Here is a 108,614-nt window from a genome sequence, read left to right as displayed (position 1 = left end):
TCGACCTGCCAGCGCTTTTGTTTGGTAAGTTTCATCATCTTTCTGTTTAGATATATTTTTCCCACGTGGAATGTTTCCCTCTATTATATTCATATCATTAATTTCATAGTAAGTATCATTTAGATGCGTAACTGTTGAGCCCATGGAACTTGAAATGTTCAACTCTCTCAAATGTATAATTGCCCATTGTTATTGCATTTGGCATATTTTCTCTGTGTGCTTTTCCAGCTGCCATATATTTTGCTTTTTGTTCATTAATAATTAACCCCATATTCCTACTAGCCTGTTCAAGAGCTGTAAATGTCTCTTCCATTCCTTTTTGGGTTCTTGCTATTATATCTGTGCCGTCTGCGTAGTCCAGTATCTGTACTGATTTATAGAAGATCGTTCCCTATTCAGAAGGTTTGTGTTTCTCATCACTTTCTCCAGGGGGGCATTAAACAGAAGACCTACCAATGCATCCCTTTTTTGCATTCCGTTTTTAATACTCAATGTATTGGACATCATTCTCCCTATTCTTACACTACCTCGTGTTTCGGTCATTGTCATTCTCGCTAGCCTTACCAACTTTCTCGAGAGTCCCAGTTCATCTAGAGCTTGATATAACTGCTCTCTATTTACACTATCATAAGCTGCTTTGAAATCTATAAAGAGGTGATGCGTGCCAACTACGTATTCATTTGTTTTTTCCCGGATTTGTCTTAAGATGAATATTTGATCTATAGTTGACTTCCCGAGAAGGAATCCGCATTGGTACGGCCCCATCTCCATCTGTACGATCGGGAGTATTCTGTCGAACAGCATATTAGAGAATATTTTATATCCCAAATTAAGCAGTGTGATCCCTCTGTAATTGCCACATTCCATATTATGTCCTTTCTTATATATGGGACATATAATACGCTGTTTCCATTGTCGGGGCATTTTCTCCTCTCCCATATTCTGGTGACCATTTTCAGAAGGCTTCGTTCCAGCTCTCTGCCTCCTTGTTTAAACAGTTCTGCTGGACTACCATCTGTCCCTGCCGCCTTGTTGTTTTTCAATTTTTTTTACGGCGGTTTTCACTTCTTTTATATTTGGTGTAGTAGTGTTGTTGTCTGGGTCCACTTCCCCGTTCGTGTCTTGCGCCATCTTGAATATTCCCTTCTCTTCACTTCTTATATTCCTTGTCTCATCTTTTATTAACCTAGTTTTACTACCAAAAGGCTTCCGTGCCGCATTCACCTCTCTATAGAATTTTCATATTTCATTTTTGCTTCTCATTAGCTCCATTTCTTTGACACTTGCTTTCATCCATTTTCTCTTTTTTTCTTTGGTGAGTCCTCTTTTCAATCCTCCATTTTTCTTTGTATTCTTCTACCATCCTCCTCGTACAGTGTGATCACAGTGTCCTTCTATATGCTTTGTTCTTTTCTTCAGTTACTACTTCACATTCAGTATCAAATCATGATGGTCTTACTTGTCTTGTCCCAATTCCAAGTATCTCTCTTGCCGATGTCTCCACCATCTTTTTTATCGCTTCCCACTGATCTTCGATATTGTTATATTATCCAGTGTTTTCCAGAATCCGAGTTACCTTCTCCTGATACTGTTCTCTAACTTCCACTGATTCTAAAGTTTTTATATTTCTGTGCCCTGGGTCGGTCTCCTTGAGTTGCATTAGATATCCTTGCCCTCACCTGCACCCATACCAGGAAATGATCTGTATCTATGTTAGGGCCTCTCAGACTCCTCACGTCCCATTTGTGTCTCAAATCTATCAACACATGGTCGATATGGTTTACTGTGTTTCCATTCGGTGAGTTCCATGTTCCCTTATGTATTTCTCTATGTGGCAACAGTGTTGATCCTATTACCATATTTCTTGATTCTGCGAACAGTATAAGCCTTGTTCCGTTCTCATTACTTGTTGCGTGTTTGCTGTAGGGGCCAATTATCGGTCCATAAATCTGTTCTTTCCCCACCTGAGCGTTCAAGTCTCCGGCTATTATTTTAATATCATGCCTTAGGGGCTCATAACATATCCTTTCCAAAGATTTATAGAATATTTCTTTCTCTTCTTCTTGGTATTGTTCTGCTGGTGCATGGGCATTAATTATGGAGTAGTTAAAGAATTTCCCTTTACCCTGAATGTTGCTAATCTTGGACTAATGGCTGCAAACCCTATTACCAAATGCTTTAATTGATGGTGTACAACAAATCCTGTCCCCAGCTCGTGATTTCTTTCGCTGCAGCTATAGAATATATTCGCCTCTTTCTTTTCTAAAACTCCACTCCTTGTCCATCTAATTTCTTGTAGTGCTATTATACTTTGCTTCAGATTCATTATTTGATTCAGCATTACTTTCAGTGCTCCTGGTTGATATAGGGATGTCACATTCCAAGTACCAATATATAGATCTGATCTACCCTTATACGAGGGTCAGTCAAAAAGTAATGCCTCCTATTTTTTTTTCTACGTTTAATTGTCAGGAAATTTAAATGCAATTACATAGGTTGAAAACCACAACATTGAGGATCATTTTGTCATTTTTCAATGTAATCTCCGCCCATCTCTACAGTTTTGGTCCATCTTTGAACAAGGGCATGTATCCCAGCACGGTAAAAATCACAGCTCTGCTTCCTAAGCCATTGACGCACGGATGTTTTGACGGCCTCCTCATCTTCAAAATGAATCCCACGATGAGCTTCTTTTAGTGGCCCGAACAGATGGAAGTCTGATGGTGCCAGGTCAGGGCTGTATGGGGGATGAGGCAAAACTTCCCATCCAATTTTGACAATCTCGTCAGAGGTGTGACGACTGGTGTGTGGTCTTGCATTGTCATGCAAAAGAAGAACATCTGCCATTGATTTTGTTGGGCGAACTCGCTGAAGACGTGCTTTAAGTTTGTTGAGGGTTGTGACGTATTGAACAGAATTTATTGTGCATCCCTGCTCCAAAAAATCAACCAGAATCACACCCTCTGTATCCCAGAAAACTGTTGCCATAACTTTCCCTGCCGATCGCACAGTTTTGAATTTTTTCTTCCTCGGCGAGCTTGTGTGACGCCACTCCATTGACTGCCTCTTTGATTCGGGTTCAAAAAAATGCACCCATGTTTCGTCCCCGGTCACAATTTTTTTCAGAAACTCATCTCCCTCCAAACGGAAGCGCTGCAAGTGTTGGGAGGCTATTGTTTTCCTTGCCTCTTTATTCTGATCGGTTAACATTCTTGGAACCCACCGTGCACAAACTTTTGAGTACCCCAATTGTTTAATAATCGTGATCACACTGCCTTTACTAAGAGAAATAATGCGACACACTTCATCTGCAGTCACCCGACGGTCACCACGAATGATGTCATCAACTTGCTGAATGTTGTGTGGAGTCACTGCACTCACCGGCCTGCCGCTCCGCTTTTCGTCAGTCAACGGTGTTTGCCCTTCAGCTTCCTTACAACGATGAACCCATCGTCTAACAGTGCTGACATCCACTGTCACAACACCATACACCTTCTTCAGTCTTTCATGAATGCGTATGGGCGTTTCACCTTCTGCATTCAAGAATTCAATCACACAACGCTGTCTCAAACGAACATCGATGTCGGCCATCTTACAAACTTCTGCTGTGCTGCCACCTGTTGACACAGAAAGTTACTACTGCAGTGGATTGCAGAAGAAGGTTTGAGGAATGGCGCCAAAATCAAATTTTTCACTTAACTTAATTTCTTTAAGTAGAAAAAAAATGGGAGGCATTACTTTTTGACCGACCCTCGTATTTCTCTTCTTCCTTATTTTCCCTCCTTCATTTACTTATATTCCATCCTCCTTGTCCTTTTCCATGTCAGATCCGTCTTCCTTCATCCGTCCGACTTTACTTTGTAGAAGTTCCGCAGCAACTGTTTTTTACAGAGCGGGCTGTCAACCTTGCGTCCAACCCCTACCGGTGGACGGGTGATTTTTAATCAGGGTTTTCTTCCCTTAGCCTTTGGAGACCCAACAGCGCATAATTGAGGATACAGGTTGCTAGTGCTACTCCGAGATAAAAGAGGGATTTGGAATGGGCCACATCAAACCAGTTAGAAGACTGAGGACTCAATCCCAAAAAATATTTGTATACAAGTATACAGTCTACATCTGTCAAAACATTCTAGGCAAACCATTGACTATATATCATAGAAATGGCAATGTGAGTGATGACATTTAATTTTGTACGATCTGTAGTTCAATAAGTTGATTGTGTGTGTGTGTGTGTGTGTGTGTGTGTGTGTGTGTGTGTGTATTGGGAGACAAGGATTTGCGAAGGTGAGGTGTGCGGTGTGAGGGGAGATGGGGAGGGGAGGGGGGTGACGGGGGAGAGGAGAGGAGTGAGGGTAGAGAGCATAGAGCAGAGAGGGGGGAGTGGAGGGGAGGGGAAGGAGGGGGAGATGGAGGGGAGGAGCAGAGTGAGGGGGGAGGAGAGGAGAAGGAGGGGGTGGCAGGGGGAGAGAAGAGGGGAAGAGGAGAGGGGAATAGGAGAGGGGAATAGGAGAGGGGAATAGGAGAGCGGAAGAGGAGAGGGGAAGAGGAGAGGGGGAAGGGGGAGAGGGGGAGGGGAGAGTGGGTGGGAGGGAGGGGAGGGCGAGAGGGGGGGATGAGGGGGGGAGAGGGAGAGGGAAAGAGAGAGAGAGGGGGGGAGATGGGGGTGGAGGGAGTGAGGAGGCGATGGGGTGGGGGCGGGGTGCAGGTCCTGTAATCTAGTCATTCAAATAAAATACAATTGAAGATAACACAATTTTTCAAAAACTGAAGAAGAGTGATTACGTGACTAACATTTTTAAAAAAAGGAAGAAGAAGAAGAAGAAGCAGCTGGTGTAAGGGGCAAAATAAAACATGTAAAGATCACAGAGTACAAGGAAATATCCAAAATTATTTATTCATATACACCATTATAAATTTTTTACATAAATTTTATACAGCTCTCACAATCTTTCAAGTTCAAAGCAGGCAGTTAAATTTGCAACTTACTGTTAATGTTAGGTTTTTTCCCTTGTTATGTCTCAAAATAACTGGTATACAACCTATGTTGCACAGTAACAGTCATATTTATTATGTTTACGACTGCAGCAGTGTTCAACAGATATTTCACATCTTCATTGTAAACATAGAACTGGTTACACAAAAAATATTTTGCAAATTCTGTTGCTTGTCTAGAAACAATATTCTCCACAGGAGATAAACTCATTGTCTTTTATACATTATTAGTCTTCGCAATTCCTGAACATTGCTCCACGATAACTGGTACATTGTTCTTATAGTCAGTTGTCCACAAAACAACTTCTCTTGGCTATATGCTTATTCATGTTGGTAGGAACCCTTCCACATACAGACAAGAGATATTAACATGCTAAAAAAAATCTTCCTAGTATTCACAACATTCAACTTCTAGCAACATACGAAGCACCCCATCTATACAATTTCAAAACATTCTAGTCATATGTTAAATAAAATAATGTATTATAGTCAAACGTAAGCTCTTGTATGAGTGATATTTGTAGCCATCTGCTACTACACAATACACTCCTTCCATCCAAATATAAAGTGTACAATTGATTTTCTGTTCTCACTGCACTCTATATTTAATTCAACATTAATTAACTGAGACCACTCACTCTGCACTGATAGAAACAAACCAATATGCATAAAGAAAGCTTTGGTGAACCTCAACTGCCTAAATTATAGGACAGAATCATGTACACTAAGTTTGCGAACACATGTTTCTGATACGATACAATGTTGGCAGTGATTATCATAGCCTAAAATGTGTAGTACTGTAAATATCAAAAGTTCAACTATGAAAGTGTTGATAGGAGAAACTAAGAACCTCATATTGCCATCACAATTGACCCACAATGCACCAAAGTACCTTTTGGTAGCAACCAACGATCTGAAGAATCATCCAAACACTGTGTTGGAAGTATCCGACTGCATTTTGCATAACAGTTCGGGGCAAAATTGCACGCAGGTCACCAGCTTCACCTTCTCTGAGGCATCAGATAAGGACACATTACAAGGTCCAGTTGCAGACCCACAAGAACACTGCTCGATTCTCCCATTATTTTTCAAAAAATGATCTGAGATGTGGTTGTTGGAACAACAGCAGTTATGCACTTCCACTGTAACCTGGCAATGGCATCCAAAACTGCAATCCGCCTTCTCACTTGAAGGACTTTTTCGCTCGCCAGTCCAGGTACTCGTCAAAACTGTCAGGGTCGAGCTCGTCCGAACTGTTGGGCGACTCTTCATCGCTGGCTCCTCCTCCGCCCTTCCCAGAAGTGTTCGACTGTTGCGCCACTAGCTCCTTCTTCCTTTCGAGGTCCAAAACCCTGTTATAAATGACAAATTTACACTCATCATTTAATAATGAAACAACGACATCATAAATGAAAGCTTTAACTCAATAAATCAAATACAAGGAGAGAAAGAAGTTTGGTTTTTGGGATCCCATCAACAATGGGGTCATCAGAGGTGCAGCACAAGCTCAGAAGGACAAGGATGAGTAGGGAAATTGCCTCAATTCTTTTTAATACACCGTTACCCATTAATAATGCAACACCAAGGAGGACAGCAAGTAATGAAATTTTACTTATTGTGTGTGTAGTACACTAACAGAAAAAAAGTGCACCTAGAAACAAGTAATGTGGAGTACAGAAATTTTGTGAATGCATTTGTCTAGACAACATATTAAAGTGATAAATGTTGCAGACTCAAAGGCTGTATTGTACTGTACAGAACTGGGGACCTAGAAACGACAGAGAGTCTTCGTCCCTACCTTAGCCCGCAGTGGTACACAACCCCAAAATAGGCTACAGCAGTCCATCCACCTCACCATTGCCCCACACTGAACCCAGGCCAGGGTTAGTGTGCGGTTCGGCTTACAGTGGACACCAGATGAGTGTAACTCCAATGTTTGCATGGTAGAGTAATTATGGTGCACACGTATGTGGAGAAAGTGTTTGTGCAGCAATTGCTGACATAGTGTAACTGAGGCAGAATAAGGGGAACCAGCCCGCATTCGCTGAGGCAGATGGAAAAAAGCATCCACAGCCTGGCCAGCAAACTGGACCTCGACACTAATCTGCCGGGCAGATTTGTGCCACGGACCGGCACGCCTTCCTGCCAATAAAGCAGTGCATTAGATTGCACAGCTAACCGGGCAGGCAACTCACAGGTTAATGTGAGCTCGAGATACGCCACTGCAAATGTGAAATTCTGGTGCATTATAATAAGTGTAACTCCCAAAATGTTGAATTCAAGATTGCAAACTTGCATACATTGTGTCTTGCAGTTGTGAGGTGTCAGTTTGTGGGATGAAGTTCCATGCCTGTTGCGGTTGGTCAGTCAGTACAGGGACGGTTAATGCTGGTTGTGGACGACCCTGGAGTTGTCATCCGATGATGTTGCATATGTGCTCAACCAGAGACAGACCTGGTGATCGAGAAGGTCAAGGCAACATGATGACACTCTGTAGAGGGTGTTGAGTTACAACAGTGGTGTGTGGACAAGTATTATCCAGCTGGAAAACACCCCTGGAACACTGTTCATAAGTGTCAGCACAACCACCACACTGGGATACAAATTTGCAGTCAGGATGCGAGCAATAACCACAAGAGCAATACGATTTTATACAACAGCAGGAGCACTCTTGTGGCTATCACATGCACCCTGACCACACATTTATACCTCTGTCTGGTGTAGGTGTAGGTTCAGTGTGACTAGGCCGCAGACTGGTTTGTTACAGATGCACACCTGGCCTGCTCCTAACTGACACACAAACGTCAATGGCAATGAGAGAGAACCATTTTTCATCAGAAAACACAACAGACTGTCATTCTACTCCACAATGAGCTCTCACTTGACACAACTGAAGTCAAAACTGTGGTGGTTTGGGGTCAGTGGAATGCATGCTACAGGACATCTGGCTCAGAGCTGTCCTTGAATTAACCAATAGTAAAAGTTCATTGTGTCACTGTGGTGCCAACTGCTGCTCAAATTCCTGCAGATTCGGTATGATGTTCCAAAGCCATATGCCGGACAAGTGCCAAATTTCTATATATGTCATCTTTTGGATATAAAATCGCGCTTACCAATTTCATTTCACAACTTCTTCTTGGTGTTGTTATTTTTTTCCCGTCAGTATATATAGTACACAAACACAAACAATTACATTTATAGATGATTTGACGGCACACAGAGCGCAAAATTCTGTACACAGAGCTTCCAACTCTGGTAACAACAGCAGCCCTAGCCCAATTACGAATAGTATCAAACTGAGCTCAGATATCAGATACAGGTACGCCATTCTGTGGTGCTTCAACTGTGTGCAAGAGTTTATCAAAAGTAATGAGTAGGCACCAAGGAAGTGTAATAGGATCTTTAATATTCTCAATATACGAGACTTATTCAGAAAGCATTCTAATTTCTTATAAAACATAAACCATCACAGATTTTTTAAAAATATTGTTTTTATTTAATTCCTCACATTTCTCTATTTAACTACATAGTTTCCATATTGTTTTAAACATAACATTCTACAAGTTTTTTTTTTTTTTTTTTTTTTTTTTCCCTTAAGTCACAGACATGTGCCGCCTGTGAGGATAACCAGTCTTTAACAGCTCCTTTCACCTCGTCATATGTCGCAAAGCGCTTTCAGCTGAGAAACTCCTATAGTTAGTGGAACACGTGAAAATCGCTCAGTGTCTGGACTGTACAATAAGTGGACAATCTGTTCCCAGCCAAAATATCTGACCAGATTTTGGGTATGAATGGCAGAACGGGGTTTCACTCTCATGTGGCAACAAAACTCGACGTCAGAAGGTCACATCACTTATTCTGCATTGCAGATCAAAGTTTAGCCAGGGTAGTGCAATAAGTAGGCGCGTTTATGAGGTTCATTCAAATGAAACATGGTCAGTGCGTCTACCTTTGCCTTACATCTAAAGTGGCACCACGTAACTGCGGGTATCGTGGCGCCATCTAATGGTAGAGAGATGACTCATGTGCACTGTTTGATGTTGCATAGCACCAGTGTGATTTCACGCTGAAGAGTAGGAGTTCACACAAGTTATCGTCCACTACCGAACATGCAGGCGAGTGAGCAGGAACGACGACGAATGATTCAATTTTTGGAGGTGGAGGGAATTGCAGGATGTGAAATGCATCAATGGATGAAGGCTGTCTGAGTCATTCAAGTGTTGTGGAATGGTGCAAATGATTCCTTGAGAGATCTATTGGTTACTGGTTATCAGCATGGGCACCGCCCACACCATAATCTGCTCACAGTGGGTTCCCCACCAACTGACCGCTGAACAACGCAATATTCAAATGGCGCTGCCTTCGAGTCATCTGCAACATTATCATGAGGAGGAAAACAGCTTTCTGTCACATTTTGTCACAGGTGACGAAACATGGTGTCAACATTTTGAACCGGAAAGTAAGCATCAGGGCAAGCAGTGGAAACATGTGACTTCACCACCTCCAAAGAAATTAAAGACCATGCACACCAGTTCTGGTAAGGTCAGGATGTCCTTCTTTTCTAACCACAAGGACCCACTTCTTGTTGAGTTCCTGGAACGGGCAACAACCATCAATGTCCAGCATTATCAAGCCACCTTACAGAACCTTAGACGAGCCATCAGTTTGAAACGCCGAGGCATGTTGTCCAATGGTGTTATCCTCCTGCATGCGGCCAATGCGGTGAAGATGACACTGCAGCAGTTTCAGTGAGAAATGCTGGAACACCTACCGTACAGTCCTTACCTTTCACCATGGACTTTCATGTGTTTGGACCTCTAAAACAAGCTATTTGCGGACATTGATTCGCAACAAACAATGAAGTGTGTGACTGGATCCAGGTGTGGATCCGACAGCAGCCTCCTAGCTTCTTCAAGGATGGAATCGACCGACTAGTGTCACAGTAGGATAAATGTGCTAAGAGTTTTGGTGACTACTTTTGAGTATGGGTAGTGTGTATAACTACATTTCTGAGTTAACAAAACCGTTACCATTACCTTACACAAGTGACCGTATTTCATTTAAATGCCCCTTATATTATTGTCCTTTGCAGCATAAACTCGACTAACAAGATTCCATATCAACCTCAAAGACAGTTGCCCTTATCTTGGGTGTTCAGCTTGTCTGCTTGGCCTCGACTTTGACCAGTGATGTCGTGTGCCGGAACTCCATTGATTGACATTGGTTATGTGAGAAACCCATGTCTCGTCCCCTGTTACAAATTTCTCTAAAATCTGATCACCTTTTGCACGATACTGGTCAAAAAAGTCAATAGCACGAGCCATTTTTCCCATTTTGTGTTTCTTTGACAGTAGCCTGAGAACCCAAGGTCTGTACAATTTGGGAAGTTGCAACTTTCGAAAGACAATTTTATGAGAAATAGTTTTACCCATGTTTGGAAAGTCCAAACTTGTGAATCGCTGGTATTCACAAATCTTTTTGTCCATGGCTTTGACCAAATCTACTGAGATCATGGAAGGGCAGCCTCATTGCAGTTCATCATGGACATGTCCCATCTATCCTCCAAAGCTCTCACCCACTTACATGCTTTGCTGTCACTTGTTGCATTGGGGACATACACGTCACTTATTTGTCAATGATTTTCTACTGCTGCAACATTCCTTGTTGTGAAACACCAAGCAGGCTGGTAAATTGTTTTAAACATCTTAAACTGATACTATAAACAATGCACTGGGACAATATAAATGCATATGGTGCCGTTTGACAAGCAAGGCATGGCGCAAATTGGTGTGCATGCATGTTTCAGTGTTTGCACAACATTCAATTAGCTGTGGCAATTCGGAACTTACTTTCTGGACTACCCTCATACATAAGCAATTTATAGTGTGGAAACACTATAAGACTGTTCACTGTTTGGTGCTGCCCACAACAAAACATCATCGCTGGACAATCCTATGGAAATGCAGGCAGACTTGGACAAAGTTTCCACTTGGTGTAATCAATGGAGACACTCTTTAAATGTGAATAAATATGACAGAAATTAATCACAGTGAAGACTTGGTTTAAGAATCATGAAAGAAGGTTGTTTACATGGAACAGACTTGGAGACACCAGACGGTTTCAGGTTTATTATATAATGATAAGACAGAGATTTCGGAACCAGATTTTAAACCATGAAGACATTTCCAGAGCAGATGTGCGCTCTGACCACAATTTATTTGTTATGAACCGTAGATGAAAACTAAAGAAATTGCAAAAAGGTAGGAAATAAAGGAGATACAATCTGGATAGGTTACAAGAAGCAGAGGTTGTTGAGAGCATTAGGCAACAATTGATTAGAACAGGGGAAAGGAATACAGTAGATGATGAATGGGTAGCTTTGCTGAATGAAATAGTGAAGGCAGCAGAAGATGAAATAGGTAAAACGACAAGGCCTAATAGAAATCCTTGGGTAACATAAGAAACATTGAATTTAATTGATGAAAGGAGAACGTAAAAATGCACCAAATGAAGCAGGCAAAATAGATACAAATGTCTAAAAAATGAGATTGACAGGAAGTGCAAAATGGCTCAGTAGAAACAGCTAGAGGACAAATTTGAGGTTTTAAAAGTATACTTCACAAGGAGAAAGGTGGTGGTGGTTGCTGGGATGTTTAAGGGGGACAAAACAGCGAAGGTCATCAGTCCCCCATTCCAAAAACAGGCGAGACATAAATTCACGAAGCAGGTAAAACCCCAAGGGGAAGGAGACTCCCCCCAGGCCCTACAAGAACGCAAATGCGGCAACGAACACTACAGACATGAAGAGTACAGATGAACACCAAACAAAGGGAAACAGAAGAAAAGAAGATGGCCGGAGACCGATTGACTGACCACGAGAACAAAAAAAGGGAAAGAGTCAACCATCCGACGACACACCAAAACAGCAACAAATATTGCGAGACGCGAGGACAAAAGACACAGAAAGGGAAAGGTGCAGGACCTCCCTAAATGGAACCATAAAAAAGACTACCATGGATAAAATTTAAAACGTCATCAGCCATGGAGGCATCGTCACATAAAACCAAAGGCAAAGTGCCTGGGAGATTAAAAGACTGCCGGAGGGTGCGCAGTCGGGGACACTCCAACAAAATGTGGGCGACCGTCAGCCGGGACCCACACCGACACAGGGGGGGATCCTCCTGACGCAAAAGATGGCCGTGCGTCAGGTAGGTATGGCCGATGCGGAGCCGACACAGGATGACAGAGTCCCTGCGAGAAGCCCGCAGGGAGGACCGCCACACATCGGTCGTATCCTTAACAGCCCGCAGTTTATTCGGGGATGTCAGGCCACGCCACTCAGGAGCCCACATCCCAAGCACCTTACGGCGCAACACCAACTGCTGATCTCGAGCTGGGAGGCCGATCTCCAAAGCTGGGGCGTCGATCGCCCCTTTGGCCAGCCTGTCGACACGTTCGTTCCCCGGGATGCCAACGTGACCTGGCGTCCAAACAAAGACCACCGAACGACCAGAGCGGGTAATGGCGGAAACAGACTCCCAAATAGAGGATACCGCAGGAGAAGAGGGATAGTAGCGGTCGATGGCCTGGAGGCTGCTCAGGGAGTCACTGCAGATGACGATGGACGGACCTGAGCAGGAACGCATATGCTCAAGAGCGCGCAATATGGCCACCAGCTCTGCAGTAAAAATACTGCAGCCAGCCAGCAATGAGCGCTGTTCAACATGGGCAGCGTGAGCAAAAGTGTAGGCAGTGCGACCATCAACCAGGGAACCATCAATGAAGACAGTCTCACAGCCCGAAAATGAGGCGAGGAGCGCAAGAAAACGGCGACGGAGGGCCACAGGCGGAACCGAGTCCTTGGGTTCCTGTGCCAAGTCCAGACAAACGGACGGCTGGGGCAAACACCAGGGTGCACGGACCCGGAAGGAAGGCAGAAGAGGGAATGACCCCAGTTCCGACAGCAGGGACTGGACGCGGACAGCTATGGAAAGCCCAGACCTAGGTCGCCTTTCGGGCAGATGGAGGACCATGGCAGGATAAAGCAGGCGACGACTAGGATGGCCCGGCGAGCAATGCACGTGGACAGCATAGTCGGCGAGCAGTCAATGGCGGCGAATCCGCAGCGGGGGAACCCCGGCCTCCACCAGTAGACTATCCACGGGGCTCGTACGAAAAGCGCCAGTTGCAAGCCGAACCCCACAGTGGTGTATGGGGTCTAACAACTTCAACACTGAGGGTGATGCAAACCCATGGGCCAGGCTCCCATAATCAAGCCTCGACTGCACCAGGGCTCTGTATAATCGCAACAGCGTGCAGCGATCCGCACCCCAAGATGTGTGGCTCAGGCAGCGGAGGGCGTTGAGGTGCCGCCAGCACTTTTGCTTCAGCTGGGTAATATGAGGAACCCATGTGAGTCGGGCATCAAAGACGAGTCCTAAGAAGTGGCAAGTGTCCACCACGTCAAGCAGGTGGCCGTCGAGGTAAAATTCAGGATGAGGGTGGACCGTCCGACGCCTGCAGAAGTGCATAACTTGAGTCTTGGATGCAGAGAACTGAAAACCATGAGTCAGAGCCCATGATGCTGCCTTGCGAACAGCTACTTGCAGCCTGCGTTCGGCGACTCCCGTAGTCGTGGAGCCAAATGAGATGCAGAAGTCGTCGGCATACAAAGAAGGAGACACCGACGACCCCACGGCTGCAGCCAGACCATTAATGGCCACTAGAAATAAGGAGACACTCAACACCGAGCCCTGCTGGACCCCATTTTCCTGTATATAAGATGAACTAGAGGCGGTACCCACTTGCACCCGGAAAGAGCGGCGCAATAAAAAGGTTTGAAGAAAAGCCGGGAGCTGACCACGAAGACCCCACTCATGCTGACCACGAAGACCCCACTCATGCAACGTAGCAAGGATGTGATGCCCCCATGTGGTGTCATACGCCTTCCGCAGATCAAAAAAGACATCAACGAGATGCTGACGTCGGGCAAAGGCCGTACGGATAGCAGATTCCAGCCACACCAAATTGTCCGCTGCAGACCGGCCCCGATGGAAGCCACCCTGGGACGGAGCGAGGAGACCGCGCGACTCAAGGACCCAACACAAACGCCGCCCCACCATACATTCGAGCAATTTGCACAAAACGTTGGTAAGGGTAATGGGACGATAGCTGTCCACCGCCAGTGGGTCCGCACCGGGTTTCAAGATGGGGACAATAACACCCTCTCGCCATTGCGACGGGAACACGCCCTCGCTCCAAATGCGGTTAAAGATGGTGAGGATGTGTCTCTGGCAGTCCCTGGAGAGATGCTTCAGCATCTGTGCGTGGATGCAGTCTGGTCCTGGTGCTGTATCAGGGCAATCGGCGAGGGCAGCGAGGAATTCCCTCTCGCTGAAAGGAGCATTGTATTTTTCAGAACGACGCGTGTGGAATGATAACGGCGTCTGCTCGGCTCGCTCCTTTAAAGAGCGAAAGGCGGGGGGATAAGTTGCAGTCGCAGAGCTCTTAGCAAAGTGCGCAGCAAGGTGTTCAGCAATGGCGGCAGTGTCCGTGCAGACAGCGCCGTCCAAGGAGATCCCAGGGACTCCCAGAGGGGTCTGGTATCCGTAAATCCGCCGGATCCGGGACCACACGAGTGATGGGGAGACACGGGAGCCCAAGGAGGAGACATACCTCTCCCAGCACTCCTGCTTACGCCGTGCAATAAGACGACGGGCCAAGGCACGGAGCCTCTTAAAGGCAATGAGGGTCTCGAGAGACGGGTACCGCCTATGATGCTGGAGAGCCCGCCGACGGTCGCGAATAGCCTCAGCAATCTCTGGTGACCACCAGGGTACAGCCTTCCTCCGAGGGAGTCTAGAAGAGCGGGGGATGGCAGCCTCGGCCGCCGAAATGATGGACATGGTTAAGACACGGACCACCTCGTCAATGTCACCCTGTGGGGGAGACTCAATGGTTGCAGCGGAAGTAAAAGCCGGCCAGTCAGCCCTGTGGAGAGCCCAGCGGGGCAGGCGCTCAGAAGAATGACACTGGGGCAGTGACAAATAGATGGGAAAATGGTCACTACCACACAGGTCAGGATGCACTCTCCAGTGGAGGGACGGGACAAGTCCGGGGCTGCAAAGAGAGAGATCGATGGCCGAGAACGAGCCATGGGCCACACTGAAATGCGTGGGAGCACCGGTGTTCAAGAGGCTAAGGTCGAGCTGAGACAACAAATGCTCCACGGCACGACCGCGGTCATCGACGCCAGTCCCACCCCATAGAGGGTTGTGGGCATTGAAATCGCCCAGTAACAAGAAAGGTGGCGGCAATTGGGCCAGCAGCGCAGCCAGCTCATGCTGCGCGACATCACCATCCGGTGGAAGGTAAAGACTGCAGACGGTAATAGCCTGTGGCGTCCACACCCTAACAGCGACAGCCTCTAAAGCCGTTTGGAGAGGTACAAACTCGCTGTGAAGAGAGTTAAGGACATATATGCAGACGCCACCAGACACCCTTTCATAAGCTGCCCGGTTCTTATAATAACCCCGATAGCCATGGAGGGCGGGGGTTCGCATTGCTGGAAACCAAGTTTCCTGAAGAGCAATGCAGAAGGAAGGGTGAAGGCTGATAAGTTGTCGGAGCTCAGCTAGATGGTGGAAAACACCACTGCAGTTCCACTGAAGGATGGTATTATCCATGTCTGAGAAAGGCGTGATGGGACTTGGAAGGCAGATTACGCCGCTGGGTCACCTGCTGCCTCCAATTGAGCACTAGTGCTAGTGCTATCCAAGGCGTCTGAGGGACCGGCGAGATCGAGGTCCTCAGCGGACGCCAGAATCTCCACCTCGTCCTCAGACGCAGAGCTTGTAGGAAGCGGTGGGATGGGTGCCACCGCAACGTCGTTAGCCTTGGGGACTTTCTTCGTCTTCTGTTTCTCTCGCTGTGCGTTCGGTGGGTCAGGCTGGGAGGGCTTCACTGGGTCAGTCTCAGGGACAGACGACGACTGTGGGGCCCTACGACCAGGGACCGGTGGTTGTTGGAGCCACTTGCGGCTGTCTGCTTTTGTACCGGTCGGAACTTGCGAAGGGAGATCCCCAAGGGATCCGGCTGGGAAGGGGGAACTGATGTCCCCGATGGTTGGGGGGGTGTTGCTCCTGAAGTAGATGGAGCAGGAGCAATAGGGAGTGTAGTGCCCCCCACCATCAAGGGGGCAGGTGTGGGCCTTCGACTCTGAGAGCTGACTGGAGCAGATGGAACTGTAGCAGGAGTGACAGTTGCGGCATAAGAAGATGTCATGCGCACTGGATGAAGCCGATCATATTTCCGCTTCGCCTCAGTGTGCGTCAGGCGGTCGAGAGTCTTGATTTCCATGATCTTCCGCTCCTTCTGCAGAATCGGACAGTCCGGGGAGCAAGGCAGATGGCGCGCACCACAGTTCACACAGATTGGAGGCGGGGCACAGGGATGATCAGGATGGGATGGTCGACCGTAATCGCGACAGACGAGGTCGGAAGCACAGCGTGAAGACATATGGTCGAACTTCCAACACTTGAAGCACCGCATCGGGGGAGGGATATAAGGCTTGACATCACAACGGTACACCATCACCTTGACCTTCTCAGGTAACGTGTCACCCTCGAAGGCCAAGATGAAGGCACTGGTGGCAACTTGACGATCCCTCGGACCCCGGTGGACGCGCCGGACGAAATGGAAACCTCGTCGCTCCAAGTTGGCGCGCAGCTCGTCATCGGACTGTAAAAGGAGATCCCTGTGGAAGATAATGCCCTGGACCATATTCAGACATTTATGGGCTGTGATAGCTACGGAGACATCCCCCAGCTTAGTACAAGCGAGCAAGGCCCGCGACTGGGCAGAGGATGCCGTTTTTATCAACACCGATCCGGACCGCATCTTGGACAAGCCCTCCACCTCCCCAAACTTGTCCTCTAAATGCTCTACAAAGAACTGAGGCTTCACGGATATAAAAGATTCCCCATCAGCTCTGGTACAGACAAGATATCTGGGCGAATATGTCTCACTTTCATTCAATGCCTTTCGTTCCTCCCATGGTGCGGCGAGGGAGGGGAACGATTAGGGGTCATACACGTTACCTTTAAAATGGGCCCTCGAATGCTTAGAGACTGCTGGTGGCTGGCCACCAGCAATAGAAGATGTGCCACGCTTCATTGCGTGTCATCCACCCTGATGCCACCTACTACGACCAAGGGCCCTCCCCACGGGCGCCACCCAGCCACAGCAAAGGCCACCTGGCAGGATGGCCATGGCCGGGAGTCCCGATGCCCCAGGGACATGGGCATCTACTCCTTGGCATACGTGGGGAGTTAACGGCGCAGGCATCAGTAGAGCGATCCCTGTGTTGTCAGGGGGCTACAACCAACAGGGTACATGGCGGCCCCACCACAACAGACTCGCTACTGTGCTGGATGTTAGGTAACATGTGGTCCAATGTTCGCCGTCAGTGCAGAAAGAGGCACTGCACAGTGCAAGGTGTAATCTGCACGCAGGAACGTAGTCATGCCCAAGAGATGGAGAGCGGGCAGGACTGCAATTCAACAGCGAATAAGCTGGCGAAAGGTCTGATCGCAAGATGGACACAACGCACCAAGTAAGGCGCCCTTCCCCAATCGGCTCGCTCTTCGGAAAATTTTGAGAGATGGAGGTCAAACCCAACAGGAGACCATCATAGAAGGCCGAAAAGTGCGAGACTCCTTTTAGTCGCCTCTTATGACAGGCAGGAATACCGCGGGCCTATTCTTACCCCCGAACCCGCAGGGGGTTCACAAGGAGAAAGATTTGTACCATCTACAGGAAAATTAAAGAGGCCTTTGGAGAAAAGAGAAGCAGATATATGAATATCAAGAGCTCAGATGGAAAACCAGTCCTAAGCAAAGAAGGGAAAGGAGGAAGGAGTATTTAGAGGGTCTGTACAAGGGAGATGAACTTGAAGACAATATTATAGAAATGGAAAAGGATATAGATGAAGATGAGAAGGGAGATATGATACTGCAAGAAGAATTTGACACAGCACTGAAAGACCTAAAAAACTGAAACAAGGGCCCATGGCTAGATGACATTCTGTCAGGACTACTGACAGCCTTAGGAAAGCCAGCATGACAAAACTCTTCCATCTGGCATGCAAGATGTACGAGAGAGGTGAAATACTCTCAGGCTTCAGGAAGAATGTAATTATTCCAATTCCAAAGAAAGCAGGTGCTGACAAATGTGAATATTACCAAACTATCAGGTTAATATGCCACAGTTGCAATATGCTAATGTGAATTCTTTACAGAAGAATGGAAAAAATTGGCAGAAACTTATCTAAGAAGATAGGTTAAGGAAAGGAAAAACCAACATTTATAGCATTTGTAGACTTGGAGACAGCTTTTAACAATGTTGACTGAAATACACTCTCTGAAATTCCAAAGATAGCAGGGGTAAAACACAGGGAATGGAAGGCTATTTACAACTTGTAAGGAACCCAGACAGTAGTTATAGGAATCGAGGGGCATGAAAGGGAAGCAGCAGTTGAGATGGGGGTGAGAAAGGATTGTAGCCTACCACCAATGTCAGTCAATCTGTACACTGAGCAAGCAGTAAAGAAAACAAAAGAAAAATCTGGAATAGGAATTAAAGATCAAGGAGAAGAAATAAAAACTTCAAGGTTTGCCAATGACATTGTAGTTTTGTCAGAGATAACAAAGGACAACAGCAGGAGCAGGAGTAGTTGATTGGAATGGACAGAGTCTTGAAAGGAAGATATAAGATGGACACCAACAAAAGTAAAACAAGGGTAATGAAATGTAGTTGAATTAATGCAGGTGGTGATGACAGAATTAGATTAGGAAAGAGATGAGTTTTGCTATCTGGACAGCACAATTACTGATGATGGGTGAAATAGAGAGGATACAAAATTTAGACTGACAATGGCAAGAAAAGCGTTTCTGGAGAAAAAAAAGTTGTTAACATTGAGTATAGATTGAAGCTTTAGAAAGGCTTTTCTGGAAGTATGTGTCTTGAGTGTAGCCATGCATAGAAGTGAAACATGGATGGTTAACAATTAAGACAAGAAGAGAATAGAAGCTTTTGAAATGTGAAGCTATAGAAGACTGCTGAAGATTAGGTGGATAGATACGTAACTAATTAGGAGGTACTGAACGGAACTGGGGAGAAAAGAAATTAGTAGCACAACTTGACTAGACGAAGAGATTAGATGATAGGACCCATTCTGAAACATCAAGGGATCACCAATTTAGTACTGGAGGGAGGTATGAGGGGTAAAAACTGTAGAGGTAGACCAAAAGATAAGCAAGCAGATTCAGAAGGATTCAATCCTTTGAATGGTAAAGGTTTTATACACCAGCATAGAACTTCCCAGCTTTTTAGGAAACAAAACATAGCAAATATAAATAAATAAATCTGGAAAGATCTTTGCGCCACGGTAACATGTACACTGCATATTTTCGTATTCCGAAAGTGTAATAAGAGTTCTACCAAATACAGTGCGGTAGCTTCAGAGCACTGAAATTGAGACTGCAATGCACTTTTGTCAGCCAGTCATGGTTCATGTCACATGATCTCGCCTGCCAATGACAGCAGAGACTCAGAGCATAGGACATAAGATGTACTCAGCCAATGGCAACATTACTGTTAAGTACTGCAAACACATCAACAGGAAAAGTTTATGGTTTGAATTAATATAAAAAACAACATAACCACAAGAAAAGCTAAGCTTTCATATATAATACTGGTTGTCAAAAATTTTTATGAGGGCATGGTAACACAGCAGCAGCTGAATATTTCTGGCATGCACAATTATAAATTTCACTGCCGTGTATGAAATGTTTTGTGAGTCTGTTCCATCAAGAACTTTGAGTTTTCCATAGAAGAGTCAGTTACCTATGAAATTGCTGAAGAACTTAACTTGTACTTTTTTTTAACAATAATTATACCTTTTGCCATCATTATTACATAATTTGTAATGTATGAAAGAACTAAAATAAATGTGAAGAGCTAACCTTGAAGCTTGGTCTTTTCTAGCATGTGTTACCCTTTAAGATATATTCAACACAAATGTGCCACTAAAATTTTAAGTAACAGCATAAATGGCTGGTCTTCTGGGCCCGAGGCGGCCAGAGACGGTGATCGTGTGTGTGTGTGTGTGTGTGTGTGTGTGTGTGTGTGTGTGTGTGTTCTAGTTCGCAAGGAGGCCTTTTTGGCTGGCTTACTGCCATTCTCGATATCAAGTACTGAAATTATGTCCAGTTTGACCTATCCAGAATTTATCACATATTTCACAGTGAATTTTACATATGCCTGGATATGAATATATGGTTGTTTTTGTTTGTCAAGAGATCAGTAGTGTTCAAAGATTGTGTCACGTCTAGTATGCAAATTTTATGTTAGTGCGTTTTAGTAATGTGTTCGTTGTGTGAAATATCATTCCTAGATATGCAGCACTGTATATATAAATTTTTGTGTTGTTGGTAATACTCCTGTCAGCTTTATTTCCTTACGTATAGTGGATTGTATAGGCCTAGTGTATCTATGATACTGGCAAGTAACAATTTTAGGATCACAATCATTTTGTTCTTCAACATGTTTTAGGATTTGTATCTCTCTTTGTATGGTGTTGATAAATCATAGTATGGAAATATGCATATTTTTGTGATAAAAGAAAAATTTGTGATTCCTAAGATAAATATCTCTTAGATTTTAAGGGTCTCTCTCAAACGGATACATTTGTGCCACACAATATTAATGTTTTAGATTGCACAATCTAGCTCTGTCCTTACATCTCTCTCTCTCTCTCTCTCTCTCTCTCTCTCTCTCCCCCCCCCCCCCCTCCCCCCCCCTTTCCCTTTCAAAACATGGGAAAAATGTGGTTTGTGTTTGATATCAAGAGCACCATCAATATCATCATCAAATGTGAGCTGTGAGCTATTTGTATGAAAATGCAGAGTGATTTTCATAAATGGGAACAAACTGCAGGAGACACTCCTTGAGAGGATAAGGAACGGAACGAAAATGGTGTATGTTCTGAAACGCATTCCAAGGGAGGTTCACAAACTTGAAGAGTTTAGTTTATGCAATCAGACCCAGAGGACCAAATGCATCTACAAGGTTCTTCTTCCACTGGATTCTGCTGTGTGCCTTCTGTTACCACTCACCATCTATGCTGATTTGTAGGAAGTCCTTGTGGATTTCATCTAGCTTCTCATCAGGCCTCCAATGTTTGGTTTACTGTAGATTTTATCCAGCCCACAATTATGCTGGATCTTCCATTCTCCAGAGATCTCATCTTGTACTGGGCCACAGATCGTCCTTAAGATTTTTGCCCGAAGATGAGAAGATTATTTTAGTCTTTTTTCTGAACACTTCACAATAGAGATAAAATATCTTTGAGAAGAGTAGGTTTTCGTGATTGAAAGCACACACAAGAATAATATCAGATATGCAGAAATGTTCAGTTTGTATTAAGTTGGTGCACAAGTTCATAGCAGTTTTGTTTTGCATGTTGACCTCTGGTTGCTACAGGTTTATTAATAGATTATCATTTTTTATTTGTAGTTCACTATTGCTATTTGAGTTTACATACTGTGGAGCATATATAGCGAGTGGAGCCGTGGACATATACCGAGTGGAGCCATGGATGCTAGAAGATGGAATGCCACATGGAGAATGCGGAACATTTCTGAAATATTCTTGTTTTTCAATAGGGGAGTGACAGTAGCAGAGGCAGCCAGAAATATTTGTGCCATGTATGGAGATGTTGCCACTGGATAGAGCATGAGAAGAAAATGGTTTTCTCATTCTACGGAGGACCGTTTTGACATTAGTGATTCACCATATTCAGGAACACCTTCAGGGTCTGATGAAGATCATTTAAATGCATTAATCCGCAGTGATCAACATCATTGTACTCATTTATTGGATAATGCAATGAAATGTTATTCCATCATTGTGTGACATTTGTGCGCACTGGGGAAGGTTCAAAAATTGGGTGTATAGGTACGGAGCCAATATCACAAAAATCAGGCGGATGGCAATATGTACATGTCTGCTTGCTCACCATCAATTGGCTCATAAACCACCCTGACCATTCGTATCCTGAGTTGTTACTGGTGATGAAAAATGGTGTCTTTATGCTAACATAAAGAAGAGAGAGGAATGGTTGAGCCCATACAAGGCAGCAACTCTCCATATATCCATGTGCGCATCCACAAAAGACAATGTTACACATCCTGTGGAACAGCGATAGTGTGGTGTACTGCGAACTGTTTCCCCGAGGTGTAATCACCATCTCCGACATTTTACTGTCAACAACTGAGACGTCTTGCAGACGCAATCCAAGAACAACGACCAGGAAGACTGCACGAAGTGATGCCACTTCACAATAACGCCTGCCCACATTCTGTTAGACTGACCAAAAAAAAACACTATAAAGGCGTAGGGTTGGGGAGTCATTCTGCATCCACCTTATTCACCTGCTCTTGCGCCCTCAGATTTTCACCTTTTCTGCTCTCCATCAAGCAACCTTCAAGGAACTTCCTTTCTGGATGAAAATGAACTCTGAACAGAGCTTGACGAGTTCTTCGACTCAAAACCATGTGATTTCTACAGTCGTGGAACTGAAAAGTTACTGCAGCATTGGCAAACTGTTGTAAATAGTGAAGGAGAATATACTATTGGTGTCTGAAGCTTCTCTTGTGAGTTTTCGAAGTCTTTACAATATGAACTTATGCACCACCCTAATACTTGTGTTTTAGCTCCAGACTCAAGAGGGAAATAATGTTGTTCACAATGGTGGCACAATCAAGACATCAGTACTAGGGATCATTCTCTTCACTGCCACTGCTGACTCATTCTGGTGTGGACCTATATCACGTAGTGCAGCACATAGAGACAAAGGCCAACTATACTGACCAGAACAGGACAACACAGTCTGTTTACGCAGAGAGGCAAGTGGCTACGGGTGGGCAGCAGCATGGCCACGCTGCTAAAAGTATCCCTATTGAAAGTAACCACACCATACACTATTTGCAACACAGTTTCACCACTTGTGTGAGATGGTCTTGTTTACACGAGTGGATAACTATAAAAGACAGATATGCCCAGTACGTACATGGGCCTTGTAGGAACAGGTGCTGAAAGTTGCACAATATGACTCCTGTGTCGACAACACAAAGGTGGCCCAAAACATGGTGTAAGCCAACAAGCCATGTGGACAGTTCTACATTATAACTGGGAATATCCGTACAACTTATAACATATGCAGGCCTTATCTATGGACTTGTCTCCGTGACGGTTCCTGTTACCAGTTCATCGCGCATGCCCCCACAGTGCAGGGCCTCCTGTCATCCATCCTATTCCCAGAAAAGGTTGTGAGAGGCAGTACGGTCAACCTTCACAACATCCACTTGCGGGCTACAGAGAATCCTACGTCACTGTGGCAGTGAACCATCAAAACTGGTTCAGCCTTAATGTGTGATTGGGGATTATCGTTGACCCGCCTCGTGGGACAAGTCACAATATAGGCATATCTCCACTTCCTGGGGTTCTCTGCCTCCCCTGCTGGAAGTATTGCCTTTGGTAGCTACTACATGATGGTGCTCCAGCTCCCTTACAAATTTCTATGCACAGACATCTTGACAACATCTACCGCAGCCAATGGATCAGACGAAGTGGCCTTGTCGCATTGTCCACCTGGTCACTGTATCTCAACCCTTTAGATTCCTGCCTGTGTGGGCACTTGAAAGATGTGCACACAAAGCCCATCGTGGGTGAGCAGCCACTATAACAATGTGTTGCCTGTGACATTATGACTGCAATATTGCACATCTAAAAATCTGTGCCAGGCACTGCTGCAACGCGTTCACACAAGCTGAAATGCCCGCAGGGCCAATCTGAAGAACTCGTCTAATGGAGGTCTCATCGTAGCATATTGTGCACTGCACTGAACTGTAGAGACATGATGGATTAGTAATTACCCTGTACCAAAGACACAATGCGCTTCAGGCCGTGTGTCCATATGACCTTATTTGCTCCTTTTCCTGTTGGGGATTGTTTCCTGTAGGTAGTCTCCATTCAGCAAAATCACCCTATATAGCCTCAGTATACACAAACTAGAGACAAGAGGATAGGCACATTACCTGGACCAGTTGCGTATCTGCTCGTCTATCTCATCTATCTGCCTCTCTGCAGTCGCTGCCTCCTGGTCCTCTGCTATAATGGCAGCAGACATGTTCTCCGTCGCCTTAATCTCTCGCTGGAACCTCTCCCACTCCTCCTCCACTGGGTCTTTATACTCCACATTTCGGGCCTGCATTCAAAATTCATGTTCTAACAAAGTGAAAACAGAAAGACTGAGAAAACATTAAACAATACACAAAATAGTTTGTCAAAGACAATTTGAAACATTGTCTTTTACACTGTTAGCACATACATAAAAAGATGCCTTCCTCTGAACGTGAATAAGGTCTCAAACTTCTGAAACTTCTTGGCCAATTAAAACTGCATGCCAGACTGGGACTCAAACCATTAACTTGCCACTTTGTGGGCAACAGTCTTACTAAATGAGTAACCCAGTTATGCCACACGACCTGCCTTCACAGCTTTAATCCCACCAGATTCTCTTCTCTACTTTCACAGTCATACCCAAATAGCTCAGTCTGTAAGTGCATTTCAGCAAAAGGCAAAACACCAATTATCAGTTTGGGTCTGACAGGAAGTTCCAAAAATGGCACATATGTTGCACCAGTTTGAAAGTCAGTGTTAAATTATAACATATTCTACAGACATAATGTTACAGTTAGTTCTCATACTCACCAATTATATACGTGTTACATTCAAAAGGAATCAAGCTCACAAGCGCAAAAATTGTTTGACACATTATCAAATTTATATTATTAAATGGCTATAACTGTTACCCAGTCTCAGTTGCAAAATATACAAAAAGGAACAAGCACATAGGGATTGTAGTAGGAAAGGCAAATGGCCAACTTCAGTTTATTGGGAGAATTTTAGGAATGTGTGGTTCATGTATAAAAGAGACTGCATACATGATACCAGTGCAACCCACTCTCGAATACTGCTTGAGTGTTTGTGATCCTCATTAGGTCCAATTGAAGGAAGACACTGAAGCAATTCAGCGGAGGGCTGCAAGATTTGTTACCAGTAAGTTTGATCGATGCGCAGGTACATGAGAAGTGTGAGCTCTGGGATGAGTGAGAAGGGTGGGCTCTGTCGTATGTTTGTGAGTAGTGTAGTGGGATACGGTGTGGGATTTGTTCGAAGTATTTTCATTGGTGTGGGAGGGGGAGGGGGGGGGGTGAGAATGCAGTGGGGAAGCCAGTGGGTATTCTAGCAAGATCCTCTCCTGGGAATGCGGAATCTGAAGTAGAAAAGTTGACAGAGGAGCAGGAGCAAAAGATCTGTGCCCTTCAGGTGCAGTTAAACGCGCAAAGGAGGAACTAGATAGGTTGAGGAGGGTCAAGGGTGGTGGGGAATGGGAATTGGCAGTTGGCAAGAAGGCAGCTAGGAGGAGGAGGTATTTAGACAGTTATACTTTGCGTATATGCAATAGATTTAACCAACTATCAGAGTTGAGTGGAGAGGAACCTCTTGTAGCTGTAGATGGAGGGAACATGCAGCAGTCCTCAGCAGTTAGGAGGCCTTAGTCAGTTGCAAAGTCTAACAGAAAGAAGAAGGTTCTGCTGCTAGGTAGTTCACACGGGAGAGGTGTGGGCCAGCAGTTACAGGAAGTGTTAGGGAGTGTGTACCAGGTCACCAGCATTGTGAAGCATAGTGCAGGGTTGGCTCAGGTGACTGACAGTATAGGGGAGTTATGCAGGAATTTTATGAAGGAGGATCAGGTAGTGATAGTGGGTGGAGCAGGGAAAAGTCTTGATAGAGATGGGGAATATGATGCACGTTGTGACCTGGTAAAGATAGCGACTCAAACTGGTGGCACTAAAGTGCATTTTGTGCAACTGTTTCAGTGTCATGATCGGCCTCATCTTAATGCAGCTGTTAGGTGCGTCAAATGGGGCTCGAGAGGGTGCTGATGGCAGAGGGCATGGGTCACATTTCAGTGGTGCCAGATGGGTGTATCGGTAGATCAGGTTTCAATAGGCATGGCCTGCACCTCAATAGGTATGGGAAGAGGAGGCTGACAAAGCTTATAGGTGACAATGTAGTGGGTAGTGGTGGGATCACTCATGGAAAAATTTATGTAGTAGTTGGTGTTAGAGCTGCACCTTTTCTAGACTGAAGTCAACTGATAGGTGTACCAGGTGTACCAGAATGAAATGAGCCTTAAGATATAAATGTGTCGATAGGGAACATTTGTTGTGAACGAGCATTAATTTTTTTTTTTTTAGTATACATCAAGTCATGGAACAAACAACATCATATGTTTTCATCATGTTAACAATGTCAAATTTTGTACCAGAAAGTGATGGTTTGCAGAAAGCATTAATTTTGTGTTTTATTTGAAAAAAAGTGCTGCAGAGTCGCATCGAATGCTTGTCGAGGCATATGGTGATCATGCTCTATCAGAAGCAACATGCAAAAGATGGTTTCAACGGTTCAGAAATAATGATTTTGATGTAAGAAATGAAGAACGTGGAAGACCAACAAAAAAGTTCGAAGACGCTGAATTGCAAGCAATTTTGGATGGAGATGATACTTTGAGTCAGAAGCAAATGGCAGCAATGCTAAATGTTGCACAACAAACAGTTTCTGACCCTTTGAAAGCTATGGGAAAGATCCAAAAGTGTGGAAAATGGGTGCCACATGAATTGAATGAAAGACAGATGGAAAACCGAAAAACCATTTGTCAAATTTTGCTTGAAAGACATGAAAGAAAATCAGTTTTGCATCGAATTGTTACTAGCAGTGAAAAATTGATTTATTTTAAGAATCCTAAATGGGAAAAATCATTGGTTAATCCGGGACAACCATCAACATCGACTGCAAAACCAGATCGATTTGGCAAGAAGCAATGCTCTCTGTTTGGTGGGATCAGAAAGGTGTGGTGTATCATGAGCTTCTAAAACCCGGCGAAACTGTGAATACTAATCGCTGCAGACAACAAATGATCAATCTGATCGAAAAAAGACCAGAATGGGCCAGAAGGCATGGCAAAGTAATTTTTTTACACGAAAATGCACCTACACACAAAGCAAAACTGGTTCAGGATACAATCAAAACACTTGGCTGCGAGCTGCTACCCCACCCGCCGTATTCACCAGACATGGCCCCTTCCGACTACCATTTGTTTTCATCAATGGGACACGCATTGGCTAAGGAACATTTCTGTTCCTACGAGGAAGTCGAAAATTGGGTGTCTGATTGGTTTGCTTCAAAAGACGAACATTTCTATTGGCGTGGTGTCCACAAATTGCCAGAAAGGTGATCAAAATGTATAGAAATCAATACATAGTCAGTACTTTGAATAAAATGTTTTTACTTTTCAATTCAAAATTAGTGTTTCATTTTCACAAAAAAACGCTCATTTCATACCAGTACACCTGCTTACAGGAAGTCCCTGTAACTAAGGGCTCACCTTCAGAGGATGTCATGTTTCCAAGTAGAGAAGGAATTAGCACACTTCATCAAAATATAAGATGTATTAGGGATAAAGTTAGTGAACTGCTTATAGATGTTGACTCTGAAGCTACTGGTATGTCAGAGCACCACTTAAATAATTTGACAATTCAGAGGCTTCCTTTAACAAGATACAGTTTAGCTGGCTGTTTTTCAAGGAGTTCTTTGCGGGGTGGGGGAGTAGCTATGTACGTGAAAAACACTATTCCATTCGAGTCCATAGATGTATCAAGGCACTGAGCTGAACAGATATTTGAATGTTGTGCAGGGACATTTGTATTTATTAAAACTAAACTTCTAATTGTTGTTGTTTATAGCTCCCCTAACTCTGACTTCAGAGCATTTCTGCTCAAGCTGACTCTTGCTTCACTTTACAGAAAGTACCACAAATTAGTAATATGTGGTGACTTCAATATAAATTTTGTATATGGTGGTGCAAGAAAAAGGATGTTGGTAGATCTCCTAAATTCATATGATCTGATGCACACGGTGTTTTTTTCCAACTAGGGTGCAGGGGAACAGTAGCACAGACATAGACAATATTTTTATTCATTCTTCATTACTAGATGGGCATTCTGTTAGTAAAAGCGTGAATGGCCTTTCAGACAATGACGAACAAATTTTAACATAAAAGGCTTTTGTACTCAGACCAATGTCATATTTAATTACAAACTATGAAGGAAAGTTCATCCGACAGCAATAGAGAGTTTTTTAAATCTTGTCAAGGAACAAGAGTGGCAGGATGTTTATAGTGCCGATAATGTAGATGATAAATATAATGCTTTCCTTAATACATTTCTCATGCTCTTTGAGAGTTGCTTTCGATTAGAACATTATTAACGGTGTACTAGCAGTAATGGGCAGCCTGGGTGGCTTACTAGTAGGATAAGGATATCATGTAGAAAAGAGAGGGAATTTTATGAAAATGTTAGAAGTAGTCACAATCAAGCTACAGTAGCCCATTAAAAACAGTATTATAAGGTGCTTAAAATGTTATTAGGAAGGCAAAGAGTGTGTGGTATGCAAATGGAATAGCTATTTCACAGGATAAAATTAAAACCATGTGGTCAGTTGTGAAGGAAGTGTCTGGTCAGCAACACAAGTTCGACAATATAAAGTCAGTTCGTAATAAATATATTTCTGTTACTGATAAACCAGACATATGTACAGTATTTAACAATCATTTTCTGAGCATCGCTGGTGAATTAAATAAAAATTTAGTTTCTACAGGGAATCCTATAACTTTCATGGCAAATGCCTTTCTGACATTGATGTCTGAAACACTCCTCTGTGATACAGACAAGGGGGATATTGAGTCACTAATTAAATCACTGAAGACTAAGGTCTCTCATTGATATGAGGGAGTGCCTAGCAGAATATTAAAGTACTGTGCTGCACATGTTAGCCCTGCATTTAGCCATATTTGTAATTTTTCCTTTAGAAATGGTCATCTTCCTGAACGATTAAAGTACTCAGTAGTAAAGCGGCTTTATGAAAAGGGAGAAAAGGATAATATAGACAATTTTAGTCCTGTTTCTATGCTATCAGTGTTTTCTAAAGTTAGTGAAAAGGCTGTGTATGCAAAGATAATTGAACATTTTATATCAAATGATTTGCTATCGAATGCACAGTTCAGCTTTAAAAGTTGTCTGACAACTAAAAATGCTACATTCTCTTTTCTCTATGAGGTACTGGACGAGTTAAACGAAAGGTTTCGAACATTAGACATATTTTTTTGATTTAACTATGGCGTTTGAGTGTTTAAATCACAAAATATTGTTCCAGAGGTTGGATCATTACGGAATATGGGGAGTAGCTCACAACTGGTTCACCTCTTACTTTAGCAACAGACAGCAAAAGGTCATTAGTCACAATGTTGAGAATGGCTGTGATGTGGAGTCGGAGTGGGGTACAGTAAAGTGGGAGGTGCCCCAGGGATCAGTGTTGGGGACACTCCTGTTCCTTATTTATATAAATGATATGCCCTCTAGTATTATGGGTAACTCTGAAATATTTCTATTGGCTGATGACATTAGCTTGGTAGTAAAGGATGTTGAGTGCAACACTGGCTCGGTTTCAAATAGTGCAGTTCATGACGTAAGTTCATGGCTTGTAGAAAAAACACTAACGCTAAATCAATGTAAGACTCAGTTTTTACAGTTTCTAAGACACAATTCAACAAAACCTGACATTTTAATTTCGCAGAATGGGCATATGATTAGGTGTTCAGATAGATAGTAAACTGTCATAGAAAGCCCATGTTCACGATCTTGTTCAAAGACTCAGTGCTGCCATTTTTACTATTTGAACGCTATATGAAGTGAGTGAACATCAGGCACGAAAATTAGTCTACTTTGATTATTTTCATTCGCTTATGTCATATGGTATTATAGTTTGGGGTAACTCTTCCCATTTTAAAAGGATATTTTTGGCACTGAAATGGGCAGTTCAGGCAATAAGTGGTGTAAGTTCACAAACCTCTCGTCGACCCCTGTTCACGAATCTGGGTATTTTGACATTGACCTCTCAATATATATATTCCTTACTGTCATTTATTGTTAACAATATTAGCTTATTCCCCAGGATAAGCAGCTTTCACTAGTTAATACTCGGCAGAAATCAAACCTGCATTTGCATTGGACTTCCTTAACTCTTGTGCAGAAAGGTGTGCAGTATACTGTTGCATCCATTTTCAATAAGCTACTGCTCGAATTCAAAAATCTTAGCAGTAATCCACGCACTTTCAAATCAAAACTGAAGAGTTTCCTCATGGGTCACTCTTTCTATTCTGTTGAGGAGTTCCTTAAAAAATGAAGCTGATTCTTGTTGTATTGTTGATTGTATTTACTTAAACTTATGGACTGACTTTTTTCGGGTTCATAAACATTTTATTTTTATCTGTTATTAGTTTTATGTTGTAATTTCAAGTACTGACATGTTCCATGACCTTGGAGATTTGCTCCTCAATTTGGTTCTACTGAACTTAACATGTAAATAAAAATAAGTATTGTGGTGAAGGGGTGGTGAAAGGAGTGCATGTAGCCACTATCAACCACTACTAATGTCACCACATCAAATAATTAACATGATGAACACGTGAAGGTATGGGATAAAGGCCAGGAAAAATGAAGAATAGGTATACCTGGGTTGGCTCTTCTTAAAATACACAAGGGGACACTTCAAAAGCTATGAATTATACAAATTGGAATCTAGATCAGTGACTACTACAGTGTTAAACATCACGAAATGTGGACTCATTAATTTGGTACCGCCCCGCATTCTTCTTAATTTCTGAATTTCATGTAAAAAATCAGAACATGAGTTTGGAAAAATATACGAATGGGGCAAACTGTATCAAGCGTTAATGATGTCGATGTCTTCCTGCATTTCTCTTTGATATACACAAAATTGTGTTCCACACAACTAACTGGCATTATCCACCACAGGTCATTTATGTGGACGGTACAGGGTGAGTCACACACATTGTAGCATCTCTCTTATTTCATGATTGGTTCAAGGTATTGAAATGAGGTTTGCAGTAGACATTACTGACAGCTGTTCCATCTGTGCATGATTCATGAATGGAATAGTTGTGGTGTGACATGTCATTCATTCAGAATAATATGTTACTCTTCTTCCTCTCGAGCTGATTACAGACGTTTGCGTAAAAGCATTTTTATATATTTTTTAAACAGAGGATGTCTCACTGTATGTGCTGTGGTCTGATATAAGTACTGATGTGGTGAAAGAAGTCTGAGCACAGGACGCTGCCAAGGCAAAAGGACGACTGAGTATCTCCACCTGCTATGGTGGGGTTCCTTAACCCTTAAGTGGGTGCGCAGGAATGAGCACATGGCGGACTCTGTACACATTGAACGAATATCTGTCTTCATGTTACCAAGGTAAAAATGAAAGAGATAAATCACAGTTTAATCTTAGTTTAATTAAACAATGATAAAATGGAAATGAAATGAGCACATGGCACTGTTGGCCGGGAGGCCCCATCCAGGGAAGTTCGCCTGCCATGTGCAAGTCTTATTGCAGTCGATGCCACATTGGGCGACTAGTGTGCTGGTGACGAGGATGCAATGATGATGAGGACAACACAACACTCAGTCCACGAGCGGAGAAAATCTCCGACCTGACTAGGAATCGAACCCGCGCCCGCTTGAATGGGAGGCAAGCACTTTACCATCCAGCTTACGTTATACGAGCTAGAGCACTGTTTAGTTAAAAAATAATAAAATAAATTTTCAGTATATCACTCTGATGCCACATACAGGTCTTGCCCTACAGTAATGACACACTTGACGCATTAAACAGTGCAGCTGCATCAGATCACAGCCAACTGCTAGTTAGATTGCTAATTATCTTGTTCTGCTAGCACGAAATCTGGGTCATTTTCTTTCATGGATCATAGATTTTTTCTTACCTAGCACCCAGTTTATTTTATATTACTGTTGCTCACATGGATGTATGACAGCTCAACTTAGCACTGGGTTAGCTGAAGCAATAATGAACGAATAGATATGGGCTCAAAGATGTAAACAACATTGGAACAGTAGAAGACAATGTTATTGGCAGTTGGCACACTTTATACAAAAGTGCACCCACTGGAGAGTTAAACTTTGGCGTCACAGCTTGGCGATGTCTCGGAAGGAACAAGACAAAGAGTGGCTGCTGATAATGACAGTGCTCAGAAAAAGTTGAAGGAAGTTTAATAGAAATGTCATTCTCTTCCGTTATTTTCTAAGACTCTCTTCAGAGGTGTTGTTCCGATTTATGAGTTAATAAAAGATTTGTTCACTTAATGTTGTAATGGTTACACCAGAGCAGCAAAATAAAGAACAGTTACCTAAAGAGTGATTATATCATTTCATAGTGTTAATACTTTGAAGCTCTCTTCCAGCCCTCGACCCTCTGCAGACAGTGAAGAATTCTCACGGCAAGACTTTGTGACACCGCACAGCAGGTCCACTAAATCAAGAAACTTCAATATGGAAATAATTAAGGAAAAAGTATTATAGATATCATCAAGGTGACAGATCAAATGAAGGTAATATGCCTTCTTGGCTCAGTTCAACCGTAGAACAGCAACATTCCAAGTGGCAAATAGCAGTGGTGTGCAAAGTACCCTCTGCCACACTAGTAAGATGTACAGATGTGGATGTGTGATTAACTGAAAACAGAGGACAGACTCAGAAAAGAACTTTTCAGGCTCATCCAATCATTGTTGAGACTCCTAGTTTAGTGGCAGACATTACAAGAGAGCCAATGTACAAAATGGGGTGGCATATTGTTAAAATTCAGTGAGCAAGCATCTGAGAAGAGAGGAGTGATGTGTATTTCCTCCCACACATAGCTCACAAAATGACTTTGACAGTAAAACTAGAGATGTTCAGTCCCGCAAAGAAGCTTTTTACACTATAATTCTTCCCTTGCACCATTTGTGCCCAAAATAATTTTTTAGCACAACGTAAGTGTGACCTTTGTCTGTTGAAACAGTTTACTCATAAAATCACTATTGTAATTTTGACCATTTAGCTGTTTTCCAGTGGAGTACAGCACAACTGCAAAAAAAGAGTGTACATATAAAATGGAATTATTTCGCTCACAGTAACTGCACGAGGCAGTTGTGCAGTGAGGTGACAAATATCGTGGGATAGCGATATGCACATACACAAATGGTGCCAGTATCGCGTAGCTGAGGCATAAAAGAGCAGTGCATTGGTACAGCTGTCATTTGTACTCAGGTGATTCACGTGGAAAGATTTCCGAATTGATTATGGCTGCATGATGGAAATTAACAGATTTTGAACTTAGAATGGTAGTTGGAGGAAGATGCATGGGACATTCCATTTAGGAAATCATTAGGAAATTCAATATTATGAGATCCACAGTGTCAAGAGTATGCCAAGAACACTAAATTTCAACCATTATGTCTCATCATGGACAGCACAGTGGCTGATGCCCTTCACTTAACGACCAAGAGCAGAGGCATGTTGCCAGTGATAGCACACAAGCAACACTGTGTGGAATAACCACAGAAATCAATGTGGGACATATGCCAAACGTATCCATTAGGACATTGTGGTGAGGTACGGCATTAACGGGCTATGGCAGCATATGACCGACACGAGTGCCTTTGCTAACAGCACGACATCCTCTGCACCACCTCTCCTGGGCTTGTGACCGTATCAGCTGGACCCTAAACGATTTCAGCTGGTAAGAGCTGATAGCAGGGATCAAGTGTGGTGCAGACCCCATGAAGCTATAGACCCACGTTGTCAAGAAGGCACTATGCAAGATGATAGTGACTCCATAACGGTGTGAGCTGTGTTTACATGGAATAGACTTGGCCCTCTGGTCCAAATGAATTGATCATTGACAGGAAATGCTTATGTTTGGCTACTTGGAGACCATCCGCACATTCCCAAATAATGATGGAACTTATATTGATGACAATGTGCCTTGTCACTGAGGCATAACTGTTCGTGACTGGTTTGAAGAACATTCCGGACAATTCGAGTGAATGATTTGGTCACCCAGATCACCCGACATGAATCCCATCGAACACCTACGGGACATAACTGAGAGGGCAGTTCGTGCACAACATCCTGTACCGCAACTCTTTCACAATTATGGACAGCTATACAGACAGTACAGCTCAGCATTTCTACAACGGACTCCAACGGTTTGTCGAGTCCACACCACACTGAACTGCTGAACTTCATTGGGCTAAAGGAGGTCCGACATTATATTAGGAGGTATCCCACGACTTTTGTCACCTCAGTGTACATTAAAATGACACTTCACTCACATTTTCTGCTTCAGCACACGCAAAATTTTAAAAACATCTAACACAAATAGACTTTTTAAATAAGGTTCATTTGTGAATAAGAAGGAGAATCCTAAACGATCGCCAAAATGCAGCTGTTTCACTTGTCGGTGTGCTTAGCTGTAGAAGTTAAAAAAAAGTTCAGGAACGCATTCATCCACCGACTCTGAGATATGATCTGTAATTTGATTTTTTTGTGCAAGAAAGTATAGTGTGCCAAACAAAACAAACAGTGTGGCCACTGTCTTACGGTACAAAGTTGCTAATGACTATGCAAGGCCACATGGTTATGCGCAAGCAGACAGTTTAATCACATATTTTTGATACAAACAACTGGCTCATCAGCTTCACAGTGCAGATCTCGCATCTCGTGATTTTTACCTGTTTCAGCATTTGGTGAACGGTTCAACAATGACAAAAAAGAGCAAACTGTAGAATTGGATTGGGTTTCTTCACAGAAAAAAGAGCAAACTGTAGAATTGGAATGGGTTTCTTCACAGGTGACAGATTTATTTGATGTCAGGATTTAAAAATTTGCTGAACAGTATGACAAAAGTTATAACAATAATGGAAACTATGTGTGAAAGTAGATAAAAGTGTTTAGAATGTGGACAAAAATTATTTTAATGGTATAGTATTTTTCTTCTTCCGAAAAAATGTCCTTATTTAAAATACCACTTGTATGTCATCACCACAATCAGGTGGTAAGTAGCCAACTGAAAGAATTTGTCCACTTTAAAAAAGAACAATGCTATTTTACACAGCAAAAATAGCATAAACTATACTCACTGTTACTGTTGTTGGCATCTTTTGCATAAATCATATCAGAACGTAACACGTGTTAAGAGACTACTGGCAATTGAGGCTGCTGGTATGAGGAAAATATTCAAAGGTCATATTTTGTTTGCAATTGTCAGAGATCATTTGCTACAGGGCATATACCCTATGGGAGTCTCTTGATAACTAATTCAAAGTTTAAAAAACACACACAGGTTGGTATACTATGGGCCCAACATTTTAATAATCGATCATGTCACCATCATCAGGGGTGCTTGCATACGGTTCGTTCTTGTAGTTACGCTGTACTCCACTGCAAAATGACTAAATGACCAAAATTGGAATAGTGGATTTTACAAACAAGTAGTTTTAACAGTCGAAGGTCATAACAATGTACACCAAAAAGTTTTAGGACAGTGAACCCCAGGTAATAAAATCAAAATTTGTATTTAGCTCACCTTAGCATCCAACAGAGGGTCATCAAAAAATCCTTCAGGTAAGGCATCTTCTGCAGCCACTTTGCTATTTTTTGCAGTCTTCTCATCCTTCGCATCTGTCTCGGCTTCCTCTTCCTTAGCCTTCAACACAGCCTCATCACCATCATTTTCTACCTCATCCTCCTCATCGTCATCCGACGGCACACCTCGAACCAACAGAACCCTCGACTGTACGGTCTTTTTCTCAGGCAGTGTTGCGGGAGGGGCAGTTTTCATCTGCGCTGATCCATCAAAAAAGTCAGGTGGAATGCTGTTGACTACTATTGGTGGACTTTCACTGGCATTCTTCAAGATACCTGTGAAGGAACAGACAAATTACATGACACAATCACAATCATTAGGTGCTAATACAGTTCCAATAAGGGACGTATCTCAACTTGAATGGTTAAAATCAACTTGAAATGCACATTAAGTATAACACTAAAAATGAGAGCTATCCACTGAACATTATTCAGCTGTTGTGTAAACCATACTTTGAGTTTACAGACTGGATCATCTATATTACTAGATGATTATCCTCATGCCTGATATCAGTCACAGGTTTCATATCTATTGGCTTCCAGGGGCAACAACTATTGACCACATTCAAAAATTTAATATGCTGTCATAACGTACTCATTAAAAGGCTTAAAGTTGCATTACAAATTTAACACTTTTAAAACAGCAACCATTGCACTCAGTTTGTCGGCAGCTGTATATGCCGTACGTGTGAGGAGGAATTCGACCCACACGAAACACATTGATGTGGCCGCAAATACGTCATCCCGCATGATATCAGGACATCCGAGGCCATGTCGACAGAGAGGATCTACCCTCCCATAGAGATAGCTCCCCCAGCATACAGCAGCAAGTAGCTGCTGAGGTGGAGAGGAAGATACAGATGACAGATTATCATCACCTTCTACACGAGCACCGACAACGACCCAGGTGACTTCACTCCAGAAAGAGCTCCCTTTGTACATCAGAGTCAGTTGACATTATTGTCGAAGAGAGGAGATTGCACCTATGAAAGGAGGCAACACCAAATCCTTTCCTGGAGCTGAAGGAAGAACTTGCAGCTGGAGATAATAAATCCTTCACAACATGGAAGTCTCTCAACAGGCTGAGGACTACGGTCTCAACTTGCAAGCGTAGCCTTGCCCGATGGGGAGCCACTATGTGACTGTGGGAATGTCCACACAGATGAGCACCTACTGACATGCCCAAACCTCAGTACAAGCTGTACCCCACTAGATTTACATCTAGCTTATGATGAGGCCATCTGCATAGCTGACTATTGGGCAAAACATATTTAAACTTCAAATTTTATCAAGGTTGACTGTTACCAGATTTAGATTTTAACATGTGGGGTTCTTGACACAGAAAATAAAATAAATAAACAGTTAGAAACTGTGTTTTTGACTTGAGGCACCATAACTGACAGCGCACAAATACCAAGAGACTTTGTTCATCCAGTATTTGAGAATGAGAGCACTTGGTGACTTTCAACAAACTTGAGACCTAATTTCAAACCTTGGTGAAACTTTTTGTCACTGCCATCCCCCGTAAAATGATGAAAGGTAAAAAGTTTATTGCTCATACAGTAAAATGCAAGCATCAGGTATGACATTTTAATCTATTATTTAATTAGTACTAGCTCTATTCATGACACAGTTTGGAGACAGTTTCCACATATAACACAGACTGTATCTGCAAAACTGTATCATTGTACAACACATAGTTCAGGAGATGTGATGTCATAAACAATAAGTTGCATGAAAAACTTGCTTTTGCTTAAAACAGAGTGCAAATTACCAAGACTATATTCATCCAGTATTTCATAATAAGACCTCTTAGCACTTTCCAACAATATGCAAGTATAATTTCAAACATATTCTAAATTTTTTCTCCTTTATATGCTTAACGTCATACATTTAACACATTAACTCATTTTTAAAGTAATCAGACATTTTATACATGGGAGTTCAATTCTTTAATGAATCGAGGTTTACTGATGAAGACATAATTGGAATAGGAGATAGGTTGTTTGCAAATATGTTACGGACAACATAACACAAGAAATACTGTAGTGACATAATGACTACGCAGTGACACTTTGTAGGAAAATAGTGATTCAGGACTGTTGCTTGTGGAAATCATGTCACACAGAACCACTATCAATTCTGACATATACATTGCAGTCCTTAGAAAAAACATCATACTCAAATGTGTCATGTTCGACAACAGGGCAAAAAGCACGGCATTTTGCAGTTGTATGATAACGCGAGGACACACATCGGTGAGAAAACCACCATCACGATGCAACACCCAACTTCCAGACCTGACCTGGCACTGTGTGATTACCACCTCTTCAGCAGACTGAAGGACATTTGAAGATGAAGACTACCTTGTGAAGGCTGCTCAACAGTGGCTCCAACATGTTGTTCCCAACTTCTACTATGCAGTTATAAACCCTCAATTGCACTGTGGCGTAAGGCAGTTGAAAGGGAAGGAGATTATGTGCAAAAATGATGTTTTCTCTCCAAGTGTATCAACACACTGTAAAAACATCAAGGAAATGGAAAATAAAATGGATGTTTTAAAAAAACCATCAAGCATTTATTTTGGAGTAACACTCGTACACCTTCACCCAGTAGTAAAACCCACTTCATTTCTGTTACTCACTGCCACATACATTCTGGTCTTTGCTATCCTTGCAATGGCTGGACAAATGAAAATAAGAGCTGTATGAACATTTATTTTTACTTGCAACCAATATAGTAATACACTTATGATTTCTTTCAACTTGCAGCAACATACCATCCACTAATGCATCCTGAATATTATGAATTTTCCTTGTGATATGATTGTTCCAACTGAACTGTTATTATATCAACATAATGAAATACAAGGGCATGCTGAAAAGTAATGCCTCCAATTTTTTTAATGAGAAAACTGTTAAAGCTTTCTCAATAACACAAACATTATTAAGATTCTACACCTTTTCCTTCATATCTACGTATTTCTTTCTCAGTACAGTCTCCCAATGAGAGACCAGTTTGTTGATAATGTCACTGTAGAATGTTTGAATGTGGAGATGGTGCCGCAGCCTCACCTCTGCTTGCGCTGCTTCATCACTATCAGACTGAAGTCCTCAGAGGTGTCCTTTAGCATCACTATCAGACTGAAGTCCTTGAAGATGTCCTTTAAGTTTTGGAAACAGATGACAATAAGATGGGACAAAGTTAGGATTGTACGGAGGATGATTGATACGTCAAACCCAAGGTGCCGGATTGTTGCAGCACTTGTGTGTGGTCTGGCATTGTCATGCTGAAGGAGAGAATGCTCTACGTGTGAATGAACTGTTTCATTTAAAAAGCCTTAAGAGACTTCACATACAATTCAGAGACATTACTTTTCAGCACACTTGTATGTTATTTTCATAACAATGCTTATTTGATGTAGTACTTTCAACAAACACTCCAATCGCAAAATTACATGTAATAATTAAAGAGCAAAATTTTTGTTCGTCAGTTTATGTTCTCACTGAAATAAGCTTCAATAAACAATTATTGCTGTATGAATCATTCATAAAAACACATTAATTAAGCCACTAAACAATACACAGTTCATATTTCATGAGAGAAATTTCTGTCAACTTTGATAACATGTTATGTGCAATTGGGAGTAAAATGAACTGTAGCTTACTAAATGTGAAGGGACAACAACATTATCAAATTTTTTGCATTATTGTAATAGCTTTGTTATGATATAGAGCTTTTATTATACTATGTACAATCTTGATTTTTGGGGAAGACACTTTTTGTTCAAATATTTATTCATGAATTCCCTCATCCATTAATCATAAAAGGTAGATATAGTTTGTAGTGGCACTGAATTGCCACATTTCATTCATAAATTCATAAATTTTAAGTATAGGGATCCATCACGAACACAAATTAGTTAAATAATGATAATTACAAACTGAAATTTCATCACTAATTATTTGTTTCTCTGTAAGAATAATCTTATTAATATCAAAAAAATTGATTTCCACGGAGATGGTACCTACTGTAATGCATTTAGGTACCAGCATGCCAAGGTGCAGTCATTTGTAGTGAGTCTGCAGTCTGTCTTCAGTTTTCGCACACTGCTATCAGTCTTCAGCAATGAGTAGGCGCAAGTCTGTTCTCTAATCACAAATAAAATATATAATATGATCCTGCAGAATTATCAGTTTATTCTGGAAACCTATTTACATTATGAGTATTTGCAGTGCTTAAAAAACCTGAGTGAAAGAAATGGAAATGTCATGAAATTTGATAATGACTACTTTTAAAAAAATAGATACGTAAATGTTTCACTTACAGCTCAAATTCATTATCACTATAGTTCTACATTTACATGACAACTCTGCAACTCTCACTCAAGTGCCTGGCAGAGGCACACTACTTCTCTACCGTTCTACTCTCTAACAGCATGATGGAGAAGCGAATGCTTAACTCCTGCTGTGCCTTTTATGATTTCTATGAATTTGTTGCAATGATCATTTCTCCCTATGTAGGGAGGTGTCAACAAAATATTTTCACATTTAGAGGAGAATGTTGGAAATTCAAATTTCGTGACAAGATCTCACCGCAATTGAAAAAGCCTTCAATTTAATGACTGCCACCCCAAACTCACTTATCATATCTGTGACACTATCTCGTCAGTTTCACGATAATACAAAACAAGTTGTCCTCCTTTGGACTTTTTCAATGCCCTCTGTCAATCCTATCTGGGAAAGATCCCTTACTGCTCAGCAATACTCTAGCAGAGGACAAACAGCCACAGTGCAGGCAGTGTCTTTAGTACACCTGTTGCACCTTCTGTGTGTTCTGCCAATAAAATGCAGTCTTTGGTTTGCCTTCGCCACAACATTATGTATGTGACTGTTCCAGTTGAACTTGTTCATAATTGTAATTCCTAAGTATTTTGTTGAATTGGCAGACTTTAAATTTGTATGATTTATCATGTTAATGAAATTTAACAGAAGCGTAATAAATTATGCATGTGAACGACCTCATATTTTTCATTATTTAAGGCCATTTGCTGCTTTTCGTATCATACAGATGTTTTGTCTAAATCATTTTCCAGTTGGTTTTGGTCTTCATAAGACTTTACTACATGGTGCATGACAGCATCATTTGCATACAATGTAAGAGGGCCAGTCAGATTGTCTCCTACATCACTGATATTGATTAGGAACAACAGAGGTTCTATAACACTTCCTTGGGAAAAGCCAGGTATCACTTCTGTTTTAATCAATGACTTTTCATCAGTTACTACACACTATGATCTTTCTGAGAGGAAATCAAAAATCCAGTCACACATTAGGTGCTCCTTGTGATGAACAGTATCAAAAGCCTTTTGGAAATCTAAAAATGACTCTGAGGTCCTCGTTTGATAGCACTCATTACTTCGTGAGAATAAAGAGCTAGTTGTGTTTCACAAGAACAATATTTTCTGAATCCCTGCTGACTGCATACCAACATGTGGGGCGGCGGGTGGAATAATTGTTAATGTTCCTATTATTTATTTAATGGTGTTGTTTGCCATTCTCAACACTGGCTCTCTAACTGCAATATTGGCAACCAGAAAGTGATTAGCAAAACGTGAAGCCTGTAATTAGAATTCCTAGTGCCCACTTCATCTGAGAAATACATTTATAGCTACAGCTTATAGCTCTGAGGAATTAGGAGATTGTCTGGGATTCATGCTGCTTCCCTACAAACAGACCATTTTAAATGAGACAATTCACAATGTTAAAACACAGTGTATGTTCCAAAATGCTACTGGAAATCGACATCAGTGATATGGGTCTGTATTTTGGTGTATTATTCTTTTTCCATTCTCAGAGATTGGAGTTACCTGTGCAAATCCTCAGTCTTTAGGTGCAGATCTTTAATCAAACGAGCAGTTGTATACAGCTGTTAAGTTTTTTTTATGAGTCATTAGTCTTCTGACTGGTTTCATGTGGTCAGCCACAAATTACCTGTCCTGTGCCAACCTCTTCATCTCAGAGTAGCACTTGTACTCTATGTCCTCAATATCTACTGGATGTATTCCAATCTCTGTCTTCCTACACACTTTTTACCCTCTACAGCTTCCTCCAGTACCATGGAAGCTATTCCCTGATGTCTAAACACATGTCCTATCATCCTGTCCCTTCTTCTTGCCAGTGTTCCCTCTATGTTCCTTTCCTTGTCAGTTCTGTGGAGAACCTCCTCATTTATTACCTTATCAGTCCCATTAGTTTTCAAAATTCTTCTGTAGCACCACATCTCAAATGCATCAACACTCTTCTGTTCCAGTTGCCCCACAGTCCATACTTCACTACCACATAATACTGTGCTCCAAATATATATTCTCAAATATTTCTTCCTCATATTAAAGCCTATGTTTGATAATACTAGACTTCTCTTGGCCAGGAATGTCCTTTTTGCCACTACTAGTCTGCTTTTTATGACCTCCTTGCTCCACCCACCATGTGTTATTTTGCTATGTAGGTAGCAGAATTCCTCCAACTCCAACTTCATATACTTTGGATCCCGAATTCTGATGCTCAGTTTCTTACTGTTCTTATTTCTGATATTCTGAACTCATTAAACTATTCATTCCATTCAACAGATCCTGTATTTTTTCTTCACTTTACTGAGGATAGCAATGTCATCAGCAATTCAGTTCATTGATATACTTCCATTTGAATTTCAATCCTATTCTTGAACCTTTCTTCTATTTCTGTCTTTGCTTCTTCAATATATAGACTGAACAGTAGGATTGAAAGACTATGTCCCTGACTTACACTCTTATAAAAATAATGTTTCTTGATTTTTCTTCAGTTTGCTTTCATTATCAAGCACAAGATATGAACTCATACTTTTACCTTCACTTAAGCCAAACTGAGCATCATCTAACAGATCCTCAGTTTTTTTACATTCTTCTGAATATTATTCCTGTCCTGTCAGCAACTTGGATGCACGAGCTCTTAAGCTGATTATGTGATAATTCTTGCACCTGCTGGCTCTTCCTATCTTTGGAATTTTGTGGATGATGTTTCTCCGAAAGTCTGATGGTACATTGTGTCTTATACATTCTACACATGAATGTGAATAAGTGTTTCGTTGACACTTCCCTGAAGGATTTTAGTAATTCTGATGGAATGTTATTTATCTCTTCTGTCTCATTTGATCTTAAAGTCTTCAAAAGCTCTTTTAAATTCAGATTCTAATCCTGTATCTCCTAGCTCTTCCCTGTTGACTACTACTACTTCTTCTTCTATCATGTCAACAACAGTGGAATTCAAACTACACTTTCAATGTTGCCATCCTTCTTTTTAATTTTGCCGAAGGTTGTTTCCACCTTTCCATTTGCTGAGTCACTCCTCCTAACAGTCTCTCTCACTCTCTCTCTCTTTTTTATCCCCCCCCCCCTCCCCCACACACACACACACAATGTCTTAGCTTCCCTACCCTTCCTATCTATTTCATTAGTGAGTGATTTGTTTTTCTTTATTCCTGAATTTCCCTGAACATTTCTGTACTTCCTTTTGTCAATCAACTGAAGTATCTCTTCTGTTACCCACAGTTTCTTCGCAGACACCTCCCTAGTACGTCCGTTTTTCACTCCAACTTCTGTGATTGTTCTCTTTAGAGATGTTCGTTCCTCTTCAACTAAACTGCCTACTGAGCTATTTGTTACTGCAGTATTTTTAGCCTCAAAGAAATTCAAGCACATCTCTTCATTCTTCAGACTTCTGTATTCCTCTTCTTCGCGCATTTATTCTTCCTGACTAGTCTCTTAACCTTCAACCTACTCTTCATCATTACTAAATTGTGATCTGAGGCTACATCTGTTCCTGGGTATGCCTTACAATCCAACATCTGTGTTCAGAATCTCTGCCTGAGCATGACGTAATCTAACTGAAATCCTTCCACGCCTCCAGGCCATTTCCATGTATACTGCCACCTCTTGTGCTTCTTGAACACAGTATTCACTACTACTAACTGATATTCATTGCAGAACTCAAATAAATCTTTCTCCTCTACAATTTCTAGTACCAAGCCCATATTCTCCCACAATCCTTTCTCTACTGCCTTCCGCGACAACCACATTCCAATCCCCCACACAAACATCAGATTTGCATCTCCCTTTGCGTACTGGATCACCCATTCAATATCCTCATATACTTCCTCCCTTTTGTCTCTTCATCTTCAGCTTGTGATACCTGAACTTTTTTTTTTTTTAGTGTTGATTTGCTGTTGATTCTGATGTGAAGAACCCGACCACTGAACTGTTCACAGTAACTTACTCCCTGCCCTACCTTCCTATTCATCATGAATTCTACTCCCATTATACCATTTTCTGCTGCTGTTGACATTGACCTACACTTGTCTAACCAGAAATCCTTGTCTTACTTTGATTACACTTCACTGACTCCCACTATATCTAGGCTGGACCTTAGCATTTCCCTTTCCAGATTTTCTAGCTTCCCCACCACGTTCAGACTTCTGACATTCCACACCCAGGTTCACAGAATGTTACCCTTACATTATTTATTCAGTCTTTTTCCCATGGTCACCTCCTGCTTGGCAGTCTCCTACAGGAGATCCAAATGGCGGAACATTCCAGGATCTTTTGTCAATGGAGAGATCAACGCAACAATTTTTCAATTACAGGCCACATGTCCTGTGGATACATATTATATGTTTTCAATGCAATAGTTTCCGCTGCCTTCTGCATCCTCATGCAACTGAACACTTGATGCCTCAGCCACTTAGGAGCAGTTTAGTTCCCCAAGCCTTTTGGGAGCAGTTTGCCACCCCATGGGCAAGAGAGTGCCCTGAAGCTCTGTCTGGTCCTCCGTCCTATTTGACAACACTGTTCGCAGAACAAGAGTGACCTCTTTGCCAGAAGTCTTCAGTCGCCATTAGTGATGATTTTTATTCTAGCAAGTTATCCTTTTCCTAATATTGCTGATATTCCAACCTGGAGTTGCCATTGTTTGATTACAAAAATTTAAAAATCAGTCATAGTAACAACCATCTCACAATATATCACACTTGGAACAAGAAGTCTGCACTATTCAAAACTCAAATCTTACTCTTGCACAGAAATGAGCAGAGTATGGAGCCATGAAAATATATGACCACCTTCATTGTGAGTTCAGATGCTAGTAGGTAACACAAGTTCTAAAAGAAATTGAAATTATTTCTACTGGACAACTCCTTCTTCATAGATGAATTTCTGAGTGCATAGTATTTCTATGTGGTTGGGTTACAGTTATCAAATTTTGTTACATTACGAAAAATTATAAGAAAATACTGATGGCCATATCAACAAACCTAATAACATGTTCCACATACAGTAAATTGTCACAAAACATACAAAATACCAAACTGAACCACACCATTAATTGTTTACAAAAGAAGGAGGTCATGAAACATGTGAAGGATTCATTTTGCCAACTGCTCCACTGAATGGAACTCAACATGCGCTTTTTTCACAAGTCATCATGAGAGTCGTGAATCAAGGCAGTCAGATGGCTGCAGTAATTTTTTACTTCAGAAAACCTTTGTCTCCAAACCACAGAAATGCTTATCAATGGAAGTATAATCATGACAAGTATGAAGTCAAATTTGTGACAGGAATGAGGATTTCTTGGTAGGGAGAATGCTGCACGTTATCTCGGATGGAGACTCATCAACAGACATAGAAGTAAGTATCTTCAGGTGTGCTCAGGGAGGCGTGCAGAGGCTGTTCCTACGCATGTCATATATTAATGACCTATAGGCAGTATTAATAGTAACGTCAAACTTTTTGCAGATGATGCAGCTATCCACAATGAAGTCCAGTCTGGAAAAGAGAACCTACACAAATATCCGGTCGATCTGGATAAGATTTCGAAGTGGAACAAAGACTGGCAACTTGCTTTAAATGTACAGAAAGTAAAATTGTGAACTTCACAAACTGCAAAAACATAGTATCCGATGACTACAGTATCAACAAGTTACAACTGCAGTCAGTCAACTCATACCAGTAGCTGAAGATTATAATGTGTAGAAATCTGAAATGGAATCACCACACAGGCTCACTCGTAGGAAAGGCAGTTACCAGACTTTGGTTTGCTAGTAGGATTTTTAAGTGGAATCAGTCTACAGAGGAAATTGCTTATGGGATCATTTATTCAGCATCAGAGTATTACAGAGATGCTCAATAAATTGCAGTGGTAGACATTATATAAGAGAGACATTGTGCATCACTAGGTGGTTTACTTTTGAAATTTCAAGAAAGAACTTTCCACCCGCAAACATCTCACGAAATGACATCAATGAGAAAATTCAAGTGTTAGAGCTGATAAAGAGGCTTACTGATAATCATTCTTCCCATGTCCCATTCGCAAAAAGGGCAGGGAAGGGGGGATCAGCTAATGGTACCAGAAGTATCCTCCACCACTCACTATTACTAGCCTGGGAGGTATGATGTAGACGCTTACAAAACACTCATACACCCTATCTTAAGGTACTGCTCAAGTGTGGAGGACCCATACTAAATGTCTGCAAAGAACGGCAGCATGAATAGTCACAGGATTGTTTGACCCATGAAAAAGCATCACCGAGACGCTGAAAAACACGAACTGGCTTCAAGACAAGCGCAAACTGCCCTGCCAAAGCCTACTTACGAAGTTTCAATAATCAGCATTTAGCGAGTAATCTAAGAATACAGTACGTCCCCTACACATCACTCCAGTAGGGATCACAAAGACACCGTCACACAAATTAGAACACACGTGGCATTTAAGCAATTATTCCTTATCACCATCCACAAGTGAACGGGGTGGGAAGACAACCTAATGAATGGCACAAAGGGAAATATCCTCTTCCCTGCACTTCATAATGGTTTGCAAATTGCAGACGTAGCTGCAGAAAGAAGCTGACAGAATGAAGCTTTGAAGTCGGCTGAAAGTTCTGTTATGAGATTTTCAATAAAAGAGAAAAATCACAGTTTGCATCTCTCTTTACCTGGCATACAGTTTTAATCTGTCATGAAGTTGCACCGCAGTGTGCATATTCATGCAGAATGGAAGTTCTCATCTGATAGTGTCACATTCTTTAGTGATCTCTCTGACTGTTTTTCAATTACAGTCCACATGTCCTGTGGATACAAATTATGTGCCTTCAATGCAATAGTTTCCGCTGCCTTCTGCATCCTCATGCAACTGATCACTGCTGATACCTCAGCTATTTAGGAGCAGTTTAGTTCCCCAAGCCTTTTGGGCAGCACATTATGTCATTATCATGAGAACTGCACATTTCTATTGTATTAGGTCATCTAAAGTGAGCAAATGAGCTTCCAGAAGTAACTTTCAAGAATGCAGCCAGGTGATATAGTCAACAATCACTGATATTTCCAAAGGTGCATGCCCTGTAATTTGCAAGGTAAAATTTCAGCAACTAATCACTGTGCAAGGGAATTAAAAATCCCAGTTTGCAGAGTAATTCAGGAAAGATTAACACACACACACAGTAAATGCTAGTGCTATCACATTATCAAAGATGACTGACAGTAAGTTATCTCTATTTACAAGATTAGTTGCTAACTTAATTTTTGACTGCTTCCTTAATAACACTATCTCTATAACTGGAAGTGCATGTCAGAATCTTCGTATTGTTATATTCCATAAAATAACTGGAGCCAAGACCAAGTTCTGCAATGGCTGATTGCTCAGCTACTCTAAGCTTGTGTGTTGCTTATGCTCAAAGTTCTGATAGTCTGACCAATATGTGACATGGATGGCACTACTGCTAGGAACACAACACAAATCCACCTTACACAAACCACGATCATCATCTTTCATGGAACCTAAAAGGACCTTAATCTTAGATAGTAGTTGAAAAACACAATTCACATATTTCCACAAAATACAGCCAATCCTGTTCAAAATGCTCCCTTCATAGGGCAAAAAGGTCATAGGCTTGGGTGTTTAGACTACCTTCTAAGATTAAGATCTTTTTAGGTTCCATAAAGGATAATCTCAGTTTGCTTAAGGCTGGTTTCTATCGTTTTCTTGCGGTTGTGGCATGTCATGTATTGGTCAGACTAACAGCACCGTGAAGGACCAGTGTACTGAGCATAAGCGTCACACATGCTTACAACAGCCAAGGAAATCTGCTATTGCAGTACATTGTCTTGGTAGTGGTCATCCTATGAATTGTAACAACATGCAGATTCTGGGATGCACTTCCATCAGCTGGGATAGTGTTATTAAGGAAACAGCTGAAATTAAATTAGCAAGTAACCTTACAAACAGAGATGGAGGATTTTGTTTAAACTGTGTGTTGAATCCAGCTCTCTCAATTGTCGAAAACAGAGGGACAGAGTTAATGCTATCTCACCATTGGTTATTAATTTTCACTATTGACAACCTGTGAAGCCAGTCATCTTTGGTTGTGAGATAGCACTAGTGTTTACTGTGTGTGTGTGTGTGTGTGTGTGTGTGTGTGTGTGTGTGTGTGCGCGCGCGCACGCGCGTGCGTGGGTGCGTGCGTGCGCATATGTTTGAAAATGACTGGGTGTGCACTTGTCGAAACATCAGCAGTTGTTGACATCACTTGGCTGCATTCCAGTAAGTTATTTGAACAATGTATGTGCTGGGAGAAACTCAGGTCTCACAGAGCTTCCTGAAGATTTTCAGTAGCATAGTGACCCCGAAGGTACCGTATCATGAGATGGTGATTACACTGAAATGTGACAGCTTGTTCCTTCTGAAGTTACTGTGACAGTCACAAGCAGCAAAATGACCACAGGAAAGTTGACATTACCCTACATACGCTTTACGGTGGGGAGAAATGTTTAGCTCAAGTAGGAGATTAACATTTAAATGTCACAAATTGTATTTTTCAGAAGATGCCAGAGGAGCTGTAAACGCTTGTGTGTGTCACATTAGTGAAGGCAATAAAAGGAAAGTTTGAGTTTGGTGGGGTATTCACTGTGGATTTTGTGAAGGACCATTCTTGATGTTTATCAGAGACAGTTCAAGAAAAAACCAGAAAACCTACATCAAAGTGGTTAGACAGAGATTTGACCCCACTGCCTCTGAATGTAAGAAACTGCCAGCAGAATAATTTACTAGTAGTATCTGACTGGAAGAGACACACTTGTTGCACATACATCAACAAGATAAAACTTCTGTTATAGTACATTACACAGATTCAAAAACTCATTACATCACAATAATGAAAAAAATGCTTACACTTACGAACACCAACTGAGCAATTTTATGCTTTTTAAATATGTGAGCTAATGAGAATACAAGGAAATGTAAGTGAGGTTAGGAATGAGGGAATGTAATTGTGTCTCCCCCCCCCCCCCCCATCCTCCACCCACCCACACACACACAGGTATGAGGGTCATAGGGTCATTACTAAAAGCAGAAATACTTTGAAAGAAGAGTTTCAGACTCTTGTTTCCAGAGTGTTGCACTGAGTGTAGACACTTATAGTAATGCTATGGTGCATACTATACTGGCGAACTTTAAATGTCACGAATGTTGTGGGCTCTGATTTTTGATAAGTTAGATAGAGTCTGTACACAAAATAACTTCGACAGATGTGTTCATGTGTGGAAGACTGAACATTGCTATAAAAACCACATGACAGCACTAATGCATATCGGATACTTATGAATGTTGGTGTTTTAAGCCATGCAAATTATGAACTGCACTATTTTTTTATTCTACAGCTGGTGGGGTAATAGGATATTGATAGATCTTGTATTGGGTTGTTCCAAGTAAGAATTGGTGCATTTCCTACAAGAATATTCGAGCTATTTGATCATAAACTATGTTTCCCATTACAACCCTATGTCATTATTCACAACCTGTTCAGTAAATTTTAGTGCATGTGTGGATGATCTGGCTAGGCATAGTGTTTTGGTGTTTGTTTCTATGGACTCGTCATAAGTTAGTCAGCAGACATTGCATGTATATGAGGTACACAGTTGAAAATGTAACATTTATAACAGAAATTTATAATAAGTAAATTACAACTGCATCCCACAAAGTGCACATACTTAATGTCAGAGCATATGACCAACTTTTCAGAGGTTATGAACAATGTAGTAATTACGCCTCCGTAAGCATATAATTTGTTCTGTGATTAATTTCTATATCACTCATAATCTTATATGATGACTCTAGTCTAGTAAGTGCTTTGGAAGTTTGGATATAAAACAAAACTGCTCACTTTTCAGCTTCTTAGCTGGCTGTGGTGGTGGTGTGGGTGGCCGCCTCTTGACTTGCACACGGGCAAGTTCCGCAATACGCTCTCGCTCGCGCTCTGCTTCTCGTTTCTTCTTAACCTGTGCAACATTTTCACGGTGCTGCTTGCTGTTGATGTGCACAGTCCACACTGCCTCACTGCGCACCACCGAATCACACAGGATGCACGTAAGATGACCTGAATCGGTATACGTACAGTTACGAGTTAAGGGTACATAGTGGTACAACCAAATTGCCAATATTATGCTCTTTAATGTGTGTACATTGGACAGACTGCACTAGCTTTTGTTTTGGTCAAGCTTCGTTTCTATAAATACAAGCAAATAGATTCTTCACCTGATCCTTAGCTGCCGTACAAATGTATGTTACACAGAGTGCCCTAAGTAACAATATCATAGATGAAGGAGAGTTGAGAATGACATATTTATTATCAAAAACAGCAGACTCCTTACATAAATGATCTCACAAACTGAGTTCTGGTAGAACCTAACAACAAAAATTACCCTGTCAGCATTTTCTGTGATCTTGCTGAGCACTTCAATAACTGTATGGAGATAACAACATTCTACAAGGGCAACAAAAATGGTACGGTGTTTAAGATATCCTCCTTACATGGGTAGAGTCTTATCTACATCTACACTCTGAAAGCAGCCATGTGGTGAATGGCAGAGGGTACGTTCAATTGTAACAGTTATTAGGGCTTTGCCCTGTTCCATTCACGTGTGGAGTGCAGAAAGAATGTTTGAATGCCCCTGTGCATGCAATAATTATTCTAATCTTATCCTCACGATGCCTGTGTGAGCGATATGTAGGGGTTGTAGCATATTTTCATATTCTTGAAATTTTGTTAATAGACTTTCTTGGGTCAGTTTACGTCTATCTTCCCGAGTATTCCAGTTCAGTTCCTTCAGTATCTCTGTGACACCCTCCCACCAATTAAAAAAATCTGTGATTCTGTGTTTGTGCTGCCCTTCTCTGTATATGTTCAAAATCCCCTGTTAGTTCTATTTTGTACAGGTCCCATACACTGGAGCAACATTCTAGAACTGGTTGCATGAATGATTTGTAAACAATCTCCTCCGTAAACTGATTGCACTTTGCCAGTATTCTACCAATAAACTGAAGTTTACCACCTACGTCACCCACAACTGAATCAATGTGATCATTCTGTTTCATATCCCTACAAAGTGTTATTGGGAAGAAAGAAGATAATAAAAGAGGAGGAAATGGTTCAACAAGACATGCCAGTAGGCTACAGAAAAGGGAAGAAGATGGGGGAGAAGTGGCTAGATGTTAGGGAGAATGAGCAGAAAAGGGAACATCAGAAGGGAGACAAAGTGGATCCTAAGAGCAGAGAAGAGAATATATCTAACCAGTCTATCTAACTAGTGGAAGCAGAGAGAGAAAACATGAACTCAAGGCAATTCCAAACCATAAAAATCGGAAATCCGGATTTCAGAGCCAAACTTTTTTCATTAGAGATAAGAACTGCAACTTGATAAATGACAAGGAAAGAAACTGCCAGAAGATTGGAAATTGGCTATAATATGCCCAAAATACAAGAAGGGAAGCAAAATGGAATGCGGTAACTACAGAGGAATCAGCTTGTTGAATGTAACATATAAGGTGCTGTCCATCATTATCCACAGAAAATTGCATTCAAAATTCCATTCATAGAGAACAACATACAGGAGTAGCAAGCTGGCTTTCCACCAAACCGATCGACAATAGATCACATTTTCACATTAAGACAATTGTTTGAAAAACATTGGGAATATGATAAGGATATATCTACAGCCTGTTTGTCGATTTTCAACATGCATATGATAGCATCCACAGGAATAGTGTATACAATGCAATGCGTGACTTCAGAATCCCTGGGAAGTGAGTGAGAATGGTGCAAGTTTGTATGAAAGGATCAAAGGCAGCAGTACATTTCCGAGGAGCCACATCAGAAACATTCGAGATTAGACAGGCCTCAGACAAGGTGATGCTCTCTCATGTGTTCTGTTAAATGTCATCTTAGAGAAAGTAATAAAAGAGTGTAGGCAACAGGAGTGGGTTGGAGTAGAGATGGACCGTAACTTCAACTGCCTCGCACATGCAGATGACATAGTACTACTAAGTGAATCAAAGCATGAGTTGAAAGAAATGTACCAGAAAATGGACAATTAAGAACAAAAGGTAGGGTTCAAAGTGAATCGAGACAAAACAGAGTTCACGCAATTAAGAAGACGAGAGCAGGAAGAATTTCCTAAGGTAGATGGCAAGAGGTTCAAGAGAGTACACCAGTTCAAATACTTGGGATCTTGGTTTACCACGGACAACAAGACAAAAATGGACATCAAGGAAAGAATAGCAGTGGGAATGATATGCATGCATTCCCTCAGAGACGCTCTGCTCTAAATCAATCTCAGTGAACACTAAAATGAAATCTACAACACAGTGATATGCCCAGCAGTAATGTACGGTTCAGAAACATGGAGCATGACTAAGCGAGAAAGGGAAAAACTATTAATATTTGAAAGAAGAGTAATGAGGAAGATATGGGGGCCAGTTTTAGATAACGGAGAATGGAGGAGGAGGAAAAATAAGGAAATCTACCTTCTGATGTGACAACCAACTATCCTAAAAAAGGTAAAAAGCAAAAGAATACAATGGTGGGCCATGTAGCTCATATGCCAGATGGAAGACAGGCAAAGATGGCACTAGTGGAGAAACCAAACACTCCATTGGACGACCAAGGCAATGCTGGGTGGACGACCTGGTGAAGGACCAGCAGCCCTGGGAATCGAAGACACCTGGAGGAACTGGGCAAAAAACAGGAAGGAATGGAGGCAGTTTATGGAAGTAGCACATGGTCTGCAGGGCCTGTGATCACTGAATATCTATCTATCTACAAAGTGTTACACCCAATTTTTTGTATGAGTTGGCCAATGTCAACAGTGGCTCATTGATATTATAGTCATATGATACTGCATTTTTTTCATTTTGTTAAGTGCAAAATTTTATGTTTCTGAACATTTACAGCAAGTTGCTGATCTCTGCACCACGTTGAAATCTTATCAAGACCTGACTGAATATTTATGCAGCTTCTTTCAGGTATTGCTTCATTATAAAGAACTGCATCATCTACAAAAGCCTGATTTTACTATTAAAATTGTCTGCGAGGTCATTAACATACAAGATGAACTGCAAGGGTCCCAACACATTTCCCTGGGGCACACCTTAAGTTACTTCTACATCTGACGATGACTCTCCATCCAAGATAACACGCTGTGTCCTCCCAACCAAAATGTCCTCAGTCCAGCCACAAATTTCACTTGATACCTCAAATGATTGTACTTTTGACAATAATCTTAGGTGCGATACTGAGTCAAATGCTTTTCAGAAATTAAGAAATACTGTATCTGCCTTGGCTTGATCCAAAGCCTTCAGTATGTCGTGTGAGAAAAGTGCGAGTTGGGTTTCACTGGATCGACATTTTCTAAATCCATGCTGGTTGGCACTGAGAAGGTCATTCTGTTCAAGATACCTCATTATGTTTGAGTTCTGAATATGTTTTAGGATTCTACAACAAATTGCTGTCAAGAATATTGGACGGTAGCCTCGTAGATCACTTTGACTACCCTTCTTGTAGACAAGTGGGACCTGTGCCTTTTTCCAAGAACTGAGCAAGGTTTTTTGTTTGAGGGATCTACAATGGATTACAGTAAGAACAGGGGCTAACTCAGTCACAAATTCAGTAGACCTATAGAATCTGACGGGGATTCCATCAGGACCTGGAGCTTTGTTCAAGTTCAATGATTTCCGCTGATTCTCAACACCACTGACACCAATACTTATTTCACCCATCTTTTCAATGGTACGATGATTAAATGTGGGTAATTCTCCTGGGTTTTCCTTTGTAAAGGAACATTTGAAAATGGAGTTAAGCACTTCAGGTTTAGCTTTTCTACCCTTAATTTTAGTTCCTGTCTCATTTGGTGCCACTAACAGCCTTTACACACGACCAGAATGTCTTTGAGTTCTGTGAAAGAGCACTTGACAGTATTCTGCTATGGTAGTCTTAGATGACTTCACAAATTGCTCTCTTGAGTTTTTTCAGGGAGAAGACCAGACAGCGAGGTCATCGGGTTAGGGAAGGACGTGGAAGGAAGTCGGCCGTGCCCTTTCAAAGGAACCATCACGGCATTTGCCTAGAGCGATTTAGGGAAATCATGGAAAACCTAAATCAGGATGGCCGGATGCGGGATTGAACCGCCCCCCCCCCCCCCCCCCGAACGCGAGTCCAGTGTGCTAGCCACTGCGCCACCTCACTCGGTCAAATTTCTCTCTTGACAGCCAAACATGTTTCAGTCGGAATCTCTCTATGTATAGTCCTACACTTTATTTCACACCTCTGTTTCTTTAGAAATTTCTTTACAGTGATTGTATACAATGGAGGTTCCCTTCCATTACGAACTGTTCTACTGTGTACATATCTATCCAGTGCATAGAAAATATTCTTTCAAACTTGATACAGAGTTCCTCTACATGCTTCTGAGCTGTGCTGCAAGTTTCAAGTTCCTCATTGAGATATGAAACTACTGAATTTTTATCAAGTTTACTGCTTGTTTTAGTTGCCCTTTGTATTTTGGTAATCATTGTTGCCACAACCATGTCATACTCAAAGAGGTCAGGTCCATTTGTTGCCATTAGATTCTATATGTTTTCATCGTGAGTGGGGCTCCTAAGTATCCGTTCAAGATAGTTTTCAGAGAAGGCACTTAGCAGAGTTTCACAGGATGTCTTATAACACACACCACTAACAAAACTGTAATTTTCCCAATTAATTGTTGGATGATTAACGTCTCCATCAATGATTATAGTATGATTGGGGAACTTACGTACAAGTGAACTGAGGTTTTCTCTTAAGTTTTCGATTACATCAGGAGATGAGTCTGGTCGGTGATAGAAGGATCCAGTAATCATTTTACGCCCACCCCTGATACTGAGTCTTGCACAAACTGTTTCACATGCAACTTCAATTTCTAAATCGGTGGGTTCAAGTTTCTTATCTATTGTGACAAATACGCCACCTCCACTTGCCATCTGCCTATCCCTTCGATCAATAGACACTCAAATTTTCCTCAAAAAACTCACCGCTATCAATTTCCAGTTTCAACAAGCTTTCTGTACGTAGTATTATGTGAGCTTCACTGCTTCTTATGAGCACTTCAAGCCTTGGCACTTTGCTGTGAATGCTTAGGCAGTTTACCATTAGGATTTTAAAACTCTCACCTGTGGGAAGAATTTCTTTCGATCTTACATTGATACTCCTGGGTTTCCTACTGGTATTGTTTTCTGGATTGGATGGAAAGTTGCCTAATCCAAAAAACCCTTGTGTGCACCCAACACAGTCAACTGCCTGAGTAGTAGCTTCTGATGAGTAGTGCACACCTTACCTACAGTTCTCAACCCTATGTCACAAGTCCAGGGAGTCATAGCCTAGCTTGTCACACATCTTAACAACTGAACACAGAGAGTCACATCAGCAAATTACACAACATGAATTACATGAATTTTGGAATAAGAAAACAAAAAATATGGAGTGAATTTTAAAATTTTCCTGGCAAACTGAATTTACAAACAACTTTTTGGCTTGCAGCTGGTCATCATTTAATACCTCCCACAATATTTCGACTGAGCACCTGCTAATCATCTTCAGGTGAGCCATCGAAGATTGTCAGTCAGACTGGCAAGGGCCCAGTTGAACTATCGTGGAATGTATTAGACGACGATCAGCTGCAAGCCTGAAGCTTGTTGCAACATTAAATATGGAGTTCCAAAGGGTTTAGTGCGTGGTACACTACCATTCTTTGCCTTCATAAACAATTTATTGGGGACACTATAGGACTCTCAGACAACTGTGATGTTTGGTGATGACACTCGCATACTGATAAAGGGTTTCAAGCGCATCCACACCATATGAAGCCAGGAGAATAATGAAACAGGCTTACTACTGCTTCACAGCAAAGCCCAAACCCTAAGTTTATGAACACTAATATTATGTAACTTCAAACAAATTAAAACGACTTACAGGTATCACAAGTGGAAATGAATGGATCCGCAATGAGTGAAGCTCACTGTGTGAAGTTCCAATCCATCTAGATTGATAACAATGTGAAGTGGCACTAGTAGTTATGGTTGGTATCTGTATCTTCCGTTGTGTGCTGCACTTGGTAACTGCACAATGAATGGTTTGTAGCAGCCAATCAGAATGCTTGTTCATTATTTCCTATGGTCTGTAAATAGAGTTAGCTATTCGATTAGAAATTAACCATACTGTCATGATTTTTGGCAAAACTGGAAGTAAGACCTACAAGTAGGTTATTGTAATGAAGAACATATATCTCAGGCTATACTAGATATCAATCTACTACAACAACCATATTTGTGTTGAGGTTTGTTGGATTTGCCAACTTGTACACAAACTGTCACATTCTAACCTAACCTAGACCTAGATCTTCATCACAGGTCAGCCTGCCAGCATATCTAGTTTTCTTCCTGCTCTCCATAACAAAAACAAGTGAAATCAATAACTGTGTTTGACTGAAAGGCATCAATGCCTTCAATGATTGACATTGGCTACTGACAGCTGATTCACAATTCATCATTTTCATTTCCCATCATTCATCATGTGCAGCACATAAAGGAAGGGCCAAGTACAATATACCTACACTTTACCCAAATATTCTGTGCTTGAGTCACAGTCTGACACACAGTTTCAATCTGCCAGGGAGTTTCAATGTAGTGTTGTATGTACAATAGCTGAATTAACAAAGTATGAATATGCACATGCATGGAACAGTCTCAAACTCTATAACAATTATGAAATGTGCTGTAGAAATCTTGGTCAGGAGGACCTCATTGGTGCGATTTTGACAAACAGAAAATTCAAACCTGGACGTCCTGAATTCCTTCCTGACTTTGATTTGTGCTCATTGACTCAGTATTGCTCTGTTTCATTCTGCCAATATGTATTTGAGGAAGCACAGTCATTACATGATGAGGATAAAGAAATAATACAGGATATACAATGACAACAAATATTAACCAGTTAAGAGAAATGTAAACTTAAGTCATGCAAACAATATTGCTATTGAACCAAATAGTAGTAATCAGGTGTTCAAAGGCTACATCAGCCATGGTGACTGTATCTCAAAATATAGCTCATGGGCGTATCTCAGGGCAGACAAGAATATAAGCAATCTGGTCAAGGAGTTGGATATCCAACCACATTCCCCCTCATCACTTAAAGAGTACATTCCATATGTCTTCGCAATATATTGTGTGCCTGCGGTTAACGTATTTGAAGTGAAAATGCTTCTCTGCAAATAAAAACTCAGAATTTGAAAAGAAATCAACACTGTCTAATAACAGTACAGCACAAAACCACGGATGAGTATAGAACTTCTGTTTGAAGTACCCGACACTGTTTGGTCTTCGGGTGAGGAGTACGGGCAAGTTAAGTAACGAAAAGAAACATACTTAATGAGAGGCATGAGTTTACTCAGTTACGCCTATATTAAACTTAAACAGATGGCACGGCAGTGTAATATTACCGAAACAGTATAAAAGACCTTTAAAAAATACATCTTATACATAACCATATAAGAAAGGATATTTTGCAAGAGGTGAATCAATTTTTTTTACAGACTGTAGAAGCTTCTGCTTCTGTTCACTCATTATTCTTCTAAGATCATTTTGTGTTACTTTTTTCTTCATCGCATTCATAGCAGTTGTCATATTTCTCGTTTCACGTGCCAGCACCCACACTCACTATATGCAAAACACAAAACAAACTCACGTATTTACCATTCGTCAGAGATATCAGTAGTAACAGCTGCTCATCTCTGGTTTTCCGAATTAAATTTCCGACAACTTGTAAATACGATTTTTTCTCAATGATTCCCGAAGGAATATACTTTAAAGCAAAATCGTCTTCTTTTCAATATTTTTATGATTAATGAAAACGTCAATATAAGTTTTATACAAACTCGTCATTCTTTCTCTTGCGCTACTTAATTTGGTTCAGATGTCTTCGAATAAAAATTTATTAAATGATTTCTATGTGTCAGTCTTCCGCTACCATCAGGAGCTGGATTTATCTAAAAGTAATGGGTACAATGTACGAAAGAACTCGAATTTTCTATCATTTGTATTTCTATGTAGTTGACAGAACATCTTTGAGCTAAAATCTGTGTTACTAAATACTTTGAATTCGCATGACTGTGAGCTGGAAATTGTGACATTTGTAGGGGGATTTTGTTGTTATTTGGAGAACAGTAATCGCTCGTCGTTACACAAAAAAAAAGAGAAATGAATAGGTTGTTCGGGAAAGGAAAACCGAAAGAGCCCCCACCAAATTTGACTGACTGTATAGCTGGCGTAAGTTATTCACTTTATAAGTTATTGTTGCCGTTATTGTTTATTACGTATTTATTAAAGATGCATCTTTTACCGTAATAAAATATAAAAACGCAAAACTTGTATGACCCCCTTGTTTCATGAAACTAACCTGTTTTATTAATCCTTGTTAGCAGACGAAAAATATGTTTACATGAACAATTTTTTACCGCAATGTATCCTACATCGATTGTTCTAGGTTGATAGCAGAGCGGAATCAGTTGAAAAGAAAATAGCTCGACTTGATCAGGAACTAGTGAAATACAAAGACCAGATGAAGAAAATGAGAGAAGGGCCAGCAAAAAATTCAGTTAAGCAGAAAGCATTGAGAGTGTTGAAGCAGAAAAAAATGTGAGTACTGTGGGTTGTTGACAGGCCAGTTATGATGATTTAGACGGAAACCTGGAAGATATACAAAACTAGGCCCTTATTTATATTTGTTGTGGTTTAATATTAGTTTTATTATTGGTAGAAGCACCTGTGTGAAATGAAGGATGAGATGTACTATTTAGTGATAACTTTGGATCTGGTAGTCTGAGGGTGAAATAATACATAATTCTATGTATAAATGTTGCAGAATATGGTATTGACGAATGACTATAAGGAAACATTTATGTTTGTACTGTGCAAACTTCTGTGAAGTGCATGGCTGATGGTAGTTCTGATTGTACCATTTATTAGGGAGGTTTCCTGTTCCACTTGCATATGTAGTGCACAAAGGATGCCTATTTATACACCTCCGCACTTGCTGTAATTAGTCTGATCTTGACTTCTTGAGCCCTTGTAGCAGTGACACATAGGGGGCTGTAATATATTCTTAGATTCCTCATTTAAAGCTGGCTTGTGAAACTTTGTAAGTAGGATGTCGTGGATTAGTTTGTGTACAAGCATCTGCTTGTTATAAATGATACATGGATTGAAATCAAACAGTGGAAAATCTGATAACGCTTTAAACAAGGACTGAGGCTGTGCTATAGGTCAAACTCTCGCCACAACTTTTAATTCACTTTCAGTGGCTTCACCATCTCTCAACCAAATAGTTCAACTTTAAGGCTGGCCAAGACCTCTGGCTACACTGCAGATTAATCACTGTCTAGACCCAAGATTTATGTGAGACCAGTATTATGCTGTTGCCATCTTCTACTTCGATTTTTGTGTTTACATTACACAAGCTACCTTTGTGTGTGCATTGTGTACCACTGTATTTTTGCCCTCACCCCCTTTTTCAAAATTATTTCTTTCGGAAGTGATGGAAGGGTAATGGTCAATAAGCATTTTATTTTCTCCATTCAGGAGAAACAACAAAATTCATTCAGTGGACACCAATTGGAAAAATGATATAATACACGTGTTAACATTTCCTTAAGCATGTACTGAAAGATCTGCACTATTCAGAAAGGTTCATTGTCAACATACATCCAGCAGAACAGGAAAAAAATTAATTTATTAAACCACAACTATTCATATCCAAGAGGAAAGGTTTCCTTGTAACAGACACCTCTATAAGTTACTGTTCCAGAGCTTCCTGGAGTAGTTGAGACATTTCTTTGTGTGTGATGTGTTATATACTTTTTTTTCATTTTTTGTTAATTCTTTGATTATAAGTTTCCTAATCGGCATAGCTGCAAACTATGTTTCGACGCATTCCATGACCAAGTACCATGGCCCCCCAGAATGTATATAACATAAATAAAATTCAATTATTATGATTTGAATTTTACAATAATTCTGTATTATTTATGTGGAAGTATTAAGTTGCTAGAGGCTTACAAGGATTTGCAATGTCTACTTGTAACAGTATGCCTCAGTGCGATGCATAATGCCAGTTTTAGTGTGTCTCACTAGGACTGGCTGAGCTTTGTGATGAAATCACTGACCAAATGGACCCATGGGAAATTGTGCAGCTTTTGGACTTTTTTTCTGTCTGTCTTTATTAGTGCTACATACTAAAGAGCCCAGAATAGGGAGATATATGAATATGTAAAGTGTAACTGTGTGACTGCACTGCAAGGAAATGTGCAATTAATTTACATGTCTACATATGTCCATGGGAGGTGTTTTATATTGTTATTGCTTCACTCAAGGTACTTTGTGTCCATACATCACTTCAACTTGTACATAAGATTCTTAGAATAGCATTATTCTATGACAGTCACGTGATTTTAGCTGGTATACATCTTTAGATGTGTTCTTTGTATGAGATTTACATCCACTGCTCTAAATCGACATATACGAAGACATTGGTAATCTATCTGGTGGATAACCTTGTAGGTATAACATGTGAAACTGAACCTTAGCCTTCAGTAAAACTGATAAAGCTTTATTGGAATATGAACTGTGATGTGCATAACTTATTAATATTGCATTACTTAACAAACAAGAAAGAAGTGCTGGAATGAAACCCACCTCTCTATCACTCTTTTTGTCTCACTAAATTACACTTAATTGTGTTGGCAGCTTTTGCGTTGCGTGTCGATATTGGCAATGTCTTGACGCTCATTATAATCACTTGGGTGGTAGGTACCAAGTGAGAATCGGCGAATCTAATGACTTCTCTCACACGGAGATATGAATTGGTTACATTTATTTTTGATATGGAGAGTTGCAAAATAATTTTAGTGATTTGCTAATTATGAATTTTAATGTTACTTACTTATTTTAATATCAACTATTTGTGTGTCTAACCTCCAGTAGTGTTTATAATTCAGATGATGTGGTTAAATTAACCTAATAGAACAAAATACCAGGTAACTTTATTTACAAACCATAATAAATCATGAACAAGACTCTCATTGGCCACCTACATTTAACTCGTGATTCGTCTCATTGACTTCCCATTATACGTTGTGCCGACCAGTACCAACAGCCCCCCAGGGGGTCCACAGCTGTTTCGTGGGCTCATGCGTGTCACACGTGGGTCCCCAAGCTGTTGCAACCTTTATTCTTTTTCGAGCTGCTTTACCTTCCTACTCCTTCCCTGTCCTTCTTCCTTTTCCTTTGCGCTTTCCTTTCCTCTTCTTCGTGTTCTTCTTTGACAGCCCGGCTATCCTCGTAACTTTACTTCGTCTTGCAGTTATCGTTGGGTGCTTTTCCTCCTCCTCTTTGGCTTTTCTTTTTTGGTCCCCCTCAGGGGTTTGACGTCCATCTGGAATTTTGAAATCTGAAGTGTGAGCCAGATGGGGAAGAACTCCCTCTCTAATGTCTTTGGCGTGGATTTCTCTCCCTCCTCCTCCTCCTCCTCCTCCTCCTCCTCCTCTTCCCCCCTTCCCCTCACTCCCCACCATAGCCCTTTCACACCCTTAGGTCACCAGCTTGGTAGCCATTCTGTGTGATGGAACTGTTATTTACCCATTTGACTGAGCCCATTGATACCACAGGGATCACACTGCTGGCACCTGTGCTGGGAAGCCTTGTGCAAGCCTAGGTGTGGTTGCCCAACTTTTCAGGGCATCAGAACTCCCAGCAACAACTGTCCTGTCAGGCGGCCGTTACTGTGGCTGGGTGGTGCTCACAGGCGAGCGCCTGTTCAGAATGGGTGGTACCAGGGTGAATGTTTGGCACATGAAATGTGTTAGACTCTCTGGTCACTCTTCTGAGGCCGTCTCTCTTTCTCTTCTGTGTCAGTTCCTCTTTCTGCATTCCCGGCCTTACCCTCCTCGGCTACCCCCTGGAAGGAGGGCCAGACCCGCCGGCTTGAGGCGAAACTCTTTTCACGGACCCTGGCCTGTACCAGCACCGACAGGAAGACTTTTACAGCCACCAAACCCGTTTTCTTTGTGGGACATATTTAGGACAAGTTCAGTTAAGTTGAGTTGTTAAACAAGATGGGATATGGCTCTCTCCTTATAAAAACAACTTCTGCCAATCAGCCAGCTCCCCCCTCCCCTCCCCTGTGCATGCGACTGTTTAGGAGACATCCCCTCGACTGTTGTTCATTACAAGTCACTCAACACTCAATATGACACAGGGTGTAATTTTCCCTAGGGCCCTTCTCCTCCAGTCCAATGATGAACTTGGGGCTAATTTAGAACGGCGTGGCGTTCATTTCGTCTGACGTGTCCAGAAAGGCCCTAAAGACAGTCGTGTGGACACTGGCACATTCATCCTGGCATTTGAGGGGAGGATACCCTGCCCGGGAAGGTCAAGGTAATAGTGTACAGATGTGACGTGAAACTGTACATTCCACCTCCCTTGCATTGCTTCCGTTGTCTCAAGTTCGGCCACATGTTCTTGTGCTGTGATGCCACTCCCATCTGTGGTGACTGGCCGTCCATTTCATGTGGGGAAGCCATACACCCCATCGCCTAACTGTGTTAACTGCTCTGGTCTCCATTCTCCCCGCTCACTGGACTGTCCAGTGTACATGAAGGTAAAAAGAATTCAGGAAATAAAGGTCCTTGACCATCTCAGCTTCTTTGAGGGCCGGAAGAAGTTTGACAGACTTCACTCTGTAAATCTCTCCTCTACCTGTGCCTCAGTTACGTCTTGCCCTCCTCACCCCTCCCCCTTTCCCCCATCCTATCCCCTTCCCTTTCCTCACCCTCGGCGGCTCCCATCCCTTCCCCTCCAGGAATCACTCCTCTTCCTCCCCATCAGCCAGGGAAGACATCCTCTTCTGTGGTTAGTGCTAGGGATGGGACTCCTTCTCGGAACATCCTTCCCTCGCATTCTCAGGATAGGAAGCTTGCATGCTCAGGTCAGACAAGAGACCTGTACTCGGAGGACCCCAAAGCCACTCGCTCTCTGTCTGATCCGGACATCACTGTCGCCTATTTTCTTACTGATAATACCTCCTCCCTCTCTCCGAGGGAGAAGAAGCAGCAGCGCAAGTCAAAAGACGAGGCTTTGCTCCCTCCTCCTTGTCCCAAATCAGATCCAGTTTTTATGGATGTCATCCATCCTCATTGGGGACGACCATCGACCAAGTGACATGACCTGCCCTTGGCTTCTTTGTCTTACCTGGTCTCTCACCACACGATAATCCAGTGGAATTGCAATGGATGTTATCGTCACCTTCTGGAAATACTGCACCTTGTTTTCTCCTACTCTTCATTCTGTCTTGCTCTTAGAGAAATGCACTTTCATTATGACCACTCCCAACATTTCGTGATTATTGGGCATTCTGTCGGAACTGTGCCGATAGTCTGGTAGGGTCTACACTTTGGTTCACGCTGATGTCATTAGTGACTGGATTCCCTTTACACCAACCTAGAAGCAATAGAGGTTAGAGTGCAGACAACTCTGACAATCATCGTTTACAATGTCTACCTCCCTCCAGGTAGGTCACTTCCTTACGTTGAACTGTGTACCTTAATACAGCAACTCTCACCCCCGTACCTCCTCCTTGGGGACTTCAGTGCACACTGCCCCTGTGGGGGAGTGCCACTTCAATGGGTAGCAGTCTTCTACTTGGCCAACTTATTACAGACTCTCTTCAGTGATGATTCCCCTACTCACTTTGGCACCGTTACTGTTATTGATGTCGCACTCTCTTCCCCTGCTCTTGTGGCTTCCCTGCATTGGTCACCCCATGATGATCTTTGTGACAGTGACCACTTCTGGTGATTCTATCATTCCCTTGCTGCCGTCAGGTAGACAGGCCCCTCACATTGGGCATTCCGCAGGTCCAGTTGGCCTTTATGTAAGTCTGCTGTGCACTTAGACACCCCTCTCTCGAACTGCATTGATAGGGTCGTGCAGTGCATCTCTGCCCCTATTCTTCATGCTGCTGGCACTGCTGTCCCCCTATCCACAGGTCCCCCTCATCATTGGCCACTATCGTGATGGACCAGGATGTCGCTGTCCAGGACCGCTGAGAGGTGCTGCACCGACCAACCTCCTCTCTTTTAAGTGTCTCCGAGCTAAGGCTCGTTACCTTATGAAGCGGAGTAAAAAGGAATACTGGGAGCGATTTGTTTCCTCCCTGTGGGTGTATGCCTCTTCATCACAGATTTGGTCCCAGCTCCGTAGCTTTTTGGGCCACCTGCGACAGTCAACTATCCAGGCCCATATTTTCATGGTACTCTGTCTACTGATCCATTGGTCCGTGCAGAACATCTCAAGAGCTCTTTCAGGCTCAAGTTGCACTTCACTCAGCACCCCTCGGATTCAGGAGAACAGTATCCTATAGGGTTCTGTATTAAGCGTCACACTCTTCCTCGCAGCCATCAATGGGCTCGTAACCTCTGTTGTGCCCCTGGTTACCCCGACATTGCATGTCGACGAATTTGCATCTGGTGCAGATCCCACTCAGTAGCGTCTGCTGAGTGCCGGCGCCAAGGCGTGGTCCGATGGACCCACGTGTAGGCTGTCTCCCATGGCTTCCAGTTTTCTCCCTCGATGCATTTTTTGTTGTCAACCCATAGTACACCCTGATCCAGAACTTTATTTAGGCAACCAGCTCCCACAAATTGTAGCACAGTCACATTTCTTGGGTCATATTTTTGATAAAAAGCTGACATGGCTGCCCCGTATTTGCCACCTGAAGACTACATGCATGCAGAAGCTTAATGCCCTCCACTTCCTGGCCCACACATCTTGGGGTGCAGACCGTGCCACTCTTCTCCATCTTCACTGTGCTCTGGCTTGTCCAGATTGAATTATGGAAGTCAGGTTTATGGCTTAGTGGCGCCTTCCACTTTGAAAATACTTGATCCTGTTCACAACTGTGGGGTGTATTTGGCCATTGGTGCCGTTCGCACTAGTCCCGCTGACGGTCTCCTCGAAGATGTGGAGATTCACCTCTACAAATACGATGCAGCCAACTCCTGGTTTCTTACGCAATTGCCATTTTCAGATTGCCTGATCATCCTGTGTACCCTGTCCTCTTTGCAAGCGAGGGGCATCTTCCTCCTGATTGCACCCCATGGGTGGGATTGCCGGTTGGTAAGCGTCTTACTTCCGTTTGTAAGAATCTCTATCTCCACTCACTGGAATGCACCCTGTGTATTTCCTCTCATACCCCCTCCCCTTGGATAGCGCCTAGACCATGGATTAGGACCGACCTATTCTAGGGTCCTAAGGTCTGTCATCCCTATGGTCTTCCGGCATCTTGCACATTCCATCCTTGCAGATTTCCAGGATGCTACTATCTTCTGCACTGGCTGTTCTAAGATGATTCATAAAGCAGGATATACTTTCACGTATTCTACTGGCTTAAAACACCGTTTATTGCTGGGATCAGGTAGTGTGTTCACAGCAGAGCTACTAGCCATTACCAACGCCCTCCATTTTGTTACTCAGACCGCCTTTCACAGTGTTTTAATATGTATAAACTCAATGAGCAGCCTCCAGGCAATCGACAAATGCTACTCTCATCATTCTTTGGTCTTTGCTATCCGTGACCTTTCCTCCCTTGGCAATGCTGCCTGCTCAGTTGTCTTTCTCTGGGTCCCAAGTCATGTGGGTATCCCAGGGAATGAACTGGATGACTGTTTGGCTAGAGAAGCCATTCCTTTCGTGACTCCAGCTGCGGTTATGCGGATCTGTGTCACATCCCTTTTTGCACAAAAGTGGAATGACATCTGCTGTGCTGCTCTCAGTAACAAACTTCACACAATCAAGGCGACTACTGCAGTTTAGAGCTTTTCCTTGCTTCTCGGAAGGAGTCCACTGTTTTATGTCATCTACGTGTTGGTTATACCAGGCTCAACCATTGTTTCTTTCTGTGTAGCAAACCACCCCCACAATGTGGTTGTGGAGCCAGACTGATGGTATCCCACATATTGGAGGAATGTCTCATTCTTTTGGCCCCTTCTGCTAAGTATAGTCTTCCAGATTCCTTAGTTTTAATATAAGCAGATGATTCATGGATGGTTTTTATTTTCAGTTATAAGGTTTTGCTTTACTCTTGGAGCAGGGGGAGGGTGGTTATGGTTGGGGCCTCTCTTCATGTTTTATCGGTCTGGGACCTCATGACCAATCCCCCATGGAAAACACTCCTCTTCTTTCTCCAGTTTTTGGTTTGGTTTAACCTTTTATGCCTTTTATTATGTATGTTTTAACTTCCTTGTTTTATAGTTTGACTCCTCTGACTGGGTCTGTCCACTTTTAACGGACCCTCTCTCTTTGGTAAGTAACTTTGGAATCGTGGGACAGGTCTGCTTGCCATGTGGTCCCATAAACCCTCTCAATTAATCAGTCAGTACCAACAGCAACATGCAACAGAAAAGCTGACACTGTAAGTACACTTTAACTTCCTACCTAATTCTCAGCGTCCTTCGTCGTGACTCGACTCAATTTTTTGAACAGTGCGCAAGAGTATATCTCCATTTGGGATTACTGGAGACTGAAATACCACCTGTCTTCTTTGACCAATGACATCATCGCCCTGCCAGAAACCCCTATTTCGAGCGTATCAAACATGTGGACCAAAACATTGTTCATCTCTGTATCCGATTCCCGTTCCAGCTACTGCCGGGTCTGGGTGCTGACGAGTCCTCTCCATTTGGCTCGGTCTTCCCACCACTTTTCTTCCTCCACTTGCTGCCAGGTCACACCTCTACTTTCCACATATATTCTCACTCCCATTTTCCACCGTGATCTTGGGCGCCCTCTAGGTCTTTTCCCATCCATCTTTAGTTCTTCCATAATTTTGGGGAGTCTCTGCCCATGCAGCCTCTTAACATGCCCATACCATCTTATCTACGTTTTTCAATTTCTTCTCTCATACTTTCTTGTTTAAGGTCCTTTCTAATCTCTACATTCCCTACTGTGTCCATTCTTGTTTTTCCCTTAACTGCTCTGAGAAATTTCATTTCCTCTGCTTGCAGTCTGCTCCAGTCCCTTTCTGTCATTGTCCATGTTTCTCCACCATCGATGACGATAGGGAAGTAATAATTCTTATACATAAGGAGTTTTGCTCTTTCTGAAACTTCATTATTCCAAATCAGGTGTTTTATTGTTTGGTAGAAATTGCCTCCCTTCTGTAACCTCCTATTAATTTTGTTAGTTATTCTTCCATCCCTAGATATTTCACTCCCTAAATAAGTGAAACTTTTTAGCACTTTGAGTGGTTCTCCATTCAAGCTAATATTTCCGTTGATCCCTTTCTCTCTTCCAAATACCATTACTTCACTCTTATCTTTATTTATTTTTAATCCATGCCTTTACATTATTTCCTTCCACACATAAAGTTGTAACTGTACATCTACCTCTTTATCACCCCATATTACCATATCATCAGCAAAAATCATCTTTTCGTCTTTTTCTTTTACTGTATCTTTAATTGCCCTATTCATTCCCTCCATCACAACATTACAAAGTTCAGGAGATAGAATGCTTCCTTGCTTAAGTCCTTATCTTATTTCGAAGTATTCAGAGTTACCCTATGGTGTTCTAATTTTACAATTGTGTCCTCTGTACATTGTCTTTATTACATTAATGTATCCATCTTCTATATAAATCTTCTTCATTTCTTCCAGAGTCTTTCCCTGTTAACTGAGTCATATGCCTTTTCTATGTCTATAAAAACCATTATCACCCTTTTGTTATAGTCTCAACTTTTTCCACAGTTGACGGATAGAAAATATCAGGTCGATCGTCCTTCCTTCTTTCCTAAACCCATGCTGTTCTTCACTCTGCTCCTTTTCTGTCTTTTCACTTATTCGATTTAGTAAAATTCTTTAAAAAATCTTGGCTGTATGACTCATAAGGGTTATTCCTCAGTAGTTTTTACAAAGTCTTTTGTTGCCCTTTTTGAAGATGGGAACAATGTCTCCCCTCCTCCAGTCGTCAGGTATTGTACTGTTTCTCCATACACTTGATAGTTCCCTATGCAGCCACTGCATTCCCACTGGACCTGTTGCTCGTATCATGTCCACAGATACTTCATCAGGTCCTGGGGCTTTCCCCTCATCCATCTTCTTCACAGCTATTTCCATTTCTTCCAGTGTAATTTGTCCTAATTCTGCTTCCCAACTTCTCTCAATTTCTCCATTATTTGTTGTTTCCTCGTGTACCTGCTCCTCAGCGTTTAACAGTTTCTTAAAATGTTCTTTCCAGAGATCTTTTATATTCCCTGGATCTTCAATCACAGTATCGTCCTCTGTTTCCATCTTTACTGGTACTTCAGAAGCCTTCCTTTTATTTTTCATCATTTTATAGAACATTTTCTTATTGCTCTTCACATCTTCTTCCAAGTTTTTTGTAAACTCTTCCCATGCCTTTTTCTTTGCTGTATCAAACGTGTCGACCAAAACATTGTTCATAACACGTCTAAAGACACAAATTCCATGCAAATCCATACACTAACTGAACACAATGATGATAGCAGGACAGTCATGTGAAAAGGGGGTTTTGGGTGGGGACTGACTAAAAGTTCAATAATGAGAACAACAACGACAACAACAACAACAACAACAACAAGGTTCAAGATGCAACACTCTGGAACACTGAAACTGCCAAAAAAATAAAATAAAACCTGACAAGACCTTTAAAAAAAAAATGTTCACAGTATCCAGTTAGTCTATATAGCTCAACCCTAGACCAGGATACGAATAATTCCCCCCCCCCCCCCCCCACTACACACACACACACACACACACACACACACACACACACACACCAGCAAAAGCCAGCATCTCAATCTCAAATTCACCTATATAGGTCAACCGTAGAGTAAAAGTTCACTTGTGGTATAGGTGGCTTTTCTGTTGCATGTTGCTGTTGGTAGCTGTGTGCACTGTGAAAGATGGGAAGGGAACATGATGAATGGTGTGTCAGATAGGGCAAAGGAAAATTGTTTTTGATAAACATCATAAATGGATCAGTGTTTACAATTAAATCATGGGAGAAGATAGGTTGATGAATGTTCATTAATAATAGAGTCACAAGTTTTATATATTAACTTAACATTGATCCTCTTACTCAGTGGCTGCGTTATGCAGGCACCTAAGAGTACAGTTTAAATTTTATGATTTATTTTGTTTTACGTAACAACATTCTGCACAGTATGTTCCATTGTGCCACCACATAATTTCGTACACCCCACGTCATGACGACTGTTGCAGACTACAGCTCTTTCATGTAGCTGAAAGTGTGCTAATGTTACACTTGTGCCTAGTCTTGTGTAATGCTCTGTCGCTAATATTCGAAAATGTTGAGCATATGTAGTTGTCTAGTTACAGTTCTCTAACGAAACTAAACAACTTTGATAAAGACGACATCATATGGGCAGTCCGTGAATTTTATGACAATGCCGAGTACCCAACATCAGAAAAATTGAGAAAAATGTTAGTTGCAAAAATATTTTTTTTAGATCTGTTAGGTCAGTGAGAGACATATTAAATGATATAGGATTGAAATACAAGTATCGAAATGACGGTAGACAATTTTTACTTAATCACGACAACATAACAATTCACTGTGTAGTTCAAGTGACATGCGGTTTATATTCTATTTGTGTGAAACTTGGGTTACTCACAACCGTACATCATGCGGAATTCGAGCCAAAGTGGGGGCCTTAAGGCACCTGTTGGGAAATGGATCCTCTGATCGTTGTACGTGAGGGGTGAGGAAAGACTGGTTTTCTTAATGAAAATAAATTAGTTCACAGGTGTAGGATACATTATGAAATACGGATATTTTTGGCTCATCTTCACGCGTTATAAGTCTCGGGAATGAAGCATTTCTGATAGGTATTCTGCACTTGTATTACTGTACTTACCATGAAAATTTTAGACAAAAGGGGTCCATTTTCCATTAAGTTCCAGTGCAGTAACGTGTGTGACTACATTACTTTTACAGTGTGACATGAAAGGGAAGCAGTGGTTGGGAAGGGAGTGAGACAGGGTTGTAGCCTCTCCCCGATGTTATTCAACCTGTATATTGAGCAAGCAGTAAAGGAAACAAAGAAAAATTCGGAGTAGGTATTAAAATCCATGGAGAAGAAATAAAAACTTTGAGATTCGCCGATGACATTGTAATTCTGTCAGAAACAGCAAAGGACTTGGAAGAGCAGTTGAACGGAATGGACAGTGTCTTGAAGGGAGGATATAAGATGAACATCAACAAAAGCAAAATGAGGATAATGGAATGTAGTCAAATTAAGTCGGGCGATGCTGAGGGAATTAGATTAGGAAATGAGACACTTAAGTAGTTAATGAGTTTTGCTATTTGGGGAGCAAAGTAACTGATGATGGTCGAAGTAGAGAGGATATAAAATGTAGACTGGCAATGGCAAGGAAAGCGTTTCTGAAGAAGAGAAATTTGTTAACATCGAGTATAGATTTAAATGTCAGGAAGTCATTCCTGAAAGTATTTGTATGGAGTGTAGCCATGTATGGAAGTGAAACATGGACAATAAATAGTTTGGACAAGAAGAGAATAGAAGCCTTTGAAATGTGGTGCTACAGAAGAATGCTGAAGATTAGATGGGTAGATCACGTAACTAATGAGGAAGTATTGAATAGGATTGGAGAGAAGAGGAGTCTGTGGCACAACTTGACAAGAAGAAGGGATCGGTTGGTAGGACATGTTCTGAGGCATCAAGGGATCACCAACTTAGTATTGGAGGGCAGCGTGGAGGGTAAAAATCGTAGAGGGAGACCAAGAGATGAATACACTAAACAGATTCAGAAGGATGTAGGCTGCAGTACGTATTGGGAGATGATGAAGCTTGCACAGGATAGAGTGGCATGGAGAGCTGCATCAAACCAATCTCAGGACTGAAGACAGCAACAACTCCAACTATCTTTTCTTGTTCCAAGCACTCGTGGGGTAAGGAGAGTGCACATTCTGCGTCATAGTTGATAGCGGGGATTGGTAATTTCCATCATTCTCAAACAGTGCTGTCACCAAATGTGTTAAAACTGCAGTGCCTCAGAGTCTAGAAAAGACAGACAGAAAGAATATCTCTTTCAATACTCAATATTTGATATTGATTAATTGATATATTGTTAATTTAGGTATCGACATATATATCAATATATTGTGAAAAAATTTTGATATTTTTTGCCCATCATTGCTCTCCTGTGCCAGCCTCTTAATGTCACAGCAGCAGGTGCACCCAACGTCCTCAGTTATTAGTTGGATATATTCCAGTATCAGTTTCCCCCTACCATTTTTACCCTCGACACCACCAAAAAATACCGTGGAACTTATTTATTAATGTATTAACATGTCCTATCATCCTGACCCTACTTCTTGTCAGTGTTTTCTACATATTCATCTTATCTTTGATTATTCCGAGAATCTCCTAGTTTCTTGTCAGTCTATCTAATTTTCAACGTCCTAAGCATTATGCCTCAAACACTTTGATTCTCTTCTTTTTCCATTTTTTCGCAGTCCATAATCTACTTTCATAAGAGGGAAACACAGCTGTGCATATAATTTTTACCACACACTGACATTTTAAAAATCGCTTTGAGGACTCATTTTTCAGGTACGAACAGCAAGTGGACAACTTGAGACAGCAGGCGTTCAACATGGAACAGGCCAATTATGCAACTCAGACACTGAAAGACACTCACGCCACTGTGGCAGCCATGAAGGCCGGTGCAAAGCAAATGCAGAAGGAGTTCAAGAAGCTCAACATTGATGAAATTGAGGTACATTTTCCCAGTGTTTTCTCTGTACAGGCAGGCAGAAGACAAGAGAGTTATAGATGTGGAAGAGGTTTGCTGGTCCTGAAATCTTATGAAATAATTATAACTCATTTATATTAAAACTAAACTTCTTGATTAGTCTCCTAGTTCTGAAAAATGCTGACAGGTCTCTGTCGTACCAGTGACTTCATTTGAAGTGGTACAAACTGCTGTGGGATCAGCTCACATAACTCCCAGCCATTGTCAGCTTTCGGAACCTTCTCACTGCTACTTTTCACTCGAGCATCTTGCCAGTAGGCTCCACAAGGTTAAGTGCACCCCACACCAGTTACCCTAACAAGTAAAGTCCCATGTGGATTTGAAAATTGAACTTGGTCAGCGTGAATAAGGTGAGAGTTAACCATTTTGTAGGTTTAGTCCTTGTGGTGTGTGAACATTTTAGCCCTTCTATCCAAATTCTTAACTTTAATATTTATAAGGGTGCTGATAACCTTGCCATGAGTGCTCTTAAGACTCTAAAGAGAGAGAGAGAGAGAGAGAGAGAGAGAGAGAGAGAGAGAGAGAGAGAGAGACACACACACACACACACACACACACACACACACACACACACACACACACAACTTGGTAGGAGTTCTATGCTGGGAAAATTTTGTGACGAGGTTGATGTGATTTGAGCGCACAACCTCATAATCTGCAGTCATATGCTCTATCATTGTGCCAAACAGTCGCCCGGAAATAAATACAAGTAATGTTGATTACGTAGTAGGTAGAATGTTTTGTAAAGTGTTTTGGTAAGTTAATCAAAGAACTCAGTTCATCTGCTTTGCTCCATAAAGTTTACCTCACGGTCGTAACCTCTTGTCAGTAATGCACAATTTGTGTAGTTTCTGGTATTGTAAGGGATTTCCTTCTAAAGAATTGGTACTGTTGTCAAAACAGTTATTGTTAATAAATAAGTCATAGGGATATTAATAACAATAGGTGTTCGTGTCTTATGATGTGGTAATGTAGGTATACCTTCCAGAATGAATTTTCACTCTGCAGCAGAATGTGCTGATTTGAAAATTCTTGGAAATTTAAAATTGTTTGCTGGAGTGGGACTCAGATGTGAGACCTTTGCCTTTTGCAGGCAAATGGTCTACGGTCTGTGAGCTATCGGAATACATCTGACGATTGCCCTCACAGCTTCACTTCATTCTTCCAGGACTACTAGTCCCATACAGTATGGAGGAGAACTGCTGTGAAGTTTGGAAGTTAGGAGAGTAGTCACTGGCAGCAGTGTGTAGGCAGGTCGTGGGAAGTGGTTGTGTAGCTCAGTAGAGACAGTACTTACCCATGAAAGTCAGAGGTCCCAGTTTAGAGTCCTGGTCATGCACATAGTTTTAATTTGCCAGGAAGTTTCAAGTCAGGTATACCTTGATTTGTTCCAGGTTTCCTCAAGGTTCTCCTTATTGAAAGGATTTATAGAACATGGAGGAATGAGTTAAGTCACGCCTTTTACGTACCTACATATTTGGGACTCTTGGAATTCTTATGTATAAGAGACAGTCAAGTGAAAACTGAACACCCACTGGAATGGAACCATGGTATGGTTCCATTCAAAAGTAATCACCACACACATTAAGACATTTATCCCACTGGGAGACAAGATGAGCAGTTCCTGTTTTGTAGAACGCAGTTGGCTGATAACGTATTCACAACCTCATCCACTGTTGCACTTCCTCATCCAACTGAGACAGACATCCACACATGGTTTTCTTCAGTCCGCAAAAGATATGAAAATCACACTGTGAAAGATCCGGTCTGTACAGAGGATGTTGCATTGTTTCCCAGCCACATTGCTTGAAGTGCAACAGGATGATTCCTGGCCATTTTGAATTTATTGTGCATCACAGTTTCTGCAAAGTGTTTTCATTGTTCTGCACAGTGATTGTTGTTCCATGCTCAAGGAACTCTACAAGCAGAGGACCCTTGCAGTTGCCCCCCACCCACACACACACACACACACACACACACACACACACTGCCAATCAGACTTAGACCATGCATCAGTGATTTGGTTGGGAAACACTGCAACATCCTCCATACAGCCCTGATCCTTTATCTTAGGACTTACACACCTTTGGCAACGAAGAAAGACGTGTGGGCGAGAAAGTGCAAGAGTGTGTGTGGTTGTGGATCCATCAGGTATGTATATCTGGAACAGGGTCAGATGGGGAGCTGTTTGAATAAAACAGTAGTAGCATTTTCAGGATTCATTTGCTGGCAGTAATGGCTGGAGGGATTAGCAAACTGCTGATCCCATGTCCTACGATCACACAAAGCTCTTTGTACTGCCTTGTAGGCACCAGTTATCTAGCCAGAACAGGTCTAAGACCTAATTCCTGAGTGAGTGATGGTGGTGATAAAAAAAAGGACACCTAGTTATGAGTTACAGAACATAATTAAAGGATTCCTTAGGGACTGACTTGTATAGTGAGAAAAAATAGGAACCTGTGTTCCAGAACACCAACAGTTTTACTGTGAGGTAACACCTGTTGCCATTAGATGATGGAAGTTGGGCTTGGCTTGCACTAGGATGGGTGACCGTCCAGGTCTGCTTAGTGTCATTGGCAAGCGGGGTGCACTGAGCCCGTGTGAGGCCAGTTGAGAAGTTTGTTATCAACTTGAGGGAGAGTGGTGTGCTGACTAGGTGCTCCTCCATATCCACATCCACATCCAATGACGCTTGACTGACTGCTGAGAATGATACGGCAGTCGGTCAATTCTGTTGGGCATTCTGAGGCCTGTTCAGATCAAGTACGAGTTTCTTTTTGTTTGAGTTTTAGAGCATAAACAAAATGTTTGATGTAACACACAAGTAGCACAGGAATAGCAAACGGAAATATGTGGAAAGTGATCCACCTGCCTTGGTAAAAAACTGCTTTAAAGCAAACACTCTTGTAATATACTTTGCCTTGCAAGGACCATATCTCCTCAAGCAAAAATTTATGTACTACTCTCTTTCATTGCTTTATGGCCTACAGGCAAATTCTTCGTGTCACAGCATAGGCCACAGTAGTAGATAAGCGGCAGTATTTTCGTATAACTAAGAGAGGATCAGTTTTTCTGTGAAACTAACAACTTCCCTGTTATTCATGTAATTGCAGTGTTTTTTAGTTGAACTAGAACTTGGCAATTTACCTTGGCAAATAATGCTCTGTTGATTATTATTAGTGTGAGCTACAGAAGCAGTTCATTATAGCTCCATTTTTGCAGTAATAAAGTATGTTGATTCATGTTCCTGATGATTTTGTGTTTCATGATCAGATATAATGTTCGATGAATGCCTGCTGATGGTGGAAAAATATCACACTAATGCTGATGTCGCTTAAATTACTTGTGAACCTGTTTCCATTCTCATTGTGTGTATTGTGCAACACAAGATTTTCACAAGTGCAGTTGACCTGTTTCTGAGAGTTGTGTGATGTGGAGTACACGTGTGTGCCACTTCTCATTGAAGGATGTGCAAGACGATATGGCAGACCTGTTGGATCAAGCGGAAGAAGTGCAGGAGGCCCTGGGACGTTCATACGGCATGCCCGAGATTGATGACGACGAATTGGCTGCAGAGTTGGACGCTTTGGGTGACGAAATAGCTCTCGACGATGACACTTCCTATCTCGATGATGCGGTCAAGGCCCCGACTGCTCCAGATAAGGAACCCGGAGCTGACAGTTTGCGGAACAAGGTACTGTGTCCTTTCTTTGTAAATTAATTTTTGCTGAAAACTGTCTTGCATTAATTAAGGGGTGAAGTACTGTACACTTTTGTGAAACCTTCATCAGTATCCTTAATCCTAGAGTGGGCACGCCATTTTTCGTAACAAGAGGGGGCACACAGCCCACTTCGTACATTTGTAAAGGATAGCTGTCTTTATGTTACCAAGGTAAATGTGTAGGAACAAAATCACAGTTTATCTTAGTTTAATTAAACTTACATTATAAGAGCTAAAAAACTGCTCAGCTAATCAGTAAAAAAATACACTGTTCATTACATAGCTCTGTTTCTGTGTACTAATGTTCCCCACATTAATAACCCACTCGAAACCTTAAGCAGTGCAGTTGCATCAGATCCCTTGCCAGTTGTTTATATGATTAGTAATTAATTCATTGGTAACTGTCACACGACACTAGAATTGTACTGTTAGCTCAAAATTTGTGTCATTTTCGTGCACGGATTGTGCATTTTTTCTCATCAAGCTCACTGTTTATTTTATATCATTGATGCTCACTTGAACATGTGACACCACAACCTATTAGTGTTCTAGCTGAATCAGTAATGAAGGAATACATACTGGCTCGCAGTTGTTTTACAACAAAGTAACTGCACAAGACAGTGTTATTTGTAATTGGCACGTTTTATACATAGGCATACCTGCTTGAGGGTTATATTTGGCGAGTTGTGTTTTTGTTGGTAAAATTTGATGGTTCAAACCAGCAGTGAGTTAAAAGTAAACTGCAGACTTAAAGATGTTGCTATTAAGCAGGGGAGGTTCGTTCTAGAAATTCTAGAAATTTTTGTGGCACCTGAGGGTTTATCATCATCATATGTGCTACTCTGACTCATACACTGAATAAAGCTCAGAAATTCTTCACTACAACTCTAGTCCTCGAAAACTCTTTGCGGATTGTATCATTAAAAAAATAGGCGTGAAACACCAAAAACATGCCAGTAATTGGCACTTTGTGTTACCGTATTTACTCGAATCTAAGCCGCACTTTTTTTCCGGTTTTTGTAATCCAAAAAACCGCCTGCGGCTTAGAATCGAGTGTAAAGTAAGCGGAAGTTCTGAAAAATGTTGGCATGTGTCGCCACAACTAACTTCTGCTGTCAAATGTATGTTGCGCTAGACAGGTATGCTTTGCAGGCACAAAGATAAACACTGTCGCCAAAACCTGTGCTTCAGTAAATAAATTAAAGGTAGAAGAATGTAAACATTATGCCATGTATTCTTTCGTGTTTGTTGCTATTTCATTTAAATCCTGTCTGCCTAAAAAACTACGAAACTAGAACAGCAAACGCGGAAGAATATACATATCATGTCATGTTTATATTCGTATTATTCTTATGCTGAATAGTGATACAGTCAGAAACTAAGCACGGCAACTGACTAGATTTTTAAATCTAAGATGACCCTAATTTCTGTGCAGAATGTAATGTACTAAAGAGTCGTCTGCAAACAGAGAAAAATTTTCGCTAAACTCTCGTTCAGAACATCTTCTATCATACGCAGTCTATTATTTGGTTCTTGTTGATCATTATCAAAGAAAGCAGCAGTTTAAGTAACAACAAATAGCAGACTCTCGCCATTGTTTCGCTTATGAGACAATTCCTCTCTCTTTTTTTTTTTTAATTGTAAGCCGCGGTAGTGCGCACAAAAGCAAGCCTTGCCGCGAGCGGCGTCAAGCCGTAAACACGCATTATCAGAATGTAACAAACAATGCATGACACAGTACAATAATGCATTTTCAGCTTAGAGTGACATAAACACCTATAACAAAAAGAACGGCACTTACCAGATCAAAGCAAAATAAGCAATCGATTCAAACCAGATGAAGCACGCGAAAAAGGAAGGGTACCCGTATAAATACGGACGGAGCGCCTGACATAGCAAGGGCTACCTGGTAAAGCTTAACTGTTAAGCTTACGACTCGAACCAAACTACTGTAGCTGTATCTTCATCCATTCGACCTCAATTGTATTTCACGTTACAATGGACCAACTGTTTTTCGATTTGGAGGGGCGGTCTAAAACTTTTCTCTCACCTTGAATTTCGAGTCTCAAATTTCGGGAGCTGCTTAGATTTGGGAAAAATTTTTTTCCTTGATTTCGAGTCTCATTTTTCGGGTGCGACTTAGATTCGAGTGCGGCTTAGATTTGAGTAAATATGGTACATTAGCTGTTGAGTTCCAACAGTTTCATGTCACACATGGAATAGGAAAAAGACACAAAATTTTTGAATCCACCATTAATAATTGACCATTGAAATTCATCAGTAATGTTGCACTCGTAGTGAAGAAGTAGTTTGTCTTACAGAAGTACGGCAGCTTTTGTCAGGAGGGAACCAGCTAATGGTCAAGCCATTATTAAAATCATTGTTTGATGTGGTGCAGGCAAAGTAAAATGTTGTTGGGCAATGATAGAAGTGAAGCAGAGCTGAGAAAGTTCAAAAGAGGTGCAGCTTTCATGGAATGGTGAAGAAAAATCAATGGAAGTAGCTATTAATTGAGTGTAGAGCTGAGACAGAATATGTGTGTAATATTTTTAGAAACACACCCAGAAGCAATGTTGTCTGTTGAAAATTGGCCATGTATTTCATTTAAAACCGAAGCCCAATGAAAACTTATTAAGTAAACAATATCAGTTTGATGAGATATCGTTCTTGTATTTGAAGCATAGTACCCATAATTTAGTTCTTTACTGTATGTGAAATATAGGGTGATCAATTCGTAAGACAACTGCCTGAAGGGATTTTTTCCTTGCAGTGCCAGCAGTTTTGGCGGGGAGTGTATTTCCCATCTACTGCGAGGCCTTTGTTTCTGTAGAAAGCTTGTGCATGATAAGAGTACTGTATTCTCCGAAGAGTATTCATGTACAATTCCTGTGTGCACTCTGAATCAGCACATGCAGTAAGGATTTTATTTCAGGAGGAATTTCCTGCTTTTCATGTTCGTAATTGGAGAACGATTGACCGATTGCTAAATAAAATTCAGAAAACAGGAAGTGTTCTTGAAAGGAAACCTACAAGTCACATAAATACTCACAGAAGATGACACCCCTACGTAATCAAAAAATAGGATTGTGATGTGCTACTAGTGTTGAGAGAATAATAGGCCTCTTTTCCTTCCAGGACAAAATTAACAATGGGAGATATGTGGAATGCATTTTGTGGCTTCCCCCTCCCTCCCTCCCCCCCCCCCCCCCCCTGCGCTCCCCACCTCTCCTCCCACCCCCTCTCACAATTAAGGGGTTTTGTTCCAGATGAAATCTTGAAAATTTCCAGTTTCTGTTTGTTTCATGTATTATTGCCTTATTTCTTGTTTATTCATTCATTTAAACAAAACACTGTGTGGCCATGACCATTTTTCAAGGATCTGAACAGTCGAAGAAGGTAAGATTCACAAGTTATTTAGGAGGTGGGAATTCAAAAGCTTTCAAAGCAGTTGAAGAAGCTATATGGAGAAAATGTAACTATAACTAACCTGGAGTGCATAGGTCATGCACAAAAACAAATGGGTACGAGGCTGCGAAGACTGAAAACTGCATACTAGAGAAAGAACTTGGAAGGTGGCAGAGGATTCGTTGGTAATAATAGACTCACAGAATCCATCGTAGATAAAATCCAAAATTATTGTGGCATGGTATTAGGCAAAAGTTTGAAGCGTTGAAGATAGAAAAGCTGTGGGCCCAATTTTGTTTAACTTCTCCTCAAAAGACGATAAATCCATTCGTAGCCTGTGCCCTCCAAGAAGTGATTCATGGTGCAAATACAACAGAGCACAGCAAAATTGTGAGAAATTGATTCACAAACTAACTGTACCTTTTGCCATATTAGAGGTCCTGAGAAAAATTTTCAGTGGTTTGTCAGATGTAAGTAAGGCTATTGAAGAAATACCTTTATGGCTGCACTCAGAATCCTAATGATTCCATCAGCGGTATAATCTGGGCCAGAATTCCCAAGACAGTTTTTGTGTTTGTGGCAATTAGTACACAGCATTTTGGTGTCTTTGAAGCAGTGGCAGTGATCAGTGAAGGGAATGTTGCTAGGTATGAAGTCCTGAAAAGACTGCTATAAACTTTTGGTCATTTCACAGTGAAATATATGTTAAATTATGATAAAAAAAGAGTTAGGCCATCAGAGAGAGCTGTTAGAGACCTTTAAACAAGAGCAAGGTAACACAGACGAGCAGGAAAAAAGGACATTACAAGATGAGGAGGAAGAGAATCCAGTAACCGATCTTATAAAACTGGACTTCATTGACAACTTTACTGTCTGTTTTCCACAAGTTGTATTTTTTAAGAGTAAAGTATACATTTTCTTAGCTTCTGTTTGCCAGAATTTGTTCAAAATTAGAGGATATACTAACCAAGCATTGTACGTATTTTAACGTAGAGGTTTTCGTATTCTGTAAATCTCAAAGAAGTTAGAGCCTTACGCATGTAGAAAATTGTAAACAGTTTCTTATTGTGATGTCCACTTTTCCAGTAAGTATCATAGTCTTTAAACTGATCAATATTTTTTGAAATGCTTCTGGTAAATTGGTTAGAAATGAGTAACCTACAAAACGTATTTTTTTTTTTATTCCCAATAATTTCTGCTAAAAGGCACCTTTCATATGAATAAAAAGGGATTACCAGCCTGTGCAGATGTCCTTAACTAAGAGAGAACATGCTTTTGTCAACTTTCATCAGGACTGCAATGACACACAAAGCCAGCTTGTTGTTACAGGAAACTCATGATGTGTTTAGAGAGAATAGTTATCAATAACATGTGGCCGCCTCATTCCCTGCTAGATTTCTTGTGGGGAAAATGAAATTGTGCAAATCAAATTCACATACTTTAGGTGAACTTAAAATTAACATTTGTCAAGAAATTATTCCCATTTCTCAGAGGAAAATGCAGAGTATAATGAGTAATTTCCCAAGCAGGTGTCAGAAATGCATGGGGAATGGAAGGAGGCAGTTTAGTATCTCCTTGCGTCACATGTGTGATTAATTTACTTTTCTTTTTAAGTGTTTGTTAGGTATATTAGAAATAACAGGTGTGACAAACTGTACTATGTTTACTGTGGACCTCCTGTCATCGGCACATCAGGCACAACAGCTGGCCTTGCCAGTTGGCCACACGCCACAAAACTGTTCTGTTCAATAGGTGATTACCCTGTACTTGTTACAAGGCTGAAATGTCTGTTCAGTGCGAGTTCTTTCTGTATCCTCTATAGTAGTTTCGGAACACGCATCACGTGTTTGAGCTTGAGTGCCTAGTATATCCTATATATAGTAGACAGCTAAACGATGGATGCTGTGTATCAGATACAAGGAAATATTCTCAGGATGTCTTAACAACTAAAGTTGAAACTACAGTGTATAAATTGAGGCGCTGAGAACCGTAAGGGCCTAAAGCATATCGTCATCAGTAGTGAGATTTTTGCATTTATTCATGCTTCCGGTGTCTGTTGATCTTATGGTAAGTCAAGTTTATCTGTGCTGTAGACCCACATTGTACGTATGAACATTCACGTATAGCTGTCTTACTGGTTTCTATGATATGCACTTAAATGTGGTGTTGATGATGGTGTGTTTCAGGCCCCTATGGTTCTCAGTGCCTCAAATGTTTTTATCTAAACACAGTCGAACAAGATTATTGTAGTTATCCAATGTACCAGTTTTCTGCTGTCTTCTGTTGTAGCTGTAATTCACTGTCACAATACAATACATCAAAAATGATGAACATCGACATATAACAATATGGAAATTCCTGGATGGAAAAATACATGGTGGTGGTGGTGGTGAGGTCCCATACTCCGAGGAGCGTAGGGGACGATGCGGGAAACCCACACCGCTGTACTAGGCAAGGTCCTAGTGGAGGTGGTTTGCCATTGCCTTCCTCCGACCGTAATGAGGATGAATGACGATGATGAAGACGACACAACACCCAGTCATCACGAGGCAGGAAAAATCCCTGACCCCGCTGGGAATCGAACCCGGGACTCCGTGTGCGGGAAGCGAGAACGCTACCGCAAGACCACGAGCTGCGGACGAAAAAATACATAAAATAAGGAAAATGCAAACATTCTCGATTTCAGGAATGGTGTATGGTGCATAGAAGCACATAATAGAAAAGAATTAACACTAGCTTTCGAGCTCTTGTCTTCTTCTAGTAAGAGTACAAACATTCACAAAGACACCTAAATGTACATACTCGTGACAACAGTGAAAGTTGTTGCTTGTTGCCACCATGAGTGTGTGTGTGTATATTTGGATATATATCTCTCTCTCTCTCTCTCTCTCTCTCTCTCTCTCTCTCTCTCTCTCTCTGTGTGTGTGTGTGTGTGTGTGTGTGTGTGTGTGTGTGTGTGTGTGTGTCGTACTCTCCTACTAGAAAAAGAGCAGGCACTCAAAAGTTGGTGTTAACTCTTTAAATGTTTCTGTGTGCCATGCACCAGCCCCTTTATAAGCAAGTGAATGTCAACATATACTATAAAGCAGTCATACACAATCCACATAGCTCATTTGTTTGAATGCTCATTGAAGTAATATACATTGTGAATTTTGCTGGTGTCCTGTGTTTTGATGAATCTCATAAGAATTCATACTATAAAGCTGCACCAGGAAATGGCAACCAGATGAAGCCAGTAATGGAGGAATCAGATCACTGCTTCTTTGTTAGCTAGTGTCTTGTACTAGGTTAAAAATCACAATACTTAATTAAGGATTACGATGTGAATTATATTTCATTATGCCCCCTAAAGATTTTATTAACTGAAAGTAAAATGTGTCTGAGTTAAGATCCGTCATGTTACGGCTTACAAAGAGACAGAGTATAACAGAGAAACATTTATATTACTGCTGGAAATGCACTCCTCAGCACACTTTTTTAAAACATTATTTATTTCTGATGGTGACTTCATGGAGTTGTTGTAATATGAAATAGTAGCTAACTTGGAAGCAATTTTGAAGAATTACCAAGTTACTCGTGTCTAAGAATATACTAAACTTGCAGTTAAGTCATGTTAAGCATAGTAGTATTTTTTATGAAGTACCATTCTGTCACTAGTGTAAATCATTGAAGCAACAGTCATTTATGTGTGGTGTTTCATTTTTTTAAAAAGAGCATTATCTTAGTCAATACAACTTTGACATGCTATTGTTTGTTGCTTCTCTTGAAGCGGTTTTCAAGTAACTCTGGACTGTTTTGCAGGAACTTCTGCCTGAAGAGCAGTATTTTTTGTAAAAATTGGCTTATTTGTCTGATATTGAAAATGTTTGTAAAGAAGATATCATTGTCACTTTCTGCGAAGGTAAATGCAAGTTATGTTACACAGGTTGTATGCCTAAAATAATCAGAACTCTCCAGGTGCATTTTTTGTTCCTGTTTATGAATTTCAGTAGATATGGATGAGAAGGTTTATACTGACTAGGTGTGAAGAGTGCAATAAGTCTGGCATAACTTTTTGTTTTTTACTGTAAGTCCTCTGTTTCACTGCCGGTTAGTATTTACATTGCTCAGTGTAGCATTCTAATTTTTATATGTAACATTTAGTACTTCTCTTAGCACATTCCTCCAGATGGGCAGGGCTCATAAAGATCACTTGAAACTTGTTGATGCATCAAGAAGTGAAGACGTACTTGTTCTGACCACAAGAACACACAGATCATAACAGACACAACACTTTATTGAGTGTAGAACACTTGTACAAGAACACACTTGCCACGGAGTGGCTGCACTATTAGTTTGATAAATGTAGGCTGAATGTCAACATATGACTGAGAGTGAGGCTGGCCGGGTCCACTTTTACCAGCCGTCGGCCACCCAATAGAGTTCCCTGAGGAGCGGCTGCGTGCTCAACCGAGAGTGGTGGCCTGTGCTATGGTAGCATCTTCAGACTCCTGTGGCACAGCATATGACTGTGTGCCCGGATTACGAGTGTGGAATCTACGTGGGTCACTACACCCCTCCCCTATCGGGGACTGATCGTTGCAGCTTCACGGGCACAGCGCAGGTGACGAGGATGTGGGGGTGGCTTCCATGTCCGTGGAGGTGAGATGGTCACTAGAACACAGGTGAAAGTGTCCAGTACAGGGAGTGCCCTGATGAACCCATATATAAGCAAGAGACAAACAGTCCAAGCTGGGATTCCCTGCGGTGTCTGGCAGCAGTGGGGAAGGTGGAAGTGACTCGGCCACAGATGGAGGTCGCAAGGGGCTCGTCTACCGGCTGGAGGGGTGCCAGAGCCGCCACTGGCAGCCGTGGACTCTCTGCCTCCTCAAGCAGAGGCACTGACGCAGGCAGAAGAGGATGCTGGAACACCAGTGGATAGGTGCCACCCAGTGACTGGGGCACCAGCGAAGGTAGGGATGTGGCCAGAATGGGAGGGAGTGTGTGTCTACCCAGACTCGGAGCTCATTTCGATGGTGCTGGACCTTCTGATCCCCAGTCTAAAGGGTGTAGACGCTGTGGCCATTCAGACTCACGATGATTGCCAGTAACTAGAGAGGGTGCCAAACAAAACCACATGCCCAGACTTCCATTCCTGGTGAGAAACTCTTTACAGCTGAACATGATGGCGGACGAGATTCCAGATGGAGCACCACTTGCGACTGGTGCCTGTGGAGAAAGTCGGCAGTGTTAATGGGAACCTGTAGGAGTCATCTGGTTGGCCATCGGAAAAACCCTTAATGCCTTCTCTGTGGGAAATTCCTGCAGATATTTTTTCATCTGAGTGTGTGTGAACCATACGCTCTGCCTCCCCATTAGGTTGGGGGTGAAAAGGAGTGGAGCAAACATGGCCAGTGCTTGACCATGCACAGAAATCACAAAGCGCCAGGGACTGGAACTGAGGTCCCTTGTCGGAAACGAGAGTAACTGGGAGTCCTCCCAGAGGAAAAATAGTGATTTTGGTAGTGACTTAGAAGCGCTGGACCATGTACGGAAAACACAAAAATGCATCACTGGCAATCAGGTTAAACACGTCCAGAAATGGACCTTCAAATCTATATGGATGTGTTCCCAGGGCTGCGTAGCTACAGGCCATCGGGAGAACGAAGCCTTGTGAGCCATCTGTTGACTAGCCCCCTGGGGACAGTCTGCAACCAAATGCTACAGCTCCCTGTCAATGCCAGTCCTGTACATGTCTGCGAGTCAAGGCTTTGGTGCGGGAAACACACCAGCAACAGTCATGTAACAGCTGCAAGACCTTTTGTGGCAATCTCCCAGGAATAACTACCATGGGAGCCGCGTAGTCCATGGAGAGGAGGTGGATGGACCCCATCTGAGACCGAGAGATGATGACGCAACACATGAAGTAGTTATGAAATGGGTTATAAGCCTGGCTCAGGGGATGAGACAATCAAACCTGCTGGACAAGTGGCATGACCTGTTTGAGGATGAGTCACATGCAGTAGCCTCAACGACCTGGGTACTAGTGATCAGAAACCCGTGTACCGCTTGGCAGCAGGTGATATCCAAATGAAAATATACGAACTTCTCTCAAACTCGAGAGCCAGGGCGACTGGCATCCAGGATGAAGCATCTGCGTGTTCTTGGTACCTAGTGGGGCGAAAATGGATGTCGTAGTGGTATTTGGAGAGGTGCAAGACACACTGCTGTAGCCTTTGGGCCATCTTATCGGGGTCCCAGGCAGAAACTAATGGCTTTTGGCGCATAATGATTTGAAATTTGGCGCCATACAAGAAAACGTGAAATTTGATGACCTCATACACAATAGCTAGAGCCACCTTCTTGACCTGAGAGTAGTGGACCTATGCTGGACTGAGATTTTTGGATGGAAATACCAGTGGCCACTCTGAGGTGTCTATATTGCAATGGGCAAAGACTGCCCCTACACCATAGTGCGAAGTGCCCATAGACAAAAGCAATGCTTTGGTGGGATCAAAAGTAGCTACACATTGTGCCAACCTGAGACGATCCTTCAGCATGGTGATGGCTTGGTCACATGGTGGAGACCAGACAAAGGATGCATACAAAGGTGGAAGTAGAGGGAGGGTGTGGTCAGTTGTGGACACCCTGGGAATGAATTGGTGTAATAGGCTGTTGTACCCAGGAAATCCTGCAGTTCTTGCAATGACAAGGGACAGGGCAGATCTGTAATGGCCCCGACAAGAATCACCAGGAGTTGGATGCCCTGCCATGATACGGTGTGACGCAGATACTCGGGGAATGGTTGAAAAAATTTGGTCTTCTGCAAGTTGAAACTCGGACCAACAGCCAGGAGTTCGAAAAAAGGCCCAGAGATCGTACAGGGGGGTTGCTCGTAGTACTTCCAGTAATGACACAGTGTCACCCAAGTAGTTGAAACAGTGTGGAATAGTGGACATTCCGAATGAAAACGGAATGCTAGGAAGAAAAAGTAAGAGCAAATGCCAAAGCTGATATGCTGACTAAAGAAGTGCTGTGACGAAAGATTAAAAATTAAAAAAGAAAAAAAAATACTTTTAAATCAAGTAACTGAATAAAAATAACTAACAAAATCATTGAAATAACAATTTTAAAAAAGTTTTGAAGCACCTACCAAAATTTGGACCCATCACCCTCTGCACATTACAGATGTACATTGAACACTATGCTAAAATGACACTCTAATTAGGACTGTCTATTTTATGGCTCTGTAACATCACACGAAATTACAAAGTTTACATTTGTTGATAAGCTATAAATGATAGTCCACTGGGGTGAATGGCAACAGGGTGAGATATCTGGGACCCTAATCTACATCACTATACAGATGGCTTCGAAAAGTTGATCCCACCTGTGTGGACCTCTTCCTGTATGCAACTATCACAGAACCAATTGCAGTTTGCCTATTTTAATGGATTCCACGGTCAACAAAAATTTTATTTTCCGTTTTTTGTGTAATGATTGACAAATTTAAAATGCTGTCACAATCTGCTCATTAAGAAAAATAATCGTATATTAAAAGTTTAAGGCAATAATGCGAATGTTATAGTTAGAAACAGTGTTCGTCTTGACGCAGCGTAACTGATGGCGCACAAATACCTAGACTTTATTCATCCACTGTTTGAGAATTGTAGTACTTAGAGGCTTTCAACAAACATTAGATGTAATTTCAAACCTGTATGATAAAAAAGGATGAAATGAAAACTTTTTATCAGTTAAAACATTTTTACATTCAGTAAAACTTCAACATAAGGCACGACATTTTAATTTATTACTTTACCACGTACTCTATTTGTAATACAGTTTGCAGACAGTGTTCATATATATCACTGAGTATACCTACAAAATTATGTCAGTGTACGACATATAGTTCAGCAGATATGATGTCATAAACATTGAGATGCATGAAAAATTAGCTTTTGCTTAAAATGGAGTGCAAATTACCCAGACTATATCTGTCCAGTGTTTCATAATAAGAACACTTAGACTGTTTCAAGCTTAAGGTGAAATACTGGACACAAACTCATTTGTAAAGCTCTCAGAGTTGGTGATCATGTGAGCATGAGGTGTGCTTGGTTATGTGTATGAATGGTGGTACGTGTTTCTCTTTTGCTGATGAAGGTTGTGGCCCAAAGCTTTATGTAAGTGTCTTTTAATTGTGCCTGTTCACAACTTATCGTGTCTTCTTTACGGCAAGTAGCAATCTGTCTTTTCCTACATCGTTGATATTCCTACCTGGAGTTTCCATTGTTTGATGAAGAGTACTAGTCAGGCAAGAAGGTACAAATGATAAGTACTCTTTCATTGATATGTGCAGATATTGCAGTCTTACTGCTTGTATTTATGAGTCCATGGAGCTTCAATACTAATCCCGATGATGGTCAGGTAGTGACTGAAATCAATTTGCAACAGAAATAAAGATGTCTATTTCGTCGACCAGTGGTGACCCTCCTTTGTTGTTAACACTGACAAGGTGGTTGTGATGCATGCAGCGCCTGATGAAGTCCTCATTCGAGCTACTTTTGTTTAATCTTCAAAATTTCCTTGTGTTTCTTCCTTAAAGAACCCCAGTGGTCGATAATTAAACCCAGATTTGAGTGTATGGACTTTAAAGTTCGTATTGGAAGGTACTTTTGTGCAGAGAACAATAACTGTAGTAAACACGGACAAGGACAAGGTTTGCATACGCGTGGCAGCTGTGAGGGGACAGAAACCTTTCACATTGCCAAGGCTTACAAAGTATTGCTGCAAACAACAGTGAGTAAGATTGTATCACCACTGAAGTGGCCCCCATGTAGCAGTTTGCCTCAGTGTGTTAATCGCTGTCCAGCCCTGTTCCTGGCAAGGTGTACGGAAGAAGACGAAACTTGATTAGCTGCTGGAGATTAGTGGAAGGGAGAATGGTTCAAAATTAGGCCACCTTCTGTTGTGATTCTGCAAACAGATATCTTGTGAAACTTGGCTTGCTCTGTTCCTCCACGAGATCCATATCACTGTAGACAACAGTGCTCAGATTGATCCAGTGTTCCGTCACTTCAGGAAGACATTTGACGACAACTCGCTCTGCCGTTTGGTGAAAAACATAGAGTTTTTTGAGTATTGGATCAGATTTTCCTCTGGATTAAAGACTTCTTTGTAGATAGAACTAAACATGTCACTCTTAGCGGGACAAAATTGACAGACGCAAAGATAATTTCTGAAGTACCCCAAGGAAGCGAAATACGACTGTTACTGCTGTTTACAGTGTATATAAATGATCTATTAGAAAGTGTTGGAAGCTCTTTAAGACAGTTTTCAGGTGATGTGGTTGTCTATAAGAAAGTAGTAATGCCATAAGACATTACCTATTTGCAGAGTGAGCTGCAGGGAATTGATGAATGGTGCAGGCTCCAGCAGTTGACCCTGAACATAAATAAATGTAACATATCGCAGGTACATAGAAAAAGAAATCCACTACATACAGCTAGTGAATTTCTACACTACTGATGACAAATTTCTGGAAACAATATCTACCATAAAATATCTAGATAGATGTTGTGGAAGACCACATGAAACAAATTATAGGAAAAGCAGATGGTAGATTTAGATCATAGGAAGAATAGTCTTAAGGAAATGTAGCTCATCCACAAAGGAAGTGGCTACCATGATGCTCATTCAACTGGTTCTTGGTCATTGCTCGTCAATCTGGCATCATTACTACATACAACTGATTGGGGGGGAGGGGAGAGAGAGAGAGAGAGAGAGAGATCCAACGAAGAGTGGTGGGTTTTGTTCGTTTAGTTGATGTGAAAGCCTTAGAGATGGTCAATAAATTCCAGAGGCAGACGCTATAAGAGACATTGTGCATTGCAGAGAGGTTTATTGAAATTTCAAGTGGCCGATTCCCAGGAAGAGTCAGACAGCATGTTACTTCCTCCTCCATACAATTCTTGATATGACCGTGACGAGAAAATCCAAGAAACTAGACCTAATACAGAGACTTTACCAACAATGAACTAGTGGAACAGGAAAGTGGAGCTCAGTTAGTGGTACCAGAAGTACCCTTTGCCACACACTATTTGGTGGCTTGCGGAGTATGATGTAGATGTGATGCACACTGTAGTGGACTTAATTTCCAAGCTCTCCCTTCATCGACCATAAAAATATGATGGTGATTGCTTTCCTGCAAACTCTCAAAATCCCTGACTACTTGACTCAGTCTTATCCATGACCTTAATGAACTTTATTCAGTTAAGATTTTTCACGTAAATATCCTTTTGGTGCAGAGAATCAAGAACAGGGAGCTGTAAGATAAATTCAACCCTGCAAAGTTTTATAATTGTTGGAAGATAGAATTTCCCTCAGGGTAAATCAACAAGCCAGCTGTGAAAATATTCTGTTGTTTATTGAATTCCTGAATCAGTTATAGTATTATTTTTTAAACAATGCTCAATCACACATACAAGTGCATACATAATCTGCAAGCCATCATACGGTGTGTAGTGGAGGTTACTTCATACTGTTAGTGACTTTTTATCCTATTCTATTCGCATATGGATTGAGGGGAGAAATAACATATGAACTGCTGAGGTAAAGCATTCATCAGATCAAGGGATGGTGTCAGCAACACAGTGCTTTGCTTAGACATGGTCATGTGGGATATGCTGTACTCTTCCCTTCTTCTGACCTGTATGACATAGAATCTAAGGCACTTGGACTGAGACCTACCACTGGACTTATGGAAGAATATCATCCGCGCGATCTTCAAGATAGCAGATGCAGCTATATGTGGATTATCACATAATTGGCTTAAAAGCTCGTGCATCCAATTTGCTGACAAGAATAATTACAGAAAATTGAAAATCTGTTGGAGGACAATATTTGGCTTTAGGAAAAGCTAAGAGGCTGTTGTGACATTGCCTCTAAAATGGGAGCAAGAAAAATCAAAATATCTTCCTAGCATTTGCAAACATAAAGCATTCAGCAACATAAAATGTTGAAGAATGTTCAAAGTTTTCGGGAAAATAGATATAAGCTATAGCAAAGACAGATATTGTACAGGGCAGTTCAAAATTAATATAGCAATTATGAACTTCTTTAAAAATTCAGTGCATAGTGATCAAGCATTTATTGCAGAGAATGAAAAAGAAGGTCCTGTTGTACCTACTTTATAGGTACTCTATGTAACTCCCTTTGGTCTCACAGACAGTGTTTAGCAAAAAACTAGTTGATGCCATACATTCTGTAGCATATGTGGAGTCATTGATGTGAGGGCACTAGAAATGCATTTATTCCTCTAAAAAGAAAACCACGGTTGTTGGGTCCACAGATCTAGGTGGTCAGGAGCAGAAAACTGTATCGTCATGCCTATCTAGTCGTCACATCTATCTAGTATGACGAATCGAACACTTGGGCTATAATTGAAATTTTGAACTTTTTCAACATTGTAATTATTAGCAATATATCACTATCCACGAAGTGGTTATAGCTGTTTGTAGTTGCTATATTCATTTTGAATTACCCTATGACATAATTAAAAACAAAGATAACAATAAAAACAGAAGATTGAGAGAGATTCTGATAGGATTAAGAGTGGTATAAAGCAGCGATGCTGTCTTTTGCCACTGCTAAACAATGTGTACATTGATGAAGCAATGAGGGAAACAAAAAGAAAGGTTCAGAAGTGGGATTAAAGGTCACTATGAAAGGATATCAATAATAAAATATGATGATGATATTGCCATCCTTGGTCAAAGGGAGGGGAAATTACAGGCCCTGTTGAGAATAATGAAACCTACTGAGCACACGGTATGCCAAAGATGAAAGTAGTGAGGACTAGCAAAAATGAGATTAAATAAAGTGAACATAAAAATTTGGTACCCTGTAGTAGGTAAAGCAAAGGAATTTTGATACCTGTGAAGCAAAGTGACTCGTGGCAGACAAAGGAGGAGGACATAACAAATAGATTAGCACAGGCAAAGAGGACATCCGGGCGGGGGGGGGGGGGGGGGGGGGGGGGGGGGGGGGAATTGCAATAACAGACATTGAACTTAATTTGAGGAGGAAATTTCCAAGAATATACGAGATGTGGCAATAAAGAAACTGGACTGGTTGTGCACATTTGTGGCTTTATTGATGACAGAAAGGAGAGTGGGGGAATAACCATGGGTCTCCCATGACACGTGTACAAAATGTCACGCCACTGTGGTGGTTAGTCTGGCTGTGAGCTTTCTTAGAAACAGGCTGTGTGTCCGAGCTCTGTCAGAATTATGCTATGCTCCAAAGTGAACAACATGTTAACATCAAATTCCTCACAAAACTTCGAAAATCAGCCACAGAAACTTACGATTTGTTGAAACAAGTTTATGGTGATCAGTGTCTATCTCGTACACAAGTTTTCAAGCGAGTTAAGAGGTTCAAGGATGGTAGGGAAGACATTGAAGATCCAAAACTGGGCCATTCTTCCACTTGGAAGGCGGTCAGTAGAAATGTTCGAGAAGACCACCGCCTGAGTGTTCCAGCAATTTCAGAACTTGCCTGCATCAATAAGGAAACCATTAGACAGACTTATTATGATTATTTGGGCACGACAAAGGTTTGATGACAATTGTCGTTTTCTTCAATATCCGAGGGCTTATCTACATTGATTAAAGACCTGAAGGTCAGACTGTCAATCAAGATTATTACGTAACTGTTCTGAAGACCCTACATGAATGTGTGTGACCAAGGAGACCATACCTGTGGAAGAATCACTCCATGGTTCTTCATCAGGACAACGCGCTGTTTCATAACGCGATGTCTGTGAAGAGGTTGTTGGCAAAAAAACAACATTCCAGTGATGGAACATCCACCGTATTCACCTGATGTAGAACTGAGCAACTTCTTTCTCTTCCCAGAACTGAAATCCGTACTCAAAGAAACAAGATTAGAGTCAGTGGATGCAACTAACGAGACTCCTCACCAGCATAACAGAAAAAGACTTGCAGCACTGCTTCCAACAGTGGCAAATTCACATGGACCGGTGCAGCAATCTGAGAGCAGAATTCATTGAATGGGGCGTTTCAGTTGTGTAAGCTTTTTCAATAAACAGTTAGAGCGTGAGTTCGGTTTCTTTATCGTCACAACTCGTCCATTTGGTGTACAGCATTGTATGGCATTATCATAGACTATGGGAAAACTGGAAAAGAAGAGAATCACACCATTTGAGATATGATGCTGTAGAAGGGTGTTGAAAACTAGCTGGGCAGATAAGAAATGAGAAGGTACCCACTGGGTCAACGAGGAGGCTGGAATATACGAAACAGATAACTGAGGCCATTGGGTGCAAATGTTACTCTAAGAGGAAGAGGCTGGTACAGGAGGAGAAGGCTACGTTGACTCAGTTCGAAGGCTGATGCGACGCTGTGTGCCTTAATCTTGCCTCTCTTATCATACTAGCTGACGAACCCAGCATTGTCCGGTTATTAATTTTGCCAATTTTCTGTTAGAAACAAAAACAAAAAATGAACTTTCTTTATCGTGTAATATCGAGAAAATTTCATTTTCATGCATCCATGAAAACACCTTTGAAGTTATGAAATATTTGTACAAAGAAATATGTATAATAAACAAATGTATAAGCAGAGTATCCAAATTTTTTGTAACCATCTCTGTGCCATGCCTCTTCTTAGCTCTATAGCTGACTATTGTTTTCTTCTAGAGCCATCTGCACTTCGCAGCTGAAAACTTTCAAAAGCGCTGCCAGGTGTTGAGGATTTCCTTAAGCTGACTTGACTGTAGGAGTGTCTTAGTTATAAAGAATAGATGTATTAAAACATTTTTTCACACATTTAATTGTTTATGACGTGTCTCTTGAACAGCGCGCTTCGTTACAGGACCATTTAGTAATCGCGAAAGCGTTACGGAGATGATAGATAAACACCAGTGGAAGACTCTGCAGTAGAGACGCTCAGTAGCTCGGTATGGGCTTTTGTTGAAGTTTTGAGAACATACCTTCACCGTGGAGTCAAGCAGTATATTGCTGCCTCCTACGTATATCTCGCAAAGAGACCATGAGGATAAAATCAGAGAGATTAGAGCCCACACAGAGGCATACCGACAATCCTTCTTTCCACGAACAATACGAGACTGGAATAGAAGGGAGAACCGATAGAGGTACTCAAGGTATTCTCCGCCACACACCGTCAGGTGGCTTGCGGAGTATGGATGTAGATGTAGAGCTGTGTGTAGTATAATTATATATTTGTATACGAACATTCAGTTGCATATGTGGGTACTGTCTGCAAAATGTGTTGTGAATAGTTGGGCGCCATGGGCAGTGTGGCAGGTTTTCACACATCTCAGTGTTTATGATGTCATATCTCCCGAACAGTGTATGATACCACGATCTAGCAGCGTATGTGGAAACTGTCTGCGAAATTTATTGCAAATAATAGTTGCACAGAAATACCCCCCCCCCCCCCCCCCCCCACACACACACACACACACACACACACACACACACACACCTCCCAAACCACTGGACTGATTTCAGCCAAACTTGGTACGCATCTTCCATACTGTCAGGCAACAATTGCTGTGGGGGTAAGAGCCACCTACCTATCATAACTCAGGAGATAAAAAACTGAGATGCATGAAAAACTGCCGCATCATGCATGACATACGTACATTCATGCTGTATTCATTGTACATGCTAATTATAATTAAAGTTAAACTTTCAAAACGCTGTAAAAATAACACCACTGGTCAGAATGATGTAAAATTGCAACGGAATATTATTGGAAAAGGGGCAAAAAGTATGGCAGAAAAAAAATAGTATGGAAATTGATCAATAGATGACGATGGTGTCAGATTACATAAATGAAGATATCTGTCATGCACACGACCCACTGAAGTGGCTATAAACACGCCGGGTACATGGCTTTTCCTCCTTTTGCATCTGCGACATTCGCCATGACTGTCTCAGTGCAGGATTGTGTTCGCTTGTAAAGCCTTACTACAGGAATGATGACTGTGCACATGTCGTTCTGCAGAAGTTCCGTACACTGAAGGGTTTGGAAAAAGGCGTTGGTCCAATGACTGCCGTGGGTCTGGAGAAAATGATTCGGAAATTCGAAAAGACAGGTTCTTTTGGTGTGCAACCTGGTAGAGGGAGGAAACGAACTGATTCGACGCCAATGGAAGCGGTGACCACTGCAGTGCGGGAGGGAAAGGTTGCTGGTGTGCAAATGTACAGTGCACGGAAAATTGCCCGAACATTTGACATACCCGTGAACATGGTGCATAAAATCCTATGAAACATTTTTCTTTCCTATCCATTTAGAATTTCTTGCTTGCATGGAAGTGGACAATGATTAGCTGTGGAAGACTCTGTGGACAGACGAAGGCCTCTTTCATCTGACAGGTATGTCAATACACAGAATTGTCGAATATGGGCAACAGAAAATCCACACACAAATCATCCAGTACCACTTCATCCTGAAAAGGCCACTGTGTGGTGCAGGTTTACAGCATCATTTATCATAGAGCCATATTTTTTCAAAGAGACAGGTGCTTCTCGTCCAGTTACCTGTACCATCACTGGTAAGCGCTATGAGTGCCTTTTGCGCAACCACGTCATTCCAGCTCTCCAACAGCATGGATGTGTGGATGGGATCATTTTTATGCGCGATGACGCCCCTCTGCACATTGTAAATCCAGTTTAGCAGCTACTGAGGTGCCATTTTGGAAATGCTAGAATTATCAGCTACCATTTCCCTTCAGCCTGGCCCTCCCAATCACCTGACCTTAATCCATGTGACTTCTGGCTGTGGGTCTGTCTGAAAGCTGTTGTGTTCAGTGTTCCGATTGCAAACTTAGCTGCATTGAAGGCATGCATTGCACAACACAATCTGAATGTGACCCCAGAAACGCTTCGATCAGTTGTGGAACATGTTGTTTCTGGTTTTCAACTTGTTGACGAAAATGGTGGACAGCATATTGAACATCTTTTGCACCAGTCACGTGGAAATTAATAATCCGATTTGATTTTGATTGATGCTTTTTATGCGGTTTTTGGCCTCAGGAGAATTAAAAACCTATGTGATGGATGCTTTTTATGCAGCTTTTGGTCTCGGGACAATTAAAAACATATTTTTTTCATATGATGTGATATGACCTTGCTGTGGTGGATGGGATTACGTAACTGACAGTATCACACCTCTACACCCAAGCACACTGAGTAGAACAGTTTGGTTAGTGTCAAACGTACACCTTAGGCATTGTTGTGTGATTCATTTGTCATTTGTAGTCAACCACTATTGTACTATGATGCTTACAGCACCGTCTATTGCTACATTTGTAACTATTTATTTTTCTTCTGCCATACTTTTTCCCTCCTCTTCTGATAATATTCCGTTGCACTTGGGCATCGTTCTGACCAGTGACGTTACTTCTACAGTGGTTTAAAACTTTAACTTTAATTAGTCACCCTGTATATTTCATGCATTGTATATTTACATACTGTACATGTAAATACATCCATTTTTATAATCTGTATGGGTATTTGGATTTCCTAAATGAAATATACAATGAATACAGCACAAACATTTCTTAAATACCACCCCTTTAAATTTTCATATCAGATTAAATAAGATCATGATGGTGTCAGACAATATTTGAGTGTTGAACCTGATACTGATAAAATAGGATTATTCTACCGGATACTGATAAAATAGAATTATTCTACAAAAGAGGCTGCTTACAAATCACTTGTGTGTCCCATTTTAGAATATTGCTTAAGGGTGTCAACAATACATGATGATTGTACCTCACAAATACATCTTGTATAGAAATACTGTTTTTCAATTCTGAATGACTGCTTTTCTTTATCACCTGTGACAAAAATTCCATTATTTTTTTCAGGATGGTGTACCTGTGGATGAATTTGGTCTGCCTCAAATACCTGCATCATAACTTTGTGATGTCACTTGTAAACTGTGCACGTTACTTCCAAAAGAACTTATGAACGTTTCTTGATATGTGAGACAGCCATAATGATCGTTACAATTAAGCAATATCAGCCACTCTGAATTTGTTCATGTGGTGATGCCTCCTGCTAAATATCAGAAAGTATAGTTGCTTGTTCTAACCATAAATTAAAGAGCATTTTGATGTGATGATGGTTACAAACTATGAAATAAGACACAATTTTTATTTTGTACACCTTTTCTTTGGAAGTGAGAATCTTGAAGGATTGTGTACATTTTGAAACTGCTATTTACCTGAAGGTATTCTTTTAATCAAAAGTAATTGTAGTCTTTATTGTTCTGTTATTTTGCTATATATTTTATTCTTTGTATAAACTAACATTTGTATTTTAAACATTTCTGTATTAGTTATTAAGCGTGCTTTCACACAAACGTTAAATATCCGTTGTTACCTGCCAATATGATTCACAAAATCATTAAGGTTTGTCATTAAGAATGTCACCTATCCATTAAGGGAATGTTCTAAAAATCAAGTGACTATGCAGCCTGAGTGGATATCTGATTAGCCAAGGTAAGGAACCTATACATTTTGGAATCTGAACAGTGAATTTTTGAATGTGGTTCTGTTTTTATTGGACTTTTACTGATAACCTCAACGTATTTATAAATGAAGGAAATCTAAGAAAAAGGACACGGTTGTCATGTTTTTGTTGATATGCTGTGATGCCACATGAGATAGAGAAGAATCGTGCATGTCTGAGAGAATAACACAATTTTTTGCTAGTTGTGAGATTGATAATTTTCAGAAATAGCATTTGCATAAGCTATGGTGTGTCAGCAGTGTTAGAGCACAGTATTATTGCGCTTAAATAAAATGAACTTTCAGTTGTTGAGGTGTAGTGAAAATGATTGAATTCCAGTTTCTTAGTCGAGTTAACGGTTCCATAGTTGCACACGATTTTGATGATTAATGGTCTAGTTCGAAGTCCAGAGGCTATAGCTCACAATATCAGATGAAGACTTGGACAGTATTCAAAATATTGTGCCTAAAAATGTAATTGTCAGCTTGGCCAAAAGGCTGCAAATTTACCGTAATAATGAACTGTTTTTTATGCGCACCATCAAAATAAGTGCTTGTGCATTGATTAATCCATGGCCTTGATCTCTGTATTAAAAAAAAGGAACCAACATAAAATACGAAGCTCAGGGTTCACACTCCCCCTGATGACACTCTAGTTGAAAACTTCCCAGGTAATTTTGAAGAACAGATGGACACCCTTACATTGCGTTCAGAAATACCCATATACGCTTTTAACATCAGTTGCATGATGTTGAAAATAGAATAGTGTGTGTTTCTTTTGAGCTCCAGTGGAGTAGAAACATAAGTAAAATTTGAAATATTGTTTTGTTTATAATCTCCTAAGCTTATTATCTTTCATAGTATAATTGTTGCAAATATGCAACGACAGTCAGATGTCATAAACGCTTCCACATAACAGGCAAATAAATTTGTTGAATTATTTTTCCCCTATCCATTGCAACCTTGCCTCTGTTATTATCCCTTCATTTATTGGAATAAACGTTTGAAGAAGAAAAACTGCATATATTTGTTGAATCCTTTAATTTTGTTTCAACTTGTTATTGCTTGAAAAGTAAGATTTCTACTTTTAAGAAAAGGAGTTGCAGTGTTTTCTCAGGCATTTTCCCTGTGTATTGCTGGATGGGTGTTTCAGAAAGTAACTTGAATTTGCTTATTAGGAAACCACAAACACAGGTAATGACTTGTAATATACACTGCACAACAAAATTAAAGGATCACTTTTCGAAACCCCGTAATTGTCTCCCATTACGATGCATAAGTATGAGATTTTGCTCCCATATAATGGTGCAAAAGTGTGATGCACTTTGACATCACCCTTTGGCTGGGCAATGCTTCCAACAGCAAGGTGTCAGCTCATGCGGAAAAACAGGCCACAGCTCAGAAGTTCATGTGAGCTGTAAGGTGGGTTAGTGATGTCACAATTGTACCAAATGTCACCACAGTTGTTCCTGGTGCTACCATGGATGTCGCATACGATGAGAAGATTGTCGGAGCTCATCTTACCAAGATTTCACACTTTCTTTTGACGCCTCTGTGTGGGGGTCACAACTGCGACATCCAGCATTGGAATCACACGGTTTCTCGGGTGGCTGGGGAAAACGTTTGGCACATCACTGCTCAGAATCGACAGTGGGTGGCAAAAGGGTGTCATTGAAACCAACCGATTCCCTGTGGTATTTCTTGGTTGGCTGAGGAAAACATTTGACATAACACTGCTCAGAATCGACACGAAAAAGCAAAAGGGCATCAATGAAACCACCCCTTTCTTGGGACATTGATTCCCACACATTTCACAGTTGAAAATGACAGTTCGCAGTGTGATGAGCAACAGGAAGTTGTTCTGGACAACCTTTGACACTGCCGATTCCCTCGATGTTTCAACCGTTCCCTAATGACATTGTGGGCTGCATCCCCATTGAACATAATCACACCCAAGTGTAGTACGGTGCAAGTACAATTATTGCGCCCGTGTAGAGGTTGGAACCACAAGGGACTGTTCAAAACCATTAGACGAAATCTGAATGTGATACGAGCAGCAAAGGGTATTTCCAATTTTCAGCCTTTGTTTTCCGCTCTCCTGTGGCATGATCGTGCGAGGGTGCAACTTTAACATGTGCGTTAATAAGATGGCAAAGGGTCCCTCTGAGACTTCCCAGTTCTGCAACACCCTCAGTGTCACCCGTGCCACTTTGTTGAGCACGTTACAAATTTATCTGTCATGAACTTTGACACCGATTCAGCCTGGCAGCAGCTCTACTGCCTGAGGATTAGGAAATGGGGGTGTCGTTTTATTCATGCACATGTTAATGTTACACTAGCAGTATGCTGTCAGACAGCTTCGAAATAAAAAAAAGTCTGGCAAGGGGACATACTGCCATAAATTTTATTTAACCTAGTTTTGGAGAAAGTATTGAGACAGTGGAGACAACTAAATAGTAACATGAAGATCAAAGGTGTGCAAATAGGGTACAATGTCAAACATAATGCAACAGTGGACTGCCTGGCATTCGCAGATAACGTGGAACTCTTAAATGAGACAGAAGAAGAGGCAAAGACAGCACTAAAAAATCTAGCAGAAAAGGTTGGACTGAAGATTGCATATAAGTAGACCAAGACATTGAACACTGAGTCTCACTGGAAGATAGGTGGCCAAGTGGTTGAGAAACTCAATAACAGTTTTTGTTATTTGGGGGAGGAGATAACTGGTGGCATACAGAAGAACAGTAGCGCAGTAGACAGGTCACAGCTTTTGCGGAAGCTTCGGTATGTGGTGATAACAACATATAGCGAGAAAAATCTGTCATGGAATGCCAACTTTAACAAATGCTGCTCTGTATGCATCAGAAACTATCACACTCAGCAACGGAGCTTCTATATAGTTGAAGGAGGAGCGGAAAATTTTGAGAAACACTTGGGGCACCAAAAAACATGGGAATATCTGGATACACAGAACATGACAGGAACTGTATGATAATATTGAACCCATATCGAGCGAGATACGGAAGGGGAGGTTACGATTTGTGCGGCACATCATGAGGACGGATGAGGAGGGGTTGACGAAGAAGATATGGAGTGCAACATGTCATACAGGAAACAACTGGGTGAAGCAAGGCAGAGATGACTGGAAGGCTGTAGGAATAAAAGAAAGGAATCTGCAGACAGCAGTACAGGACAGGGAGAAGATTAAAGGATTGGAGGATGGTCACAGGTGGTCGGACACCAAAATCAGAGTTGTCTTAACAGAAGAAGAAAGAAACAGAAGAAGCGAGAGAATGAAGAAGTATTGGGAAGAAAAAAGACTTGCAAAACAAGTTCACGTGATCCTGAAGGATCCTAACGAAGCAGAAAGAAAAAAAAAAAGTTGCCCTCTCGCTTGATCGTGCCACAGTAGCACGAAAAACGAAGGTTGAAAAACCAAAGGTATTCTTTGCTCATAGTTCATGTAATGGTTTTGAACAGTCCCTAGTGATTTCAACTTTTACATGAAAGCAAAAATTTTGTTCACACTGCACTCCAGGAGTGTGATCATGTTCATTGGGGATGCAGCTCTACAATGTCCTTAGAAAAGGAATGAAACATCTGAGGGTGTTAGCAGTGTGACTGCAGTTGACAAGAACATCTCCCTGTTGTTCGTCTCAATGTGAACTTCATTTGTGACACAAAAATTGTGTGTGAATCAATGCCCCAGGGGAAGGGCTGGTTCCATTGACACTCTTTATACCACACTCTGAGGCCTTTTTCTATTGATTCTGAGCAGTGACGAGTCTGAAATGCTTTCTTCAGCCAGTTGGAAGAAAATCGCACGATTTCAATGGTAGGCATTGCGGTTCTGACCTCCCATCTCAGAGACGTCGGAAGAAGGTGCAAGATGTGGGTGACGGGCTGTGGTGACGATCTCATCCTGTGACAGTTCCACGGTAGCATTGGACGGAATTGTGGTGAAATTTGATCCCGTTATCACATCATTAACCCACCAGTGGCTCACATGAACTTTTTAGTTGTCTTTTTTCGCATGTATCAACAAAATGCTGTTTGAAGTGTCAGCAAGCCCAGAGGGGACATCGTAGGATGCCACGCTTCTGCGCCGTTACAGAGGAAGGTTGTAGACACTTTTGAGCCAAATTTCAAATTTATGCATTGCAGTGGAAGGCTATTATGGGGTTCTGAAAAAATGATACTTTAATTCTGATGCACAGTGTAGATGTTAAAACTGAACTTTGGGCCACTTCCCTCTGTGAATCCCTGTCTCAGGCTCGGTAAGAGAGCAACTGTGACTAGTCCCACCTTGCTGTTGTCAATAAGCATGTAGCTATGCAAATCACCAGTGGCGTTTCTGGAAGTGTGGCGGCTGTTGCAGCTAGGGGTGGACACCAGTGCAGCTGGGTGGAGTTTTTACAAGAAGACGAAGATGGCACAGTGTGTTTCTTCAGTAGATGGGGAAGGAATCAGTATTAACTCTTTGAAGCACTTGTATGACCAGGAGTAGATTTTTGTATTTTTTAATTAAAATATAGTATTTACGGGTAATGTTTAACATTCTGACAAATTTGAAATTTTTAATTTATATCCCCAAGGAAGTTTATGGGACATACATCTACCTATGTACTTTAAAGGTACATAACATGTAGAACTAACAGTTTCTTTTTAAAAAAATTAATTTTCTTGGTTCTTTTCTTTGTTTACTATCACTGTCTGTTGTGAAATTCACTGAAACAATTCCTGTTTGCACGATTTATCTGAGTCTCATTTCATTCTCCACAAATATTTTTCTGCCTCGAGATGTCTGGGTGTTTGTGTTGTCCTCATCATTTCATCATCATTCATGAAAGTTGCGTGTTTGGACTGAGCAAAGGTGGGGAATTGGTACGGGAGCTGATAACCGCGCAGTTGAGCACACCGCAAACCAAATCATTATCACAAATATTTTTATTATGATTTTCAATGTTTTTCGATGCACAATTGGTACATTGAATGAAACAAGTTAACCAGTCCCCCTGTTTTTTTAATTCCACAACGCGTTTTGGTGCTTTAAGACTCCAGCCTCAGACGACAAGAAGTATGCATTCAGCTCTTTCTGAACATTTTCACAGGTCTGTTGTTATCACATCACACATAATTTGTGCTCTGCTTGCACATTGGAAGTTGCAGTTTTCTTTTTGAATACTTTTCTATTACTTTGGAATGTCGTAGGCTGCTATTTTGCCATCGTATCTTTTTCTGTTGCTCTGTAACAATGGAAGTCGCTATTTTTCCCATTTGAAACATCAGTAGCTGCATTTGACACGTACTCGAATCTCACTCGTATACTTACACATTCACCTTATCACTCCAGCAATTTTGTAACCATATTCCTAAGCTTGTATATGGGACCGTGTTTCAAGATACACAACACTCAGAAAAATTATCAATTCTTAGTTAAGTTTTTGGCTTTTTTGTTAGATACTTATTTTCTATCCCTACAACTATTCGGATTATCGTATAAAAATGCCCTGCAAATTTGTACAGAAAATTGGGAAAATCTCCTGCAGTTAAAGGGTTAAAGCCTCATCGGATAGACTTACATGGATTAATATGACGTGTATGTGTTGTTATACAACTTTGAAGTAACCTGTGACATTGTCTAGTAGAGAAAAACGAAGCACTGTTTCAACACATGGCTCATAGTTTTGTGGAATTCATTGACTGAAAGGATGAACAAAAATATAAATATGAAAGAAAACCAAATAAAATAAAATACTTCCAGTGGTCAACGGTACCTCCCTCTCTTGTATTATACCACATACAGTATCGCACTTCATAACCACTATGGACACAAAGTTGATGTCTAGGATCTAATAAGTGCAAAGAACATATACCAAAACAAAATACTTTCGGAGTAAGTCTCAAAGCATTGTGGAGATCTCTGGTTGCACAGATGAATAGAAGTGTCAATGTAAATATCTCCACTGGTCACAGAATGTTTTCTGTTAAAATGTTGTGCTGCAGGCAGTTCTTGAAGATTATGGGGGTTGTTGCACACACACACACACACACACACACACACACACACACACACACACACACACTCTGAGAGATCAGGTGACTTAGGTGGCCAGGTAGGGCTGTGACCAGACTTACCTCTGCTAACAACTCTGTGAAGGTTGTGTAAATGTGCTCCAAGGTTCGAACAGATGTATGGGCAGTTGCTCCATCAGATTGAAAGTAATTGTAGGTACTTTCCTCTGTTAATACTGCCACAAATTCATATCCAATTGTATCCACTCATCCAGTTCGCTTTTATTTACGCCACCCTGTACCCTGTAGAAACATAATAACTGTTGCCAACAGAGGCATAATTTATATATAAACAACAGTTTGCTTAAGAGTGGGAGAAGGGGGGGGGGGGCTGAAAGGAGTGACAGAAGGAGAGTAAAGTGTCGGTCATACAATGACCTGGACATAAAGGATGACAAATATTTTGAATTCATCTCTTTGTTTCCATGATTGCTGTCAGATTCCTTTGTAGAATTGAACAATCGCCAATTAGACTTTGAGCAACATACTATTTAAATTCTAATGAATTCATCAGTTTCCCTACATTTGTATAAACATTAGACTGTAATTTTTGATAGATGATAATTTTGCTTTTCTGTCAGTCTCGTATGTTACTTTCTTCTGATCCATGAAGTCAATGCCTCCCATGTACTTGATGGTATTGGTATTGGATGAGAATCACTAATTTTGTCAGAATAAGCCCACAGGTTTTTTTTCTTTCACTAATGCTTTTGCAACAGATGTTGTTATCCATCTGTTCAAGCCTGTCAAACCATTGCTACAGATATCATGTATCACACCTTGCATATCTTTATTGAGAGAAAATGATTTTGGCATATTTATTTTAAACTTCTGTTTATTTGTAATGAAGTAGTGCTTTATATTATTATTTTTCAAATTAGTCTTATGTTAGTCGAGCAGATTGCAACTTTTTGTTTCCGGAGAATATTGGAAAGCTTTTGTTTGAATGGTATATTACACTTCTAATTTTGAAGGAATGCTCATCTGAGGCAAATTAATTTGCATTTGTTGCAGAATTGAACTGTATACAAATCTTCTCAAACCCGTGAAGAGGTATCACTTGTGAAATATAAGGAAAACCTATAGCTGATTCTGCAGATCAGTTTTCTGAATGTTAGCAACAGGACACATCCCATTACTTCATGCCACAAAGTCAGTTGTCAACCCAGTTCCTCTTCATTCAGATTATTGAATACATTCAGGAATTACATTGTCCAGCTGCATTAATGAGACCTCCTGTCAAAAGACAGAATTACAACCTTTTGGAGCATGGACCACTGTTAGACGTGCAGGAAGTGTGTGTATGAGGATACGGAAGGTACCGAGGGGGATGCAGTACTGTACTGACTCTAGTGCCATTGTCAGTTTTGCTAGGTTTCTCGGTTGAGGATCCAAGGTGCGAACAGTCCAGTCGAAGTGTTCCCACAGATTCTTGATTGAGTTTAAATTGGGCAGGGGTGTTGGGGACCAGGGGAGTATGGTAAACTCATCCTGGTGCTCTTCAAACCATACATGTACTTTGGGTGTCATGTGACACTTTGCATTGTTCTGCTGGTAGATGCCTTTGTGCCAAAGAAAAGCAATGTAAAGGGGGCGGGGGGGTTGGGCACAGTCTTCATGTGATGTGTTGATCTGTTGTACCTTCCAGAATAATGAGATCACCCAAGGAATGCCATCTGGTATGAACCCATCTGACAATTGTTGCAGGGTGTTTACTTTCATATGTTCATGCCATACATACCGACACCCACATCTCCTGTGGAGCATAAGATCTAACTCACCTGAAGAGGCCAACTGTCTGCACTCGGTGGACATCCTATTGTGGTTCTGGCATGCAAATTCCACCTTCATCGCCTATGAGCAGCAGTCAGCATTGGTGCATGAACGAGCTTCTGCTGCAGAGGCCCGTATTCGGTAACATTCACTTAATGGCCATTGAGAAGACACTGTTGGTAGCCTCTCGTTCTTCTGGGTGGTCAGTTGCTCAACAGTTGCATGGCTGTACACTCGTACACATCTCCACAGCCAGCAATCACCTTTGTCATCTGTGGGCCATGATGCAACAGTTGTCTTGACACCAGTTTTGGCTAGCGCCATTTTGCCATGGTGGTATATTTTAACCTGGCAACACATAGACAGTTTACAAACTTTGTCGTTTCATTTCAGAAATTCTTCCACACTTGGCCCAGAAGCCAATGAAATAACCTTTTGGACATTGGATAGCTTGATCGGTTTCCACAGTACGGCAACAACTGCATTGTTTTCGAGTCTCCCTGACACTGCTGGTGCTGTCATCTTCCAACTGTGAGTGGTTATTCCACTTCAACATTGAACATATGTGATGGCCACATTAATGTGACTGGTCCGTGTATATTTCAATCACAAGAGTCTTGAGATCCAGGAGCGGGGAAAATAACCAACCTGGCCGGGAATCAAACCTGGGCCCACTGCATGGTAGGCAAACACGTTACCACTCAACTAAGCAGGCGGACAATGCTAGGAAAAGAGTATAAAAGCTTGTGTGAATGTTGTTTTCTGTTACATGTTTCTGTGCTCCATGCATTGATCTCTGTAGATGAGTGGCTCCATCACTATTGTTGTATGAATATAAATTACTTTTTGTAGTGTTGTTTCGCACTTTAAAAATATTAGGGCACTCAAATAACAATTAGATTCAAACTTGACTATTCAGCTTTTGCACACTGTAAAGCTTCTAAGGCACACCACAGCATTTTTTGTGTGTATGTTGTAACTTCCATGGTGGCAGAATTTTGTCATATACAGTTTTTGAATGTTTGTAGTTGCTGAAGGACTTTGCAAAGAATGACAGTAGCATTGGACTGAGGATTAATACGCAGAAGACTGAAATGATAGAAGTATCCAGAGAAGCCCATAATATTCCCCCGACTTAATATACTCCCTGACAAGTAGGAATGTGGAAAATCCTAAATATCTAGGCACCTGGTTCAACAGGTATAATAACCTAAAACAGAAATTAATCAATGTATCATTAGCGAATCTAAAACTTATTTCAGTCTGAAGCATATAATGTCACCAAAAAATCTGTCAGTTAAGTAAGAACAAACTTAAAGCCTGTAATACAGTGATAGTTTGGTAATTTTATTTGGGACAGAAACCTTAAGCAGCACAAAAAAGATGGAGAACCTGTTGACCTTTGAATGGAAAATCGTGAGAAAGATCTTTGGATTAATCCATGAAGTGAAGTGCACATTTGAAGACATAAGAAGAACCAGAAGCTGTACGACCTGATGAAACAACCTAACATCACGCAGGAAATGAAAGCACAGAGAATAAGCCTGGCAGGGCACATTGCCAGGAAGCCAAAAACTTGACAGCTCAAAGCTGTGCTTATGGGAAAACCCGATGAAACTCATCCAATTGTAAGGAAGTGGTAGAGGGATGAACTTATGAAGGACCTTAAATGATGATGATGATTTCTTGTGGCGCTGCCAGGATTGTTTAACGGACCTCTTTATGTGAAGAAAAGGCTGATCTCCAAAGTGAAGTGACTGCAAAATTAACTGTTATTCAAGTGCTGCAGAAAGAAATTGAATCCCTCAAGGACGACTTGTTAGTGTTACAAAAAGAAAACAGCGAACTTAAGCACCAAAAACATTGTGACTGCGGGGACTACATCACGAGAAACGATGAAAATCTGCAGATGCGGAGTGACATGATCCTTGTTTCAAAAAAACTGTAATGAGGCGTTCTGTGAAGCAATAAAACTACTATCAGAAGTACTGATGCCTAGAAATAAATATGTGGATCTCATTCATGAAGAAAACTGCGACTCAAACGTATCCCAAAAAATGACCCAATGCAAACAAGGAAGTACGCCATTTGCGGAGGGATACAAATACGAGCTCCCTGCAAGACAAGCATTTCACGTCAGGCGAATTAAAGCAAAGTGCAGACTCGGCAGGCATAAATACTACATATAAATGGACAAGTGGAAAGTTTGAGAACAAAAGACATCATAGTATTAGAAGTGTAGCTGAAAATGAAGTTCTCATAATTGGCGGTTCCATGTTGAAAAATGTTTTAGTGGGAACCTGTGAAGTTGACGTCCGCCCAGGAATTAGGTCCCATCGGCTCAGTAATTATTTCAGAAACATTACAAATTCAAGAGAAAACATCGATGAAGAAGGGAACAAAAATTACAAATTAATCCATGTTGGGACAAATTACCTCTGAGGATACAGCGAAGAGGAAATTATTAACGAATCAAAAAATATAATCTGATCAGCCAGAAAAAATTTACCTTGCTTCCAGGATAGTGATCAGCGGAATCATAAACAGGAGGTCAGTGAGAGACAGTTATATCAATCGAATCAATTGCAGAATTAATGAGTGCTGTAACAGACTAGGTGCTATATTTATAAACTCAAATAAGTTTTTAGGCAAGGAATGTCTACCCAAGGATGGACTGCATCTAAACAGACTAGGATCGATGACTTTCAGCAAAATGTTTATGGATGTTTGTAAAAATCATTAAAACTAAGGGAAACTAATATTTACTGGAGGGGATGTAAAAGAAAAATGCCTGTTAGCTGAAAAGAAGTCTGCTAAAGAGTGTCTACTAAAATGTACACTTAATGCCATCAAAACAAGCAAAAGTTCTTATTTGATACACTGGAATACAAATGGCTTAAGTTCTAAATCTTCAAGCAGCCTACGGTAAGCTACAAACACGATGAGTTACAAATTCTTCTCTCAGAATGTAAAAACATAAAAACTATTTGTTCAAATGAACACTGTCGTAGCTCTAATACAATAAATATTTTGAATAAAATTTAAAACTTCAATGTTGCAAGCAGCTATTGCAGGGAGAAAAAATCTCACGTAGGTTGCTGCGTACTCCTGCACTCTTCTATAAGCTATTAAGTGAAAACAGACTTTAATTGTTTCAATGAAGATTGCATGTACGAAAGTTGTTGTGTAGAGCTTAAAGACTTTTAATATGTTGATCATTTAATTTTATAGAATTCCAGAAAGGGCTTTAGTCACGCCATTCCTCTGTAAATACCAGTACTTGCTAGATTTACTAAAGGAAGAAAAGAAGAAAAAAATTGTAGTAGCACTAGATTTTAATATAAACACTGCAAATGACAATAAAGAATCAACAACATTTACTGAGTCAATTAAAAAAGTCTGGTTTTAAACTAAATTTTTTGGAATTCACCAGAGAAAATATTCACTCAGCAACATGCATCGACAACATTGTAACAAATTACTACTTTGATAATGTACATAAATTCTGTCTAGACTTAGGACTTTCTGATCACTCGGCCTTATTTTGTCTCACTGCCAAAAACTGATAAACATAATATAAGAAAAACATATCTCAAAAGCAAATTCAATTAAACAAATATTGAAATATTCTATGAGAAACTAAGCAAAGTAAGTGGTGTTTTGGGGATGGTGATTGAACAAATGAAAACTTTACTAGATTCTTAAACAGTTTTCTTGGAGTATTTAATGAAGCTTTTGCTCCAAGATCATATTGCAACAAAACATCAGGTAATATAAGATGGTTCACACCAGGAATAAAAATATCGAGTGAAAGGAAAAGAAAGCTACACAATCAACTGAAGTATGACGAAGATCCTGATTTTGTAAAATATGTTAGAAGCTTTAAAACTATTTTTAAAAATGTTGTGAAAGCTTCAAAACAAATAGCAAATAACAAATTCATTCTAGGCCAGAAAAATAAAACAAGGGCAGTATGGTCTGTAGTTAAGTCTGAATTAGGTGTCAGAAATCATAAGAAAGACATTTTAGAAATCAAACTTAAGGATAA

The 108,614-nt window shown here is 41.2% G+C and overlaps 2 protein-coding genes across 2 annotated transcripts; one reads left to right on the top strand and one right to left on the bottom strand.

Annotated features, from left to right (window-relative positions):
- Positions 1-4,909: 4,909 nt before the first annotated feature.
- LOC126428058 (zinc finger protein 830) lies at positions 4,910-57,869 on the bottom strand. The gene is made up of 5 exons (XM_050089936.1): positions 57,684-57,869; positions 49,980-50,206; positions 35,680-36,014; positions 24,150-24,319; positions 4,910-6,344 (listed from the first exon to the last, which is right to left on the bottom strand). Exons 1-5 carry the CDS (start codon positions 57,803-57,805, stop codon positions 6,176-6,178), a joined length of 1,023 nt encoding a protein of 340 aa, XP_049945893.1. The 5' UTR covers positions 57,806-57,869; the 3' UTR covers positions 4,910-6,175.
- A 390-nt stretch (positions 57,870-58,259) lies between these two features.
- Positions 58,260-97,601, top strand: LOC126428060 (charged multivesicular body protein 5). The gene is made up of 5 exons (XM_050089937.1): positions 58,260-58,447; positions 58,665-58,816; positions 71,847-72,012; positions 75,515-75,742; positions 96,074-97,601. The coding sequence occupies exons 1-5, from the start codon at positions 58,379-58,381 to the stop codon at positions 96,122-96,124; spliced, it is 666 nt and encodes a 221-aa protein (XP_049945894.1). The 5' UTR covers positions 58,260-58,378; the 3' UTR covers positions 96,125-97,601.
- Positions 97,602-108,614: the final 11,013 nt, after the last annotated feature.

The sequence above is a fragment of the Schistocerca serialis genome, chromosome 12, assembly GCF_023864345.2.
Source record: "Schistocerca serialis cubense isolate TAMUIC-IGC-003099 chromosome 12, iqSchSeri2.2, whole genome shotgun sequence".
Lineage (NCBI taxonomy): Eukaryota > Metazoa > Arthropoda > Insecta > Orthoptera > Acrididae > Schistocerca > Schistocerca serialis.
The sequence above is the reverse complement of the archived record's forward strand: the minus strand, read 5'-3'. Positions and strand labels throughout refer to the sequence as shown.

Coding starts and splice junctions, on each gene's coding strand:
- LOC126428058 (XM_050089936.1), bottom strand. CDS start 57,805: ATGACAACTGCTATGAATGCGATGAAGAAAAAAGTAACACAAAATGAT. Junction 50,207..57,683: donor ATTGATTCACCTCTTGCAAA/ATATCCTTTCTT, acceptor TCGTAACTGTAC/GTATACCGATTCAGGTCATC. Junction 6,345..24,149: donor CAGATACGCAACTGGTCCAG/GTAATGTGCCTA, acceptor CATTTATAACAG/GGTTTTGGACCTCGAAAGGA.
- LOC126428060 (XM_050089937.1), top strand. CDS start 58,379: ATGAATAGGTTGTTCGGGAAAGGAAAACCGAAAGAGCCCCCACCAAAT. Junction 58,448..58,664: donor TGACTGACTGTATAGCTGGC/GTAAGTTATTCA, acceptor CGATTGTTCTAG/GTTGATAGCAGAGCGGAATC. Junction 72,013..75,514: donor TCAACATTGATGAAATTGAG/GTACATTTTCCC, acceptor TTCTCATTGAAG/GATGTGCAAGACGATATGGC.